Source organism: Oncorhynchus gorbuscha, linkage group LG04 (genome assembly GCF_021184085.1).
Source record: "Oncorhynchus gorbuscha isolate QuinsamMale2020 ecotype Even-year linkage group LG04, OgorEven_v1.0, whole genome shotgun sequence".
In the NCBI taxonomy this organism is placed as follows: Eukaryota; Metazoa; Chordata; class Actinopteri; order Salmoniformes; family Salmonidae; genus Oncorhynchus; species Oncorhynchus gorbuscha.
In genome coordinates, this window is record NC_060176.1 from 53172381 (window position 1) to 53293701 (window position 121321).

General features: G+C 43.9%; 3 protein-coding genes across 10 annotated transcripts in view; all 3 read left to right on the top strand.

The window, feature by feature from the left end:
* Positions 1-6503: 6503 nt before the first annotated feature.
* Positions 6504-62799, top strand: LOC124034273 (AP-1 complex subunit beta-1). 7 transcript variants are annotated; one of them, XM_046347224.1, is made up of 24 exons: positions 6504-6602; positions 8619-8679; positions 9072-9177; positions 9385-9520; positions 9674-9919; positions 12314-12358; positions 12632-12822; positions 12994-13215; positions 13695-13815; positions 13977-14072; positions 15905-16020; positions 17676-17841; positions 21999-22097; positions 23296-23555; positions 24106-24316; positions 24437-24454; positions 26342-26371; positions 26467-26604; positions 28731-28876; positions 28974-29103; positions 47195-47279; positions 47786-47872; positions 50406-50560; positions 60855-62799. In XM_046347224.1, exons 2-24 carry the CDS (start codon positions 8643-8645, stop codon positions 60927-60929), a joined length of 2916 nt encoding a protein of 971 aa, XP_046203180.1. In that variant the 5' UTR covers positions 6504-6602; positions 8619-8642; the 3' UTR covers positions 60930-62799. The 7 variants fall into 7 exon arrangements, with proteins under 7 accessions (XP_046203180.1, XP_046203182.1, XP_046203176.1 ...); XM_046347226.1 differs by lacking the exon at positions 6504-6602 and adding an exon at positions 6623-6667; XM_046347220.1 differs by lacking the exon at positions 6504-6602 and adding an exon at positions 6687-6872.
* Positions 62800-71902: 9103 nt separating this feature from the next.
* Positions 71903-91737, top strand: LOC124034274 (ras-like protein family member 10B). The gene is made up of 3 exons (XM_046347228.1): positions 71903-72450; positions 81629-81753; positions 90161-91737. The coding sequence occupies exons 1-3, from the start codon at positions 72235-72237 to the stop codon at positions 90432-90434; spliced, it is 615 nt and encodes a 204-aa protein (XP_046203184.1). The 5' UTR covers positions 71903-72234; the 3' UTR covers positions 90435-91737.
* A 7311-nt stretch (positions 91738-99048) lies between these two features.
* The window catches only part of LOC124034275 (oxysterol-binding protein 2-like), an 85127-nt gene continuing 62854 nt past the window's right edge, over positions 99049-121321 (top strand). For both annotated transcript variants that reach the window (XM_046347229.1, XM_046347230.1), the window contains exons 1-2: positions 99049-99361; positions 112604-112812. In XM_046347229.1, the coding sequence (XP_046203185.1) occupies positions 99204-99361; positions 112604-112812 (367 nt within the window). In that variant the 5' untranslated portion in view covers positions 99049-99203. The remainder of the gene's footprint in view (positions 99362-112603; positions 112813-121321) is intronic.

Below are 121321 nucleotides of genomic sequence, written 5' to 3' on the forward strand. Positions count from 1 at the left end.
TGCTTGGTTTTTGTTTGTCAAATGCTGCTTTGTAAATTCCAGAACTTTCTCTCTCTCTCTTTTGATCTCCCTTTTGATCTTTTTTTATGTCTAAATGGCATAACACAAAGTAATGAAATGAAACTGATCATAACATACATTTTGAATGTTCATTTGAATTTATTTCAGTGTTTAACCGTTATTTGCGGATGTTATCTTCTATCAAACAATGACTTAATAAATGTACTGAAGAGTGCTTGACATTGTGGAATTTGTCTGTATTAAATAGCAATACTGCAATACCAAGACTTCATTTGTTCCTTGAAAATGAATTGCTGTCAAGTTGTTCTTGTAATAAAATATGTTCCTTTGATTTTGTTTATACATTTTGTATGGTCTTTTATTAACTGCATGTTTTGTTGTTGATTGATTACAACTTTCAGTGTAGTGAAATTATGGTGAAAAGACCTCTAATTATTCCAGTAGTGACTGAGGTTAGAATCATCTTTTTAAATGAAACTAGAAAGTCTATACGTGCAAACCACCGTAAAACTCCAGAGAAGATAAAGAGAATGAAGGGAGAAGCATTTTCATACTTCCTTAGTTTTATACGTGCTGCATGTGTGTGTGACAGTATAACTTTAGACCGTCCCATCGCCCGGGAGCGAACCAGGGACCCTCTGCATACATCAACAACAGTCACCCACGAAGCATCGTTACCCATCGCTTCACAAAACCCACGGCCCTTGCAGAGCAAGGGGAAACACTACTTCGAGGTCTCAGAGCAAGTGACGTCACCGATTGAAACGCTATTTAGCGCACCACCGCTAACTAGCTAGCCGTTTCACATCAGTTACATGTGCCCCAGTAAAAAAATGTTTAAAATACTATTTTAAATATTTTCCAGACGTTGAATTTAGGTTCATTTTAGGTTCCGATTTAGCCAGATAATTATGGAAGCCGTTTGGGTCTTTGCGGGTCAAAAAATATACACGTCAAATAACACTTTTGACATGCCAAATAAGCTTGTTGACCAATCAGGACCTGCATGTCACACAATAATTTAACGCGTTCATAAATGTTTTACGTAGTTATTACACATTGATTACACTATCACCCGTATTTCATATGTCACAACCTTGTTTAAACATTATCTAGTCTAAATATGGCATGATTTAATCAATTGTAACCTAATGCAGCACTTTCAAATAGGTACTTTTATTTTGAAGGAAAACCGCAAATTCCACGATTGTGCCTAATCCTTATTGTGGCTAGCTTCACAACACATAACTCGGTCCTGTCGAGCCTCACCAGTTTCAACTTGTCATTGTTTTCAGTCTGGTTGTATTGGTGCTAGCTAATTTACCCCAGAAGTTGCCGTCGAACAAATAATGCTTTCTTACCAACGCGGTAATGTAAATACATCGTTCGTGGCCGGTGTTTGCAGACATTTTTGTACATCTTTGACAGTGCTGTTGATAGTAGTGGTAAAGCTTGACTTGCTGACGTGTCAAATTAGTTGACGTGTATCTTTTTTGACACGCAAAGGGATGTTGAAAATAATTATTTCCTGGACGTTGAAAATATTTTTTTTCTTCCAGAAGATTAAAATACATATTTTATTGTCATTGATTCTATGGCCAAATTTCAACTTCACATACATTGTCAATGAAGTAAGCATTATATCAAAATCGTGTTTTTTAAAATCCATTTATTATAGGAACGCAATATGGAAATAGGAACCAATTGAAGATTGCTACATAATATTTACTATCGCTCCCATCTGCCACGTGCACTTATGTTAGCTTTTCCCAAAGCTTTTAAACTGGCAGCAAAGATGTTCAAAGTAGTCCAGCCTATAAAATAAACCAATACCACTTCAACTACAATAACATTCTCAGTAATGGTTACAGAAATGTTTTGTTCTTGTTATGATTGTGATATGTTGTTGTTTATACAGTGCATTAGGAAAGTATTCAGACCTCTTCACATGTTCCACATTTTGTTACGTTACAAAATTGATGAAGAAAATATTTCATTTAATCAATCTATACATAATACACCACCCATAATGACAGAGCAAAAACTGTTTAGAAATTTTTGCAAATGTATTGCAAATAAAAAACAGAAATACCTTATTTACATATGTATTCAGAGCCTTTGCTATGGGCCCTCGAAATTGAGCTCAGGTGCATCCAATTTCCATTGACCATTCTTGATGTCACGCCCTGACCTTAGAGATCCTTATTATTCTCTATGTCAAATCAAATCAAATCAAATTTATTTGTCAAATACACATGGTTAGCAGATGTTAATGCGAGTGTAGCGAAATGCTTGTGTTTCTTGTTCCGGGTGTGACTCCGGTGGGAAATTCTGTTTTCTATTTCTTTGTGTTTGGCTGAATGTGGTTCCCAATCAGGGGCAGCTGTCTACGTTGTCTCTGATTGGGGATCATTATATGTTGTAATTTTCCGTTTGGGTTTTGTGGGATCATGTTTTCTGTTTAGTGTCTGTACCTGACAGAACTGTGCGCTTTCACTTAGGTTATTTTGTTTGAGTCTTTTTTGAAAATAAAAATCATGAACACTTTTCACGCTGCGCTTTGGTCCACTCCTTTCGACGAGAGCTGTAACACTTGAGATGTTTCTACAACTTGATTGGAGTCCAACTGTGGTAAATTCAATTGATTGGACATGATTTGTTGAAATGCATACACCTGTTTATATAAGGTCCCACAGTTGACAGTGCATATCAGAGCAAAAACCAAGAAATTAAGTTGAAGGAATTGTCCATAGAGCTCTGAGACAGGATTGTGTCGTGGCACAGATCTGGGGAAGGATACCAAACATGTCTGCAGCATTGAACGTCTCCAAGAACACAGTGGTCTCTATCTTTCTTAAATGAAAGAAGTTTGGAACCACAGACTCTTCCAAGAGCTGTCCACCCGGCCAAACTGAGAAATCGGGGGGGACTTGGTCAAGGAGGTGACCAAGAACCTGATGGTCACTCTGACAGATCTACAGAGTTAGTCTGTGGAGATGGGAGAACCTTCCAGAAGGACAACCGTCAATGCAACACTCCACCAATCAGGCCTTTATTGTAGAGAGGCCAGACGGAAGCCACTCCTCAGTAAAAGGCACATGACAGTCTGGTTGGAGTTTGCCAAAAGACACCTCATAAACTCTCAGACCATGGGAAACAAGATTCTTCAGTCTGATAAAATCAAGATTTAACTCTTTGTCCTGAATGCCAAGTGTCACATCTGGAGGAAACCTGGCTCCATCCCTATGGTGGTGGCAGCATCATGCTGTGGGGATGTTTTTCAGTAGCAGGGATTGGGAGACTAAGCAGGATTGAGGGAAGGATTTACAGAAAAGTACAGGGCGATCCTTGATAAACCTGCTCCAGAGTGCTCAGGATCTCAGATTGGGGTGAAGGTCCACCTACCAACAGGACAACGACCCTAAGCACACAGCCAAGACAGCGCAGGTGTGGCTTTGGGACATGTCCTTGAGTGGCCCAGCCAGAGTCCGGACTTGAAACCGATCAAACATCTCTGGAGAGACCTGAAAATAGCTGTGCAGCGACGCTCCCATCCAACCTGACAGAGCTTGAGAGGATCTGCAGAGAAGTGTCTTACCCAAGAAGACTTGAGGCTATAATCGCTGCCAAATGTGCTTTAACAAAGTAAAGGGTCTGAATACTTATGTAAATATGATAGTTTTAGTTTTTAATAAATCTGCAAACATTTCTAAAAACCTGTTTTTGCTTTGTCATTATAGGGTATTGTGTGTAGATTGAGGTCGGGAAAACAATTTCATCAATTTTAGAATAAGGCTGTAACGTAACAAAATGTGGAGAAAGTCAAGGGGTATGAATAGTTTCCGAATGCACTGTATACCTTAGTTGAATGCACTGACTGTACGTCACTCTGGATAAAAGCATCCGCTGAATGACCGAAATGTAAAAAACCCTTGCAAAGCTTGCTGGGTATAATTCTAATACGCTCGGCCCCCAAAACAACTACCAAATCTGAACGAGTCATAGATATGTATGCTATGTTTCACAAGTTTGAACAGTAAGGCACAGTTCAGTACTGTAGAGCAGAGTAGTATTGTACAGGACAGTAGTTGAATTCAAGTGGGTTTAATTCAGTAGAGTACATTTCAGTAGGATATTATACTGTCCTCTACTGTATTTTTCTTTAATGTACTGTACTCTGCTGTTTTCTACTGTATTGTATGTGCTGTACTGTGCTTTCTGGACCAGATCAAATCTGAACAATACATAGATGTCTATGTTTAGTCCGGACTGGAACAAACATAAACATCTATTGTTGAGCCAAATCAAGGCCGGTCCAGACTGGACTAAATCTGAACCAAACAGACATCTAAGATCGGTTCAGATTTAGTCTGGACCAGACTAGATCAAATCTGAACCAATCATAGACAAGACTGAAAAAAGACATCCAAGAAACTTGGGTGTCGGTCCGTGCTCAGTGCGATGTGTGTATGTCTGGGGGAGAGATTTGTTATCCAGATAATTTTTTCCCATATTTTTAAATCATACTGTGATCAGGCTCAATCTCAGTTTGGGCATATATCTAGTTGTTCAAGAAAATTGACTGATTGGTCTATACTGAACAAAAATACTAACGCAACATGCAACAATTTCAAAGATTTTACTGAGTTACAGTTCCTACAAGGAAATCAGTAAATTGAAATAAATTAGGCCCTAATCTATGGATTTCACTGGAAATACAGATATGCATCGGTTGGTCACAGATGCCTTAAAATAAGCAGGGTCATTGATCAGAAAACCAGTTAGTATCTGCTGTGACCACCATTTGCCTCATGCAGCGTAACACATCTCCTTTGCATTGATCAGGCTGTTGACTGTGGCCTGTGGAATGTTGTCCCACTCCTCTTCAATGGCTTTGCGAAAGTTGCTGGATATTGGCGGGAACTGGAACACGCTGTCGTACACGTCGATCTAGAGCATCCCAAACATGCTCAATGGGTGACATGTCTGGTGAGTCTGCAGGCCATGGAAGAACTGGGACATTTTCAGCTTCCAGGAATTGTGTACAGATCCTTGCCACATGGGGCTGTGCATTATCATGCTGAAACCTGAGGTGACGGCCACGGATGAATGGAAAGATAATGGGCCTCAAGATCTCGTCATGGTATCTCTGGGCATTCAAATTGCCATCGATAAAATGCAATTGTGTTTGTTGTCCATAGTTTATGCCTGCCCATACCATAACCCCACCGCCACCATGGGGCACTCTGTTCATAACGTTGACATGAGCAAACCGCTCACCCACATAACACAATACACGTGGTCTGATGTTGTGAGGCCGTAAAACGATGTTAGAGGCAGATTATGGTAGAGAAATTAAAATAAAATTATCTAGCAACTGCTTGCACTGGTGGACATTCCTGCAGTCAGCATGCCAATTCCACACTCCCTCAAAACTTAAGACATCTGACATTGTGTGACAAAATTGCACATTTTAGAGTGGCCTTTTATTGTCCCCAGCATTGTCATGTTGTATAGTCAGCTTCTTGATATGCCACACCTGTCAGGTGGATGGATTATCTTGGCAAAGTGCACACAAGTAGAGAGAAATAAGCTTTTTGTGCATATGGAAAATGTCTGGGATCTTTTATTTCAGCTCATGAAACATCGGACCAACACTTTACATGTTGCGTGTATATTTTTGTTCAGTGTATATCATGTGAAAATAGTGATCTGATGTCCTAGTTAATTGAAGAAAGATATTATTCTCACCAAATGAGTCATGTTCATATAGATGGGTTGGTAGTTTGGCTACAAACCAACGCATACCCAACTATGGGGTAAAACAGATGGGTTTGGCTTAAAATATAGTTTACATGTCAACAATTTATCTCCAATGTTTATTGGACCGGAAGGGTAGGGTGTTGGACTAGTAACTGAAAGGTTGCAAGTTCAAATCCCCGACCTGACAAGGTACAAATCTGTCGTTCTGTCCCTGAACAGGCAGTTAACCCACTGTTCCTAGGCCGTCATTGAAAATAAGAATTTGTTCATAACTGACTTTCCTAGTTAAATAAATAAAATGAATAAATGTGCACTTGTCTCTCAAATACATTGTTACAGCTGATGGTTAGCTAGCTAGTGCATATTAGCCATTTTAGAATAGACATGACATCAATCAAAACACCTCAAAACGAGACATGTTATCATGTTGGAGTGGCAGGTAGCCTAGTTAGAGCGTTGGGCCAGTAACCAGAAGGTTGCTAGAGTGAATCCCTGAGCTGACACGGTAAAGATCTGTCGTTCTGCCCCTGAACAGGCAGTTAACCCACTGTTCCCTGGTGTCATTCTAAATAAGCATTTGTTCTTAACTTACTTGCCATGTTAAAAAAGAACAAGATGAAACAAGCCATCTACGATTCCTCACATGACAGCTTATTGTAATTGTTGCTAGCTGTCTGGTCATCCAGAATCCCCAAAACACTTATTACCCCCAAATAACCTTATTACGGTAGTCGGAAGTGAAAAAACAACATATGATGGCGATTTTCAAGTGGGAGGGAACGAACGAAGCCAGGACAAATTAAACACTCTTCGCCACGGTAAGCTGTCTGTCGATGTTATGTTCCGTTTTACTCTGTGTCGTGTTTAATTTTAACTTCAGTAGGTACGTTAATTCTGTGCAATTGGATTTGAAAATAGTTCGATAGATTAAGAGCTTAACTATCCCGGCAAATGCTTTCTTAAGCCCCTACATTAGAAGGTCATTTCTTTTGCCAGACTGCAGAGCATCAGCTAGCTAGCTAATTATACAGTCGTTGAGCATCAGGTTCATTCAGCAAACAAACATGGAGTGGGCTAATCAATTATGCGTGAGTGATCAATCGAAGTTAGAAAGATAACAATGTTTAAAATCAAATTTGTGCCATTACATTTGTCTTGATACAAATTAGCTTTTGAGGTGAATGAGAGCAGAGCCGAGGTAATGCTAACCATTCTGGTTAGCTAGCTAAATGTTGGCTAATGTTAGTAATCACAATGAGGAAGTGTGAAAATGTGTAACTAGTTAGTTATGATGATCATATTTTGCCAGGGCTTTTAACATTGTACCTTATCCACATAAGTAGCTAATTTACAGGGTATTTCAATATGTTCTTATGGCCCCGGGTATTTAAACTAGCATCTGATGTAGCTAAGCAGCTAGCGTGCCATCTAGCTAACACTATTAGCAACCTAGTTAGTTAATAACAATCGGTCAAACGCTTGATTTTGACAGCTGTCGAATGGCTCCTGTTCGCTGTCAATGCCACGCATTGTTTGTCAGTTTCAGCTCCTTTACTAAACCTTTAAAAAATTGTGATTCATTTACAGCAACTTGTATCTTTGGTGAATAACTGACTTAATGCTAACGTTAGATGCAAAGGCAGTCTGTGTTGAAGCAACATTTGCATTATGACAGCTGGCTGTTGACTGCCAGTTATTGCCATAACGCAGCAATTAGGCCTTACTGTGATCATACTCCGTTCATATATTTGTTCCCAAAGGGCCACAGATCTGGTGGTCATGATGCAGTGCTAACACAGGTCCTACACATTTGAATGTAGGTAACACATTTTATTCATGCATCTCAAACTATAACATTTTAGCTAACATTACTCTATCAGGGGTTGACCTACGACTTTTAGTCCCAGGGAATTTGAGGGTCCTGTCAAATGAACCACCACCACACAGCATTGCAATTAAGTCGCTCTGGATAAGAGCATCTGCTAAATGACTTAAATGTAAATGTAGAAACTTGTCCAGCCAGTGACAGGGAGGAGGGCAGCAACATTTTTCTTCCACCTGTCATTGTTCTCTTTGCCCATCCAGACGGCCTCTCAACAGGCATTGTGCTCTCTGCATTATCACTGTGGGAGCAGGGTGTGATAACATGGTTGTAGTAGTGGCTTTTATTTTATTGTTCATACAGTCTAACTTTACATTGTCTATAGAGCTACCTTGTGCAGAAAAAAAGTATTAATACTGGGTGTTAATGATGATGGATGAAATGGAGTCAACGCACTGACTGCTACAGCACCATTCATATTGCATCAACATGTGAGACAGATTGCCAAAATTCATCATATTGTTCTAAAGTTGGGGGGGTTCAGTGAAATAAGAGACAAATGCTTTTGTTTTCACAGCGTTTTTACTTTCAAAGCCTGCTAATTTCAATGTTGCTTTTTAGTATAGAGTAGTGTTTCTTTTGTTTTTGTGGGAAGACCTTTCACATAAAGGATAAAGTGGAATTCAACAACAGGAAATGGATAGTGCTGTGCTCTGCAGGGCTGCAGACTGAGATTCTGTAGACCCCAGAGGACACCACCAGTCAGGCTGGCTGATTGAGTATGTGCTGTTTTTTAGTCGACCAATGTGTTTTTACACATTGTCCATTGTGTTATTTCATAGAAAAACATCACAGCCAAGTGTCCAAGTGATGGAAGAAAGAACGTCCTCCTATTTTGCCTACACTTGCACTTTTACAGTTTCCTTTCTCCTTTGTGGATCCCTCTCCTTTTAGGAAAAAAATACTTCAGTGCTTGTTTTTCTCTTTTTCTTTCTCTCTCATTCCCTTGCAGGAGAACCGACAATTTGGATCCAAGATGACGGACTCCAAGTATTTCACCACTACAAAGAAAGGTCTTATAACCTATTACTTTCCAAAGTGAATTTCAATTTGGCCTATTTATTGTTAACCTTTATTCAGAGCTCAGCTTTAGGCTACTCTTGTCATATTAGTCATGAGTCATGACTTGTTTTTAGGCACTAATCCAAATGTTGTGTAACCAGTCAGGGAGACCTAGAAAATGTTATAGAAAAAAATGGCTCCCAACCACAAACTGTTTAAATAGTTCTATGTCACCTGAATCTCTATAATAATAATAAATGTGTTCATGTTGTGACTGGTTATATGCAGGGTACCCTACAGTGACTGGTTATATACACCAGTCTTGATCTGCTGCATTATGCATGACTACTCCACGTACACACACTTCTGCGATCTGTTATGTTCTGTTTTCATGTGTGCGCAGGAGAGATCTTTGAGCTGAAAGCTGAGCTGAACAGCGATAAGAAGGAGAAGAAGAAGGAGGCTGTGAAGAAGGTCATTGCCTCCATGACCGTTGGGAAAGATGTCAGGTGAATCCTGTTAGAATATGTCAGAACCCCATGGTGAAAAGATGTGCTATAACATTGTCCATTGCCACCCTCAGATGGCACTGTGTCATCTCTGAGAATGTGGTCAATCGTTATGCCCATCCTGACTCTGCTCCCACATAGAGACCCTATAATTCACGAGGAGCTGATTTCATAGACCCTCATGATCTATGTCTCCCCCTCCCCCAGTGCCCTGTTTCCAGATGTGGTGAACTGCATGCAGACTGACAACCTGGAGCTGAAGAAGCTAGTCTACCTGTACCTGATGAATTATGCCAAGAGCCAGCCCGACATGGCCATCATGGCTGTCAACACCTTCGTCAAGGTAAAGCACAAAACCAGGGCAGGTCTGACAAACAGTACTGACCTATTGCTCTAAAAGGTTTTCTCACTGTCTGTTAAGTTAGAGGACTGGTAGTGACATCTCAATACTCCTCAGTGTGTGAAAACTAACATATAGACTCTCCTCCCCCTTCAGGACTGTGAGGACCCTAACCCCCTGATCCGGGCCCTGGCTGTGCGTACTATGGGCTGCATCCGCGTGGACAAGATCACTGAGTACCTGTGTGAGCCTCTGAGGAAATGTCTGAAGGACGAGGACCCCTACGTGAGGAAGACTGCAGCTGTGTGTGTGGCCAAGCTCCATGACATCAACGCCCAGCTGGTGGAGGACCAGGGCTTCCTAGACACCCTCAAGGACCTCATCTCTGACTCCAACCCTATGGTGAGGCTCCCATGGCAGGGTGACCAGCCTGCTAGACTACCTGACCTTGGGTTAGACTACTGGCTATAGGGCTAAAGTCCTACTTTTCAAGAATGAGAGGTTACATTAAGTCATTTAGCATACGTTCTTATTCAGAGTGACTTGCAGTAGCTCTTAAAACACGGTTAATTTCAGTTCACATTTAACATTTTGAAGTTCGAGGGGACCATAACAATTAAAGAGTGTCTGTATAACTGCCTCTTTTGTAGTAGACAATTGTAAGCATTGCATATATTCATGCCACATATTCGAGTGAAATACAGATTAGTTACAAATGTCACACAGTGGACATGCAAAGAAGGGGTCGGGCGATAGTACACAGCGTTTGGCCAATCTACTGCTGCCCGCCAGCTCAAACTGGACGGACGTTATTCTGGTGTCTCTCAAGCAAGTCTTTGATCTCCCCAATCCACAGCTGCTGCTCCTTGTTGGGAGTTGCTCGCAAGCTCTCTCAGCACTCTCTGAGGCAGGCCTCAGGCAAGAAGGACCTCACCCTCTTCTGCTTTTCGACCCACCGGGGCAAGGATTGTGATGAATTGTGAGCTCCGTAAACAGCGTCCGGTCAATCTGCTGCTGCTTCTTGAGTTGCATGCCAGTTCTCTGGAATCAGCAGCTCAGGTCTTGGGGGCAGGAAGGACATTGCCCTCTTCTGCTGATATTTGTCCTCACTGGTGCAAGGACAGAAGCCTGGGGTGGATACAAGAGGGGCCTGGTGTAGATCACCAGAGACAGTGCTGGATGGGTCCTGTAATGCTCTCTGTGATGTAAACAATGGTCAGATGTGAGGGAAGTGTCATGGCCTCCATTCGCTGTTTGGCAATGAATGACTTCTGTTAACCTAGTGGGCTGCAATGAGATATAGTGGGGCAAAAAAGTATTTAGTCAGCCACCAATTGTGCAAGTTCTCCCACTTAAAAAGATGAGAGGCCTGTAATTTTCATCATAGGTACACTTCAACTATGATAGACAAAATGAGAGAAACAAATCCAGAAAATCACATTGTAGGATTTTTAATGAATTTATTTGTAAATGATGGTGGAAAATAAGTATTTGGTCAATAACAAAACAATACTTTGTTATATACCCTTTGTTGGCAATGACAGAGGTCAAATGTTTTCTGTAAGTCTTCACAAGGTTTTCACACACTGTTGCTGGTATTTTGGCCCATTCCTCCATGCAGATCTCCTCTAGAGCAGTGATGTTTTGGGGCTGTTGCTGGGCAACACGGACTTTCAACTCCCTCCAAAGATATTCCATGGGGTTGATCTGGAGACTGGCTAGGCCACTCCAGGACCTTGAAATGCTTCTTACGAAGCCACTCCTTCGTTGCCCGGGCGGTGTGTTTGGGATCATTGTCATGCTGGTGTGTTTGGGATCATTGTCATGCTGAAAGACCCAGCCTAGTGGTTAGAGCGTTGGACTAGTAGCCGTAAGGTTGCGAGTTCAAACCCCCGAGCTGACAAGGTACAAATCTGTCGTTCTGCCTCTGAACAGGCAGTTAACCCACTGTTCCCAGGCCGTCATTGAAAATAAGAATATGTTCTTAACTGACTTGCCTGGTTAAATAAAGGTAAATTAATGCCCTTGCTGATGGAAGGAGGTTTTCACTCAATCTCACGATACATGGCCCCATTCATTCATTCCTTTACACGGATCAGTCGTCCTGGTCCCTTTGCAGAAAAACAGCCCCAAAGCATGATGTTTCCACCCCCATGCTTCACAGTAGGTATGGTGTTCTTCGGATGCAACTCAGCATTCTTTGTCCTCCAAACACGACGAGTTGAGTTTTTACCAAAAAGTTATATTTTGGTTTCATCTGACCATATGACATTTTCCCAATATTCTTCTGGATCATCAAAATGCTCTCTAGCAAACTTCGGGCCTGGACATGTACTGGCTTAAGCAGGGGGACACGTCTGGCACTGCAGGATTTGAGTCCCTGGCGGTGTAGTGCGTTACTGATGGTAGGCTTTGTTACTTTGGTCCCAGCTCTCTGCAGGTCACTCACTAGGTCCCCCCGTGTGGTTCTGGGATTTTTGCTCACCGTTCTTGTGATAATTTTGACCCCACGGGGTGAGATCTTGCGTGGAGCCCCAGATCGAGGGAGATTATCAGTGGTCTTGTATGCCTTCCATTTCCTAATAATTGCTCCTACAGTTGATTTCTTCAAGCCAAGCTGCTTACCTATTGCAGATTCAGTCTTCCCAGCCTGGTGCAGGTCTATAATTTTGTTTCTGGTGTCCTTTGACAGCTCTTTGGTCTTGGCCATAGTGGAGTTTGGAGTGTGACTGTTTGAGGTTGTGGACAGGTGTCTTTTATACTGATAACAAGTTCAAACAGGTGCCATTAATACAGGTAACGAGTGGAGGACAGAGGAGCCTCTTAAAGAAGAAGTTACAGGTCTGTGAGAGCCAGAAATCTTGCTTGTTTGTAGGTGACCAAATACTTATTTTCCACCATAATTTGCAAATAAATTCATTAAAAATCCTACAACGTGATTTTCTTATTTTGTCTGTCATAGTTGAAGTGTACCTATGATGAAAATTACAGGCCTCATCTTTTTAAGTGGGAGAACTTGCACAATTGGTGGCTAACTAAATACTTTTTTTGCCCCACTGTATGTGCTCTTGCAGTCTAACTTGCTGATTTTCTGGCCCTCTCCTTCTCTTTCAGGTGGTTGCAAATGCTGTGGCAGCCCTGTCTGAGATTGCAGAGTCCCACCCCAACAGCAACCTGCTGGACCTGAACCCCCAGTCTATCAACAAGCTGCTGACGGCCCTCAACGAGTGCACCGAGTGGGGTCAGATCTTCATTCTGGATTGCCTGGCCAACTACACCCCTCGCGATGACCGCGAGTCCCAGAGGTCAGAAAGCACCGGATGCCTCCTAGTTTATTGCTTTATCTGACACACTGATTCTCCCTGTCAGTGTCCATGTCCATCTGCTGTATCTTAAGTGTACATTTACCCACTCTCTCCTCCCCTCTATTTGTACACGTCTCATCTCTGTCCTCCCCTCCCTCTCTCATTCTGTAGTATCTGTGAGCGGGTGACCCCCCGTCTGTCCCATGCCAACTCTGCGGTGGTGCTGTCGGCTGTCAAGGTGCTGATGAAGTTCATGGAGATGCTTCCTAAGGACCTGGACTACTATGGCACCCTGCTGAAGAAGCTGGCCCCGCCCCTGGTCACCCTGCTGTCTGCAGAGCCCGAGCTGCAGTACGTGGCCCTGAGGAACATCAACCTCATCGTACAGAAACGGTAGGAGGGATAAAGGGACTACCAACAGAAATGTGTCGCAGCTTAATACAGCTATTCAGTGTGTGTGCTGTCCTAATAGCGCTCTCGTCCCTATATCAGGGCTCTCCAACCCTGTTCCTGGAGAGCTACCCTCCTGTAGGTTTTCACTTCAACCCCAGTTGTAACTAACCTGATTCTGCTTATCAAGCAACTATTAGAATCAGATGCGCTAAATAAGGTTTGGAATTAACTTATAGGACAGTAGCTCTCCGGGAACAGGGCTGGAGCACCCTGCCCTATATAGTGCACATATTTTGACCTGGGCCCTGGTCCAAGGTAGTGCACTATATATGGAATAGAGTGCCATTTGGGATTTTACCAGTGATTCCTTGGCACATTAAATAGTTTGGTTGTGTTGGCTGTATTCTGCTAATTCCACCGTTATTGAACTGACAAATAAATGTTCTGTTGATGGCAATCATACATTTTTCTCTGTGCAGCCCAGAGATTCTGAAGCATGAAATGAAGGTGTTCTTTGTGAAGTATAACGACCCCATCTACGTCAAGTTGGAGAAACTGGACATCATGATCCGCCTGGCATCTCAAGCTAACATCGCCCAGGTGACCCACACACACAGTTACAGTTAGAACCTTTAGAAGCCATAATTATTGTATTTTTTAATAAGTAATAATTTGGGAAGTAACATGGACAAGCAGTAATGTGATTCCTAGACAAGATGAAAGCCAGTATCAGTGACCACATGCTGGCGTTTTTGTTTTAGGTGCTGGCAGAGCTGAAGGAGTATGCCACTGAGGTGGATGTGGACTTTGTGCGGAAGGCAGTCCGAGCCATCGGCCGCTGTGCCATCAAAGTGGAGGTGAGAGAGGGAAAGGAGATGTAGCTGTACAGTCGTGACCAAAAGTTTTGAGAATGACACAAATATTAATTTTCACAGTCACAGTTTGTGTGATGGCAATTTGTATATACTCCAGAATGTTATGAAGAGTGATCAGATGAATTGCAATTAATTGCAAAGTCTTTCTTTGCCATGCAAATTAATTGAATCTCCAAAAAACATTTCAGACCTCCCACAAAAGGTCCAGCTGACATCATGTTAGTGATTCTCTTGTTAACACAGGTGTGAGTGTTGATGAGGAGAAGGCTGGAGATCACTCTGTCATGTGGATTGAATTTGAAAAACAGACTGGAAGCTTCAATAGGAGCGTGGTATTTGGAATCATTGTTCTTCCTCTGTCAACCATGGTTAGCAAGGAAACATGTGCCGTCATCATTGCTTTGCACAAAAAGGGCTTCACAGGCAAGGATATTGCTACCAGTAAGATTGCACATAAATCAACCATTTATCGGATCATCAAGGACTTCAAGGAGAGCGGTTAAATTGTTGTGAAGAATTCTTCAGGTCGCCCAAGAAAGTCCAGCAAGCGCCAGGAGCGTCTCCTAAAGTTGATTCAGCTGCATGATCGGGGCACCACCAGTACAGAGTTTGCTCAGGAATGGTAGCAGGCAGGTGTGAGTGCATCTGAATGCACAGTTGAGGCGAAGACTTTTGGAGGATGACCTGGTGTCAAGAAGGGCATCAAAGAAGCCACTTCTATCCAGGTAAAACGTCAGGGACAGACTGATATTCTGCAAAAGGTACAGTGATTGGACTGCTGAGGACTGGGGTATAGTCATTTTCTCTGAATCCTTTTTCCGATTGTTTAGAGCATCCGGAAAAAAGCTTGTCCTGAGAAGACAAGGTGAGCGCTACCATCAGTCCTGTGTCATGCCAACAGTAAAGCATCCTGAGACCATTCATGTGTGGGGTTGCTTCTCAGCCAAGGGAGTGGGCTCACTCACAATTTTGCCTAAGAACACAGCCATGAATAAAGAATGGTACCAACACATCCTCTGAGAGCAACTTCTCCCAACCACCCAAGAACAGTTTGGTGACGAACAATACCTTTTCCAGTATGGTGGAGCACCTTGCCATAAGGAAAAAGTGATAGCTAAGTGGCTTGGGGAACAAAACATCAATATTTTAGGTCCATGGCAAGGAAACTCCCCATACCTTAATCCCATTGAGAACTTGTGGTCAATCCTCAAGAGGCGGGTGGACAAACAAACCCCCGCAAATTCTGACAAACTCCAAGCATTCATTATGCAAGAATGGGCTGCCATCAGTCAGGATGTGGCCCAGAAGTTAATTGACAGCATGCCAGGGTGAATTGCAGAGGTCTTGAAAAAGAAGGGTCAACACTGCAAATATTGACTCTTTGCATCAACTTCATGTAATTGTCAATAAAAGCCTTTGACACTCATGAAATGCTTGTAATTATACTTCAGTATTCCATAGTAATATCTGACAATATCTACAGACAGCAGCAAACTTTGGAAATTATTATTTGTAATTCTCAACTTTTGGCCACGACTGTACACAGGTCATATACATAGTGTTTTAAAGTCCTATACAGCAAACCCTCATGTTAACTGTACTGTTTTACTGCCAGCCTAATGAATGTGTGTCATGGGTTTACTGTGCAGCATGTGCAGTATATATGTCTGTGAAATGTTGGGGCTTTTTCATGCTTGTGATGACCAAGCCAGATGACTGTCACCATAAATATTGAAAGCCTGAATAATGCCGATTTTGGTAGGGTCTCTCTGGCCTGCTCTGTGTTTGGCTGACAGCATCTGTCTGTCTGTCAGCAATCAGCAGAGCGCTGTGTGAGCACCCTGCTGGACCTCATCCAGACCAAGGTCAACTATGTGGTGCAGGAGGCCATCGTGGTCATCAAGGACATCTTCCGCAAGTACCCAAACAAGTAGGTCACCTGTTGATGGTCAGGTCCAGGCCTGGTTATTACAGTGTCGCATCCCAAATGGCACCCAATTCACTATATAGTATGCTACTTTTGATCCGGGCCCATAGGGCTCGCAATTCTTATAACCCAGTTAGTGTTTGGTTTTCCTTATGAATGGATCCTCAAATCGTTTCACAATTATAACGCTAAATGAATGACGGATGGAAGAGGCACTGCGTATATCACAACTGAGTTAATCAGTGAAGGAGTCTAACCAGCACTTACAGATGTAAGTAGGGTAGTGTTATTTTTCTGTGCAAGATTTTTACTGGGAAACCATTCCAACCATCAAGATAGATAGGCTGTTGAGATCTGACAGGCAATCTCATTATTGTTTAAGGCAACCAGAAGTATAGCGATGGACTAAACCAGCCATGGACAATTTTGAGGGAGATTGATATTCAATGAGTCATACAGAGGTTGTATTACACCTCAGCAGAGATTGCCATGCTTGTTAAAATGGTCTATGGTCTCTGCTGTTGTCACTTAAGACAAGCATAGCATACTAGCACTAGCAAATGCATTCATACTCGCACATAGCTGCACCCACACACACTGGAGCCCTGTCTGTTCCGGCTCACTGCCACCCAGATCACATCTTGGCCTGAGAGGTAGCGAGAAAGCTCATTACCCTGACAGCGGGTTTTCTGCTTGGCTTTATCGTGAAAGGCATGAAAATGAGATTTTTGGCCGAATGAAGACTCCTCTAACCTCTCTCACTCATAGATATGCAAGGTGTCAGTCCGCAGTGCGTAGTGCTGAATCCTTGCCCCTGACAACGCTCAGGCAGCCCCAGGCAGAGCCTGACCCCTACTCTATCAAGGCTCAGTAGGCTGGATCCATGTGCCACAGACAGACAGACAAACCTCCTACCCACTTGAAACCCAGTCCATGTCGCCCTGCACCTACTTAACTTACTGGACTGCTGTTTACTGAACATGACCTCACAGCCACGAGTCACTCATTGAACCTGTATTACTCTGTAATTAAGTTTGTTAGCTGTTGCTGTATATTCCGACATTTTATTTATGCCAGGAAATGGATGATTGCGTACTGTTTGGTAACTCTTTTTAGGTGTTGTAGTGAATCATCGTAACTTATTGTAAAGACATTCTGTTCCCTTTTTTTCCTCTTTTTCTTTCTCCTCCAGCAAAAAGTGATGCAGAAAATAACAGTTCATCCAGCATGAAGTTTAGTAATTGTGCTCGCAAGAAAGCTCACAAAATGTTTTATGTGCAGTCATGTAAATACAGGGGCACAGAGTTAAACAAAAAAAGTCCTATAATTTAGTGAAGTGAAGATTCAAAGGCTGTGAAATGTTTCTTTGTCTATGCAACAGCATGAACAGATTCTATTGCCTTGCCCTTGGCTCGCATTACTGCTCCAGCACATCCTGTTCAGATGCTGTGTTGGCATTTATGCTAATACCATTCTCGAGGAATGCTGCAGAGTCGATAACATTTTATATTCAACTGACAACAGTTGATAAATATGGTAAAATGAGAAGAAAAAAAAATGACTGCAAACCTATTTCCCATTTGAAAATGTTTTTCCGTCTGTGTGTGGACAATGACTTGGTATTGAGTCATTAGTTCCTAACCATTGTCTGTTCCCAGGTATGAGAGTGTGATCGCCACGCTGTGTGAGAACCTGGACTCCCTGGATGAGCCTGAGGCGCGGGCAGCCATGATTTGGATCGTAGGAGAGTATGCTGAGAGGATCGACAACGCTGACGAACTGCTGGAGAGCTTTCTGGAGGGCTTCCACGACGAGAGCACCCAGGTCTGATTCACTCACACATGGGACATGTCCCAAATGGCACCCTATTCCCTATACGGTGCACTATTAGCCCTGGTCCCAAGTAGTGCACTACATAGGGAATAGGGTGCCATTTGGGATGCTAACAATATGCTGTTTACTGCTCACTGTAAACAGGCTTCAATGGAACCATTCTGTGCATACTGGGAGATATTGGGGGGGGCTGCATTACTAGCCCTATAGCAAGAGGGTAGCCCTATACTTGACTGGCTGACTTTGAAAAAGAGGGGTTGCTGTAGTCTCACAGGTTAACTGCTGTTTTAGCTCTCAAGAGGTAACAACAGCAGCTCTATGAAGATGCTGACTGGTTGGTTATGGCATGCTTAAAGGCACTGCTTGTGAAAGAGCATTGATTTACTCTAAGAATTCAAGCTGTTTTTGACAAAGTTAGGAAAAACTGTAGACTCGTGCAGAGACATTAAGTACCTAGTCTGTTTTTCCTATAAACGTCATCTTCTAACCAGTCTCTCGATGATGAAAATAATGGAAAAAAACATGACACTTTAATAGAAATTGAAGTCTAGTGTTTCCTCCTTGAAGCGGTTGGTATTATATCCTCCTCTGTGGATCCATGTATATAGAGTAGTCTAGAGTATTCTGCACATGTTTTCCTTCGGGATTAGCTCTGCTTGTTTGGAAACCACAGGCTAAGCCATAGATTAAGAAATTCTGCTCCATTTTAGCAGGACAGATTTAGACGTATTGATGCATTGGAGAGAGATTTTTGTTCGGGCTGTTGAGTTGTAATTTTTTTCAGTATAAAGCTCTACATGCCAAAATCTTTGTAGAGTACGTGTTTAGTTGGAAGTGTTGTGCAAATGCTGTTTAGTGCATACATGCAGTATGTAAACTCAGCAAAAAAAGAAACGTCCTCACTGTCAACTGCGTTTATTTTCAGCAAACTTAACATGTATATATTTGAATAAACATAAGATTCAACAACTGAGACAAACTGAACAAGTTCCACAGACATGTTAGTAACAGAAATTGAATAATGTGTCCCTTAACAAAGGGGGGATCCAAATCTAAAGTAACAGTCCGTATCTGGTGTGGCCACCAGCTGCATTAAGTACTGCAGTGCATCTCCTCCTCATGGACTGCACCAGATTTGCCAGTTCTTGCTGTGAGATGTTACCTTACCCTTCCACCAAGGCACCTGCAAGTTCCCAGACATTTCTGGGGGGAATGGCCCTAGCCCTCACCCTCCGATCCAACAGGTCCCAGACGTGCTCAATGGGATTGAGATCCGGGCTCTTCGCTGGCTATGGCAGAACACTGACATTCCTGTCTTGCAGGAAATCACGCACAGGACGAGCAGTATGGCTGGTGGCATTGTCATGCTGGAGGGTCATGTCAGGATGAGCCTGCAGGAAGGGTACCACATAAGGGAGGATTTCTTCCCTGTAACGCACAGCGTTGAGATTGCCTGCAATGACAATAAGCTCAGTCCGATGATGCTGTGATACACCACCCCAGACCATGACAGACCCTCCACCTACAAATTGATCCCTCTCCAGAGTACAGGCCTCGGTGTAATGCTCATTCCTTTGAAGAATAAACGCAAATCTGACCACCACCCCTGGTGAGACAAAAGTGCGACTCGTCAGTGAAGAGCACTTTTTGCCAGTCTTACAACAAGCCTACAAAGCCCTCAGTCCAGCCTCTCTCAGCCTATTGCGGACAGTCTGAGCACAGATGGAGGGACTGTGCGTTCCTGGTGCAACTTGGGCAGTTGTTGTTGCCATCCTGTACCTGTCCCGTAGGTGTGATGTTCGGATGTACCGATCCTGTGCAGGTGTTACACGTGGTCTGCCACTGTGAGGACGATCAGCTGTCCGCTCTGTCTTCCGGTAGCGCTGTCTTAGGCATCTCACAGTACGGACATTACAATGTATTGCTCTGGCCTCATCTGCAGTCCTCATGCCTCCTTGCAGCATGCCTAAGGCTCGTTCACACAGATAAGCAGGACATCTTTCTTTTGGTGTTTTTAAGTCAGTAGAAAGGCCTCTTTAGTGTCCTACGTTTTCATAACTGTGACCTTAATTGCCTACCGTTTGTAAACTGTAGTGTCTTAACAACCGTTCCACAGGTGCATGCTCATTAATTGTTTATGGTTCATTGAACAAGCATGGGAAAACAACATGTTTAAACCCTTCACAATGAAGATTTGTGAAGTTATTTGGATTTTTACAAATGATCTTTGACAAACAGGGTCCTGATAAAGGGCTGTTTCTTTTTTTGCTGAGTTTATGTAGGTACCGTTGAAGTCGGGAGTTTACATACACTTAGGTTGGAGTCATATAAAACTAGTTTTTCAACCACTCCACAGATTTCTTGTTGACAAACTATAATTTTGGCAAGTCTGTTAGGAATTCTACTTTGTGCATGACAAGTCATTTTTCCAACAATTGTTTACAGACAGATTATTTCACTTATAATTTAGCTTGGAAAATTCAGCTTGGAAAATTCCAGAAAATTATGTAATGGCTTTAGAAGCTTCTGATAGGCTAATTGACGTCATTTGAGTCAATTGGAGGTGTACATCTGGATGTATTTCAAGGCCTACCTTCAAACTCAGTGCCTCTTTGCTTGACATCGTGGTTAAATCAAAAGAAATCAGCCAACACCTCAGAAGAAGAAGAAAAAAAAATGTAGACCTCCAAGTCTGGTTCATCCATGGGAGCAATTTCCAAATGCCTGAAGGTACCACGTTCATCTGTACAAACAATAGTATGCAAGTATAAACACCATGGGACCACGAAGCAGTCATACCGCTCAGGAAGCTCTGTCAGGAAGCTCTGTCTGATAGAGATTAATGTACTTTGGTGCGATAAGTGTAAGTCGATCCCAGAACAACAGCAAAGGACCTCGTGAAGATGCTGGAGGAAATGGGTACAAAAGTATCTATATCCACAGTAAAACGAATCATATATCGACATAACCTGAAAGGCCGCTCAGCAAGGAAGAAGCCACTGTCCCAAACCGCCATAAATGCCAGACTACCGTTTGTAATCGCACATTGGGACAAAGATAGTACTTTTTGGAGAAATGTCTGCTGGTCTGATGAAACAAAAAATAGAACTGTTTGGCCATAATGACCATCGTTATGTTTGGAGGTTAAAGGGGAGGCTTGCAAGCTGAAGAATACCATCCCAACCGTGAAGCACGGGGGTGGCAGCATCATGTTGTGGGGATGCTTTGCTGCAGTAGGGACTGGTGCACTTCACAAAATAGATGGCTTCATGAGGATGTACAATTTATGTGGATATATTGAAGCAACATCTCAAGACATCAGTCTGGAAGTTAAAGCGTGGTCACAAATGGGTCTTCCAAATGGACAATGACCCCAAGCATACTTCCAAAGTTGTGGCAAAATGGCTTAAGGACAACAAAGTCAAGGTATTGGAGTGGCCATCACAAAGCCCTGACCTCAACCCTACATAAAATGTGTGGGCAGAACTGAAAAGGCTTGTGTGAGCAAGGAGGCCTACAGCCCTGACTCAGTTTCAACAGCTCTGTCAGGAGGAATGGGCCAGAATTCACCCAACTTATTTTGGGAAGCTTGTGGAAGGCTACCTGAAACGTTTGACCCAAATTAAACTATTTAAAGGCAATGCTACCAAATAATAATTGAGTGTATGTAAACTTCTGATCCACTGGGAATGTGATAAAATAAATAAAAGCTGAAATAAATCATTCTCTCTACTATTATTCTGACATTTCTCATTCTTAAAATAAAGTGGTGATCCTAACTGACCTAAGACAGGGAATTTCTACAAGGATTAAATGTCAGGAATTGTGAAACTATTAAATGTGTTTGTCTAAAGTGTATGTAAACTTCTTACTTCAACTGTAGCTGTAAGCTATGTATGTATGTATTTTTAATTTTACCTTTATTTAACCAGGCAAGTCAGTTAAGAACACATTCTTATTTTCAATGACGGCCTGGGAACAGTGGGTTAACTGCCTGTTCAGGGGCAGAAAGACAGATTCGTACCTCGTCAGCTCAGGGTTTTGAACTCACAACCTTCCGGTTACTAGTCCAACGCTCTAACCACTAGGCTACCCTGTCACCCTGTATGTGTGAGTTATATCTGGTCTCGTCTGCTCTGGTTTCCCAGGTGCAACTGCAGCTGCTGACAGCCATAGTGAAGCTGTTCCTGAAGAAACCCACTGAGACTCAGGAGCTGGTGCAGCAGGTGCTGAGCCTGGCCACACAGGTGAGTGTCCTGGGGTGTACACACACAGACACACACACACATCGTCAACAGCAGGGATCTAATCAGCCACAGTCTCACACCAATGCTTCTTATGCCAGAGCCTTCAGGCCATGTCAGTTGTCACTAATTGCCCAATAGAAGAACAGAAACCAGATTGTCTTCACTTTGAATTCCCAAAGTAAGTTGGAGAGATGGAAGACAGGACTATACATCTCCCAACAATTAGCTTACCCTTTTCTCCAGAAAGTCTGGAACACCTTCAAGTGTTATCCTAAATATGCCAATCAGCCAAGCAACACACCAGGACAAAGGGAAGGTCAAAAATAAGGACAAAAAGATTGTGTTCTGCTCAAATGCTAATGGGAATAACTCCGTTTACAAGTGGGCTGTGATCTTGGTGGGGTAGTCTAAATGCTTGTAGCTCTTTTATTGGTCTAATTACTATGGGATGTCCTTGACTAACCTGACAACAAGGGCACAATTTTATTTACTGTGCTTCCTGTGGCTGTCACTAATGTCTTTCACTTCATAAATAACTAGCCTGCTGGGACACTATTGAAATGGCTGCTTTTATTCATGATTCTCCCCCTCCCACAAATGGAATGACGCATTCACGTGTGGCGTCTGCCAGACGATAGGGCCTAGTCATTCCAGCACTGCTGAGGCAACATGAAAAGTGGGATACTCATTGAAATGTGTCAAGTTGACAGCCAGTGTGACAACGTCACCATAAACGGTACCCTACTATTTCTGATGAGATGGAGTGTTTTTGAGTTTGAGTGTAGCATTAAATAAACACCTTTATTTGTGTGTTTTATGAGTAGTTCATCTCTCTCCTCAGACTGTGGGAGTTGTCATTAACTTTGGAGTTTAGTGCCAGGAGAGTTTCAACACTGCCAGGAAGCTGCCAGGACCAAAAATATATTCCCGATGTTCTAGTTTTTATGTCCTTGTACCGCGTGTCTTACTTCTAAGCCTTGCTGATGCTGTTCAAATCTTTCCTTGAATTTTCTTATTATTGACTGAGTAGATTATTCTAGTTTATACCCCTCAGGGAATCGAACCTAACCTGACTCTTAGATTATTTGCTTAGTATCTGACATGACATAAGTGAGAAGAACAGGCAGAGAGCGGAGTCTGTGAAGCAGGTACTATTTATTATGCACCACATCAGTCATCCTCTCAATCTTGTCTGCAGGACTCTGACAACCCGGACCTGCGAGACCGTGGCTACATCTACTGGCGTCTGCTCTCCACTGACCCTGTGGCTGCCAAGGAGGTGGTGCTGGCCGAGAAGCCTCTGATCTCAGAGGAGACAGACTTGATTGAGCCCACCCTGCTGGAGGAGCTCATCTGCCACATCGGCACGCTGGCCTCCGTCTACCACAAGCCTCCCAGCGCCTTCGTGGAGGGCAGCCGCGGTGTGATGCACAAAAGGCTTCCCGCACGCACTGGATCGTGAGTCTCTCACACACACACACACACTTTTAGGGCCCACTTGAGTTTCCCTAACTAAACACCTTATTTGCACCCAAGTAAGTCCCCTAAGTAGTGTTATTTACCCCTAGAGTACACCCAGTCTTTACTTTGTGTAAAGCATACCTTTATTTTATTTTAGCAACATTCAATGAATCAGTTGTCCGAAAGATCTCACATGAGGCTGTGTTCCCAGCAGACATGAAGTGTAGCACACAGTAATGGGCTGATTTTTAAATTCAATCTTAATGCCATTTAATTGTTCTTTTCATTGCATTTAAGATGTGCCAATGGTGTTCCCTTAAATAACCTTAGGACCAATATTAAGCAGGGTTGGTTTATTGAATCAAGAGTTCCAGGTAATTTAGCTTGGCTGAGACTAGGCTTCTCTTTACATTTTTTTAGCTCAAAACATTGCGTTTAGGAATTCAAACCAGGTTAAACAACTGAAGTTCTTAAATAACCCCTTTTATTGTGGTGAATCTTTGCAGTTGTCTCTAACTCTCTCTGTCCTGGTCTCTCCATCCCCCAGAGGAGAGGGTACGGAATGCCCAGATGTGGGCAATGCTGCTGGGGGCTCTGCCCCTGAATCTGCCCCCTCTATCATCCCCTCCCAGGGAGACCTCCTGGGGGACCTTCTCAACCTGGACCTGGCACCCCCCACCACCACTGGTCCCACCCCCTCCACCTCCGGCATGCAGATGGGAGGCATGGATCTCCTTGGTGGAGGTCTGGACAGCCTGGTAGGTACCTCACTGTAGCCTGCTGTGCTGCTACCCCTGGTCAACCAGTGAACATAGTCCATTTTTTATTTTTGACTGAGTGTTTTCCTCTTGTTTTTTCTTTTAATGCCACACCTGCAGATGGATGAGTCTGAACCGGTAACTAAAGTACAAGGAGGGAGAGGACATAGCTATAGTCACACATCACATTACATCATCATTAGTTAGATGTAGCAGCTAGGCTTGGGTGGTATCCAGACTTTTATATTGTCATACTGTCCTTCTCTCATTCCTCGATTTACGGTAATACCGGCATAGCACACAAGGGAGCGCTAAAAAAACGCAGCACATAAAATTATACACGCATAGCTAGTAGCTACAGAACGTAATTTTCGGTGAGTGTGGACCTATACATTTGCAAAATGTTGTGATGAGTGTTTTTCTGAAGGAAGAGCAGCATATATACACGGAGCAGATGGGAGAAGAACTGCAGGGGGGGCGATCGTAGGAAGCACGTGGAATAGATGGCAGCTGTACAGAATTCATCCAGAGCGCTTTGACTTCTGGCAGAAAGCTCTTAAGATATCTGATGGTAAACATTTAGTAGTGAATCGCATACAAGTGTAACGTCATCACTTCATGTGCACTGCACAACAGACTCGCTGATAGCTATAGAATGCTATGTACTCCCCAGCTCGCTTCCTCCCGTTGTGCTGTTTACAAACACGTGAATGGCTCAAATGTTCTGGGGAACTACGGTAAGCTTCATCAGTTAAAATAATGTGACAGGAGAAATGAAGAATGCAATTTCCTATGGTATTGTACAAGTTGACTGCAGGTAATCACTTAAAACGTAGTTACAAATATACACTTATTTGAAAAACTATAAATATTTTCTTTTATTTATTGGAAAAACCATCCTGTGGCTTTTCTAAATACGCTGGTAAACTGCCCAAGCCTAGTAGTAGGGCATTATCATTGGTGTGTGTGTGTGTGTGTGTGTGTGTGTGTGTGTGTGTGTGTGTGTGTGTGTGTGTGTGTGTGTGTGTGTGTGTGCTGTGTCCTGTATTCACCTCTTCAATATTCTTTCTCTGTGCTTGATGCATCCTGATTGTTCCATGTCAATGAATACATCTGACATGACAACCCTACTGTATTCATCCTGCCATCAGCCACACGTTCCCCTGCGGACGGACCCTCCACAGTCTCCGTCACCTCAGCCCCCGTCGCCAGTGTACACCCACACTGACTACACCTACACTGACTACAGTCACACTGACAGCCCCCCTGACCACAGCTCTACTGAGCACAGCCCCCCTGCTGAGGTTGGTTGAGGGGCATCAGTAGAGGCTCCTAGACAGACTAGACTGGAGTCCCCTTATGGTACCCTGTACTGTGACCTCTCCCCATCTCTAGCTGCAGTGTCACTGTCTGTCGTAGTAGATCAGAGATGTTTCCTATCGTCTCAACAAGTTTCTTTAGTTCCTTTTTAAGTTTATTTCAGGCCTCTGAGACCTTTTGTAGGTCTTGTGTTTGTTCCAAAAGCCCTTACTTACTGTAGCTAGCTTTATTTGTTATGATTTTAACACGCTACTCTAGCTGTTTAGGCCCTATTCATTTCTGGTTTCCATTTGCACTCATCTCTTCATAATTTTTATTTTTTTGATAGTGATGTATTTCAATACTGATTTCTCTGTGTAACCACCTAACTGACCACTGTGCTGGCAAACAGTTGGCATTTACAGTTTCTGAGATATCTGAATGAAAACCTGAATACATGATGCTCGTCCTGTGCTCTTCGACCTCCATATGACCCTCCAGTAGCTCTCATCATAGATGTAGAACACTGTTCTGTATGCTCTCATCTCACCTTCCCCAGTTTAAACCATGCTTTTCATATGTCATGGAACATGGTTCCATCTTAGCAACTCCTCATCACACACCCACCTCCCTCCCTCAGTCTTTCCTCTAGCAGGTTTAACATTCTAATAATGTCTAAACTGAACTCCGCTCTCTCTCTCTCTCTCTCTCTCTCTCTCCCCTCAGCTTGGAGGAGATATTGGTGGGAGTCCTGCGGTAAGCCTGGTTGTTTAAACTTTTAATTGGGAAAAATAATATTTTGGTGCAATTTTTTTGATGTTCAGCTCTTTAACATGGTCTCTCATCCAAAGATGGGGGCTGGTTTTGGCGCAGCTCCCGCTGTGATGCCAACCTCTCTAAACGCTCCTGTGGGAGGCGGCCTTGGAGACCTCTTTGACCTCGGAGGGGGGGTTGGCATGCCGATGGGAGCATACATTCCACCCAAGACAGTGAGTGTCTATAGAGTATGGTAGTACACTTAATATGATAGTATTGATACTATTGTTATGTTACAGCCTTATTTTAAAAAATGCCCTCATCAATCTACCCACAGTACTCCATAATGGCAAAGCAAAAACAGGTTTTTATAAATTGTATTAAAAATTTAAGTATTCAGACCCTTTTGCTATGATACTTGAAATTGAGCTCGAGTGCCTCCTGTTTCCATTAATCATCCTTGACGTTTCTACAACTTAATTATAGTCCACCTGTGGTAAATTCAATTGATTGGACATGATTTGGAAAAGCACACACCTGTCTATATAAGGTCTCACAGTTCACAATGCATGTCAGAATAATTGTCCGTAGAGTTCCGAGACAGGATTGTGTCGAGGCAAAGATCTGGGGAAGGGTACCAAAAAATGTCAGTATTGAAGGTCCCCAAGAAGACAGTGGCCTCCTTCATTCTTAAATTGAAGAAGTTTGGAACCACCAAGAATCTTCCTAGAGCTGGCCGCCTGGGCAAATAGAGCAATAGGGGGAGAAGGGACTTGGTCAGGGAGGTGACCAAGAACCCGATGGTCACTGACAGATCTACAGAGTTCCTCTGTGGAGATGGGAGACCCTTCCAGAAGGACAAACATCTCTGCAGCACTCCACCAATTAGGCCTTTATGGTAGGTTGTCAGACGGAAGCCACTCTTCAGTAAAAGGTACATGAAAGCCCGCATGGAATTTGCCAAAAGGCACCTAAAAGGCCAAAAGGCACCTAAAATCTAGAAACTAGATTCTCTGGTCTGATGAAACTAAGATTGAACCCTTTGTCCTGAATGCCAATTGTCACTTCTGGAGGAAACCTGGCACCAATCCCTGCAGTGAAGTATGGTGGTGGCAGCATCATGCTGTGGGAATGTTTTTCAGTGGCAGGGACTGGGAGACTAGTCAGGATCGAGGGAAAGATGAACGGAGTGAAGTACAGCGAGATCCTTGATGAAAACCTGCTCCAGAGCGATCAGGATCTCCGACTGGGGTGAAGGTTCACCTTCCAACAGGACAATGACCCTAAGCACACAGCTAAGACGACACAGGAGTGGCTTCGGGACAAGTCTCTGAATGTCTTTTGAGTGGCCCGGACTTGAACCCAATCAAACATCTCTGGAGAGACCTGAAAATAGCTGTGTATCAACGCTCCCCATCCAACCTGACAGAGCTTGAGAGCATCTGCAGAGAAGAATGGGGGAAACTCCCCAAATACAGGTGTGCCAAGCTTGTCATATCCAGGAAGACTCAAGGCTGTAATCGTTGTCTAAGATGCTACAACAAAGTACTGAGTAAAAAGTCTGAATACTTATGTAAATTTGATATTTCAGTAAAAAAGATTAACACATTTCAAAACTGTTTTTGCTTTGTCATTATGGGTTATTGTGTGTAGATTGAGGTGGGGGGACAATTAAAGGCGTTTTAGAATAAGGCTGTAAAGTAACAATGTGTGAAAAAGTCAAGGGGTCTGAATACTTTCCGAATGCAATGTAACTACTAGGCCTATATGTTCCTAGATGATCATGCTGAAGACACTACTCCATGCTCTCCACAACCTGGTACCCACCTGATGTTCTCCCAGTCTATGCCCCCTTCCGCCCCTCTGGTGGTCTCCTTGTCACCCCCCCCCCCCCGCATCTTCAACATGGGTGCCCGAGCCTTCAGTTGGTCGACACCCAGGCTCTGGAATGCACTTCCCCCATACTTGCAACATGCAGATGGCCATCTCATTAAAAAACCTGAAAACACACTTCTTCAAGGATACCTATGGTCTATGATTGACTCTGTCCTACATTACTTCTGTGCTCTCCCAGTATCACTGTGTCCCCTCCAACACAAACCTTACCCGTAACCATGTTTGGATCTTCTAACCAACCCTTCCTTATTTTTACCTGTCCTGTTTCGTGTTGTCCTTTTGATTTTAAATTGTACTTTCATTGATGCTCTTGATTTTCTGACTTGATGTATGGATTCTACTGTTAATGTGATATTTCATTGAGTGCCCTGATGGTGTCCGCCAAATAAATATAATTATTTTTTTTAAATACAAACTGTAGTTTAATACAAACGGTTCCTCTTATGGTATCCTCTATCCTCAGGTGTGGCTCCCAGCCATGAAGGCTAAAGGTCTGGAGATCTCTGGGACCTTCGCCCGGCGTGCTGGAGTCATCCAGATGGAGCTGGTCCTCACCAACAAGGCCATGAGCGTCATGACTGACTTCGCCATCCAATTCAACAGGAACAGGTGAGCGGATGTCTATATGACGGTCATAAGGAAACATCTCTGGTGTGAATGTGATTTTAATTTTTTTTCTAGTTCTGACTGGAACTCTTCTCTCTAGTTTTGGACTGGCCCCTGCCGGCCCACTCCAGGTCCTCACCCCTCTTGGCCCAAACCAGACCATTGAAGTCAGCCTCCCCCTCAGCACTGTTGGGCCAGTCATGAAGATGGACCCTCTCAACAACCTGCAGGTAACTTTCCCAAAACGTTAGTTGTAAAGGATGTTTCAGGAGACTAGGCTGCTTCAGACTAGGGTTAAATAGTGGGAACCGGGTTACCGAGATATCCAGCCCAAACCCTCTCCCTTTTCCCAGGATAAATAACTGCAAGAAATCGGTAAATTTATAATAAATTATTTATATGAAAAGCATGATGTGAAATGGCACTGTTAGATTTAGACAGCGCATATCATTTGTCATCTCAACGGCCTCCTCTCTGCTATCTGCTTGACCAATCATCGACGCTCATGGTGGGGACACCGCTTCTCACTACGGAGTGTAGTTCAATGAGTTTATCATCTCATGGTAACTTTTTGTCTTGTAAAAGGAAGGACTACATTTGCTGCAGCTACAGTAATATAATGATAATGCAAGTCTAATTTACACTTCTCCATCTGGCTTTCAGGGGTCACCTTATTCTTTCATTGTAAAGAGTTTTATAACAGCCTCACTCAAATATCGTTGCCGCAGTCTTTTTCTCTCCCATCAATTCCATTCCAATTGCACCCAAAATAGATCGGCCTAATCCTGGTCAAGATTGAGATGCACTGAGTGTACAAAACATCCTGCTCTTTCCATGACTAAAGCCCTATTCACACGGGACTAGTATTACTATAGAATGTAGGTGATGTAATTACTACCCCAGCATGTCAGTTTTTCCAGTGGACGATTCGGATGGGATTAGCTTTACCCAACTGCCCCGTAATAATTGTTTTCCTCATTCAAAATGGATAATTATGACGGAAGCCTGGAGGCTCTTCTAGGTAGGAAGGTGTTTTAAATGTCTAGGGATGGCCTAATATTGGCCTAATGGTCGACGAAAGTCAAAATGACAAGACATATCAATAACAACCATGAACTGTAACCTATGCACAAATTGAATTAACTGACATTTGCGGAAGAGGAATAGGCACTTTAAGTTGATATGTGACAACAGATCCATTTGTAGACTACATGCATAGCACTTTTGTTTTAAGCATGAATTTGTTCCTATGTTCTTACCCAAACTGGGTGCAGCACATGTTAAACTCAGTAATATCCTTCAATACACAGGGATGATGATGATTCGCACAGGATATGTGTTATCAGAGGATGTGAGAGTTTGCCCGAAAAACTGTAGGTTTTTAAGGATGGGATAATAACCTTCCTGCCAAGTAAAAATGACTTGCATGGCAGATTCGGACAGGACTAAAATACAGATGTGGTGATTTGTGCTCAAGCACATAATTACATTACCTGAGCTCCCCCAGTAAAACCTATCCAGTCTGATAAGGCTGATCAGGTGAATCCAGTTGAAAGTTATGATCTCTTATTGATGTCACTTGTTAAGTCCACTTCAAATCAGTGTAGATCGGTTAAAGAAGAATTTAAGCCTTGAGACATGGGTTGTGTATGTGTGCCATTCATCAATTTGGTACCTTGGGTTAAGTGTTGGCACCAACTCACGAAACCCCTGTTTCTCGACTGTGTAAATTGTAAATTGGGGCCAAATCGACTGTGTAAATTGGGGCCATGTCCTTGTAGATATAAGTTGTAAAGGCAGCTGTTATCTTGTTCCATCTTCATGATTCTTTGCCCATATGGTGTGCCGCAGGCAAAAGCCTCTTGCAACATCTGAGTCAGGGGTTTGTTTTGAGCACTAGACTGTACTTTTTTGGGACTCATCCGTAGACACTCTCTGTACTGTTTCGCTTGTTTCTTGCATAGGTGGTAAGAGGTTAGTGATGTTTGAGCCTGTTGTTGGGACCGGCCTACGGCATATTTTGCAGAGGACGTCTATCGTCACACAATATATATTGTCATTTCCCCCAGCCCTACGGCTGGACAGTAATCAAGATTAGACCAAACTAGAGCCTGTAGAACTTGCTTTTTGCAGTGTGGTGTCAAAAGCGGAGCATCTCTTTATTACGGCTAGACCTCTCCCCATCTTTACAACCATTGAATCTATTTGTTTTGACCATGACAGTTTACAATCTAAGGTAACGCCAAGTAATTTAGTCGTCTCTACTTGTTCAACAGCCACACCATTCATTACCAGATTTAGCTGAGGTCTAGCACTTAAGGAATGATTTGTACCAAATACAATGCTCTTAGTTTTAGAGATGTTCAGGACCAGTTTATTACTGGCCATCCATTCCAAAACAGACTGCAGCTATTTAAGGGTTTGAGTGACTGCATTAGCTGTGGTTGCTGATGCGTATATGGTTTCATCATCAGCATACATGGACACACATGCTTTGTTTAATGCCAGTGGAAGGTTATTTGTAAAAATAGAAAAGAGTAGAGGGCCTGGAGAGCTGCCCTGCGGTACACCAAACTTTACGTGTTTGACATTAGAGAAGATTCCATTAAAGAAAACCCTTTGAGTTCTATGAGATAGATGGCTCTGAATCCACATTATGGCAAAGGTTGAAAAGCCATAGCACCAGTTTTTTTTTTTTCAACAACAGGTTATGGTCAATAATATCAAAAGCTGCACTAAAATCTAACAGTACAGCTCCCACAATCTTCTTATTATCAATTTCTTTCAACCAATCATCAGCCATTTGTGTCAGTGCAGTACATGTTGAGTGCCCTTCTCTATAAGCATGCTGAAAGTCTGTTAATTTGTTTACAGAGAAATACAATGCTATTTGGTGAAACACCATTATTTTCCCAACAATTTGCTAAGAGCTGGCAGCTGTTAGAACCAGTAAAGAATGCTTTACCACTCTTGGGTGGCAGAATTACTTTATCCTCAGGCTTGGAGGGAAGTCAGACTTTCCTCTAGGCTTAGATTAACAATATGACAGATAGGAGTGGCTATAGAGTCAGCTACCATCCTCAGTAGCTTTCCATCTAAGTTAACAATGCCAGGAGGTTTGTCATTATTAATTGATAACAATAATTTTCCACCTCGCCACACTAACTATACAAAATTAAAATAAAATCACATTTTATTTGGGGCGGCAGGGTAGCCTAGTGGTTAGAGCATTTGACTAGTGACCGAAAGGTTGCAAGTTCAAATCCCCGAGCTGACAAGGTAAGAAAAAATCTGTCGTTCTGCCCTTGAACAGGCAGTTAACCCACTTCCTAGGCCGTCATTGATAATAAGAATTTGTTCTTAACTGACTTGCCTAGTAAAATAAAGTTAAAAATAAAATTAATACACATGGTTAGCAGATGTTAATGCGAGTGTAGCGAAATGCTTGTGCTTCTAGTTCCGTCAATGCAGTAATAACCAAAGAGCTAACAACTAGCTAACAATTCCAAATTCAAATATATATGATATATGAATGAGTGATGGTACAGAGTGGCATAGGCAAGATGCAGTAGATGGTATCGAGTACAGTATAAACATATGAGATGAGTATGTAAACAAAGTGGCTAGTAATACATAAAGATGCAGTAGATGATATAGAGTACAGTATATACGTATACATATGAGAAATAATGTAGGGTATGTTAAGTAGCAAAGTGGCTAGTGATATATATTTTACATCAATTCCCATTATTAAAGTGGCTGGAGTTGTGTCAGTGTGTTGGCAGCAGCCACTCAATGTTAGTGGTGGCTGTTTAACAGTCTGATGGCCTTGAGATAGAAGCTGTTTTTCAGTCTCTCGGTCCCAGCTTTGATGCACCTGTACTGACCTCGCCTTCTGGATGATAGCGAGGTGAACAGGCAGTGGCTCGGGTGGTTGTTGTCCTTGGTGATCTTTATGGCCTTCCTGTGACATCGGGTGGTGTAGGTGTCCTGGAGGGCAGGTAGTTTGCCCCCGGTGATGCGTTGTGCAGACCTCACTACCCTCTGGAGAGCCTTACGGTTGTGGGCGGAGCAGTTGCCGTACCAGGTGGTGATACAGCCCAACAGGATGCTCTCGATTGTGCATCTATAGAAGTTTGTGAGTGCTTTTGGTGACAAGCCGAATTTCTTCAGCCTCCTGAGGTTGAAGAGGCGCTGCTGCGCCTTCTTCACGATGCTGTTTGTGTGGGTGGACCAATTCAGTTTGTCTGTGATGTGTACGCCGAGGAACTTAAAACGTACTACCCTCTCCACTACTGTTCCATCGATGTGGATAGGGTGGTGTTCCGTCCGCTGCTTCCTGAAGTCCACAATCATCTCCTTTGTTTTGTTGACATTGAGTGTGTGGTTATTTTCCTGACACCACACTCCGATGGCCCTCACCTCCTCCCAGTAGGCCGTCTCGTCATTGTTGGTAATCAAACCTACCACTGTTGTGTTGTCCGCAAACTTGATGATCGAGTTGGAGGCGTGCGTGGCCACGCAGTCGTGGGTGAACAGGGAGTACAGGAGAGGGCTCAGAACGCACCCTTGTGGGGCCCCCGTGTTGAGGATCAGCGGGGTGGAAATGTTGTTACCTACCCTCACCACCTTGGGGCGGCCCGTCAGGAAGCCCAGTACCCAGGGTCTCGAGCTTGATGACGAGTTTGGAGGGTACTATGGTGTTAAATGCTGAGCTGTAGTCAGCTCAGCAATGCTTTTCTTTCATGATTTGTTTTTTTATGCATGAATACAATTGCTCACTGTTCATTGTTGGCATATCCTGCCTAAGTTTGTCCACTTTATTTCATTGGCAATCATTAAAATAATTTGCAACATCAAATAGTTTTGTGATGAATAAGCCATCTTATCGATGAAAGATGGATTTGAATTTGTCTTTCTGCCCATAATTTCATTTGAAGTACTCAAGTTGTTTTCCATCGTTCTTTATATCATTGATCTTGGCTTCATAATAAAGTTTCTTTTTGTATAATTTCTCAATTTGCAGTAAGTAAGCCAGTCAGATGTGCAGCCAGACCTATTAGCCACTCCTTTTGCCTCATCTATTTCAACCATACCGTTTTTCAATTCCTCATCAATCCATGGAGCCTTAACAGTTCTAACAGCCAGTATTGCCCTGTCTGTTTCTGAAGCTGCAACATAATGACAGCCATTTCTGACTGAAATCCCTCATTTGTTTAGGAATTTACCGTAATTTCCGGACTATAAGCCGCTACTTTATTCCCACGCTTTGAACCTCGTGGTTTATACAATGACGTGGCTAATTTATGGATTTTTCCCGCTTTCACAAGATTCATGCCGCCAAAGAACTGAGCACCTTCACATAATGTGACGTAAATCGAGCGCGCTCAAACTTCCCATCATTCTGATTACGGTAGTAATTTTGTCACCCTCATCATGGCAAAGACACGGAGAAATTTATATGATGCAGCTTTCAAGTTGAAGGCGATCGATCTGGCTGTTGGAAAAGGAAATGGAGCTGCTGCACGGGAACTTGGCCTTCATGAGTCGATGATAAGACGTTGGAAAGCAGCGTGAGGAACTGACTCAGTGCAAAAAGACAAAAGCTTTCAGAGGGAAGAAAAGCAGATGGCCCAAAGTATTTGCAGCCACTCGATATCAGTATAAATCGTGCATTTAAGGTGGCGCTCCTTGTTCAGTGGGAGGCTTGGATGACAAGTGGGGGAAAATCCTTCACTAAAACGGGCTGCATGCGAAGAGCAACTTATAGTCAAGTCTGCCAGTGCGTCCTGACGGCGTGGAGCATTGTCAAAAAATCCACTATCATCAACGGGTTTCGAAAGGCTGGACTGCTGCGTGTTGAAGGGGCAGCATGAGCTCAGCGGGGTATTTGCCTCCGGATGAAAGTGACGAGAGCGACAATGAAAACGATCCAACATCGGATGAAGCAATTCTGAGGCTATTCAACTCCGACACCGAAGGAGATGGCTTCAGTGGTTTCAGTGCACAGGAGGAGGAAGATGGTGACCAATGACTTTCTTGGTAGGCTGTTTCTTTAAAGGCTGTGCAAAGTTAATTTGTTTCAATGTACTGGTAGGCACCTGCGGCTTATAGACATGTGCGGATTATTTATGTACAAAATACATTTTTTAAATAATTCAGTGGGTGCGGTTTATATTCAGGTGCGCTTAATAGTCCAGCAATTACGGTACCGCAACCCTTACTGTTTTTACGTAACACGTAAGCATCGCATGCATGTGACCAATAGGGCCTGACCTGTAGCATATCATAGTCACATCTATTAAATAGGTTATAACAAACTCTGAACACATGTGACAGCAAATGGATGCAGAGGACGTGACGAACTCGAAACAGGGGAATGTTTACTTGTTCCTCAGGAGGTAAAGGGGAAATTGGATGTGTGGAATAAATTTGACTAGTGGGAAATACTGGAGATCAAGAAAAAGAATGTAAGGAGCAAGCGCTACGTGCATATGTGTGCCAAACAGGTGCTGTTAGATTACAATATACACTACCATTCAAAAGTTTGGGGCCACTTAGAAATGTTATTGTTTTCCATGAAAACATACATTAAGTGAGTTGCCAAATGAAAAGGACATGTAGTCAAGATGTTGACAAGGTTATAAATAATTATTTTTAATTGAAATAGTTGTCCTTCAAACTTTTGCTTTCGTCAAGAATCGTCCATTTGCAGCAATTACAGCCTTGCTGACCTTTGGCATTCTAGGTAATCTGAAGAGATTTCACCCCATGCTTCCTGAAGCACCTCCCACAAGTTGGATTGACTTGATGGGCACTTCTTACGTACCATACGGTCAAGCTGCTCCCACAACAGCTCAATAGGGTTGAGGTCTGGTGACTGTGCTGGCCATTCCATTATAGACAGAATACCAGCTGACTGCTCTTCCCTAAATAGTTATTGCGTAGTTTGGAGCTGTGCTTTGTGTCATTGTCCTGTTACAGGAGGAAATTGCCTCCAATTAAGCGCTGTCCACTGGGTATGGCATTGCAAAATGGAGTGATAGCCTTCCTTCTTCAAGATCCCTTTTACCCTGTACAAATCTCCCACTTTACCACCACAAAAGCACCCCCAGACCATCACATTGCCTCCACCATGCTTGACAGACGATTTCAATCACTCCTCCAGCATCTTAATTTTTTTCAGCGTCTCACGAATGTTCTTTGTGATCCAAACACCTCAAACATAGATTTGTCTGTCCATAACACTTTTTTTCCAATCTTCCTCTGTCCAGAGTCTGTGTTATTTTGCCCATCTTAATCTTTTTTTTTTTTATTGGCCAGTCTGAAATATCAATCAACTGCATTTATAAATCTATTTTTACATCAGCTGATGTCACAAAGTGCTATACAGAAACCCAGCCTAAAACCACAAACCGCAAGCAAGGCAGATGTAGAAGCACAGTGGCTAGGAAAAACTCCTTAGAAAGGCAGGAACCTAGAAATACATCTAGAGAGGAACCAGGCTCAGAGGGGTGGCCAGTCCTTTTCTGGCTGTGCCAGGTGGAGATTATAACAGTACATGGCCAAGATGGTCAATGACCAGCAGGGTCAAATAATTAATAATCAGTGGTTGTAGAGGGTGCAACAGGTCAGCACCTCAGGAGTCAATGTCAATTGGCTTTTCATAGCCGATCATTCAGTGAGTTCGTGAGTACACAGCAGTTCCGGGACAAGGTAGCACGTCCGGTGAACAGGTCAGTGTTCCATAGCTGCAGGCAAAACAGTTGAAACTGGACAACCAGCACGACCAGGTGGACTGGAGACCGCAAGGAGTCATCAGGCCAAGTAATCCTGAGGCATGGTCCTAGGGCTCAGGTCCTCTGAGAGAAAGAGAAGGACACCTCACAAATCCTCAACTGGCATCTTTATTAAATAGTACCCGCAAAACACCAGTCTCAACGTCAACACTCTACTAATGATATGGCTTTTTCTTTGCAACTCTGCCTAGAAGGTCAGCATCCTGGCGTCGCCTCTTCTCTGTTGACATTGACACTGGTGTTTTTTTTGCGGGTACTATTTAATTAACCTGCCAGTTGAGGACTTGTGATGAGTCTGTTTCTCAAACTAGACACTAATGTACTTGTCCTCTTGCTCAGTTGTGCACCGGGGCCTCCCACTCTTTCTGTTATGGTTCGAGCCCGTTTGCTCTGTTCTATGAAGGGAGTAGGACACAGCGTTGTATGAGATCTTCAGTTTCTTGCCAATTTCTCACATGGAGTAACCTTAATTTCTCAGAACAAGAATAGACTGACAAGTTTCAGAAGAAAGTTCTTTGTTTCTGGCCATTTTGAGCCTGTAATCGAACCCACAAATGCTGATGCTCCAGATACTCAACTAGTCTAAAGGAGGCCAGTTTTATTGCTTCTTTAAGCAGTACAACAGTTCAGCTGTGCTAACATAATTGCAAAAGGGTTTTCTAATGATCAAGTAGCCTTTTAAAATTATAAACTTGGATTAGCTAACACAACGTGCCATTGGAAAACAGGAGTGATTGCTGATAATGGGCCTCTGTACGCCTATGTAGATATTCCATAAAAATTCAGCTGTTTCCAGCTACAATAGTCATTTACAACATTAACAATGTCTACGCTGTATTTCTGATCAATTTGATATTTTAATAGATGAAAAATGTCCTTTTCTTTCAAAAACAAGGACATTTCTAAGTGACCCTAAACTTCTGGTTTTCTGACCATTTTGAAACAATGCAAACAACAATTATAAGTGTACCAGAGAGTCTGTTTCTTTTCCTATGCCTTTATTACAGCAAAGACTAAAAACCAGTCACATTCATTCGTGATTGCAATTTCAGGAATGGAACTGTTTAGGCCTATTTATTGTTTGCTTGATTGCATTTCAAATCATGAATGACTCCTATGCTGTATGATGACATTAACAAATAAATGATTGATACAGTAGCCTATATAAGTATTGAAATATAGACCTAGGTAAGTTACGGTATTAAGACTAAACCGTATGCTCTCTTAGGCCTACTGCTCGATGGTGGTTATGCAAGGCTGCTTTACTAAGCCTTTCTGGAATTTTCCAAGCTGTTTAAAGGCACAGTCAACTTAGTGTATGTAAACTTCTGACCCACTGGAATTGTGATTAAGTGAAATTATCTGTCTGTAAAGAATTGTTGGAGGAATGACTTGTGTCATGCACAAAGTAGATGTCCTAACCGACTTGCCAAAACTATAGTTTGTTAACAAGAAATTTGTGGAGTGGTTGAAAAACAAGTTTTAATGACTTCAACCTAAGTGTATGTAAACTTCCGACTTCAACTGTACATTTGGGTGAGTTTTTTTTGTTGTTGTCTCGCCTGAGTAGCCTCGTTTCACTGCCAAAAATACAATTAAACCATCTCGTGTTCAGTGAAATAACAACACAATGTCAAATACAGGTAGCCTAGTCCAATAATTAACATCCAATCACATTAACTGTTACTCTCTCGTGAGAAACCTTCACTCTCTTGTGCAGACATTTAGAAATGGAACATGACAATTTAAAAAATAATCCATGGGAGTTTTTTGAGTGAGAATATAGGCAACTTTTGAGTAGTAAGACATGTATAAAAGCAACAGATACCATTAAGGGGCTGGAAGCGTCTTATATGGAGAGCTACTGAGTGGCTAAGAACAGGCAAGCCCCATACTATTGTGGAGGACACAATTCTTCCTGCTGCGATGGATATGGTTGGGTCAATGCTGGGGGAAAAGGCCCCAAAAGCTACAGACAATACCTCCATCAAACAACACTGTTTCACACATCATTGACATGGCAGTTGATCTTTTGAAACAATTACTGCTTCTCATACAAGTCAGTGAATTATATGCGTTACAGCTGGATGAGTCAACAGACGTGGCGGGCCTGGCACAGCTCCTGGTATATGTCCGTTACGTTTATGGGGGATCAATTCAGGAAGACTGCAAACCACTGGAAACCAGGACAACAGGAGAGGATCTTTTTTAAGTACTGGACAGCTTTGTGACCAAATGGACTTTGGTGGTCAAGATGTGTTGGTATCTGTACTGATGGCACAAAAGCCATGACTGGGAGACATAGTGCAAGCAGTTGCTTCTGACGCCACTTGGGTACGCTGCAGCATCCACCGAGAGGCTCTTGTTGCCAAGGGAATCTGTGTCGGCTTGAAAGACTTTTTGGACACTACAGTGAAAATGGTTACCTTTGTTTTAAAGCAAGGCCCCTGAACTCTTGTGTATTTTCTGCACTATGCAATGATATGGGCAGTGCTTTGTAACGCTTTTACAACATACTTCTGTATGTTGTGCTGGTTATCAAAGGGTAAAGTATTGACACGTTTCTTTTAAAATTGTGAGACGAGCTTAGTTTTCTTTACTGACCATAATTTGCACTTGTCATCATGCAAGCGGTCTGACGAGTTTCTCACACAACTGGCCTATCTGGGTGATGTGTTTTTCCTCCTGAATGATCTGATTACAGGGACTCTCCGCAACTATATTCAATGTGCAGGACAAAATTGATCCTAGGATTAGAAAAGAGCTCCAACTTCCTGTCTGCGTTAACAAGGACAACACACGTCTTTCCATTGTTGTCTGATTGTTGTGTGTACAAATGAACTCAAGCTTACAGACAATGTCAAATGTGATATAGCGACGCACCTGAGTGAGCTGGGTACGCAGGTACTTTCCCGAAACGGACGACACAAACTGGATTCGTTATCCCTTTCATGCCCTGCCTCCAGTCCTCTTACCAATATCTGAACAAGAGAGCCTCATTGAAATTGCAACAAGCGGTTCTGTGAAAATAAAATTGAATCAGAAGCCACTGCCAGATTTCTGGATAGGGCTGCACTCAAGAGTTTCTTCCCTTGCCAAATCGCGCTATTAAGACACCAATGACCTTTGCAACCACGTACCTATGTGAGAGTGGATTCTCAGCCCTCGCTAGCATGAAAACTAAGAGGAACAGACTGTGTGTGGAAAATGATTTAAGACTGAGACTCTCTCCAAAACAACCCAACATTGCAGAGATATGTGCGTCCTTTCAAGCACACCCTTTTTCATTAACCTGTGGTTAGTTATTCACAATTTCTGATGAACAAAAGGTTTTATATGGAAGATGGCTAAATAAAGAGCAAAATGATTTATTATTATTTGTGCCCTGGTCCTATAAGAGCTCTTTGTCACTTCCCACGGGCTGGGTTGTGATAACTCAACATTCATTCTTATGTTTAATACATGTATTGTGCGTGGGGGGGGCTTACAATGATGGAAAAAAACGACATTTGATAGTGCACTGACCCTGGTACGCAGCTGGAGGTTGAATGTTTGAAGGGCTACGGGACTCATAAAACTTTGGGAATCACTGGCCCAGGAAAATGCATCAATTCAACAGCGCACTGATGTTACAGAACCGCGCACAGCGACCAACCACTATCCAATGCAAAATAATGATTTTTTTAATTTGTGTTGCACCATTCTTACATAATATAACCATATACCATTTCAGTAGCAATTGTCAGTCTGCTGGACTGTGCCATCTCCTCCACCTCCACAATGGATCAGTCGACTCAGACAGGCGCGAATCATACAGGTGTCTCCTACACCTTTTTATTGAAAAGTTTTTTTGCTACTGCTCAACTGAAATCTGTTGCCCAAAAGCCTATCCACCAGTCGACTAAATGGGGTCGGCCCTAATTCAGACCCATATAACCATTCAATGTTCATGAAGAGAAGTGATACCCCGCTGCATCTTATTCTACTCCTAATATTATTCAAGCATGTCATTACAATGATGACTATAAGGACAATGGAATGTATATATTTAATTGTTGAAAGAGATGAAGGAAGCAACAGAGGGAGAGAGGGAGGCTATAATACGTACGTCGCACAACATTAGAGGAAATGTATATGAAAGGTAGGCCTATATATGAGTCAGCCTACGAATGATAAAAACGTCAAATTAAAATCACATTCACTGGCCTATAATTGTAACTTTGTAAGACTCATGTCCTGGACCAGCATCACGTTCTCCCCCAGCTTCATGATTTGAACAAGGTGTGTAATTCTAGTCCATATAATACAGTGCAGTAATGCAGTCCACAGTCAAAGATTAGCCTACTGGACCTTGTTTGACTTATTTATCCAAGAGCGCGTGGCTACATCTATGGGCTCTTATGTTTTTCTGTCCTGCGTAGGCTACGTATTGGATAACGGCACAATCATTTGGGCTTGGGCTCATACATTAAAATACATTTTATGTCTCATAAGGCTCAGCTAGCATCAGACTTTAGTTTTCATGCTGATCAAAGCTGTAATCAAATCTAGACAATTTATATGCTTTAGAATGACATTTCCGGTTTTGGTGGGAAATACCTGTTTACCCGGGAAAAAGGGGATTTTATTCTCTGGATGGAACATTTTTAAAAACAGGGAAAATAATCAACCCTACTGCAGACACATGCTTGTTTTAACTGTCAGGTTGACATAATTGTTACTACATGGGTTGGCAGCTTTGGCCTTTTACATATGCTTTGTTAATGATAAAACACAGCCCCCAGTTGAATTTGTTCAGCCTCATTGTCTCTGCTTCACCTCAAATCGTGTTCAAGTACTGTCAGGTTGTTATTTAAATTCCTGAGCTATAGAAACAGGGTGAAATATGACATGAGAGAGCCTCTGGAACTTTAGTTATTGGTTGAGAAACAGAACTGCGAGAGACGGGGCCTCTAGATCAGAGCAGTCATCTGACTTGGGGGGATGGAACATTGTGCAGCTGGTAAGAGAAAATAACGGGTTCCAGGAGAGATGAGAGGTGGGGATGGTCATTAGCGGTCACCTCTCACTGTGCTGCTCTAGTCTACGCCACAGCTCTGCTCTGTTTCCCCTGACCCCAGCACTCCTTCTCCCAGCCAGCTGTATTCCTACAGGAGGAGGAGTCAGTGGTGGAAAAAGTACCCAGTTTTCATACTTGAGTAAAAGTGAAGATGCGTTCAGAGAAATGTACTCTAGTAAAAATGAGTCACCCAGCAAAATTCTACTTGAGTGTAAGTATTTGGTTTTAAGTTAACTTTATTGTTATTGCTCAAATAACAAACAATAACGGAACCCCAATCAGAAGCTAGCCAGCTAACTAGCTAGTAGTCACTAAGCGGTCATCACCGTTAACTCGGACATCAGCCATGCTCAACCCGGTCAATTCCTGCCAGCCTGCCACAGCGTGATATCCACACAGAGCATAGCAGACCTCTTTTTCTCTACCACATCTCCGGATTCCTACCGCAAGCTCTGAATCTTTACACCGGATCATCGCAGCTAGCTAGCTGCTATCCAAGTGGCTACTCCTGGCTAACGTCTAAAGTTAGCCTGGAGCTAGCCTCGAGCTAGGCCCATCTCCCAGCTAGACGAAGGGATCCATCAGACAATTCCTGGGCTTCAATACCTCTTTTGCCAATTGGCCAGGACCCTTTACTGCCGACACAGAGCCCCGCCGATCCACCATGACTGGTCTGCCGACGTAACCGTCCGAGGGGGGTTTCAACAGGCTCTTCCGTCGCGATGTCCCCCTGCGGCCCACTTGCTAGCCTGCTATCCCCGGCCTTCTAGCTGTCTGAATCGCCGTGTCTCCAGCTCACCTAGCTACACACTGGACCCTATGATCACTCGGCTACACATACATCTCCTTAATGTCAATATTCCTTGTCTATTGCTGTTTTGGTTAGTGATATTTGTCTTATTTTACTGTAGAGCCACTAGCCCTGCTCAATATGCCTTAGCTAGACCTTTTGTTCTACCCCCCACAGGGTAGCCTAGTGGTTAGAGCGTTGGACTAGTAACCGGAAGGTTGTAAGTTCAAACCCCCGAGCTGACAAGGTACAAATCTGTCGTTCTGCCCCTGAACAGGCAGTTAACCTACTGTTCCTAGGCCGTCGTTGAAAATAAGAATTTGTTCTTAACTGACTGTTAAATAAAGGTCAAATTTAAAAAACGTGCGGTGACCTCACCTGGGTTAAATGGTGCCTCTAGAGACAGAACCTCTCGTCACTCAATGCCTAGGTTTTTCTCCACTGTACTCGCATCCTACCATACCCTTGTCTGTACATTATGCCTTGAATCTATTCTTCCGCGCCCAGAAATCTGCTCCTTTTACTCTGTTCTGAATGCACTAGACCAGTTCTTATAGTCTTTAGCCCTACCCTTATCCTACTCCTCCTCTGTTCCTCTGCTGATGTAGAGGTTAATCCAGGCCCTGCAGCTCCCAGCATCACTCCATTCCCCAGGCGCTCATTTGTTGACTTCTGTAACCGTAAAAGCTTTGGTTTCATGCATGTTAACATTAGAAGCCTCCTCCCTAAGTTTGTTTGTTTTATTCATTGCTTTAGCACACTAGGCCAACCCGGATGTCCTAGCGGTGTCTGAATCCTGGCTTAGGAAAGCCACCAAAAATCCTGAACTTTCTATCCCTAACTATAACATTTTCCGACAAAGAACTGCCAAAGGGGGCGGAGTTAGCCTGCAGAGTTCTGTCATACTATCCAGGTCTGTGCCCAAACAATTCTAGCTTCTACTTTTAAAAATCCACCTTTCCAGAAACAAGTCTCACTGTTGAAGCTTGTTATAGACCCCCTTCAGCCCCCAGCTGTGCCCTGGACACCATATGTGAATTGATTGCCCCCATCTATCTTCAGAGTTTGTACTGTTAGGTGACCTAACTGGGACATGCTTAACACCCCAGCCGTCCTACAATCTAAGCTAGATGCCCTCAATCTCACACAAATTATCAAGGGAACCTACCAGGTACAACCCTTAATCCGTAAGCATGGGCACACTCTTAGATATCATCCTGACCAATTTGCCCTCTAAATACACCTCTGCTGTCTTCAACCAGGATCTCAGCGATCATTGCCTGCGTGCGTAATGTGTCCGCGGTCAAACAACCACACCTCATCACTATCAAACGCTCCCTAAAACACTTCAGCGAGCAGGCCTTTCTAATCGACCTGGCCTGGGTATCCTGGAAGGATATTGACTTCATCCCGTCAGTAGAGGATGTCTGGTTGCTCTTCAAAAGTGCTTTCCTCACAATCTTAAATAACCATGCCCCATTCAAAAAATGTAGAACTAAGAACAGATATAGCCCCAGACTTGACTGCCCTTGACCTGCACAAAAACATCCAATGGCGTTCTGCATTAGCATCGAATAGCCCTGCGATATGCAACTTGTCAGGGAAGTCAGGAACCAATATACTCAGTCAGTTAGGAAAGCTAAGGCTAGCTTTTTCAAAAAGAAATGTGCTTCCTGTAGCACTAATTCCAAAACATTTTGGGACATTGTCCATGGAGAATAAGAGCACCTCCTCCCAGCTGCCCACTGCACTGAGGGTAGGAAACACTCACCACCAATAAATCTACAATAATCTATTTAAATAAGCATTTTTCTACGGCTGGCCATGCTTTCCACCTGGCTTCCCCTACCCCGGCCAACATTTCAGCACCCCCTGCAGCAACTTACCCACCCCCCCACCTCTCCTTCACCCAAATCCAGACAGCTGACGTTCTGAAAGGGCTGCAAAATCTGGATCCCTACAAATCAGCTGGGCTAGACAATCTGGACCCTCTCTTTCTAAAATGATTTGCCGAAATTGTTGCAACTCCTATTTACTAGCCTATCCATCCTCTCTCTCGTATTGTCTGAAATCCCAAAGATTGGAAAGCTGCCGCGGTCATCCCCCTCTTCAAAGGGGGAGACACTCTAGACCCTAACTGTTATAGATCTATATCCATCCTGCCCTTTGTCGCCCTGCCTTTTCTAAAATCTTTGAAAGCCAAGTTAACAAACAGATCACTGACAATTTTGAATCCCACCGTACTTTCTCCACTATGCACTCTGGTTTCCGAGCTGGTCATGGGTGCATCTCAGCCAGGCTCACGGTCCTAAACGATATAACCGCAATCGATAAAAGACAATACTGTGCACCTGTCTTCATCAACCTGGCCAAGGCTTTCGACTCTGTCAATCACTGCATTGTTATCGGCAGACTCAATAGCCTTGCCTTTTCAAATGACTGCCTCGCCTGGTTCACCAACTACTTCTCAGATAGTTCCGTGTGTCAAATCAGAGGGCCTGTTGTCCAGGCCTCTGCCAGTCTCTATGGGGCTGCCACGGGGTTCAATTCTCAGGCCGACTCTTTTCTCTGTATATATCAATGATGTCGCTCTTGCTGCTGGTGACCCTCTCTGATCCACCTCTACACAGATGACACCATTCTGTATACTTCTGGCCCTTCTTTGGACACTGTGCTAACAAACCTCCAAACGAGCTTCCGTGGCTTTCAACTGCTCTTAAATGCAAGTGAAACTAAATGCATGCTTTTTGACAGATTGCTACCCGCCCGCCCGTCTAGCATCACTACTCTGGATGGTTCTAACCTAGAATATGTGGGCAACTTCAAATACCTAGGTGTCTGGTTAGACTGTAAACTCTCCTTCCAGGCTCACATTAAGCATCTCCAATCCAAAAATAAATCTAGAATCGGCTTCCTATTTCACAACAAAGCATCCTTCACTCATGCTGCCAAACACACCCTCTTAAAACTGACTATCCTACCGATCCTTGACTTTGGCGATGTCATTTACAAAATAGCCTCCAACACTATACTCAGCAAATTGATGTCTATCACAGTGCCATCCGTTTTGTCACCAAAGCCCCATATACTACCCACCACTGCGACCTGTATGCTCTCGTTGGCTGGCCCTCACTACATATTTGTGTTGTCTATAGCAACACCCACCCATAGCACGCGCTCCAGCAGGTATATTTCACTGGTCATCCCCAAAGCCAACACTTCATTTGGCCTCTTCCTTCCAGTTCTCTGCTGCCAATGACTGGAACGAATTGCAAAAATCACTGAAGCTGGAGTCTTATCTCCCTCTAACTTTAAGCATCAACAGTCAATCTGTAAATAACACACCCAACCACCTCATCCCCATATTACTTACCCTCTTGCTCTTTTGCACCCAGTGTCTCTACTTGCACATCATCATCTGCACATCTATCACTCCAGTGTTAATGCTAAATTGTAATTATTTAGCCTCTATTTAGCAAACCAGACGGCATAATTCAAAGCATTCGAGTCCACCAGATCAGAGGCAGTAGGTATGACCAGGGATGTTCTCTGTTTAGTGAGTCCACCAGATCAGAGGCAGTAGGGAGGACCAGGGATGTTCTCTTGATAAGTGCGTGGATTGAACCATTATCCTGTCCTGCTAAGCAATCAAAAGGTAACGAGTACTTCTGGGGGTCAGGGGAAATGTAAAGTAAAGTACAGACACCCTTAAGTAGTACTTTAAAGTATTTTTCACTTAAGAACTTTACACTACTTCTGACAGTTATTTAGCCAACAGTCACTTTCTCACTTTACCTGATGGAAATGCTGGACTCATCACTGCTTAACTATTTGTTCCATACAGGCCCAAGACCTGTATGATGGTACTGTAGGCTACAAACACATAGTTTAGCAGCAGTGATGCGTTTCCATTAGTCAATGTACTTTTATGATCCAGAAGTTGTGTGAAGGTTAGAGAGAGATGTAGGGATACAGTGTACCCCCACTGCAGTACAGACAGCCTGGCAGGCAGGCAGGCACTGCGTCAACAGAGCACCAATATTCCCTCATAAATTATTCAGAGAATTTCTCTTGTCACCCCCCTCCACCCCGCAGGCTTAACTCAACCTCCTTGTCCTCATCACTCTTCTATAGAGCAGTCCGATCGATACGGTGACCGCTCCACAAAGTTCTTAGAGTATACTGTGTCTGCGTCCCAAATCGCGCCCTATTCCCTCGATGGGCCCTGGTCAATGTTATTGCACTATAAAGGGAATAAGGTGCCATTTGGGATGCATTCTATGTTAGGTTTCAATGACGATGTAGTCAAATTGCCTTTTTAAGCATCATCTGGTCTAAGGACAAATAAAATCATTTGTAGCAATGGTTCTTTATTCTCTAGTTATCAGAGATGACAGAAGGGATGATGCCGAGGGAGGAATAAGAGATGTTGCCTTAAACAGGCCTGACAGATCGAGAAAGGGAGGGAGAGAGCATCTCCTTGTGTAGTAGAATATGGAGTGCAGCGTATGCTATCGTGTGTGTGTGTCATATCCACAAGACAATAACATCTCTTGTTCAACAACCCCACGCATGCCCTGCAGTGTTTATCCTTTCAGACTACTTGAAAACAATGAGTCATTGATTGCCCCTTCATCTCTTACCCCCCCCCCCCCATGTAATCACTCTAACAGGTGGCTGTGAAGAACAACATTGACGTCTTCTACTTCAGCTGCCAATACCCCATCAGCATGCTGTTTGTGGAAGATGGAAAGATGGGTGAGTGTACCTGAATAGACTACTCAGTGAATCATGGTTTTGCGGTCTCCTTTTCCATAGCTTCAAACCAGGCCGACGCCAGCCCTTGACTATTACGTCAATCTCAGGAAAGCCTTTTGTGTGTGTGTTTTCTGAACATGTAACTATCTAGCCATGCATTTGCTCTCAGATCACACATCTGTGACGTTGGTTCCAATTCCCCCTGTTGTGTTCCTATTCTGGTTGATTCAATCTGGGGGAATGTGGTGTTTGTCCCCCTGTGGAGTCTCCAGATGGGGCAAGCAGTAGGAACGCTGCTGGAGGCTGGGAGCTAATGTGCCGGATCCTAAAAGCACAGCAGGACCGGCGATGTTCAGCACAACAACGAACTGTTTACCGTTCATTTGTTTCTTATTTCTGTTTGCTTTCTCGTCCTGTCTCCCTCATTTCTCTCTCCCGCCTTTCTTTTTTTCCTCTGTTTCTCATTCCTTCCCACCATCTTAATTCTTCTTTGTATCTCTCCCCAGAGCGACAGGTGTTCCTGGCCACATGGAAAGACATTCCTAACGACAACGAGTCTCAGTTCCAGATCCAAGACTGTCATCTCAACTCAGGTGAGACAGACCGAGACACAGAAGGGATAAAAGGAAAGGAGAGAGGAGGAGAATGTGCACCACCTGCTTTATGTGTTGAGACAGCTTGGCATGTAACCTAAAATGTTGCTCTGTGGAAACAGACTGGAGCTCTGACAGTGCGTGTTTCTATCTACAGTGCCTTCAGAAAGTATTCATACCCCTTGACTTATTCCACATTGTGTTATGTTACAGCCTGACTTCAAAACGTTCTCCCCCATCAATTCACAATACCCAATAATGACAAAGTGAAGACATGTTTTAGATATTTTTGCAAATGTATTGAAAATGAGCTACAAAAAATATAGTCAATACATGTCAATACATGTTCGAATCATCTTTGGCAGCGATTACAGCTGTAAATCTCTAAGAGCTGTGCACACCTGGATAGTACAATATTTGCCCATTTAAAAAAAAATATATATATATATTTTTTTAAATACATTTAGGAAATGTCATGTTGGTTGCTGATCATTTCTTGACAGCCATTTTCAAGTCTTGCCATAGATTTTCAAGCCAATATAAGTCCAAACTAACTAGGCCACTCAGGAACATTTCAATGTTGTCTTGGTAAGCAACTCCAGTGTATTTGGTTTTGTATTTTAGGTTTTTGTTTTGCTGAAAAGGTGAATTTGTCTCCCAGTGTCTGTTGGAAAGACAACTGAACCAGGTTTTCTTCTAAGATATTGCCTGTGCTTAGCTCTATTCCGTTTATATTATCCTAAAATAAAAACTCCCCAGTACTTGCTGATGACCAGCATACCCATAACATGATGCGGCCACTACCATACTTGAAAATATTAAGTGGTACTCTGATGTGATGAGTTGTATTTGCCCCAAATGCTTTGTGTTCAGGACATAAAGTTAATGTCTTTGCCACATTTCTTGCAGTTTTACTTTAGTGCCTTATTGCAAACAGGATACATGCTTTGGGAATCTTTTTTAATTCTATACAGGCTTCCTACTTTAAACTATAGTTCCTCCACAATACTAACCTAAATGACAATGTTGTTCATCTAGCTTCAGTATTCTCCTGTCACAGCCATTAAACTTCGTAACTGTTTCAAAGTCACCGTTGGCCTCATGGTGAAATCCTTGAGCGGTTTCCTTTCTCTCCGGCAACTGTGTTGAATGACACCTGTATTTTCGTAGTGACTGGGTGTATTGATACACCATCCAAAGTGTAATTAATAACATCATCATGCTCAAAGGGATATTCAATGTCTGCATTTTTATTTTTACCCATCTACTTATAAGTGCCCTTCTTCGTGAGGCATTGGAAAACCTCCCTGGTCTTTGTAGTTGAATCTGTGTTTGAAATTCACTGCTTGACTGAGGGACCTTACAATTATCTGTATGTGTGGGGTACAGAGATGAGGTAGTCAGTCATTCAAAAATATGTTAAACACTTATTGCACACAGAGTGAGTCCATGCAATTAATTATGTGACTTGTTTAGCACATTTTTACTCCTGAACTTATTTAGGCTTGCCTTCATTTTTAATGAATTTGTAAGTTCTAAGCATAATTCCACTTTGACATCTTGGGGTTGTGTGTGTGTGTGTGTGTGTGTGTGTGTGTGTGTGTGTGTGTGTGTTGGCCACTGACACAACATCTCAATTTTGATCCATTTTAAATTCTGTCTAACCGCAAAATGTGTGAAAATCGAGGGATGTGAATACTTTCTGACAGCACTGTATTTCTGGATATATTCAGCTGGCCTTATTTACATGTGATAATCTGGTTTTACACGACCATGAAATCCGCCATGTCTGAGCTAAGTGACAAATGACGGCTCATAGTATATTACCCCGAATAGATTGAATTTCCTTTTTAAGGTGAAAATGTATGATTGAGACGTTACCGTAGCGTGACTGTGAGACCGACACGCACCGTGGGCAAGTTAATTAAGGAGTATATCTTTGCCACGCAGGTAGTTTGAAAATGTAGTTACAATTTTGAATGCAAAGGCAAGGGCTTAGACTATGGCAGCGTTTCATCACTGCTCTCTGCAGATGAGTGAAGTCACAGCCCATGAAAAGAGAATTGTGTTTCAGGAAGAGTGAATTCTGAGAGAAATAGAGCTAGGACAGTTTTTAGAGTATGAACTGAGAAAGGACCCAGACTTTAGTCTACTACCTGCCTTCCCAGAGCCGATGATTAATGACAGCAGCCTGGTTTTCATTATGGTCCTGATTGCAATGCCGTCCCCAAGCCCCTTCCCATTTAAAGTTGAGCAGTAGTATGGCTTAAGGTCCAGGTTCAGCTCTCTACATGGAGCCATCATGTAGAGGATCTCAGGATCCCCCTCAGGTACAGTTGACTGCTTATAACACAAGCCTACCGAACACTCTGAGGCTAATTATCAACACTTGTAGAACACTGTTTCCACATCATCTGCAGATGGAGATGAACTGTTGTTTGCCTGGGAGTTTTAAAATGTTAACGTGTGTTTCAAGTTTGAGAAGAAGTGACCATTGTGATTTTAATGGCTATTCTCTTGTCCCCCTAAACAGAGGCAGCCAGCAACAAGCTGCAGGGCAGTAACATCTTCACCATAGCCAAGCGCACGGTGGAGGGCCAGGAAATGCTTTACATGTCCATCAAACTGTCCAATGGCATCTGGGTGCTGGCTGAGCTGAAGGTGCAGGCTGGAAACCCCAACTACACGGTGAGTTCAGGGACAAGGAGGGACCGATAACAACATTACTAATGGAAAGAGAAATCTATGAAAGAGGAGTGGGTAGTGTTGTAGTTTACCAAGCTACTAAAGCTACCCTTAAGAATAGTATAGTTTACTTAACTACTTTTTCAAAGTAACGGCACAGCCAGAAGAGGACTGGCCACCCCTCATAGCCTGGTTCCTCTCTAGGTTTCTTCCTAGGGAGTATTTCCTAGCCGCCGTGCTTCTACACCTGCATTGCTTGCTGTTTGGGGTTTTAGGCTGGGTTTCTGTACAGCACTTTGAGATATCAGCTGATGTAAGAAGGGCTTTATTAATACATTTGATTGATAGTTAACTACACCACCATTCAAAAGTTTGGGGTTGCTTAGAAATGTTCTAGTTTTCCATGAAAACATACACTACCGGTCAAAGGTTTTAGAGCACCTACTCAGTCAATGGTTTTTCTTTATTTTTTCCTATTTTCTACATTGTAGAATAATAGTGAAGACATCAAAACTATGAAATAAATCCCAAGGAATCATGTAGTAACCAAAAAGTGTTAAACAAATCGAAATATATTTCAAGTTTGAGATTCTTCCAATAGCCACCCTTTGCCTTGATGACAGCTTTGCACACTCTTGGCATTCTCTCAACCAGCTTCATGAGGTAGTCACCTGGAATCCATTTGAATTAACAGGTGTGGCTTGTTAAAAGTTTATTTGTGGAATTTCTTTCCTTAATGCGTTTGAGCCAATCCGTTGTGTTGTGACAAGGTAGGGGTGGGTATACAGAAGATAGCCCTATTTGGTAGAAGACCAAGTCCACATTATGGCAAGAACAGCTCAAATAACCAAAGAGAAATGACAGTCTGTTACTTTAAGACATGAAGGTCAGTCAATCTGGAAAACCATCAAGCGCTATGATGAAACTGGCTCTCATGAGGACTGCCACAGGAATGGAAGACCCAGAGTTGCAGAGGACAAGTTCAAGTGGAGTTACCAGCCTCAGAAATTGCAGCCCAAATAAATGCTTCAGAGTTCAAGCAACAGACATATCTCAACATCAACTGTTCAGAGGAGACCGTGTGAATCAGGCCTTCATGGTCGAGTTGCTGCAAAGAAACCACTACTAAATGACACCAATAAGAAGAAGAGACTTGTTTGGGCCAAGAAACACGCGCAATGGACATTAGACTGGTGGAAATGTATCCTTTGGTCTGGAGTCCAAATGTGAGATTTTTGGTTCCAACCGCCGTGTCTTTGTGAGACGCTGTGGGTAAACGGACCAACTCTGCATATGTATTTCCCACCGTGAAGAATGGAGGAGGTGTTATGGTGTGGAGGTGCTTTGCTGGTGACACTGTCTGATTTATTTAGAATTTAATGCACACTTAACCAGAATGGTTGCCACAGCATTCTGCAGCAATACGCCATCCCATCTCTGTGTGCTTTCGGGACCTTTAATAGAATGTGTCTGGCAGAACGGGTGGAGGAGTTATCTGCAGTAGATATCTCAGATAGGGGGGGTGAGGCCTAAGAGTGTTTTATAAATAAGCATCACCCAGTGGGTCTTGTGACGGTTTACAGAGGAGTATAGAGTGCAGTGATGTGTCCTATAAGGAGCATTGGTGGGAAATCTGATAGCTGAATGGTAAAGAACATCTAGCCGCTTGAGAGCACCCTTACCTGCCGATCTATAAATGACGTCTCTGTGATCTAGCATGGGTCATCTGAATCAGGGTTAGTTTGGCAGCTGGTGTGAAAGAGGAGGGATTACGATAGAGGAAACCAAGTCTAATGTAACTTTAGCCTGCAACTTTGATATGTGCTGAGAAAAGGGCTGTGTACTGTCTAGCCATACTCCAAAGAACTTGTATGAAGTGACTATCTCAAGCTCTAAACCCTCAGAGGTTGTAATCACACCTGTGGGGAGAAGGGCCTACTTCTTACCAAACCACATGACCTTTGTTTTGGAGGCGTTCAGAACAAGGTTAAGGGCAGGGAAAACCTGTTGGACATTAAGAAAGCTTTGTTGTAGAGCATTTAACACAGCTGGAGGGGCCAGCCGAGTATAAGACTATCATCTGCATATAAATGGATGAGAGAGCTTTCTACTGCCTGAGCTATGTTGTTAATGTAAATTGAGAAGAGCGTGTGGCCTAGGATTGATCTTTAGGGTACTCCCTTGATGACAGGCAGTGGCTGAGACAGCAGATTTTCTGACTTTATACACTACTCTTTGAGAGAGGTAGTTAGCAAACCAGGCCAATGACCCCTCGGATACACCAATACTCCTTAGCCCGGCCCACAAGAATGAAATGGTCTACCGTATCGAAAGCTTTGCCTAAGTCAATAAAAATAGCAGCACAACATTGCTTAAAATCAAGGGCAATGGTGACACAATGAGGACCTTTAAGGTTGCAGTGACACATCCATAACCTGAGCGGAATCCAGATTGCCCACCAGAGAGAATACGATAGACATGAAGAAAGCCAGTTTTTCCAACACTTTTGCGAAATAGAAATAGGCCTATAACAGTTAGGATCAGCTTGATCTCCCCCTGTAAATAAAGGACGATGCGTGGCTGCCTCCCCAGAAATGAGAGACAGGTTAAAAAGATCGGAGATAGGCTTGGCAATGATAGGGGCAGCAACCTTAAAGAAGAAAGACCCAGATGATTTTTTTGGGGTCAAGTTTTAGGAGCTCCTTTAGCACCTCAGATTCAGTGACTGTCTGCAGAGTGAAGGTTTGTTGCTGTGCTTTGTGTCATTGTCCTGTTACAGGAGGAAATTGCCTCCAATTAAGCGCTGTCCACAGGGTATGGCATGGCGTTGCAGAATGGAATGATAGCCTTCCTTCTTCAAGATCCCTTTTACCCTGTACAAATCTCCCACTTTGCCTCCACCATGCTTGACAGATGGCATCAAGCACTCCTCCAGCATCTTCATTTTTTTCTGCATCTCACGAATGTTCTTTGTGATCTGAACACCTCAAACTTAAGTTTGTCTGTCCATAACATTTTTTTAACGATCTTCCTCTGTGCAGGTTCTGTGTTCTTTTGCCCATCTTAATATTTTATTTTTATTGGCCAGTCTGAGTTATGGCTTTTTCTTTGCAACTCTTCCTAGAAGGCCAGCATCCCGGAGTCGCCTCAACTGTTGACGTTGAGACTGGTTTTGTGGGAACTATTTGATGAAGCTGCCAGTTGAGGACTTATGAGGCGTCTGTTTCTCAAACTAGACACAAATGTACTTGTCCTCTTGCTAACTTGTGCACGGGGCCTCCCACTCTTTCTATTTTGGTTAGAGACAGTTTGCGCTGTTCTTTGAATGGAGTAGTTCCCAGCATTGTATGAGATCTTATTATTATTATTATTTATTTATTTATTTATTTATTATTATTATCTTCAGTTTCTTGACAATTTCTCGCATGGAATAGCCATAATTTCTCAGAACAAGAATAGATTGAGTTTCTGAAGGAAGGTCTTTGTTTCTGGCCATTTTGAGCCTGTAATCGAACCCACAAATGCTGATGCTCCAGATACTCAACTAGTCTATAGAAGGCCAGTTTTATTGCTTATTTAACTAGGACAACAGTTTTCAGCTGTGCTAACATAATTGATAAAGCCTTTGATAATGATAAACTGGGGCCTCCCGGGGGACGCAGTGGTTAAGGGTGCCAGCTGCAGCGCCAGCTGTGCCACCAGAGACTCTGGGTTCGCGCCCAGTCTGAGCCGTAACCGGCCGCGACCGGGAGGTCCGTGGGGAGACGCACAATTGTGCTAGGGTGCTCCCCGCCCGGGTGCTAGGGAGGGTTTGGCCGGTAGGGAAGTCTCATTGTGCACCAGCGACTCCTGTGGCGGGCCGGGCGCAGTGCGCGCTAACCAAGGTTGCCAGGTGCACGACACATTGGTGGCTTCCGGGTTGGATGGCGCTGTGTTGGGCTGTGTATCGGAGGACGCATGACTTTCAACCTTCGTCTCTCCCGAGCCCGTATGGGAGTTGTAGCGATGAGACAAGACAGTAACTACTGAAAACAATTGGATACCACGAAAAGGGGGTAAAATTAAAAAAATAGAATAAAAAAGACAATGATGGATTAGCTAACACAACGTGCACTTTGGATGGTTGCTGATAATGGACCTCTGTACGGCTATTCCATTAAATCATATTTGTAGCCGTTTCCAGCTACAGTCATTTACAACATTAACCCTATATTTCTGATCAATTTGATGTTATTTTAATGGACAAAAATTTGCTTTTCTTTCAAAAACATTTCTAAGTGACCCCAAACTTTTGAACGGTAGTGTACATGAAAATGTATCATATCTTAATCTGAAATGTCATAGACTACAAATTGCAAGAACAGATCACACAGGAGTCAGATGTTAACAGAATGTGTAATTTACTCACAAACTGTGTTTCAAGTTAGAATCAGGCAGGTCTGATGCTAAACAAGAAAGGAATTATTTCATACGTCACTCATATTTTATTTTTGTCTGTGCAAATAAAGTAGTGTGTAGTTCTAGTACTTAGCTACACTACTACATGGCAGAAAAGTAATGAACTACTGAAAACACTACCTAGATTAGAATTTAGTTAAACTACTACCAAGCTGCTGCAAAATGTACAGTCGTGGCCAAAGGTTTTGAGAATGACACAAATATACATTTTCACTAAGTCTGCTGCCTCAGTTTGTATGATGGCAATTTGCATATACTCCAGAATGTTATGACGAGTGATCAGATGAATTGCAATTAATTGCAAAGTCCCTCTTTGCCATGCAAATGAACTGAATCCCCCAAAAACATTTCCACTGCATTTCAGCCCTGCCACAAAAGGACCAGCTCACATCATGTCAGTGACTCTCTCGTTAACATAGGTATGAGTGTTGACGAGGACATGGCTGATTTGAGTTCGAATAACAGACTGGACGCTTCAATAGGAGGGTGGTGCTTGGAATCATTGTTCTTCCTCTGTCAACCATGGTTACCTGCAATGAAACACGTGCCGTCAGCATTGCTTTGCACAAAAAGGGCTTCACAGGCAAGGATATTGCTGCCAGTAAGATTGCATCTAAATCAACCATTTATCTTCTCATCAAGAACTTCAAGTAGAGCGTTTCAATTTGTGAAGAAGGCTCCAGGGCGCCCAAGAAAGTCCAGCAAGTGCCAGGACCGTCTCCTAAAGTTGATTCAGCTGTGGGATCGGGGCACCACCAGTACAGAGCTTGCTCAGGAATGGCAGCAGGCAGGTGTGAGTGCATTTGCATGCACAGTGATACAGACTTTTGGAGGATTGCCTGGTGTCCAGAAGGGCAGCAAAGAAGCAACTTGTACAGGGATTGGACTGGTGTAAAGTCATTTTCTCTGAATCCCCTTCCCGATTGTTTGGGGCATCCGGAAAAAAGCTTGTCCTGAGAAGACAAGGTGAACGCTACCATAAGTCCTGTGTCATGCCAACAGTAAAGCATCCTGAGACCATTCATGTGTGGGGTTGCTTCTCAGCCAAGGGAGTGGCCTCACTCACAATTTTGACCTAAGAACACAGCCATGAATAAAGAATGGTACCAACACATCCTTTGAGAGCATCTTCTCCCAACCATCAAGGAACAGTTTGGTGACGAACAATGCCTTTTCCAGCATGATGGAGCACCTTGCCATAAGGCAAAAGTTATAAAACAAAACATCGCTATTTTGGGCAGTGTTGCCAACTAATTTTCAAGTTAAGTTGCTAGAGGCAGGTTGGTTTGTTGCTAAATGACGTTGTGATGTCATTGCATGATAACATAAAACTGCGTCATTATGTAGAATACACAATAACATTACTCAAATTGACTGGCCAGCTGGGCAAAAAATATGATGCCTGTGCACGAGCTGAGCTCCTGCTGCTCACGTCAATGCACTTTTGAAGCCCGGCATTTGTGTTGTGACAGAAAAAAAAATGTTTTTGTGTCATTTAGAGTTTAAATGCTTGCATTTTAGCGTCACTTTTTAAAGTTTCTAAAAGTTCCAAACACATTTTTAAAAGTAGCTAAATTTGTTGCTAGGTGCTGTTTAGAGAAAAAAAGTTGCCAGGGTAGTCTGAAAAGTTGCTTAATCTAGCAACAAAATTGCTAAATTGTCGTCACTGATTTTGGGTCCATGGCCGGGAAACTCCCCAGACCTTAATCCCATTGAGAGCTTGTGGTCAATCCTCAAGAGGCTGGTGGACAAACAAAACCCCACAAACTCCAAGCAAGAATGGGCTGCCATCAGTCAGGATGTGGCCCAGAAGTTAATTGACAGCATGCCAGGGCGGATTGCAGAGGTCTTGAAAAAGAAGGGTCAACACTGCAAATATTGACTCTTTGCATCAACTTCATGTAAATTGTCAATAAAAGCCTTTGACACTTATGAAATGCTTGTAATTATACTTCAGTATTCCATAGTAACATCTGACAAAAATATCTAAACACACTGAAGCAGCAAACTTTGTGGAAATTAATATTTGTGTCATTCTCAAAACCTTTGGCCACGACTGTAGTTACATTTACATTTGAGTAATTTAGCAGTCGCTTCTATCCAGAGCATACATTTTCCTACTTTTCCATACGGGTCTCCCTTGGGCATATATGCAGTTCACTACTCCTGAACACTGGGAGTGAATAAGAATAACTTTAGTGATGGCAGAGAGGGAGGGGAAAGATTGATGGGGATGAGAAAAGGAAACGATCAACAGGGTGTATTAATAACAATGAATGGGAAAAGGTAGAGTAGAATGAAAGATGTGCGAACATGTGAGTTGAGCCTGAGTTAAGGGGGTTAAGACATGAACTCATGAAGAAGGGTGAAGTGTGATAATGATTGATAGCAGAGTGACAGGAGCATGTATGAGTGTGTTTCTGGTTGGTGATTCATTACCATCTCTGTTCTTCATTAAGTCTCTCTGCTCAGTCTTTCTCCTGAGGAGTGTGTGTGTGTGTGTGTGTGTGTGTGTGTGTGTGTGTGTGTGTGTGTGTGTGTGTGTGTGTGTGTGTGTGTGTGTGTGTGTGTGTGTGTGTGTGTGTGTGTGTGTGTGTGTGTGTGAAGCATGTGTGTCAGTATACTGTTGTCTGCTCACTTGTTTTAATAGCTGTAGCCCAGATTATTGTGCCTGACTAGTCCATAACCGTGACCTTGATGTGACCCTCAGTCTCATGTTTTTATTCATGAGGAGAAAAGCATTTACTGTCCTTTTTTTGTTTCCCACAGTCCAGATCACCTCATTTGTCATTCAATCTGTCTTAGTCTATCTGTTTCAGATGTAGCCTTTTAAATTGAAATCCTCCACTGTTCATTATTGGGGATTCAGCTTGTCTTGGCTATTTTGGTATTTTCTTTCATGAGATATAAGGCTTTTCAGTCAGACATGAAATGACTCAAGTGAGGTGTTTGATCAATCCCTGACTTTGTTTTGGTCTGTTATCATTTTTGTTGTGTTTTTCTGTCTCTGGTGATTGGTTTAGTTCAGGCTGAGTGTGACACGAAAGAAACTGTGGATTCACCCTCTTCCTGTCAGTTGCCTCCTGTCTGTCTGTGTCTTTCCTCTGGTCTGTCTCTGTCCGCTGGGCTGGGGTCCATTAGACTCTCTTCCTCCCTACAGATGGTCACCATCAAAAGCTCTGTATCCAACACTAAAGATGCCACATCTGCCTGTGTGCGGCATGCATGCTCTCTCTCCTCCCTGTGCTGCTGCATGGATTTGATGCACGCTCCGTACGACATGTGAATATCAACCTGACGCACCCTTGTGTTGAGCGGCTATTTTTAGCCTGTGAAAAGAACACTTTTTGGATTTTACTCAGCCTGTGGGAAGACTCCACAGATTCCTTTAGAAAGGCAGTAAAGCTAAGAGCTATGCCAGGGATCAATCATTATGGTGATAATGACCTTAACTCTATACTAACTTGGTCTCCTCTAACCTAATGTTGCTCAGCCCAAGGCCCCTCCAGCACCCTATCTAATTGGTCCCAGTTGTCCCATGATACCCAGGTACTTAGCACTACCTTTTGAAGTGGAGCAGAAGACCCTCTCCTCCTGTCCCCATGGCAATGGCATGACCAATGGCAGAGTGGCTAATTGCAGTGATGTGGGAGAATGCTGAATGTTGCTCTGGCACAGCCACCATCACGACCGTGCCATCTTTAATCTCTCCTTTCTTCTCTCATGCTTTCTCGCTCTCGCATCCCCTTATATGGTGCAGCAATCTGGGCATCTTTACGTTTTCCTACGTCTCCTGCACACCTCCAACCGTTCCCCATCCACTACCCACCTGTCATGTTTCTACCAATCCCTATTCTCCAACGCTAATTCTCATATTCACTCAGACAGGAAAATGATTCAGCAGCATTTCCAAAGCCTTAAGCAGAATGTCCACCATGTAACCTTACTGATCAGAGCTTTTGAGCAAGATGGAATGTACCAACACAGTGCTGGTGAAACTGCCATTGCCTATGGCGCATCAGTGTGATCTCCTGTCCTATTGGTCAGCGAAGGACCAGGCCCGAGCCCCTGTCTGATGGGACTTCAAATGCCTCTGGCCAGTTTACTGATATCTGTAAATAGAACTGGTAAGCCTGAGCCAACCGGAACTCTCTAGATCAACACACAATCCCTGGCACCTCAAACACACAGCTGCAGTAGTACTGCATCAAACACATGACTACAGTACTGCCAGCATGTGCTCCCTTTTAAAACACTGCACTGGGAATATTAGCTTTCCTGTGTGAGCTCTGATGAAAAGGAAACCGCCTCCCACAGCCGTATTAGATCCTGCAGCAACAGACTCACTAAACATCACAAGCAGAAGGGGTAAGAGAAAAGTGGGGAAGGGGGGGTTGAGAGGGAATGAGGAGTTGAGAGGGAATGAGGGGTTGAGAGGGAATGAGGGGTTGAGAGGGAATGAGGGGTTGAGAGGGAATGAGGGGTGAGGGGTGAGAGGGAATGGGGGGTTGAAGGGAATGAGGGGTTGAGAGGGAATGAGGGGTTGAGAGGGAATGAGGGGTTGAGAGGGAATGAGGGGTTGAGAGGGAATGAGGGGTTGAGAGGGAATGAGGGGTTGAGAGGGAATGAGGGGTTGAGAGGGAATGAGGGGAATGAGAGGGAATGAGGGGTTGAGAGGGAATGAGGGGGGGAAGGGCGGTTGAGAGGGAATGGGGGCTTGAGAGGGAATGGGGGCTTGAGAGGGAATGGGGGCTTGAGAGGGAATGGGGGGCTTGAGAGGGAATGGGGGGGGGCTTGAGAGGGAATGGGGGGCTTGAGAGGGAATGGGGGCTTGAGAGGGAATGGGGGCTTGAGAGGGAATGGGGGGGGGCTTGAGAGGGAATGGGGGCTTGAGAGGGAATGGGGGGCTTGAGAGGGAATGGGGGCTTGAGAGGGAATGGGGGCTTGAGAGGGAATGGGGGCTTGAGAGGGAATGGGGGGCTTGAGAGGGAATGGGGGCTTGAGAGGGAATGGGGGCTTGAGAGGGAATGGGGGCTTGAGAGGGAATGGGGGCTTGAGAGGGAATGGGGGGCCAGTTATTTATTTCTGGGGGCCAGTTATTTATTTCTCCTCTCCGCAAGCTGATAAAATGGCATAAAAGGCAGCATTTATAATGCTAATGAATTCTCCCCAGCAAATGAAATGAAATGGCTCGAACTAAAATCGGGGGAGTAAGTTATTCACCCTTTCTTCTTCTCTTCACACATGAGTAGGTGAAGCTGCTGAAACAATTACAGTGCTTGTTAAACAGACAGTGCTTAAACTCCAGCCATTACAGTTGCAATGGACTAGCTGACTAGACTAGCATAAGGAGCTTTTCTTGAAGGTATGAACGAGTGGCCAGGCGCATTGGCCTTTATCCCGTCTATACAGCATTCATCATCCCTGAAACGGCTCTCGCTGTTAAAAGGCTGTTCTGTCGCGTAATGACCAGTAAAAGTGATTCTGTTTTATTTCACTCGACTATAGTTGATCTCTCAAAGCACTTGACTCCTGAGAAAGACGAGGGCAGCAGTTGCTCCACCAGGATGATGATGATGATTAGCTGGTTTTGTTGGTTTTGTTATTAGATAGAAAATGTATATTGTTGACTGTGCCTTGCTTTTCTGTCTGTCTAAAAGAAAATGAATCGTTTCTACCTGTGTGTTCTCTGGCATGTCAAAGTGTTTGCTTTGGATGAATAGCTGAACTAGTCTTATCGCCTAGAGGTCCTCTCAACACGTTACACCTGGCTGACAGAAACAGACTAGCATGTCCTTGACCAGCCAGACCATGTGGTAACTGTCTCTTCTCTCCTCAGATCTCTCTGAAGTGCAGAGCTCCAGAGGTGTCCCAGTGTGTGTTCCAGTGCTACGAGGCAGTGCTGAAGAACTGAACCCCTGACAGGGCTGAAGTAGGGGAGAATCCTGAGGCATGGGGACTGGAGGGCGTTCCTGGCCCCACCACCCCCCACCCCCGACCTACAGGCTTCTGAAAGGCCCTTTCTTTGTAGAATCTCCAACCCTGCTGTCTGTGTGCCCTCCCTGGGGACCCTGGTTTCTGTTTGTTCCCTGTCTGTCAACCAAGCATTTACCCTCCTCCACTCTATAAGTCCTTATCTGATTCAAACTATGTCCATTTTTAAAACTGCTGAGGTCTCTGGCCCACATGATCCCAAAGATTTTTCTATAGACCCATATAGACCCGCGTCAATAGTTGGGACTGGCCTTTGACTTCACCTTCACCTGTGGTTGTATGTGGGGGGGTGTTTCCCATTAACACACCCAGTCTAGTCTGATTTCTATGAGACATCGCCACCCAGTCAGATCTCCCTTATATGATGGCTTAACCCCAGTTCAACCCCTGCTGCTCTGATCCAGTCCACCCACCTCCCATGAGCCTCTAGTCTGAGGGACACCTGGGCGATGTGTTCAGACCGTGCTGTTAGAGGAGGAGGCTGTGATGCGATTCTTGCTCGTTGTGACTGTTTCTCCTCATCTCCCCCCGATGCCGCCTCTTCTCATGATTATCTCACCTCTTATCTCTGCAAATTAGTACCTATATTTAGTGTGTGTGTGTAATTAGCAGTTCAATCTCCGCTGTCAGCATACCTCAGTGCTTCACATTAAAATGTGACAGTACAGACTGTTTTTCCACATCTCTGGGCTGTGAAACACCTGCTGTGTTGCTGTTCTGTCACCTCACAACTTCCTCTCAATGTCTCCACACACATGATCTCAGACACGGTCCTCCTTTTTTTGTTTTCAAATTAATTTGATGTCCCAGCTAGTAAAATACACAATGGTCCATGTGAGTTTCGTTTGTTGTTGGCTCAAGTCATTGGTGTGCCCATTGTTTGTTTGTTTTTTGTACAGAACCTCTGCTGTTTCTTGCCCTCCAACTACCCCCCCCCCCCCCCCCCACCCCTCCATGTGTGTGCATGTATTTGTGTGTTGGGGTGCATGTGTGCTATTTGTTATTTACGGTTGGAGGGTTGGAGTAATGTATAATCACCACTACTATATAAAATACCAGTCTCTCCCAAATGCCTTGCACCTTTCCTCTCCTCATTCCATTATCTATTCCTGGCTTTGTTTGTAGTGTGATTAGATGTTTAACTCTGGGCAGGCTAGCGAGGGCCACAGAGGTTTGGGGACGTTTCTGCTTTGTGCTCTGTCAGTGTTTCATGGACTCTGCCACTTTGTTGCCTTCTCCCCTCTTAGCTGGTCAAGTATCTCTGCCACCTGTCAAAGTGGCTTCAACCCACCTGTATGTTCTGTACTTTACATGTATAGGAAACTAACTGTATAGGTAACACACATCATGAAGTCTTTTGTATGAAGAAAATCAGAACAACTCAACTTCACCATTCTTGTTTTTACCTAGTGTCTCTTTGGGGAAATAATTGGATATTTAAACTTTTGAACTCTCTGGACCAGCTCCAAAGAGGAAACTCACTATTTTACTGCATGGAGATTAGTGGATTTACATCTGTCTTTGTGTGTCTCTGTGTGTGTGTCTCTCTCTCTGTGTGTGTCTCTCTCTCTCTGTGTGTGTGTGTGTGTGTGTGATAAGCTGTAAAATAGCTGAAGGCGAAATCAATGTTTTTTTGACTGACTACATCCTTTGAAACAACTATTAAAAATCAGATCTATTCACAAATGCTTCAAGTGCGATCTTTTCTGAATTCACTTGAGTCATCCATCAAGAATGTACGTAGGATGTATTATATTGTAAGAATGAAGTAATAAAGAGGACTAAACCGATCACAACAGTGGTTAGTATTGTACTAGTGGAATTTACACTATGATGAGCAACTCTTCCACATTTTGGCACCTATGCAGACAGTGCTTGGACTGGCAGTATAGGACAGATTTAAGTCTTAAAGGGGAAGATAAACAAGTTGTTCTTGTATTGAATTTTATGTACATGGGTCCAGCATAATTGGGTTCATGTGCATTATAGGCATTTTACCGTGACCTTCGAAAGGTACAGGACTGTCCACACTTGGTTGAGTAAGCACTCTATTTTTACAGCATCGTTGGTCACCCTTCAAAAGAACAGTTTTGCATACTAAACCGATGCTCCCTCTTCTCTCATCCATGAGTCCCGAGTGACGCCCTATCTGGACTTCTGCTTTATTTCTCCCCATGACGGACTGGGAGCTTCAAGATGGTCAGGGTTTGAAGTGAAATGCAACAATTTCAACAATTTTACTGAGTTACTGTTCATAGAAGGAAATCAGTCAATTGAAATAAATTCATTAGTCCCTAATCTATGGATTTCACATGTCTAGGAATACAGATATGCATCTGTTGGTCACAAATGCTTTTAAGTAGGAGCGTGGATCAGAAAACCAGTATCTGATGTGACCACCATTTGCTTCATGCAGTGTGACATCTCCTTCGCATGAAGTTGATCAGGCTGTTGATTGTGGCCTGTGGAATGTTGTCCCACTCCTCTTCAATGGTTGTGCAGAGTTGCTGGATATTGGCGGGAACTGGAACACACTGTTGTACACGTCGATCCAGAGCATCCCAAACATTGTCAATGGGTGACATGTCTGGTGAGTATACAGGCCATGGAAGAACTGGGACATTTTCAGCTTCCAGGAATTGTGTACAGATCCTTGCGACGTGGGGCCGTGCATTATCATGCTGAAACATGAGGTGATGGTGGCAGATGAATGGCACGCCAATGGGCCTCAGGATCTCATCACGTTATCTCTGGGCATTCAAGTTGCCATCGATAAAATTCAATTGTGTTCGTTGTCTGTAGCTTATGCCTGACCATTCCATAACCCCAAAGCCACCATGGGACACTGTTGACATCAGTAAACCGCTCGTCCACATGACACCATTCACGTGGTCTGCGGTAGTGAGGCCAGTTGGACCTACTGCCTATATCTCCAAAATGATGTTGGAAGTGGCTTATGGTAGGGAAATTAACATTATATGCTCTGGTGGACATTGCTGCAGTCAACATGCCAATTGCACGCTCCCTCAACTTGAGGTATCTGTGGCATTGTGTTGTGCGACAAAACTGCACATTTTAGTGACCTTTTATTGTCCCCAGCACAAGGTGCACCTGTGTAATGATCATGCTGTCATGCTTCTTGATATGCCACACCTGTCAGGTAGATGGACTATATTGGCAGAGTAGAAATGCTCAATAACAAGGATGTAAACAAATTTGTGCACAACATTTGAGAGAAAACAACTTTTGGTGCGTATTGTAAAATTTCTGGGATCTATTATTTCAGCTCATATAACATGGGACCAACACATCTCTGAGCTGTACCCACTAAATCTATAAGCTGCCTAGAGTGACTGGGGAGGGTGGATAAGCTAAACCACTCAATTCTATGGTTGGTTTGTCGACTGGAACCCAAATCTTGTTTGCAGTGCTCAGTCTTACCAGCATTGGGTTGAAAAACTTCGATACATTCATATTCCTCATACCACGCACACAGTCTAGGCGACTACATTGAGCAGCCTGTGAAGGATGGCATGATAATGTCTTCTCTGAAAATTTTCAGGATTTGTTATTTGGTATTGAGGTGTAGTTCTTTACCACTCACAGAAACTATCTTCATATTGTTGACACTGAAGTGTTATTACCATAATTATAATTATTGGACCCTTGCAAATATACTTTGCCACTACCAGTGTGTATGATATTGATCAGGCTGTAATGTCTCGCACAAGGAGCTGGCCAGCGATGCTGTGTTATCAGAGCAGTGCAGCTGGGCCTGGAGTGATAATTACGAGCGGATCCGGAGTCAGTGCTGATCAGTTTCAGTCTTTCTCTCCACACTGCAGCTGGCTGTGGACATTATCGTTTTTTTTATCACATACAATGTGAAAATATAGAAAAATAGATAATGAAATGTTAATTATATTAAGCAGCCCGTGTAATCATCTGCCAGAGAGTAGCCCCAATCAGCCCGAGCCCCAAATAATACATTTGGGCCAGATAACTGACACTGGAATTGGCCCGAGCTCAATCCCCACATCCTAGCCATAAGTAATACTGCTGAAAGCGTCCCACACTCGGGCCACATGACGTCGGCCGAGTCTGACTCTCAGTCGAGTGTCCCGACTCTGCAGGAATCCACTGTGCTAGCTGGGCACCATAGTCCCTGTGCCCAAGAATGCCAAGGTAACCTGTCTAAATGACTACCGTCTTGTAGCACTCACATCTGTAGCTCAGCGTTCAACACCATCGTGCCATCCAAGCTCATCACTAAGGACACTGGGATTAAGCACATCCCTATGCATCTGGATCCTGGACTTCCTGTCGGGCCGCCCCCAGGTGATGAGGGTAGGCAACACCACATCTGCCACGTTAACCTTAATCTTGGGGCCCCTCAGGGGTGCATGCTTATTCCCCTCTTGTCCTCCCTGTTCATGCAGACTGTGTGGCCACACACAACTCCAACACCGTCATTATGTTTGCAGGGGACATGAAGGTGGTGGGCCTGAGCACCAATTACGATGAGACAACCTACATAGAGGAGGTCAGAGACCTGGCAGTGTGGTGCCAGGACAACAAATTCTCCCTCAACAGCTCTGTGCTGCTCTGCAATGCAAAGAAGTATGAGTTGCATATCACCATAAATGCTGCAAAGCTAATGGAGATGGCAGATTGACCATGCAGCGCCCTTAATTGTCTGGCTGGCACCAAACTTCACTGTGTACCACATGAGTCGCGTCATCCAGGCTAGCTGCATAAAGGCCTGTACCTAGAACACTTTGATGGAAATAAATTAAATTAATACATTACGTTAACTGTCACTATTTTAGGACTTTGGCAAATCAAATTATTTTACAGAAAAATAAAGACATTGATGCCATGAACTTTGAAATTTGTGTTGCATGTATTTCAAGTGATTCGCTGATTCTTTTGGACACATTTCCTACTGATAATTGTGAAGAACTGTTTTGGCATGACCATTTTCTGTGTAGGTTGGTCGATATACTTTTACTGATTTAATTGACTTTGACATCATTGAGCTTTACTTTAACCTCACTGAAGCTATATTGTAAATTATAGTCTATTTTTTAATCCCCTAAACAGCCCAAAATATGGAATTGCTTCGTTTTTATTAACAATGAGGTGACTTAAAATTGGTCGATGCAACAAGAACACACTGTGCTCACCTGGATCAGTTTATTGAGTGTCTCTCGGCATCCATCACTGAAATGACAGCACGTTATTGTCAACCTCACTCGCCACTTGTTTCTGTGAATTCATGATAAATGAATTCAAGACAAATGGTGATGTTTAATTTGAGGCTAAATATTAATGCAAGGGAATCATACATTTTATTACCACTGTTGCTTTAGGAGCAAGTATACGGGATGTGCCTCATATTAATGGTGTAGTATAATAAATCCTGTGTGACAGCTTAATTGCCACCCGAGGTATTGCTATTGATAGGTAGCCATGTTTCATCCATCCATCAATCAATTGTGCGTCAGCCTTACTCAATGGAAGTGTAAATGCAACATGCCGCCTCTTCATTGGAACCTCCTTTGAGGAAAAACATTGAAATATAAATTTGGTAGACACGTCACCGTCCATCATTCGTGCTCCAATTAGAAGTACCTGCCCTCTAAATGTTTAGCTCATTACACAAGATTTAAGCACGACTGTCATGGTTACGCACATAAATACACGTTAAAGGTGACAAAAAGCGTACACATTAAATCACGCACCTACGCACGCACACACATATACACACAAGGCACGCGCACCACCTAGCAGACACACCAGTGCGCAGGGGAGATGCATTTATTTCACGCCCTTGCAGCAGTGGGTCGTCTGTCTCTGTTTTTGCATTCTTTTCCCCCTAAATGATTAACTGTGTCTTCTGTCATCGTGAAGAACAGATTATGCTCATTCATTCCAGAGCACGTGGGAATATATCCGTAGCTACGGGGCTAGTGAATTATAGCGTGCCTCTCCAATTAGCTTTGGTGAGCGCATGGATTCAGTTGTATTGGTGCATCTGCTGGAGAAGAGTGAGAGATGCGAAGAGAATAATTGTACAGACTGAAGAACGGCAAGAAAAGCATTAATGGCCTAGTTTATATTGAGAAGAGTCATACAGTGAGTGGGATTTTGTACCTGTGGAAATGACGAGGGCGGATTTTGCGCCCCCTCGTAGTGTAAGAGGCTGTGGGAGGTTTTTCCCAAAAATTACGAACAGTTTTTCCCTCTCCCTATGGAATAAGTAGATGCGTAATATGTCTAATTTTAGGTGACTGTTATGTTTTTTTTAAGTACTCTAAATTGGTTTCAACGGGGAAATATTATACACTCGCGGCTAAGGGACGGTCTTAAAAGTGCAACCAGCAGAACCTAGTGTTTACAGGAAAACCTCATGGTTGTCTCAATTAAATTATCATTTTTTTCCTAAAACAATTACATTTTGAAAAAGTTATAAAGTATGAATAAGCCTATCATCTTCCCCTAGGATTTTTATTCTGCAGTGGTGACAAGGGTAGGGGTGGGGGAGTTTGGGTTGGGGTTTAATAGAATTACTATGACAATGTCACTTCTGGTGACTTACAAAAATACATTCTACTTCAATATTCAATTATGTTGACACCATCTGAAATATAACTGATGCGGGCCACTGCACTGTAGGGAGATGAGCAAGCTGTGGCTGTACACTCATGGCTCTCATTCAAACCCCTGCTTGCTCTGTTTGTTACAAATATATATGTTGTAACTTGCCATTTTTTATTAAGTTAACTCTAACTTTCAATACCTTCCTATCCATATGAGCTACAGACCTACAAACAAGTGTGGTGGTTTTCTATACCTCTCATATGAAAGGCAGAGCTTGGCTTGTTGCAGATAAAATGCTGTGTGTGATGACAGTGCACATAATAAGAACTTTTGAGGCTACATTCCTGTGTACCGAAAAGAAAAAAGAAAAGTTAAATGGGTTTCCATCGCAAAACCATCAACTCTACTGATGGTTTTATTACAAAATGTTGCATTATATAAAGAATGTGTCCACTCTGGCGATTTAGTCAACAGCTCACAGACACAGTGCTGGTATAGCCTACATGATAAGATTATTATGGACAAAATAGCAGCAATATTTTTATTTGTCAAATGGCAGCCAAGCATCAATCGTCATGTCACCAGAATAAGACCCTTGATAGTTATTGGAAAGGAGCATCAAGCTCATCACCGTGCACTTTCACCACCCTGTGAAATTCATCATAACTTGCTGTATTTCATCTGTAGCATAATAAACAACATGCTTTCCCAAGTCGTAGTGGGAGGACCACACAACATATCATCACATGACTCCAAGTTTATTTCGATATGATGGTTGTTATAGAAATATTTGCAGGTAAAAGCATTTCCACTGCCATTTCTCACATAATTAATTTAACAGACACAAATAGGTCCCACCTTGTCTAGCCTATTTTGTTTTGTCAACATTTGGAAAGTTTACCGAGAAATTACAGTAACTGTTTCCATCAGGCCTGTCATGACTTTTATTTATTTGACATGTATTTTGCATAAATAGGTTGAATGGAAACCTGGTTAGTGTTGTGATGAAGGCCACTGATGAAGGACATGGCGTCAATTATTTATTAGCTGTTCAAATAAAATACAGATTTTTTTTAATGGCAATTTTTTTGTGGCCAACACATCAGGAAAGTGTTAGTTACATAGGGTGGAGAGTGGATTAATGAGCTATAATTACTGCCAGGAGCCAGGCAGACAGTCTCCATCACCCTGGCCAGGCTCATGTGGCTGGGCAACTGGGTGCACTCTGGAACAGTATGGTAGATTGCCCAAATTGGGAATTTAGCCAGGACACCGGGGCAAGAACCTATTCTCTTACGAGAAGTAGGCTTACCATGTTAAACTATTCAATATCCAGAGAGTCAAGACACATTTTAATGCCTCTCCCGAAAGATGGCATCCTCCACAGGGCAATGTCGTAGGCACAATACCCAATCAACCCCTAGAACCCATGCCCTATGCACTTGTGGAGATTAAAGCTTGTGAAGATTGGTATACAGATGTAGGATCTGAATTTGATCCAGTTTACTACAGCAGGAAAATAATCTTGCAGCAACAGTTAATGTGAAGTATTATGTGTATTATAATTACTGGATATTTTTTGTAGGGGTTGATACATTTTTCCTTGCGGCAAATCAAGCCCGACATTTTAAAGTGGAAATTACACATTTTAGAAGCCTTTTTAAACTTTGAATACACTACAAGTTTGCATTTCCTGCAGTGCAGGAAAATTGTTAGCCACAAAAGAGTGATCAAATTAAGATCTACATCTGTAAGCAGTATGTTTAAACTTCCACTTAGCCTATAAGAGGGCAAGTTGGAACTATTGCCATATTGCTTATACCTGTCAAATCCACTCAGATCTCTACAAGTGCATAGGGTGTATGGGATTTAGGATTGGGCTGTATACCACTTACAGGAACATTTGGTGTGTAATCCCACATTTCTAACCATATAGGATAGGCAACACAGTTCATTTCATGCAGAGGAAGCCATCATTTGGGGTGAAGGGATTTAATATTGCAGAGTGGTAATAAAGTTACGTTAAATTTTGAAGTGTTAGTTTTCATATGTGGAAAGAAGTGAAAGGCGCTCAACCAATGTGAGTAAAGATGCAAAACAATTATTAGATCAGCATAGAAAACTAAAGGCGCAACGCTTGCTTACTACAAAACTTTTTTTTTTCGGGCTTCTTCAATGGCTTTCATCAAAACGATGACACAGACGGAATGGGCAAGTACATACAAGGTCAAAGCGTGACCAATTTGGATTTCATTTTGGGAGCACTTTTCGAAAAAAATCCAATAAAAAAATTAAATGCGTAACAATATTTTGCTGCAACACTTCTCTAAATGGCTCAAACAAGTCAGGCTGAAACCTCACCTGTCACTCAACAGGCAGGCAGCACACGGTCTCTAAGCATGCACTCAACGAGATTCTTCCAAAACAGCAACGATACTGTTTTCCATGTTGCATCTAAATATGAATCCACATGTTTCCTCTATTATATAATATTAGTTTATCTTGCTCTTTGCAAATTGAAAGTTAGTTCGTCTAAGGAAGCTGGTATGTGCCTAAAGCTAATCGCTAACTAGCTAACTGGCTAGCTAAATACCCTTTAGCTAAATGCACTAGCTAAGGCAAAACAAACGTTAGCTCTTGTACAGGTTGCTACCAGTGGTGGTCTATATCAGCATGTTGTTTGTGCAAAGACATGTTCTGAATCAGATAGCCTATTCTAAAATCTTTGTCTAAATGTAACATCTTTGCATCTATTCAAATGCTATTAGGGTCCCCTGAGAAACAATGACTAGCACTTTGATTCCTCCCCTGTCATTACTCCTACCTTTTCATTTGTTGTCATGCCAAACAACACCATAGAATTAGAGTAATACTTATATTTTTATGATTCCAACAGTTCACCCAAGTGTTTTGATCTATATCGCAAGTCAAATGGCAATATATTGTTGAAAAATCACAATTAGATTTTTTTGCCCATATTGCCTAGCAACCTGGTTACCTTACCATTATGCAAACATTTGGAAAGAAAGGAAAATGATATATTCTTCAAGAGATGTGCTGCAAAAGCAAGTAGGATTCATATAGGCCCAATGTAGGCTATATCTCAATCAATTAAAAATATATATTTGTCTGGTGCTCCTAAAATGTTTATGTTAGGAGCACCAGTGCTACCAATGGACATTCATTTCGAGCCATGGGAACATAGATAATTGGAATAAGGGAAGACAATGAGCAAGGAAACTATTCAACCGGCAGTGCCAATGCGAGGTGTGGCTGTCAATACAAGTAGGTCCACAGGGTAAGAGGTACCGTTATCAATGGCTCCACCTAGTGGAATATATGTTAAATATGCATAATATTGAAAATAATTTAAACCATCTGGATATAGAGCTACAGAAAATGATCTGTATGTGAACAAATAACCCCAACTGTAATATCATAAATATTTGCAAAAAAATACAATAGTAGGAAGTTGGAAGAAATGAAAGGTGTACCTTTTCATAAGAGCTCTAAAGGAACCCACCACACTTGTTGGTAGATCTGTAGCTCATATGGATAGTGAGTTATTGAAAATAAAACCCATAACTGGTAATAAACATGTAAAATCAGTGCAATGGAAAATGGAAATTCTAATGGGTGGACTATGGATGAGGGAGGTCTGTGACCTAACATCAAGTAGTTTTACAGGTAAAACTACTTGATGTTTAGTACATACATGTATTTTGGAAAATAAACTATTGAAAATTAGATCTGTACTTGAACAAATAACCACAGCTGTAATAGGATAAATATTTGTAGAAAATCAAAGTGGAGGAATGTAGAAAAAAAAGTATACCTTTCATAAGAGAGGCAAAGGAACCCAATGCCCTTGTCTGTAGTTCTGTAGTTCATATGGATAGGAAGGTATTGCAATTTAGACCTGTAACAAGAAATATGCCTATAAAATCTGAGAAGTGGTGATCTGGAAATATTATTAATATAGCATGGATGAGGGGGTCAGTGACTTCACATGGATAGGAACCTTCAAATATAGCACCCTTAGTAAGAGAGGTAACTCATTAAATGGGGCCTTCAGCGACTGGAGGCCCTGTGCAGTGTGTGTAATCTTCATATAGGTCTAACCCTCCTGAATGGGAACGCAAACCTTTTTTTGTTGCTTACACACAATCACCATTATTGCACTTTTGTGATGGTCCCTAAACCACGGAGCGCAAGAAAACAGTATATTGCCTCCTTTTTGGCTCTGTTAAGGGAAGATTTCGACTACCGGTAAAAACAAAAGATGTACCTTGCTCTCTACCATAACTTGATTCTAGAAATATCACTCTCATCATCCTAGGACCTTCTGTCGGAGAGCTATTGACGAGCAAACTGAATAAAACAAATTTACTGCTGTCTTTTGATGACGGAGGATTGTTTCGACCTTTCTTTTCCTAAATAAGGTTTAACTAATGCCATACTTTAAAAAATAGTGTTTACTTAGAGTTAAAAGAACTGTGGACTTTGACCCGTGTCAGAACAGCAGCAGCAACATTCACAGGAAACAAAACAGCTGGGAGGACAATCTTTGTGGAGTTGTAAATTGGTTTGTTGTCGCTGTCCATGGTGCTGATGTTCCAGGAATGGTGGAGACGCTAAGTATCGCCGTTATTGGAGCTCCCGGAGTCGGGAAAACTTCCATAATCCGTCAATTTATTTATAATGACTTCTCAGAGGGTTACACTCCAACCAGAGACAGGTATGTGTACAGACCCTCTGTCATTTTGAACGGTAACATGTACGACCTGAAGATTTTGGATGTCCCGCCAATTTCGTCGTTCCCCTCCAGCTCGAGCCAGGTAAGATAGAAAGTAACCTTCCATTTGCCTTTCGAATTTTTTTATTTAGTAAAGGGAATAGCATTCTCTAAGGGTTAGCGTCATTGTCTTTGATTTACCCTTTGTCAGAACCATTCCTATAGGTTTTCACAAACAGTTCTCAACACTAAAACTAAATGTGGGCGTCAAGTCCCTCGAAAATAGTTAGAGCGCAGAGACATTAGGTTACCATCCATAAATGCACTGACAGCTCGCACTGTTCTTCAAAGTAAACACATCCTTTTGATTTTTTTTTCATAATCCGAAGCCACTTAGAGCAGTAGTTGCTATGGAAACTTGATTTATGACTTCAGTGGCAAGCCTAGGCTATAGGCTACATTATGTATTTGGGGTTTTAAAACACACACACACACACACACACACACACACACACACACACACACACACACACACACACACACACACACACACACACACACACACACACACACACACACACACACACACACACACACACACACACACACACATACACTATCTCTCGCTCTCTCTAGACTCCCCACTACATGACATTGCCTTACCACTCTCAGGCACAGGGAAGGACGTTTATGTAATATTGAATGTATCCATATGTTCTGCTTCTATGACTTCATAAGTACGTCCTTATTGGCTATTTGCTCCTAGACCCCTGACCAGAGCGCACCCAGCTGCCCAGCCTCAGGGCATATGAGCCTGGCCAGGGTGATGGAGACTGTCTGCCTGGCTCCTGGCAGGCCTGAGGGGAGTGATGTGTGCTCTTATCAGAGGATGGAACTGGAAGAAAAAGTGCTTTGACTTTGTTAGATCTGGCAGACAGATTCACAGCCCATAAGTGCTACAATTCCACATTGAATCATCAACTCTGAATAGATGGCAAATGGTTTAACTTACTGCTGACAAAAACAGCATGCTTCAACATAATCACCAATGTATTAAGTGAGAAAAAGCAGATTTGGAGCTTCACTTAGTGACCTTATAAGCTATACCTCCATAAATATGCTCCTGGTGATAGCAGGGAATGTCAGATGAAACACCATAGTTTCAATTAAGCACTTTTTTCATTGACTGCCAGTGGTTTGATCAACATATTTTCTCAAAGATGTTCTGCTTTCAGACATGACGTGCACCAGTTTCCTGCTCTCTGTATCTCCTTGTTCTCTCCTCACCTTAGATGAGTGACATCTCCAAATACAATAAGAGTACATCAGGTCCTTGTGTCTGTTCTGGCCCTGTTCCAGAGCTGTAGATGAGTGACATGCACATGCATATACTAAAAAAAGAGTGTGTGTATGTACATGATTGTATGCATGCTTAAGGGTGTTGCTGAATGTCTAATGAAATAGCTCTCTTGACCTCACTGGTCCTCAGGAAGCCTGTCTGTTTTTCCCTCCCTGGTGCTGCCTGCTGGGGCTCTAAATGGGATCTCCAAGGTTACTACGGAGCTGGCTGAGACTGGTGTGAAGCACTGATCTTACTGATAGTTTCTATTTGTTATTTACTGAGGGAACACATCGCAGTCATCGCCTCCACAGCAAGCACTGTATTTTTCTACACAGGGGAGCTGCCACTGAGAAAATGAGATCAGGCCATGGAGGAGCTGGTGCAGCCGACCAGAAAGCCCCCTGAAGTGGGCATGCACTGTGTTTCCTGTAAACATAGTCTACGATCCAACACACGGAGGAGCAAACAGCCTCAACCCAGCCAGGCACAGCCAGGCAGAGCCAGCAGGAGAGCAGGGGAGAATTCAGGATTCTTGCAGTGTCTAGGAGAGAGAAAGCAAAGAGGAGAATATGACAACAATCTCTTAGTATGTGTTAAGAGGTCTGCAGTGCACTTTATTTTCTCCAATACACGGAGCGCAGCAACACAAGCAATCTGATTTAATTTGCTCTTTCTTCAGATAAATGGCGCTTAACCCCCATTAGAGCACACATTCCTTCAAGTGCAAACAGCAGGGAGAAGACAGGATGGATCACATTATAGAGGCTGGGAGGTTGCGTGTGTGTGTGTGTGTGTGTGTGTGTGTGTGTGTGTGTGTGTGTGTGTGTGTGTGTGTGTGTGTGTGTGTGTGTGTGTGTGTGTGTGTGTGTGTGTGTGTGTGTGTGTGTGTGTGTGTGTGTGTGTGTGTGTGTGTGTGTGTGTGTGTGTGTGTGTGTGCCCATGTTAGATAGTGAATCCCCCCAGGGCCTCGTCACATAAAAACATGAAACGTCCACATCTGTTCTCTGACTCCTATGGTGTACGCAATGCTTGCATTGTTGCTCCATTTCACACATTACAGCAACAGGATTCATTGCGTCTGCCTATAGATTAGTTATATCAGTCAACACTTTTATACTTACATTTAGAATATCTCAGTTGAAATGGTAGGAATTGAGATACTTACATAACAGCCTCAACCTCTTCAGAGAGTCTAGTTTAAGACATCTGTATACAGTTTTTAACCAACAGACAGAGACAGCTCTACCAGTACTTTGTCTTAGGTATAGCCAGGGAAAATCATTCGTTGAGTGCAACAAGAGCACTGCTATCAAGCAGATGGATGGTCAATTTCCTCAGGAATGGCTCTGAGAGCAGCAGCCTGACCATCTCCCCTTCTGTCCTCTGTGTTCTATATTCCAGCCTCTGACCCACACTGTCATTCTTTACTGACTGTGACGGGGTGGTGAGGCATTCCCGCTCTCCATCCATATTTAATGAGCCAGCAGCTGGCCCATGGTGGACTTCAGAGGGGAGGCTGGCTGGGTCAGGGTCACAGGACAGAGTGCTCTGGAACAGGGCCAGAACAGAACAGACACAAGGACCTGATTGAGATGTACTCTTATTTTATTTGGAGCTGATTTGATTAAAGCACAGTGCCCTGCTGAAGGACCAGAGGGAGTAAAGAGACTAATAGAGACTGCAGTAGAGTCTAATGGCCACCATAGAAAGACAGCTTGACTAAATGAGTTTCCTCTTCTCCTACATGGTACCTGGGTGGGGAGGAAGATGAGTACTCCTCCATGCTTATGCAACTAGGCCAGGTTTCTGTTAGGTAATTGCGTGTTGTAAAGGATGTAGTACTTGTACTTTGGCTCTGGTCCATCATTTAGACTGAGTCTGTGTTTATCTGGATCTCTTTGGGCAGCAAGGGCAGACATTATTTACCTTGGGGGACTCTGTTGGTAAAAAATAATTGATGTGCAGGCGGGGCTGCTGTCTGTGTTAATGTGTTACTGTCTGCATTCTCAGGGCATCTGTCACAGTTTGTCGATAGGATTTGATGGACTTACTGTAAGCCTGATAGTGACAATTCCTATTTTTCCCCGTTCTTTTTTCCATCTTTTCATAGTGTTTCATATCACCATGACTTCCTCCCACACGTTTTCTCTCTCTCTCTCTCTCTCTCTCTCTCTCTCTCTCTCTCTCTCTCTCTCTCTCTCTCTCTCTCTCTCTCTCTCTCTCTCTCTCTCTCTCTCTCTCTCTCTCTCTGTCTTTCTCTGCTCTCTGTTTCCATTTGCTTATATCTCCCCTACATATATGGAATAAAATTGACCACTTTTACTGTTCATTGCATCAGATGAATCAAACATTTAGTCTTTTTTCTGGATACGGTCTCTTGGCCCTTTGTCAGCCTCAGCAGATAGGCTCTGTCACACACACCGGCAGAGCTGTCAGAGATATGTGTGTGTGTGCGTTAAAAAGGCAGAGCGCTATTATCAGGCAGCTGGAGGAGACGACAGATCAATGCCCAGTGGAACCCCAATGTTAATAATCAACCCTGTAAACACTCACAGGTGTAATGTGGCTCTCCCTTCTGTACAGCACATCAATAAGTAACGAGAAGCTCAATCCCAAACGGACAGAAGACGTTTTATTAACATTTCAACCGTGTCTGAGGTATGTCTCCACTTATCATCCATTCACATTCATGACCGTGTTCTCTACTCTCTGGTGTAAAAGTTTTCATCTGACACCATTACGCTGCTATCATCAGGAGCAGTGGGATGCCAGCTCTATCAGGGCCTGGTAAAAAGTGACCCAGGACTTGGGTTGTCAGGCACTTCAAGGGAACGGGCTGAGCTGCATTCTTTTTGTAGAGGTTTCAAAGGACCAACTGGAGAAAACAGTATACCAGAGCTCTCCAACCCTGTTCCTGAAGAGTTACCCTCCTGTAGGTTTTAACTCCAACCCTGTTCCTGAAGAGTTACCCTCCTGTAGGTTTTAACTCCAACCCTGCTCCCGAAGAGTTACCCTCCTGTAGGTTTTCGCTACAACCCCAGTTGTAACTAACCTGATTCAACTTTTCAACCAGCTAATTATTAGAATCAGGCGTATTGATAGAGGTTGGAGCAAAACATCTACAGGATGGTGGCTCTCCAGGAACAGGGTTGGAGAGCCGTGCACTACACACACACACACACACACACACACACACACACACACACACACACACACACACACACACACACACACACACACACACACACACACACACACACACACACACACACACACACACACACACACACACACACACACACACACACACACACACACACACACACACACACGTGTATTTACTTTATATCGCTCTACTTTATATAGTCTTGAAGCTCCTTTCCACTTCCTCTCGTCTGTCTCTCTCTCTAGTGTTATCCTATACTATTTTTAGCGTACCGAATATGGGGGTGCATTTAAAGCACCTAGATAGGGAGGGATGTGATCATGTAGCATTACACTGCATATTGTCTATGTGGTACTTCTACTACTACTATGGTCAAGTCTTGCATTTAGCATGACTAAGTCATTCAGTTAAGAATGATATAAGAAGAAGCAGGAGAGGAACACAGATATCAGCATGGGCTTCAAACTAATACATAATTAGCAGTAGATAAACATAGGTATGTACAGTATAATTGGTGGTCTATTGTGATTGAATGTATGATAAATTATAATGAAGCATATTTATTATGTATTAAAGAGATTGAGCGGGATCTTGAGCACGTACAAATTCGTAACATATTGTACGAATTGGAATTCGTAACATATACAGTTGAAGTCAGAAGTTTACATACACCTTGGCCAAAGTCATTTAAACTCAGTTTTTCACCATTCCTGACATTTAATCCTATTAAAAATCCCCTGTTTTAGATTAGTTAGGATCGCCCCTATATTTTAAGAATGTGAAATGTCAGAATAATAGTAGAGAGAATGATTTATTTCAGCTTTTATTGCTTCAATCACATTCCCAGTCAGTCAGAAGTTTACATACACTCAATTAGTATTTGGTAGCATTGCCTTTAAATGATTTAACTTGGGTCAAACGTTTTGGGTAGCCTACTACAAGCTTCCCAACAATAAGTTGGGTGAATTTTTGGTTCATTCCTCCTGACAGAGCTGGTGTAACTGAGTCAGGTGGGTAGGCCTCCTTGCGTGCACAAGCTTTTTCAGTTCTGCCCACAAATGTTCTATAGGATTGATGTATAGGATTGATGTCAGGGCTTTGTAATAATAATAATATTATTATTATTATTATTATATATTAGGGCTTTGTGATGGCCACTCCAATAGCTTGACTTTGTTGTCCTCAATCCATTTTGTCACAATTTTGGAAGTATACTTGGGGTCATTGTCCATTTGGAAGACCCATTTGCGACCGAGCTTTAACTTCCAGACTGATGTCTTGAGATGTTGCTTCAATATATCCACATAATATTTCTTCCTCATGATGGCATCTATTTGGTGAAGTGCACCATTCCCTCCTGCAGCAAAGCACCCCCACAACATGATGCTGCCACCCCTGTGCTTCACTATCTGGATAGTGTTCTTTGGCTTGCAAGCCTCCCCCTTTTTCCTCCATACATAACGACGGTCATTATGGCCAAACAGTTATATTTTTGTTTCATCAGACCAGAGGACATTTCTCCAAAAAGTACGATCTTTGTCCCCATGTGCAGTTGCAAACCGTAGTCTGACACTTATATGGCGGTTTTGGAGCAGTGGCTTCTTCCTTGCTGAGCGGCCATTCAGGTTATGTCGATATGGGACTTGTTTTACTGTGGATATAGATACTTTTGTACCTGTTTCTTCCAGCATCTTCACAAGGTCCATTGCTGTTTTTCTGGGATTGATTTGCACTTTGCGTGGTCCCATGGTGTTTATACTTGCGTACCATTGTTTGTACAGATGAACGTGGTACCTTCAGGCGTTTGGAAATTGCTACCAAGGATGAACCAGACTTGTGGAGGTCTACAATTTATCAGTCTTGGCTGATTTCTTTTGATGTTCCCATGATGTCAAGCAAAGAGGCACTGCGTTCGAAGGTAGACCTTGAAATATATCCACAGGTTCACCTCCAATTGACTCAAATGATGTCAAATAGCCTATCAGAAGCTTCTCCAAGCTGTTTAAAGGCACAGTCAACTTAGTGTATGTAAACCTCTGACCCACTGGAATTGTGATACAGTGAATTATAAGTGAAATAATCTGTCTGTAAACAACTGTTGGAAAAATGACTTGTGTCAGGCACAAAGTAGATGTCCTAACCGATTTGCCAAAACTATAATTTGTTAACAAGAAATTTGTTGAGTGGTTGAAAAACACGTTTTTATGATTCCAACCTAAGTGGATGTAAACGTCCGACTTCAACTGTACGAATTGCAGAAGAACAAAAAGTAATACTTCTTTTCAGGACGTAACATATCATACGAAATGGATGACGTTTTCAGGGACCCGTTTTGACTTCTGAGCGCTAATTCAAAACTACTGGCTGAAATGATACAAAACCTTTATAAGTCATCTTTAATCCTCATCCGCCACTCCTTGGGTGCACTGTACTGAGGTGCTTAAACAGTAAAAGGAGATAACACTCTCTGGAAATAGGAATTGATGTGTAGGAAATGGAGCGTGGGCGGGTTAAGAAAACGCGGAGACAGAACGAGCAGAGATGGTAGAGGAATGCTGAGGATGTGTCATTTCTGATCCCGAGCCGCCTTAATTCCTCCTGGAAACAGACTGAATCAATCTGCAGGGAGAAAAGGCAATAACAGGAAACATGTACAGAATTGAATCTCCCTACTTGCTGCATTTTCTTCACTGTCAAACATTATATTTTTTGTCCTCCCTCTCCTCCTCCTCCTCATTCTCGCACTCCCACCTTTGTGTGTAATGATCTCGGTGCCACAGTGTTTGCCTCCATGGCTGATCGCACTCATTATCTTTCAGTGTGAGACTCTCCCTCTCTCACACACATATGTAGTTGTTTTGTCCTTGAGCTGTTCTTGTCTATTCATGTTCTGTATTTTGTCATGTTTCATGTTTTGTTTGGACCCCAGGAAGAGAAGCTTCTGCTTTTGCAACAACTAATGGGGATCCTAATAAAATAACAAAATCACACACACACGCGCACGCACGCACGCACGCACGCAGACAGACAGACAGACAGACAGACAGACAGACAGACAGACAGACAGACAGACAGACAGACAGACAGACAGACAGACAGACAGACAGACAGACAGACAGACAGACAGACAGACAGACAGACAGACAGACAGACAGACAGACAGACAGACAGACAGACAGACAGACAGACAGACAGACAGACAGACAGACAGACAGACAGACACAGATACACACACACAAACTCACTGGTGCTGCAAATCCCTCTAAATTAGATTAAGGCAATTATTCCCTGTCGACATGGATATGTTACCATTGTCATCATTACAGCTCACATTGATCACTATCTGCTCTCAGATTCTGCCCCATTACTGTTTCTGATTCCCCACCGAAATAACTTATTGACAAACTCCCTGTTTAGACTTATCTACAGAATACAGGATACATTTAGATTACTCCTCCAGTGTTATCCTGCTGATTCTCATTACTGCAATTATATTCAGATCTCCTTGCCATATTGATTTCTTATTGTCTGTTTAGTAAGCTTGTGTTGGGTGTGAGTGAAGGGGAATGTTTTTGCATTGCGCCATCTCACCAACTCGTCCATCCACTGCCTGTCAGCCTGGTGGGGCTCAGTCCAAGGGTTACATTCACACCCTGTTTGTTCATCCATCGCTCTACCCTTCCCTCCCCCTTCCCTCCCCTGTCCATCCACTTGCTGCTCTTTAATCTCTCTACTTCTCTCTCTCTCCCCGAGACAGCGCTTTTCTCCCTCTATACCTCCCTCTCCAATCACCCTCTCCCCTTTCGCTCTCCCTCCCCCTCTTTCACCATCTCTCCTTCTCCCTCTCCCAGCTAGCAGAACCACTTATAGATTCCGCTCACTCAGGTAAAGCAGGCGACATAGAGAGAGAATGAGAGAGCGTGTGAGAGGATGAGAGTGTGTGTGTGAGAGAGAAACAGAGAAAGCTGGAGGGAGGAGATTGGGTCACTGTGTTATGGTTGAAGAAATTGCCTCAATGGCCATAGCAAATCACTCCCATTGTGCTGCGTCTTTTAAATATTGTTAGTAAATCATTACTTTTCAATGAAGGCCACTGTTTGCCCTCCCGTCAGTGCGTACAGTAGGGCTGAGCGGCGTAGCTCCATGGGTCCAGTGTGTTTCTAGTGTTGCACTTGACAGGAGACTGGCTCTATTCCTGCTCTGCCAGGGCTTTGTTACTCTGTTTTTTGCCTTAGCCACGTGCAGACAAGAGCAGTGTGCTGGGCCTGCATTTATCACAAAGCAGACAGAGTCAGGCAACATGTTTTATGGCTTCAGCCTGGTTTATACCAGGACTATCTATCTGACTCAGAGATGTCTTAAAGACCCATTTGACACCACACAATTTCAATTTCAATCTAGTGAAGAGAGCAAAACATCCTGAGAGCTTTTGAATAATTGAATGTCATCCTCTGTGGCTGCCTCTGTTAAAAAACTTGGTCAAAGAACTCCCTAGATAGCAGCTATAAGCATATGGACTATCCTCACAAGCCTTACTGTTTTAGGGGAGATATGGGAACAGAACAAATGCCATTTGAAGATTTTTTATTTTGGTTCTTGAGATATAACTCATTAAACAAATCTGTTTCACTTGTCAGATCAGTGGCAAGTGAAACAACATGTCGTCAATATCCTTCCCATCATTTGACCTGTGTGTGTCTGTGGTGAGGGATGTAGTTGTTTGTTTAGGGATCACTCATGTTTCCCCTCTATCTGTCTGTCTCTGTCTGTCAGGAGTGGCTGGACCTGCGTTGCAGAGGGGTGCGTAATGCCAATGCTTACATCCTGGTCTATGACATATGCTGTGTGGAGAGCTTTGAGTATGTCAAGATGATCCGCCAGCAGATCGTGGAGCACAGGTAGGGGGACGCCAGAACACAGTGACACACATGGACCAGTCATATATGAAACATCCAGCAGATCTGCTTTAAGGACCGCTGTGTCCTGACATCCATACAAGACCTCGGGAATGACAGCATGCAATCACGCTGTCATACACATCAATACAAATACACATTCAATCTGTGTGAAAACAGTGACAAAGGAGCCACTTGTGGATTTCATTCAGTCGTCTCCCCCTGCCCAGCATTCTGACAGCTCACTAATGAGGTGACATTTGATTTTGACATAGATGGGTGAGGGCGAGTACAAGGCGAGTGAAGTGCTGATGATGTAAAAGAGAAGAAGGACAAAAGATCTCCTGTTATTCTGACTGTAGGCATCTGCACCTGCTACATGTGCATATTGATAGGGGGAATGGTTGGCCCTCATTCGTTGAGCTCTAAAGTGGTTCACCTCTTTGCAGCTCTGTGCCGTAACTGGCCTTCAGACTGCAGAGAACGATTCCTTCCACTGTGCTCCTCCTGAACTTCTATGAGGTTGTCCCGATCTGGCCTGATCTATCCTGATCTGTCAGGCTGGGTGACTGGCTTGGTGACTGGCTGGGAGGGTGGGTGGCTGACTGGCTGGCTGGGTGTGGGGCTGGCTGGATGGCTGGGTGGTTGGCAGACTGGCTGGTTAACTAGCTGGGTGGGTGGATAGCTGGCTGGGTGGCTGGGTGGGTGGCTGACTGGCTGACTTGCTAGCTGGCTGGCTGGCTGACTGGCTGACTGGCTTGTTGGCTGGGTGGGTGGGTGGGTGGGTGGGTGTGGGTGGCTGACTGGCTGGCCCGTAGCAGAGCTGTCTGTTTATGGCCCATGACAGGACATGCATTATTTAGAGCAGAAAGGGATAGAGAGGGTAAATAGAGAGAAAACGAGAGTAGGAAAGGGACACGAGGGAGCGATAACAGACTGATAGATATGAGAGAGAGGGATGAGAGGGAGGAAAGCATAAGGACATGGTGAGGGAGATAGGGATGATAGAGGGATGGATGCATGTCCTCATGAATAAAATCGGAGTAATCGAGGTGTCATCCATGCTCAGGTTATTGAGATTTGTGTGGGCTAGCAGGGCGGAAGATGCCTGGGAGGAATTGCCCCTGTCTTTCTTCTGATGCTTACTCCACCCACTCCAAAACAAACACACAGGAACACACACACAATATACCTCACCCAGAATAATCCCTGCCTTGTCAGTTTTCTGTCTGTTGTTGCTTCATTGACGAAAAGCCCGTCCTTTGATGTAATTAAGCCTCTGACACACACACACACACACACACACACACACACACACACACACACACACACACACACACACACACACACACACACACACACACACACACACACACACACACACACACACACACACACACACACACACACACACACACACACACACTATTGTCTAACCCACTGCTCTTGAGACCTTCAGGCCTGAGTGGGTATTTGAGAGGATAGCAGCCTGCTTGATGTTAAGATTAATGTTTTTCACCCTACAGCCTCATTACCAAGTTGAATATAAACCTCTCAGTGCAAGTAGTTCAGAATGTATTCATATGGATCTGTTAAGGTCTGTCAACCAATACATAAGTCATCATCACATCTCAAATAGATGCAGGGTCATCTCAAATAGATGCAGGGTCATCTCAAATAGATGCAGGGTCATCTCAAATAGATGCAGGGTCATCTCAAATAGATGCAGGGTCATCTCAAATAGATGCAGGGTCATCTCAAATAGATGCAGGGTCATCTCAAATAGATGCAGGGTCATCTCAAATAGATGCAGGGTCATCTCAAATAGATGCAGGGTCATCTCAAATAGATGCAGGGTCATCTCAAATAGATGCAGGGTCATCTCAAATAGATGCAGGGTCATCTCAAATAGATGCAGGGTCATCTCAAATAGATGCAGGGTCATCTCAAATAGATGCAGGGTCATCTCAAATAGATGCAGGGTCATCTCAAATAGATGCAGGGTCATCTCAAATAGATGCAGGGTCATCTCAAATAGATGCAGGGTCATCTCAAATAGATGCAGGGTCATCTCAAATAGATGCAGGGTCATCTCAAATAGATGCAGGGTCATCTCAAATAGATGCAGGGTCATCTCAAATAGATGCAGGGTCATCTCAAATAGATGCAGGGTCATCTCAAATAGATGCAGGGTCATCTCAAATAGATGCAGGGTCATCTCAAATAGATGCAGGGTCATCTCAAATAGATGCAGGGTCATCTCAAATAGATGCAGGGTCATCTCAAATAGATGCAGGGTCATCTCAAATAGATGCAGGGTCATCTCAAATAGATGCAGGGTCATCTCAAATAGATGCAGGGTCATCTCAAATAGATGCAGGGTCATCTCAAATAGATGCAGGGTCATCTCAAATAGATGCAGGGTCATCTCAAATAGATGCAGGGTCATCTCAAATAGATGCAGGGTCATCTCAAATAGATGCAGGGTCATCTCAAATAGATGCAGGGTCATCTCAAATAGATGCAGGGTCATCTCAAATAGATGCAGGGTCATCTCAAATAGATGCAGGGTCATCTCAAATAGATGCAGGGTCATCTCAAATAGATGCAGGGTCATCTCAAATAGATGCAGGGTCATCTCAAATAGATGCAGGGTCATCTCAAATAGATGCAGGGTCATCTCAAATAGATGCAGGGTCATCTCAAATAGATGCAGGGTCATCTCAAATAGATGCAGGGTCATCTCAAATAGATGCAGGGTCATCTCAAATAGATGCAGGGTCATCTCAAATAGATGCAGGGTCATCTCAAATAGATGCAGGGTCATCTCAAATAGATGCAGGGTCATCTCAAATAGATGCAGGGTCATCTCAAATAGATGCAGGGTCATCTCAAATAGATGCAGGGTCATCTCAAATAGATGCAGGGTCATCTCAAATAGATGCAGGGTCATCTCAAATAGATGCAGGGTCATCTCAAATAGATGCAGGGTCATCTCAAATAGATGCAGGGTCATCTCAAATAGATGCAGGGTCATCTCAAATAGATGCAGGGTCATCTCAAATAGATGCAGGGTCATCTCAAATAGATGCATCTCAAATAGATGCAGGTCATCTCAAATAGATGCAGGGTCATCTCAAATAGATGCAGGGTCATCTCAAATAGATGCAGGGTCATCTCAAATAGATGCAGGGTCATCTCAAATAGATGCAGGGTCATCTCAAATAGATGCAGGGTCATCTCAAATAGATGCAGGGTCATCTCAAATAGATGGTCATCTCAAATAGATGCAGGGTCATCTCAAATAGATGCAGGGTCATCTCAAATAGATGCAGGGTCATCTCAAATAGATGCAGGGTCATCTCAAATAGATGCAGGGTCATCTCAAATAGATGCAGGGTCATCTCAAATAGATGCAGGGTCATCTCAAATAGATGCAGGGTCATCTCAAATAGATGCAGGGTCATCTCAAATAGATGCAGGGTCATCTCAAATAGATGCAGGGTCATCTCAAATAGATGCAGGGTCATCTCAAATAGATGCAGGGTCATCTCAAATAGATGCAGGGTCATCTCAAATAGATGCAGGGTCATCTCAAATAGATGCAGGGTCATCTCAAATAGATGCAGGGTCATCTCAAATAGATGCAGGGTCATCTCAAATAGATGCAGGGTCATCTCAAATAGATGCAGGGTCATCTCAAATAGATGCAGGGTCATCTCAAATAGATGCAGGGTCATCTCAAATAGATGCAGGGTCATCTCAAATAGATGCAGGGTCATCTCAAATAGATGCAGGGTCATCTCAAATAGATGCAGGGTCATCTCAAATAGATGCAGGGTCATCTCAAATAGATGCAGGGTCATCTCAAATAGATGCAGGGTCATCTCAAATAGATGCAGGGTCATCTCAAATAGATGCAGGGTCATCTCAAATAGATGCAGGGTCATCTCAAATAGATGCAGGGTCATCTCAAATAGATGCAGGGTCATCTCAAATGTACAAATGAAATTGAGCTTTCTTGTTGGTCAAGTTGTTTTTGTAGTATTGTCAATTTCTCTTTCTGTTCTTAAACATTTGCTAACCTATATGTCTTTGTATGAATGAATTATAGACTGAACAAAAATATAAACACATGTATTGTGCTGGTTTCACAAGCTGAAATGTTTTTAATTCTTTGTATTTAATTTAAGTAGGCAAGTCAGTTAAGATTAAATTCTTATTTACAATGACGGCCTACCCTGGCCAAACCTGGACAACGCTGGGCCAATTGTGCGCCGCCCAATGGGACTCCCGTTCACAGCCGGATGTGATACAACCTGGAGTCGAACCAGGGACTGTAGTGATGACTCTTAAACTGAGATGTTATGCCCTAGACTGCTGCGCCACTCGGGAGCATTTAATAAAGGATTCCAGAAAAGTTCCATATGCACAAAAGCTAAGGTCTCTCAGATTTTGTGCACAACTGTGTTTACATCCCTGTTAGTGAGCATTTCTTCTTTGCCAAGATAATACATCCACCTGACCGGTGTGTCATACCAAGAAGCTGATTAAACAGCATGATCAATACACAGGTGTACCTTGTGCTGGGACAATAAAAGGCCACTCTAAAATGTGCAGTTTTGTCACACAACACAATGCCACAGATGTCTCATATTTTGACGGAGAATGCAATAGGCATGCTGACTGTAGAAATGTCCACCAGAGCTGTTGCCAGATAATTGAATGTTCATTTCTCCACCATAAGCCGCCTACAATGTTGTTTTAGAGAACTTGGCATTACGTCCAACAACTGTAGACCATGTGTAACCACACCAGTCCACTACCTTCACCTGCAGGATAATCTGAAACCAGCCAACTGGACAGCTGATGAAACTGTGGGTTTTCATAACCGAAGAATTTCTGCACAAACTGTCAGAAACTTTCGCAGAGAAGCTCATCTGTGTGCTCGTCGTCCTCACCAGGGTCTTGACCTGTCTGCAGTTCGGCGTCGTAACCAACTTCAGTGAACAAATGCTCACCTTCAATGGCCACTGGCACGCTGGAGAAGTGTGCTCTTCACGGATGAAACCTAGACAACAAAAACAATATAATTTTATTGATGGCAATTTGAATGTACAGAGATACCATGATGAGATCCTGAGGCCTATTGTCGTGCCATTCATCCTCCACCATCACCTCGTGTTCAAGCTTTATAATGCACTTCACCCATGTCACATGGGGCTGGGGGTGGTTTGACATCTCACGCCCTGTTGTAAATCAAGGAGAGATAATATCCCTCTCCAAATTCACACAGGAATATTCCTTTGTCTACACAGACGTTTCCTGCTGAAACTCTAACACGTTCTAAAGCGAATACTGGAACAATATTTCTAAAATAGAAATTGGGAATGGTCAGAGGCGATCTAAAGAATAAAAATGTTATATGGGTTGTTATTTTGTGATGTCATTAGAAAGGTCATAAAGGAAATACTGTAACTTGAAAGTATATACACTATATGTACAAAGTCTCAAACCTTAACATTATATATGAAATATGAACAATTATGAAAGTATTTTGTTAAGATAGGAATGTGATTTCACGAGCCATAAGAGATCATTTGTCTCCTATAAACGTTTCACAGTAAGTAGCCACGCCCCGAGTGAGGTCAGAGAGCGTGTCAGCCTGACGGAACCTTACCTTTCGATCAGAGTGCATAAATGGATCGGTAAAGAAATTAACATTCAGACCAGAGAGGCGTGTAGCTGCACCTCACGTCCAAAGTGGTTTGAACTCTGAATATCAACATGAGGTAGAGACGATAACGTCACCTCCCGGACAATCACTGGTACAGCTGATTAGCTGTCCTAAGTAAAGTATCTAGAAAAGCAAATTTAAGTGGGACCATTCTACTACTCTTCAAACCAACGTATTCTACTACTCTCATCACCACTGAGAACCATCTACACTGCTGGCTAGCCTATATTTAAATATGCAGCTTCAGGAGCGAATGGAAAGTAGGATAAACTCTGTAGTTCTGTTCAGGACTACACAACAAGTCAATAGAGGAGGGCAAGAGGAGAGCAAGAGTGGAATAGATGGGTGGGGACCCCAACCCAACACCCCTTTCTAAGTAGGCTTGGTTCTGACATAGATACACGGCGAACGAAGACATTGCCATGTAGATACATTCATGATTTCTTACTCCAAACGGGCGGCGGTTCGTGTGCAAAATATATGATGACTGTGAGAGTAGTTCCTTAAATTTATCAACGATTAGTGTCTCTCTCTCTCTCTCTCTCTCTCTCTCTCTCTCTCTCTCTCTCTCTCTCTCTCTCTCTCTCTCTCTCTCTCTCTCTCTCTGTCTCTCCTCTCTCTCTCTCTCTCTCTCTCTCTCTCTCTCTCTCTCTCTCTCTCTCTCTCTCTCTCTCTCTCTCTCTCTCTCTCTCTCTCTCTCTCTCTCTGTCTGTCTGTCTGTCTCTCTCTCTCTCTCTCTGTCTCTCCCTCTCCTCTCCTTTGTAACAAGACTCCATATGTTGTGTCAGTCTGCTAGGGACCTTTTTTTATAATGTATTAAGTGTGTATGTTTATCCTGTGTTATCATTTAGATAGCTAGTAAATAAATAATTAAACCAATTTGTGTAGTACTGAATCATAAGTAAGGCTGGGTTTTTTGCAGATGTTATGATTAATACGTTGACTGTTTTATGAATGTGATAGGTAAAGAGTTTAATTCGGGAGATGATAACACTTTAAACAACCCCTTTCGTGGTGCCCCAAATTCCTAATTAGTTCATTGTTATATGATCAATTTAATTGGGTAACAATTAAACATAGTTAGTTGATTAAATAAATAACAGTCATCAGATGAATGAAAGTAAAGTCAAGACATCGCCAACAAACTATCATGGTCCAAACACACCAAGACAGTTGTGAAGAGGGCACAACAACGCCTATTCCCCCTCAGGAGACTTGGCATGGGTCCTCAGATCCTGAAAAAGTTCTACAGCTGCACTACAGCTGCATCATCGCCTAGTATGGCAACTGCTCGGCCTCCGACCACAAGGCGCTACAGAGGGTAGTGCGTACCGCCCAGTACATCACTGGGGCCGAGCTTCCTGCCATCCAGGACCTCTATACCAAAGACTCCAGCCACTCTAGTCATAGACTGTTCTCTCTGCTAGCCCACGGAAAGCGTTACTCTGTACAGGTACCCCCTGTATATAGCCTCGTTATTGTTATTTTAGTGTTGCTTTTGTATTTTTTTAACTTTAGTTTATTTAGTGAATATTTTTAATATAATAATAATAATATATGCCATTTAGCAGACGCTTTTATCCAAAAGGGTTAGTGAATATTTTTCTTGACTTTTATTTTTCTTAAAACTGCATTGTTGGTTAAGGGCTTGTAAGTAAGCATGGTATGGTCGACACCTGTTGAATTTGGCGCATGTGACAAAAACAATTACATTTTATTAGATTTGATGTTGCGTTTATGTTTTTGTTCAGTCTAAATGATATTTTTGTGTTTTGGGGAGGGAGTCTTTGTAAGTATGTGTGTCTGTCTGTGTTCTTCCATTAAATCATTGCATTTTCAACTCAACATTGAATCAAGGTCTGAGCTTATTGTTCACAATAGCATTACTGTCAGCCCCACTTGAATCATCACTGCTTTAGCCCAGGTTGCAGCCGGCCATACATCTTCCCAATCCAATGTTCCGTGAGAAACATTTCCCTCTACATTTAGTCTCTGTCGATACAAAGTGTGGAGGGAGGCCCCTAGGGCCCTAATGCTCTGATCCACCGCCACACACCTCCAATCCAGGCAGAGGAATCAGCGCACACACATCACACACACTCTCTCTCTCTCTCTCTCTCTCTCTCTCTCTCTCACTCTCTCTCTCTCTCACACACACACACACACACACACACACACACACACACACACACACACACACACACACACACACACACACACACACACACACACACACACACACACACACACACACACACACACACACACACACACACACACACACACACACGTAGACACTGCACAAGCCCCCGCGTGCACAGAGACACACTCATACTGCAGTAATCTTCACACACAGACACCCAGTGACCACTCTGGAAGGTGTCTCCAGTCTCCCAGTCACGCTACTGACCTTCACAATGTTAAGAAGAAGAGGGGGGAGAATGAGAAGGCTGTCTTACTCACGAACCAGGGGACTCTTCATGTCAATGCAGTCACCTTTAAATTTGTATTCATACACAGGATGTGTGGAGAATAGAGATTATGTGACTGGGATTTCTTTGCTGCTATTGCACCACATACAGTATATGTTGGCTAACCACAGTATGCCTGTTTGATTGCAATTCTTTCTCACCTTTATCCTTCTTCTCTCCATTCCTTCCCTTGTCCCTGTAGGGAGGGCAGCAGCAGTGAGGTTCCCATCCTGGTAGTGGGAAGTAAGAGGGACCTGCAGCGCCAGCGCTTCACCCCTCGCAGGGCTGTCTCTGTACTCGTCAAGAAGACCTGGAAGTGTGGCTATGTGGAGTGCTCTGCCAAGTTCAACTGGCACGTGGTCCTGCTCTTCAAAGAGCTGCTGGGCATCGCTGTGGCGCGCGGCATGAAACATAACCACACCCCTGGGATCCGCCTACAAGGGGCACTGCAGAGGAACCGCTGCGCTGTCATGTGACCCAGTGGATTCCCCCCGTTGTAGGTTGAAGTTGCCCCTAGGCGCTAATTTGGGGTCGGTTTCACTTTCCCCCAGTAATGGCTAAGGCTAGGGTTGAGAAAGGGGAACAGGATCCTAGATCTATACCTAGGGGAAACTTCACCCCGGAACAGTTCCTCCCCCCCTGCAGTGTGTGCAAACCCACAGTTTCATCCGCTGTCCAGTTGGCTGGTTTCAGATGATCCTGCACCTATTCCAGAGCCATAAGAGCCTCCCAGTCACACCTCAGGGTGAATAATAGGTATATGGAGAAGATGACTTCAATGTAAACGGCTGGAAAACACACTGAGGCCTCCTGCTTTACAGAGCTGATTTTCTTAGGAGGTTTATGTGACTCCTGCGCTGTAGCTACTAGGACTGACATTTGGCCCAGTATAAGAAGTACATCTTTATCACCTATCGGAACACTCCAGTTCTGTCTCAATGTTCCGATTGAGAGAAAGGAAGAAGAGGAAGAGGATGAAGAAGAGGGTTTGTTAATGGATTTAGAGAAGTGGAGCAGCTATATCACTTCCATAGCTCTGGTCAAAGTTAGACACACAATTATCACCACACCACCAGGTGTGGTACCGAGCTCCCCAGATCACAAGGCAACAGCCCCTCATACTGATGGTTATCTGTTGGTTTGAGAGCTTGGGGACTGTGTGCATCTCGTGGAAATAGGTACCATTACTAACATGACTGTATATTTCCTCTCCATATTAGCTTATACATGTGAAGGAATGCAACTTCTTTTAAAAGTCTTCCTTTTTCAAACCGTGTGTGGTAATGTCATGTGAGGTAGACAAATGCCCTGGCTGTCGTACTTGAAATTGCATTATTCTAATGGTGATAGATGTAGAGTAGGAAAGCCTAGGTTAGAAGGGTAGTGTGGTAGCTGGTAAACATAGGTGAGTCAACAAGATAGATGGCCTACTCTTGGTTTACCACATGCACATCCTACATGCAGAATATTACGAAATGCTCTGAGGCCAGGTTGAGTGGTACTGTAGCAGGACCAGAAACCCTTCTTAAGACAACATAGTCCTCCAGAACACACGCACTAAGCAGTTAACCATTTGATCTCTTGCAGGTCACTTTTTTTCAAGAATTAAACAAACATTCACTAACAGTCAAACATTCACTGTTCGATACCATTCTACTTATTGTCACTAATTGTGATTGTTATGAAATCATAGTACTGTCACTCCCTCTTCTCATTTAAAGTGTATTGTTTAGAGGAGGATATGAGGTTTTCTTGCAGCAAAAAACACTGCAGTCGTTAATCCGCTCCCTCCCTCCCTCCCTCCCTCCCTGTCATTGTCCTCTATCTGTGTGTTTCTGATGAATACATTATATCCATGGTGCTCTGGGGCCTGCAAGGCGCTCTGGTGCAAACCTGAAGAGGCAGTGGTATAGACATGAAATGTGAGGCGGGGATAGTGGGCAGGGGGTGTGGTTTTGGCGAATACGTGGGATGATTTTGAAATGCTTGTCATGTTATGCACAGGTTGATTGCCAGGCAATGGAAGAAGAAAAGAGAGAGGTAGTGACTGTTGTGGGGAGCAATAAGCTGCAGAGCACCTTGACCAGCCGGACAAGCTGTCTCCAACCACAGACATCCTGCGCTATACTAGAACACCTCACGTAGAATGTATAAAACCTCCCTCCTCTTGGATATACCCAGACCACACACAAGGTAGGAGACACCCATAGCATACTATGTATTGGCATTCTACCACTCAAACACGCATAATACTTTCTGCAAATTTCAAAGCAATGTCTGAATTGTGCAATATATTTTTAATGTTTGAGAACGTGGTGAAAATGTGTCATATGATTACAGACACCCTGTGACAATGTTTGCACTGAAAATGAGTACCTGTACTGTGTATACGTACATGCATCATTGATTTGCATGCTTTCGCTGCCAAGCTAGAAGGTCAGGGTTTAATTGCACTGGTGTGATTATGTGTGGCTGTAATTATTTACCTGTGTGTACACTATATATACAAAGTATGTGGACATCCCTTCAAATGAGTGGATTTGGCTATTTCAGCCACACCCATTGCTGACAGATGTATAAAATCGAGCACACAGCCATGCAATCTCCATAGACAAACATTGCCTTACTGAAGAGCTCAGTGACTTTCAACGTTCCAACAAGTCAGTTCGTCAAATTTCTGCCTTGCTAGAGCTGCCCCGTATGCAATGCCAAGGAGTGTTGTAAAGCTCGCCACCATTGAACTCAGGAGCAGTGGAAACGTGTTCTCTAGGGGGGTGAATCACCCTTCACCTTTCTGGCAGTCCAACGGACAAATCTGGCTTTGGCGGATGCCAAGAGAACGCTACCTGCCCCAATGCATAGTGTCAACTGTAAAGTTTTGTGGAGGAGGAATAATGGTCTCGGGCTATTTTTTTATTTTTTTTATTTCGTGGTTCGGGCCTTAGTTCCAGTGAAGGGAAATCTTAATGCCACAGCATACAATGACATTGTAGACAATTCTGTGCTTCCAACTTTGTGGCCCTTTCCTGTTTCAGCATGGCAATGCACTCATGCACAAAGTGACGTCCATTAAGATATGGTTTATCGAGATCGGTGTAGAAGAACTTGACTGGCCTGCACATAGCCCTGACCTCAACCCCATCGAATACCTTTGGGATGAAATGGAACATCGACTGCAAGCCAGGCGTAATCGCCCAACATCAGTGCCCGACCTCATTAATGCTCTTGTGGCTGAATGGAAGCATGTCCCAACAGCAATGTTCCAACATGTAGTGGAAAGCCTTTCCCAGAAGAGTGGAGGCTTTTATAGTAGCAAATGGGGGACCAACTCTATATTAATGCCCATGATTTTGAATTAGATTTTGAACGAGCAGTTGTCCACATACTTTTGGTCATGTAGTGTATATGGTTATTATCAGAGACAGTCAAAATCAGCTGAGAGGTGTGTGTGTGTGTGTGTACATACCTCAGCAGCTGCATGTAGGCTCAGTTTTTCTGAAATGATATTTAAACGGTTTAGGCCTTTATATTAGGACTTGGCGCTGTGTTTATTTGTATTTCTTAAAGAACGTTTATGTAGCATCTGTATGAGACTCTATAGAGATAGCAATGGTCGTTTCTTGAGTTTGTAGCATGAGTGTCCACCCTTTTAAATTAGACTGTTTGTGTGAGTGCGTCGTATACAACACGAAGGGCTACATTTTTCTAACAGAAACATCACTTGTATTTATTTTTTAATAGTAGGTGTTAGATGTTTTGTTTTTGACTATGGTCAAATAAAATATGTTGTGTACAATAATTGGCCTTTTTTGTCTCTTCAGTCAGTGTTTTTTCATACGCTGCTTATATTATGTCAAATGTCTCAATGCATCGGTTGTGGCACTGAACACTCACCAGTGACGCTACACGACCTCACATGAACGTGACAATGTCGCCACCGTGTGGAAAAACAAGTGTCAAATTGAAACATGTGTATATCTTAGTAAATAAGCTCAGCAAAAAAAGAAATGTCCTCTCACTGTCAACTGCGTTTATTTTCAGCAAATTTAACATGTGTAAATATTTGTATGAGCATAACAAGATTCAACAACTGAGACATAAACTGAACAAGTCCCACAGACATGTGACTAACAGAAATGGAATAATGTGTCCCTGAACAAAGGGGGGGGGGTATAAATCAAAAGTAACAGTCAGTATCTGGTGTGGCCATCAGCTGCATTAAGTTCTGCAGTGCATCTCCTCCTCATGGACAGCACCAGATTTTCCAGTTCTTGCTGTGAGATGTTATTCCACTCTTCCACCAAGGCACCTGCAAGTTCCCAGAAATTTCAGGGGGGAATGGCCCTAGCCCTCACCCTCCGATCCAACAGGTCCCAGACATGCTCAATGGAATTGAGATCTGGGCTCTTCGCTGGCCATGGCAGAACACTGACATTCCTGTCTTGCAGGAAATCACGCACAGAACGAGCAGTATGGCTGGTGGCATCGTCATGCTGGAGGGTCATGTCAGGATGAGCCTGCAGGAAGGGTACCACATGAGGGAGGAGGATGTCTTCCCTGTAACGCACACGTTGAGATTGCCTGCAATGACAACAAGCTCAGTCCGAAGATGCTGTGACACACCGCCCCAGACCATGACAGACCCTCCACCTCCAAATCGATCCCGCTCCAGAGTACAGGCCTCTGTGTAATGCTAATTTCTTCGACAACAAACGCGAATCCGACCATCACCCCTGGTAAGACAAAACCGCGACTCGTCAGTGAAGTGCCCATAGGCGACGTCGTTGCCGGTGATGTCTGATGAGGTCTGATTAGGACCTGCCTTACAACAGGCCTACAAGCCCTCAGTCCAGCCTCTCTCAGCCTATTGCGGACAGTCTGAGCACTGATGGAGGGATTGTGCGTTCCTGGTGTAACTCTGGCAGTTGTTGTTGCCATCCTGTACCTGTCCCGCAGGTGTGATGTTCAGATGTACCGATCCTGTTGTTACATGTGGTCTGCCACTGCGAGGACGATCAGCTGTCCATCCTGTCTCCCTGTAACGCTGTCTTAGGCGTCTCATAGTACGGACATTGCAATGTATTGCCCTGACCACATCTGCAGTCCTCATGCCTCCTTGCAGCATGCCTAAGGCACGTTCACGCAGATGAGCAGGGACCCTGGGCACATCTGCAGTCCTCATGCCTCCTTGCAGCATGCCTAAGGCACGTTCACGCAGATGAGCAGGGACCCTGGTCATCTTTCTTTTGCTGTTTTTAAGTCAATAGAAAGGCCTCTTTAGTATGCTAAGTTTTATAACTGTGACCTTAATTGCTTACCGTCTGTAAGCTGTTACTGTTTTAATGTCCGTTCCACAGGTTAATTGTTTATGGTTCATTGAACAAGCATGGGAAACAGTGTTTAAACCCTTTACAATGAAGATCTTTACAATGAATTATCTTTGAAAGACAGGGTCCTGAAAAAGTTTACATATGGGGCATTCATGACAAGTTAAAATAAACGTAAGTTATTTGCATAGAGCTTTCTATTGGTTAATTGTGATACTTTCCAAGTGGGAAACTATCTTTCTACAACAAATGTTCAAGTCAGAGTTTCTGAGTTACGAGTTGTCTTGAAAGCAGCAATAGGCCAGGGCTTATAGTGCAAATATTTCCCAAGGTCAAATGGGATTGATTAAACTTGATTTAGAAACCAAACAATTCTAAATAATTCGGCAGATGATGGACAAATCTATTAACACATTCAACTTCATCTGCCAAATGTCAGCATCTGTGTAGATTCTAATTTTGCATGTTCAATTTAAAAAAGAAACCACAGTAATGAAGTTCAAAGCAAATAATACACTTGCTATTGCGCCGACACCCCTAGAGGGCGTAGTTTTTCCTGACATCACGTCTTACCTCTATGTGTCAAAGTGATCACCTCAGTCGGAATACACTTGTGTCCCCATGCGACTAGTTCATACATAATACATCCTCCTATCAGGCTGCACAGGTGTCTGTTTTCTCTTTAACTCAATTTAATGTGGGGACAGACAAAAATAAAACGTACTGTCTTAATAAAACACAATTTTACACCACTTCTGGATGTTGTGTACAGCAAGAGCAACCCATAATAGTCTAAACTCTGTCTAAACCGGTTCTTCTAACCTATAAGGACAATTTTTAGATCAAACCAAGATCATTTTGCTATTTGATTCTGAATTTTAAGGGCCCTTGAAGTATCCACAAAAATATATGTAAAAAATGTTTTGATTAAATTTGGCCTGATGCTATTATCCCATACAAACACATTGAACAGATTCACTACATTGAACAACAAAAAACAAAGGAAGTTTGTTCTGAAGTGTCCGTCATATATCTGAGAGGTATAAGAAAGATCAGGAAACATTGGTTATTTTTTTGACATATGTATTATTTAAAAAAACATTTGTTGTTGTTGTTTTACTTGTACTTTTTCGTGATTGGTAGATACAGTCTTGTCCCATCGCTGTAACTCCCCTACGGACTCGGGAGAGGCGAAGGTCGACAGCCATGCGTCCTTCAAAACACAACCTTGCCAAGCCGCACTGCTTATTGACACACTGCTCGCTTAACCTGGAAGCCAGCCGCACCAATGTGTCGGGAGGAAACACTGTCCAACTGGCAACCGGTGTCAGCTTGTAGGTGTCTGGCCCGCTACAAAGAGTCACTAAGGCAAGATGGGACAAGGACACCCCGGCCAGCCAAACCATCCCCTAACCCGGATGATACTGGGCCAATTGTGTGCCGCCGCATGGGTCTCCCGGTCACAGCCGGCTGGGACACAGCCTGGGATCGAACCCAGGGCTGTAGTGACGCCTCAAGCACTTAGACCGCTGCACCACTCGGGAGGCTTGACATATGTATTTAAGAGATATCTGTTTTTTGTATTGGAGGCATCTCAATCCACTGCAACCGCCGATGTGGTAAAAGGTGGATCGGTCTTCTCACAAAATAATATGTAGCGTCCAACCGGGTCGGCCAAGAAACTTTTAAGAACCCTCTCACGAACACAATGCTGTTCTCCATTTTGCTACTACAACCCCCACAAGCGTCTTGGGACTCGTCTGAAGTTGGTACAGCCAATCTGCCAGCTTCTCTCTGTAGAGTTCAAATAGTTTGGGCTACACACAAAGTTAAGACTCTCAACAACATGTACATGTCGATTTTGCTCCTCTAGGATGCCCACAGGCCTCACAAGACCAGTCTGAAGGTCAGTTGAAAAAATGAATTGAAATACAGTATATATGGAGACCATTTAGTGGCATTTAGTGGCAAACATTTAAAAAAAGGATAGTCACTTATGGCAGAGAATTAGTATTTAAAAAAACAGTAATCGATAGAGATCTCCTTTTTATACTGTCTTTGCTATTCCAAAACTACCAGCGGTTGTCCCAAAGGTAGATATCAGTCGATAAGGACATACATACTGAACAACAATATAAACGCAACATACAACATTTTGTTCTTTTACTGAGATAAAGTTCATATAAGGAAATCAGTCAATTGAAATAGATTAATTAGGCCATAATCTATGGATTTCACATGACTGGGCAGGGAAGCAGCCATGGGTGGGCCTGGGAGGGTTTAGGCCCAGCCAATCAGAATGAGTTTTTCTCCACAGAAGGGCTTTATTACAGACAGAAATACTCCTCAGTTTCATCAGCTGTCTGAGTGGCTGGTCTCAGCCGATCCAGCAAGTGAAGAAGCCGGATGTGGAGGTCCTGTGCTGGTGTGGTTACACGTGGTCTGTGGTTATGTGGCCGGTTGGACGTACTGCCAAATTCTCTAAAATGACTTTGGAGGCGGCTTATGGTAGAGAAATTAACATGAAATTCTTTGACAACAGCTCTGGTGGTCATTCCTGCAGTCATCATGCCAATTGTACACTCCCTCAAATATTGAGACATCTGTGGCATTGTGTTGTGTGACAAAACTGGACATTTTAGAGTGGCCTTTTATTGTCCCCAGCACAAAGTGCACCTGTGTAACAATCATGCTGCTTAATCAGCTTATTGATATTCCACACCTGTCAGCTGTGGAATAAGCTTAGAAATAAGCTTTTTGTGCATATGGAACATTTCTGGGATCTTTTTTTTTCAGCTCATGAAACATGAGACAAACATTTTACAAGTTTATATTTTTGTTCAGTATAGACACTTGTGTTATATTGGATGTAGCATTAAAAATACCACCCCAATAGCCTTTTAGTTTCTGGCACAACCAGAACATACACTTATTGTATAAAATATCAGGAACACCTTCAAACTGTAATATTGAGTTGCAGGGATGCTGGCCCATGTTGACTCCAATGCATCCCACAGTTCTGGCAAGTTGACTGGATGTTATTTGGCTGGTTGACCATTTTTGATACACAACACCCAGGAAACTGTTGAGCGTGAAAAACCCAGCAGCAGTGCGGTTCCCGACGCACTCATACAGGTGTGCCTGGCACCTACTACCATACCCCATTCCAAGGCACTTCAATCTTTTGTCTTGCCCATTCACTCTCTGAATGGCACACATACACAATCCATGTCTCAATTGTCTCAAGGCTTACAAATCCTTCTTAAAGCTGTCTCCTCCCCTTCATGTACACTGATTGAAGTGGATTTAACAAGTGATATCAATAAAGGATTATTGATTTCACCTGGATTCAACTGGTTAGTCTATCTATGGCATGGGAAGAGCAGGTGTTCCTAATGTTTTGTGCACTCCGTGCATGTGCATGAGTTGCAGTGTTATAAAAAAAATAAAAAAAATATATGCCATTTAGCAGACGCTTTTATCCAAAGCGACTTACAGTCATGTTATGTTGACACTGTTCACATTTGGGGTCAACTTGGGAGTAGGTGGCCATACAGGATTTTGATTCTATGATTGCCCATGTTACAGGTGTGACGAATGCCCTTAATTACTTCGCATGCTTTTCTTTTTTGTTTTGTATTTTAAAAAGAGAAATTGAGGAATGGGCGGGGTTTAAGACTTTGTGGCTGTGGTAACTAGTGACAACCAGTTCCTCCTTCGCATCAGTTTTCATCCTTCCCCCTGTTTCCAGTGTAATGTGAAAGGGACGCCTAGTGTTTATCTCGCTCTCTCTGGTCTGGACCCTCCCCCGCACTCATCGGCGGTAGGTGTATATATGGGGAGAGCAGGATTGTGTTATTCGTTTCCGCGGTCCCTTGTTTATCCGGCTGCACACCGCAATCTGCAGCGGAGCTGAGGATGAGCGACCAGGGAAAGGGTTCGGCATCCACTCCTACAGGGGCCCTAGCGCCGGGGTCGGATACGTACAAAGGCTGGCTTTTTAAATGGACTAACTATTTGAAAGGGTATCAACGCCGATGGTTCGTCCTCAGCAATGGCCTTTTGTCGTATTACAGGTAAACATGCTGACACTAGTAGCTGAGCTAATTACAGTGTAATTACAGTATCAGCATGTGTAATAATATTACAATATATTTGTATAAGCCATAATTACAGGCTAACTACGTGGTCTGGTATTGCAACTGCAAGTGTTTAAACGAACACTAATGATGATAACAGCTACAATGCAGAGACAGCTGTGCCAACTTCTTGACATCAATTTAAGGCAAACCCCATCATGTAACTTGTGTTGAAACCGTTCAGTGGGCAGTGGGCGCTATTCTCACAGATAGCTAGCTAGGTAATACATTGCATTATGCCAAGCCCTTTAAACTTAGCTAAGCAATGAAATCACTCTTTAAAAAAAACATGTTATGTGTAATTTAGAATGTTCAAATCATGTACCTACTGTACAGAATGACAGAATGCAAGTGGCTCAGCTGGCATGAGCTAGCTGTCACTGAAGCTAGCTAGAAATTGCTACCTCTAACCAGGATTTGCATATAATGCTACACAGTAAAATCGCAAGAGTTCATTCAAGTCCTATGAAGTTGAAGTTCTCCTATGGAGTTCTCCCACACCCATTTTGTGTTAATACTATTCTGGTCATATGGTGTTGATATTTTAAAAAATTTATACAACACTAAATGGAGTAAATATTTAACTCTCAGAGAGTTGCTTGAATTAAACTCCAATTGCCGTTTTACTATTTTCAGTGTTGTTTTTAACCAACTCTCTTGCCATTTTACACGTGTCTGTGTTGTTTTTAACCAACTCTCTTGCCATTTTACACTTGTCTGTGTTGTTTTTAACCAACTCTCTTGCCATTTTACACGTGTCTGTGTTGTTTTTAACCAACTCTCTTGCCATTTTACACTTGTCTGTGTTGTTTTTAACCAAATCTCTTGCCATTTTACACGTGTCTGTGTTGTTTTTAACCAACTCTCTTGCCATTTTACACGTGTCTGTGTTGTTTTTAACCAACTCTCTTGCCATTTTACACTTGTCTGTGTTGTTTTTAACCAACTCTCTTGCCATTTTACATTTGTCTGTGTTGTTTTTAACCAACTCTCTTGCCATTTTACACTTGTCTGTGTTGTTTTTAACCAACTCTCTTGCCATTTTACATTTGTCTGTGTTGTTTTTAACCAACTCTCTTGCCATTTTACATTTGTCTGTGTTGTTTTTAACCAACTCTCTTGCCATTTTACACTTGTCTGTGTTGTTTTGAATGAACAACCAACTCCAAGAGAGTACATTTCTCTTTCATTTCACTTCCTTTTTGTTATAAGGGTACAAAGCCTTATTTGAATATTTCTTAATGTGTCACATTATGGAGTTTTGCAATGTGATATCCAATCTCTTTTGGAATCCAACTAACAGGAAGATATCCAGCACTTTTACTTCACCCACAACTTGTATTTAGAATGCCTGTCATAGGGTGCGTTCGTAATTCGTAAATTGCCTCCAGTGTGTCAGTGTGCCCAGGGTAGTTTGTAAATTCAGAGTGTTGTCAGATTGTCTGTTCATATATTCAGAGCAGCATTCAGAGCGCACACTGGACGCTTTGGCCGAAGAGAAGAGTTGATCTGAACATTCTGTCACTCACAACGGTAGTCAAGCACCCAAGCTAACTGGCTAAAGTTGGATAGCTTGCTAGCTACACAGACACGAATGAGAGAACTGCTCACTCTGACTATTTTACTTGCCCTAGCAGAACTGGTTAGGCTGCTTTCATGTTATCTAGAGTGTTAGTGACTGTAACTGTGCTGCTGGCAACTATTGAATTACTTAAAAAAATAAAAATAACTGACAGCGCAATACACGTTGAATTTGACCGCTCTTAAATTCATCAATTATTCTGCGGTCTGGCACATTCAGACGAGATTGCTCTGAAATCGGAGTAGATAGCTAGAGTGAATTTACGTACACACCCATAGTAGAGACGAAAATAGAGTATATGGAGACTACCTATACCATGTCAACTGGAACAACTATCTCACTAACGGTTGCTAGAAAAATGTATATTTTTTATCTTTGTGAAGCATGACATTAAAAAAAACTATCAATGTACATGTGAAAACACAGATATTGAAACAAACCATTTGTAAATCAACCTGCAACAGAGCATGCTGGGAAATATAACCTCTCACATCTGTGGAAAACTCCATAGATTGAACTCCCTGTCTCTGGTTACTCTAAATGGAGTTAAAAGTACTCCATCCCCATCAACTCCAGCTATCAACACTAACTCCAGGGAGCATATCACTCTCTTGAGGGTTAAGCTAAATCCCAGTAGAGTCAATTAAACCCACATTTTTTTAACACTGTGATTTCAACCGTCGTTGATTTACCGTGTAGCTAGGTATACGTGTCAAGTCTTTGTTGATACTGGAACTCAGTCTAATAGGAATGAATTATCATGTATTCAGTGTAATGTTGGGCTAGCAAAAGAATGAAATAATGATTTGGCCAGCTAGCTTGCTACTGTTAGCACAAATATAATTGGTTAGCAAGCTAGCTGGCTCACTAACTAGTCTCCCTGTCACCACAGTTCTTCTCTGACACCCAAATTATTTTGTTAGCTACGTATAATTACACACCCACATGATTGCATTTTGAATTGAACAGGAATGCATTCCACTGTATGTGGAAAGGTCCCTGGGAGCAAGCAAACATTGACCTGTAGAATGCAAGCATCCTCTCTCCACACAGTAAACAGGTGCCACCTGTGTGCTGCTTATACTAATAACACCTGTGGCTCAGGTGCTTCCTGAATCGGAATCACGTTTCCTCTGGGGGCTGGGCAGCCTTCTGAACAGGGGGACAGAGGGTATCAATGGAGGATGAGGGTGGGGGAGTTACATGTAACAACTGTTGTTCACCCAACCCAATTTTACTGTGCTTAATTATTTGGTTCATAACAGAGCGTGGGAATATTCCTCTGAGGTCCTCCAGATGAGGTCCATCCAGAAACATCAGAGTTTAAAAATGTGACATAATTTTGTTTGCTGTAGAAAGGGAGTGTAATTGGCACCTAAAACCAGCATTGGGTTTGTTATGCCTCTCAGTTTATGGCGTTCATGCTAGCAGGGTTTTGTAAAGGGCAGAGACAGCTCATGTGCTATATACAGTATATATATATATATAAATGTGTCACTTCAACCTACAATTACTTAAAGTCTCAAATGTTTGTTTTGACCTCACTGGAGGAAACAAGTACCTCTCCCATCAGACCAAAATGTAGGCTAACTAGCAGTAGTAGGCCCGGTGTCTGAAGGAGTCAGAGGTGATGGGGCCTGGTGGACACCAAACACATCTTATACCGTTCTATAACATGCATATGACCACACCTTCACACACCCAGAGCCCTGTTGTCCTTTTGCCAGTGAGTGAGGGGTTAGTGGAAACTGAGACAAGGGAGCCAAAGTCCCACTCCTGTTTGTGCTGATGGTGAAAGGAAAGAACTCTGTCCCCTCAGTCTTCCCTCTATTAATAGTCATTATGTTGGAAGGTGACTGCTGTCTGATGTAACGGTAGCCTGTCGACATCTGAGCACAGAGGCAGTGGAGCGCACAGGTTCCCACAAAAGAAAGCCCGAGTAATGCCCCCCCTCGTCTCCTCTCTGCCAGGCAGAGCTCTCTGTGTGTGTCTGGCTGGAGGGTTTGTTTGTGCCTGCCTGCATGTGTAGAAGCTGTCTGTCTGCCTGTCTGAATTTTAAAGGGGTTCTAAATGAAAGCAGTAGCCCCTAACATGACAATTATGTGTCTTCTCCATATCTGGAGGTTCTTACCGTACCTTTGATGTCTCCCACTCTGATGTACCACCATGATTTGCGAAGCATCATTGGCTCAGCAGCACTGAGGTGGAGGCATTGCATGCATCACTATGTCTAGGCTCACTCCCACTCCCTTCATCCCACCCCCCCCCCCCCTTCTCATTATTCTAGAGTCAGAGGGGAAGCAATGTTCTGTGTCAGTGCTCCAGTAGGTTGCAGCTGTGTCACCCTGTTTTAGAGAGATGTAACAGACATAATGCTCTATGTGGCTGCGGTCAATTTGTACCATTGAAACATGCAGTGTTCCATTCATGGATACTTCATCTGCTCTGAGCAGCAGTCAGTTCCCTTTTTCTCGTTTGTGTAATGTTTTCATGGTATTAATGTGTCAGACATGCATACTGTGTAGGCCTAGAAGTATGACTGTAGTATGACTATGCAGCATTGATTACATGACAAGTTGTAGATGGACGCACGTTTAAGCCAGAATGACTCACTTCACAGGCATCACAACATGCACTGATCAGTTGTCGTAGCCTATGCAATCGATTTTGTTGCCCTTTTCAAAAGCAGGAATGACTAGTTATCCCTAAAGGGTGAGTCGATATCCACTTGACCAATGTCACTCGCTAATTTGACCCCAGTGATGTTCAATGATCCCCGTTTCCCAGCCTAGTTGTGCCAAAGTCAGGGCTTGGTCGAAAAAAGCTGGTAGTGGCTGTGAAAGGCCAGTAGTGGACTATAATCTCTGGTCACATGACACACTCAGCATTTTGAGACAGTTAAAATGTAATGGGGGTTTATAGAGATGCAACGTTTCACTTGCTCCATTGACTCGTCTTTGGTCTGACACGGCATATCTGCTCAGGCTGCAGCCTCTCTTTTCCTCCACGTCAGCCTCCTTCCCCCACCATCTCCTGGTGTTCTACTCACCATGCGGGTAGTGTGAATCACTGAGGTAAACAAGCACCATTATCTCACGGCAATGTGTGACATGGCCTCTTCCCTCCTCTTCTCCACCTATTTCATTTTTCATTTCTTAATTGACTTTTCCTCCCGGCTTTAACACGCTCGGTCACAGCTTACTCACCTCGGAGAGGAAATCCGACTGAGTGATTTAGTAAAGATTACAGGACATTAGTCTGGAGCCCTGCTATCACTGCCTTCCTCAGACAGAGGCATGTTCTGGGCTAGAGATGATGGAGAGGGGGAAAGGAGGGAAGCTGTGATCTAACCACATTAATGTGCTCCTCCTTGGGCTCAGCACCAGGTTACTGAGTGTGTGTGTTTGTGTGTGTGTGTGACAGAAAATGCACAATATAAAACACTTGGAGGTATTTCATATCCTCAGCTTCATTCTTTCAGCAGGTCATGTCATACTGTACATGCCTTGGTTTGCTTGTCTCATGTTTTCATTAGGCCTACTCTCTCCGTCCTTAGTCACTACATGTCCCTTAGTTTTCCTACTATCTCTACTTGTATCATGTGCTGTGTTCCCTTTTAACCATGCTGTATATTTCTCACTAGCTTTACTCCTGTGTGTGTGTCTATCTGTCAAATATATCTCCTGTGTGTCTGTCTCTATATTATATATATATCCTGTGTGTCTGTCTCTATATTATATATATCCTGTGTATCCTGTGTGTATGTCTCTATATTACAGTGGGACAAAAAAGTATTTAGTCAGCCACCAATTGTGGAAGTTCTCCCACTTAAAAATATGAGAGAGGCCTGTAATTTTCATCCTAGGTACACTTCAACTATGACAGACAAAATGAGAGAAAAAAATCCAGAAAATCACATTGTAGGATTTTTAATGAATTTATTTGCAAATTATGGTGGAAAATAAGTATTTGGTCAATAACAAAAGTTTCTCAATACTTTGTTATATACCCTTTGTTGTCAATGACATAGGTCAAACATTATCTGTAAGTCTTCACAAGGTTTTCACACACTGTTGCTGGTATTTTGGCCCATTCCTCCATGCAGATCTCCTCTAGAACAGTGATGTTTTGGGGCTGTTGCTGGGCAACACGAACTTTCAACTCCCTCCAAAGATTTTCTATAGGGTTGAGATCTATGGGGAGACTGGCTAGGCCACTCCAGGACGTTGAAATGCTCCTAACGTCAGACGGGCCTGGACATGTACTGGCTTAAGCAGCGGGACACGTTTGGCACTGCAGGATTTGAGTCCCTGGCGGCGTAGTGTGTTATTGATGGTAGCCTTTGTTACTTTGGTCCCAGCTCTCTGCAGGTCATTCACTAGGTCCCCCCCCCCATGTGGTTCTGGGATTTTTGCTCACCGTTCTTGTGAACATTTTGACGCCATGGAGTGAGATCTTGCGTGGAGCCCCAGATCGAGGGAGAATATCAGTGGTCTTGTATGTCTTCCATTTCCTAATAATTGCTCCCACAGTTGATTTCTTCAAACCAAGCTGCTTACCTATTGCAGAGTCAGTCTTCCCAACCTGGTGCAGGTCTACAATTTTGTTTCTGGTGTCCTTTGACAGCTCTTTGGTCTTGGCCATAGTGGAGTTTGGAGTGTGACTGTTTGAGGTTGTGGCAGGTGTCTTTTATACTGATAACAAGTTCAAACAGGTGCCATTAATACAGGTAACAAGTGGAGGACAGAGGAGCCTCTTAAGGAAGAAGTTACAGGTCTGTGAGAGCCAGAAATCTTGCTTGTTTGTAGGTGACCAAATAGTTATTTTCCACCATAATTTGCAATGTGATTTTCTTGATTTTGTTTTCTCATTTTGTCTGTCATAGTTTAAGTGTACCTATGATGAAAATTACAGGCCTCTCTCATCTTTTTAAGTGGGAGAACTTGCACAATTGGTGGCTGACTAAATACTTTTCCCCCCACTGTATATATATCCTGTGTGTCTGTCTCTATGTTATGTATATCCTGTGTATCCTGTGTGTCTGCTAATGCCTGTGGCAGCCAGTCTCTCTGTTGAGACACTGTTTTGTTTCATTACACGCCCCAGATCGGTGGATCTGTGTTTTGTCAGGATGTGTGGTGCTCAGGGGAATGACAGGTAAAATCCCCTTAATGCTTAACCAGCACAGCACTACACAACACAACATACAGCACCTGCTGGCCCTCGCACTCCCTCTCTGTCTCTCCTCTCTCTGTGGAATTCCATGGTAACGGAATAGCACCGACACTCAAAAACCATCGATTTCAAAGTTTAACAATGCCTACTTTTAACAATTTATGCTGAACATTTTTCAAAAACACATTTACTGGAAATACTGTACAGATGCAAAGTTTGGTAACAGAATTTCAGTCAAATCTCCCACATTTCCAAAAACTCTGTTAAATATCAGCTTTGACATCTTTTTTGGTTATTGAACTACAGTAAGCGAAGTGGATTTACAACCGGTAACGGAATAGGTACAGTAATATATAATAATAATAATAATATATGCCATTTAGCAGACGCTTTTATCCAAAGCGACTTACAGTCATGTGTGCATACATTCTACGTATGGGTGGTCCCGGGGATCGAACCCACTACCCTGGCGTTACAAGCGCCATGCTCTACCAACTGAGCTACAGAAAGGTATACATATGTAATATCCTCTTTTACATGTTTGGTATTATTCTACACACTGGTTATGATTTTAATGAGCTTTGCCCCCAATCCAACCAATCATAGACGTCTATGTTTCATAAGTTTGGACATCAAAGTACAGCACAGTAGAGCTCAGTAGAGTACAGTAGAGAACAATACCGCACAGTACAGTAGAGTTCAGTACATTTGTGTACTCAACTCTAGTGTGCTCTGTTGTGTACTGTTCTGAACTCTACTCTACTGAATTATACTCACATTTTCTTTACTGAACTCTGCTCTATTGTACAGTACTGCAGGGGTCTGCGTTTTTCACATAAGAAATATCTCAGTGACTTTCAATGTGGCACCGTCATAGGATGCCACCTTTCCAACAAGTCAGTTCGCCAAATGTCTGCCTTGCTAGAGCTGCCCCAGTCAACTGTAAGTGTTGTTATTGTGACGTGGAAATGTCTAGGAGCAACAACAACTTAGCAGCGAAGTGATAGACCACACAAGCTCACAGAACGGAGCCGCCGAGCGCTGAAGCGCGGAGTAATGTCAGCACAACTGTTCGTCGGGAGCTTCATGAAATGGTTTTCCATGGTCGAGCAGCCGCACAAGTCTAAGATCACCATGTGCAATGCCAAGCGTTGGCTGGAGTGGTGTAAAGCTCACCGCTATTGGACTCTGGAGCAGTGGAAATGCCTGGAGGGATGAATCACGCTTCACCATTTCACTAGTCCCACGGACAAATCTGGGTTTGGTGGATGCCAGGAGAACACTACCTGCCCGACTGCATATTGCACTAGCTGTAAAGTTTGGTGGAGGAGGAATAGTGGTCTGGGGCTGTTTTTCATTGTTCAGGATATGCCCATTAGTTCCAGTGAAGGAAATCTAACGCTACAGCATACAATGACATTCTAGACAATTCTGTGCTTCAAATTTTGTGGCAACAGTTTGGGGAAGGCCTTTTTCTGTTTTAGCCTGACATTGCCTCCATGCACAAAGCGAGGCCCATACACAAATGGTTTGTCGAGATCGGTGTGGAACAACTTGACTGTCCTGCACAGAGCCCTGACCTCAACCCCATTGAACACCTTTGGGATGAATTGGAATGCCGACTGCGAGCCAGGCTTAATCGCCAAATATCGGTGCCCGACCTCACTAATGTTCTTGTGGCTGAATGGAAGCAAGATCCCACAGCAATGTTCCAATATCTAGTGGAAAGCCTTCCCAGAAGAGTGGAGGCTGTTATAGCAGCAAAAGGGGGACCAACTCCATATTAATGCCCATGGAATGAGATGTTTGATGAGCAGGTGTCCACATACATTTGGTCATGTAGTGTATGATGGCCATGCATCGAATTTGCAAAAAAATACCTTGCTTTTTTGTTGTAAGCTAATTTGCTTGTGTGGCTGCCAGCCAAATAGCGAAATGTAAGTGTTAGTTGTCAGAGGTCTTTATATCAACATTATTGTGTTTTGAATGATGTATTTCTAATCACTTTTCAGGCTTTTTCTGGTATGTGTTTTCTAAGACCCCTTTTCCATCTGTTTGATCAGAAATCAAAGCACTTGCTTATTTCACATTTTTAGGCTGGAAAATAGTTTTTTATATTCCTTAGTCTCTAAAAAATGTAGACTCTTAGCTTTCATTTGACACCAGATTTGACATGTTCCTATGGACTTCAAATGTTGGTGCTCATGGGTCCTTTTACATGGAAATGACCGTTCTCTCTCTTACTCTCTTGCTCCCCCATCTCTTTCTGACCTGATCTCTCTCTCTCTCTCTCAGTTTCTGCTGTGCCTTGACGCTGTAATTCCTGGGCCGTTGCATGGCCTTGCCTCCCCACGGGGCAGAGAGATCAGCATGGATCTTGACTTGCTCATCAGTAGACTCACAGTGGTGTGACCCAGTTATAGCTGGAGCTCTGGGCCGCTGGTTCTCGCTGTAGGCTGGGCTGTTGACAAACACTTCTCTTCCTGTGGCTTTGCATGACTGTGTCCCTATCCAGCCTAAAATGGAGCCAGGGAAACGTTTCCCCAAAGTGCTTGTTTAGGATGAGCTTTACCTTTTAATCTCGGAACCCAGAATGAAATCCTGCGTGTACGCTGGCCGTACTCATGGCTGGGGTAAACATTCATGAGAGACTAGCTTTACGTAGGCCAAAGTTGAACCAGTTGGAGCAGTGATACCGAACTGATCCTGAGGCAGAGCCTAGAGACAGTAACTCTAAACTTTCATCAGAGCCCAAAAGTGAGTTTTCGGTCATTTCAGGACAGAAGCCCTGAACATGTGTGTGTGTGTGTGTGTGTGTGTGTGTGTGTGTGTGTGTGTGTGTGTGTGTGTGTGTGTGTGTGTGTGTGTGTGTGTGTGTGTGTGTGTGTGTGTGTGTGTGTGTGTGTGTGTGTGTGTGTGTGTGTGTGTGTGTGTGTGTGTGTGTGTGTGTGTGTGTGTGTGTGTGTGTGTGTGTGTGTGTGTGTGTGTGTGTTTGTTGGTGCAATTGGCAGAATACTGCTGTGAGAGCCTGTTCTGGCAGTGAGGGCCAGGGGTCAATGAGGATGGATGTTGGGGACACATTTCGGTTCACACACACCACAGGGCTTGGGTTGTATTAATCCCTCAGAAGCTGCTTGAGTTTAGCTGTTCTCACCATTACGGGAGGTCAGTGATCTGACATATCACCAGGGAACTGCAACTGATACTAAGTAACTTATGTCTGGGACTTGGACAACGGTGTACAACCAGATAGCCTACACACAGCCCATCCCTTCCGTGGGGAAATGTCTGTTATGCTCTGAGTGTGTTCACATTCAAACGCGCCTTATTCGGTTGCTGAGGATAAAGGCCGTGAGCTGTCACTGATCTGCTGCTCTGCTCACCGGCTTGTCTGCCCTCCGTGAGGGGTTAGACAAACACCCTGGTCCACCACACCACCTAATAAATACTAAGAAGACTGAATTGTCCCAAGAAAACTATTTGTTTGATCAATCATATGTTTCTTCTTCTGAGGATTTAAAAGATTACATTCACCTCTGTCTGTTCTCTGATGATAGGCCAGCAGCTACAGTTTGCTCATACCAATGACGATTATTGTAAATGTGGAAACGAATTGGTCCAAGCAAGGCAATTCTCTCCCCCTTTCTCTCGCTCTCTCTTTCTCACTGTCGTCTCTCCCCCTTTCTCTCGCTCTCTCTTTCTCACTGTCGTCTCTCTCCCTTTCTCTCTCTCTCTCTCTCACACCCTTTTTCTCTCTCTTTTTCTCTGTCCTTTGTCCTCAGTGTTATTCATTGTTTGGTTTTGTCCATTTATGGGGGCTTGGAGTCACACAATGGCCTCGTTATCCAACATTCTGTGGCCCAATCAAAGTGCAACACTAGTTCCTCTGCCCAGGACACACAGTCACTCCCTCAGCACAGCCACCAGAACATGTTGAGTGATTGATGATACTGTTCTCTAGTTTGTGTATGTTTGAACGTGTACACATACACAGTGCTGGCTGTATGTGGAAATATGTGCAGTGTGCACATGCTGGGGACAGAAAACACTGTTACACAGAAGGATAAAATGAGCTAGAGACAGTAGGCCAAGGACGGCTCTTTCTTGACTGTTTCATGCCTTTCAAAGCCACTATCTTTTAACTTCACATTGCATGTGTTCCTATTTCTTCTCTATCCCTCCGCCTCCTCACTGCCCTGCTTGATATCCTCCTCCTGCCTGTACCTGTACCTGAGCCTGGCCACATCGCCACATATCTAAATAATGAGGTGTTTTGTCATGTTTACCAAGCCACAAGTATGAAGCGACTGCATACAGGAAGGACATTTGCACTTCAGTGTCTAGTCAGACATACAGTTGGCTAGTGGGTGATACAACGCATTGGGATTTGACTACAAGCCTTTCTCTCTGTTTCTGTTTTTGTCCCCGTCTCTGTCCCTGTGTTTCCATATCTGTTTCTGTTTTTGTCCCCGTCTCTGTCCCTGTGTTTCCATATCTGTTTCTGTTTTTGTCCCCGTCTCTGTCCCTGTGTTTCCATATCTGTTTCTGTTTTTGTCCCCGTCTCTGTCCCTGTGTTTCCATATCTGTTTCTGTTTTTGTCCCCGTCTCTGTCCCTGTGTTTCCATATCTGTTTCTGTTTTTGTCCCCGTCTCTGTCCCTGTGTTTCCATATCTGTTTCCCCCGTCTCTGTCCCTGTGTTTCCATATCTGTTTCTGTTTTTGTCCCCGTCTCTGTTTTTCCATATCTGTTTCTGTTTTTCCCCGTCCTGTCCCTGTGTTTCTCTGTCCCTGTGTTTTCCATATCTGTTTCTGTTTTTGTCCCCGTCTCTGTCCCTGTGTTTCCATATCTGTTTCTGTTTTTGTCCCCGTCTCTGTCCCTGTGTTTCCATATCTGTTTCTGTTTTTGTCCCCGTCTCTGTCCCTGTGTTTCCATATCTGTTTCTGTTTTTGTCCCCGTCCCTGTGTTTCTGTCCCCTGTGTTTCCATATCTGTGTGTTTCCATATCTGTTTCTGTTTTTGTCCCCGTCTCTGTCCCTGTGTTTCCATATCTGTTTCTGTGATTTGGTGTATCTGTGTCTTGGCCCTCTGTCTGTCTGTCTGTCTGTCTGTCTGTCTGTCTGTCTGTCTGTCTGTCTGTCTGTCTGTCTGTCTGTCTGTCTGTCTGTCTGTCTGTCTGTCTGTCTGTCTGTCTGTCTGTCTGTCTGTCTGTCTGTGTCTTGGCCCCGTCTCTCTCTCTGTCTCTGTGTCTTGGCCCCATCTCTCTCTCTGTCTGTCTGTCTCTCTGTCTGTCTGTCTGCGTCTTGGCCCCATCTCTCTCTCTGTCTGTCTGTCTCGTGTCTTGTCCCCGTCTCTGTCTGTCTCTGTGTCTTGGTCCCGTCTCTCTCTCTGTCTGTCTCTGTCTTGTCCCCGTCTCTCTCTGTCTTGTCCCCATCTCTCTCTGTCTGTCTCTGTCTTGTCCCCATCTCTCTCTGTCTTGTCCCCGTCTCTCTCTGTCTGTCTCTGTCTTGTCCCCATCTCTCTCTGTCTGTCTCTGTCTTGTCCCCATCTCTCTCTGTCTTGTCCCCGTCTCTCTCTGTCTGTCTCTGTCTTGTCCCCATCTCTCTCTCTGTCTGTCTGTCTCTCTGTCTGTCTGTCTGCGTCTTGGCCCCATCTCTCTCTCTGTTTGTCTGTCTCGTGTCTTGTCCCCGTCTCTGTCTGTCTCTGTGTCTTGGTCCCGTCTCTCTCTCTGTCTGTCTCTGTCTTGTCCCCGTCTCTCTCTGTCTTGTCCCCGTCTCTCTCTGTCTTGTCCCCATCTCTCTCTGTCTGTCTCTGTCTTGTCCCCATCTCTCTCTGTCTTGTCCCCGTCTCTCTCTGTCTGTCTCTGTCTTGTCCCCGTCTCTCTCTGTCTGTCTCTGTCTTGTCCCCGTCTCTCTCTGTCTTGTCCCCGTCTCTCTCTGTCTGTCTCTGTCTTGTCCCCGTCTCTCTCTGTCTTGTCCCCGTCTCTCTCTGTCTGTCTCTGTCTTGTCCCCGTCTCTCTCTGTCTGTCTCTGTCTTGTCCCCGTCTCTCTCTGTCTGTCTCTGTCTTGTCCCCGTCTCTCTCTCTCTGTCTGTCTCTGTCTTGTCCCCGTCTCTCTCTGTCTTGTCCCCGTCTCTCTCTGTCTGTCTCTGTCTTGTCCCCGTCTCTCTCTGTCTTGTCCCCGTCTCTCTCTGTCTGTCTCTGTCTTGTCCCCGTCTCTCTCTGTCTGTCTCTGTCTTGTCCCCGTCTCTCTCTCTCTGTCTGTCTCTGTCTTGTCCCCGTCTCTCTCTGTCTTGTCCCCGTCTCTCTCTGTCTGTCTCTGTCTTATCCCCGTCTCTCTCTGTCTGTCTCTGTCTTGTCCCCGTCTCTCTCTGTCTGTCTCTGTCTTGTCCCCATCTCTCTTTGTCTGTCTGGGTGTCCCCCTGCAGGACTCAGGCAGAGATGGCCCATACATGTCGTGGCACTATCAACCTGGCCACAGCCCATATCGACACGGAGGACGCCTGTAACATTGTCCTGAGCAGCGGCGGTCGCACCTACCACCTGAAGGCCAGCACTGAGGTGGAGCGCCAGAGATGGGTCACAGCGCTGGAGCTGGCCAAGGCTAAAGCCATCCGCATGATGAACGACCAGTCTGGTAAGAAGACGTGTTGGTTAATAATGTTACGCTGATTTAATATAAAGGGACTTCCCACTGTGTCCTGTATTTGGATTTCATTATTTAGACCATCATTGTGAAAGACTTTACTTTCAATTTGTTTACCTTTATTTAACTAGGCAAGTCAGTTAAGAACAAATTATTATTTACAATGACAGCCTACCCCAGCCAAACTCTCCCCTAACAACTCTGGGCCCAATGTGAGCTGCTCTAAGGGACTCACAGCCTGTTGTGATACAGCCTGGGATCGAACCAGGGTCTGTAGTGACACCTCTAGCACTGCAGTGCCTTAGACCACTTCACCACTCGGGAGTCCTATCAGGCTAAATAAAGGTGGAGTAGATAGATTACTTTGCAAAGGAATGGGAGAAGGAGGTTATATCATTGTTTACAGAGAGCGGGTTCCCGTATTGTGTGTCTTGTTGACAGGTATGTTAGTTTAGTTTAACTAATTCGCAGTAGGTAAAAGGTATGTCACTCACTTTATGGTCCAGCATGTTCAGAATGTCACTCTGTCCGGACAGACGGGCTATGCTCTGGTCTCCAGTGTCTACTGGTTTTTGTGCCGGACGTTTTGGTCAACAATCTTACTAGAAAACTCTTTGGGGTCTCCATTGTGGCCACATGGGGGCAGTGTGGTCCTCTCTCTCAATAAGGAGGTTGGAACATGGAAGACAGACTACTACTGTATGCTGCTACCGTTACCGTGAGAACCAGCCGCTCATTCAGTCTCTTGACAACAGAACTCTCTCCTTTCCAAAAGGACTCATTCTTGTTGCTTGTGATTGGTGTCTGTGGTCAAAAGGCTGTGGGAAAAGCCTGGGAGGGCCTTTCTTCTTCACGTTTAAACATGACTGGCAGTAGCCCAACCCCTGCCTGCTCTAGTCTAGTCTACTAACTACAGTACACAGTGTCCCTAGAAAGACAGGCTATATATTCCCCTGACCTCCATTTTAAAGTCAGCTCTCTAATTTTAGAGTGATTGTGTGAAATGGGGAGGGAGAGAGAGAGAATACAACTTATCACTCACAATTAGACAGGCACAGTTTTAACTGTATGTTTTGTGTATTTACAACATTAGGCTCTAACCTGTGTGTTTGTGTAGCCAGCCCTCTGTGTTTGTGTAGCCAGCCCTCTGTGTTTGTGTAGCCAGCCCTCTGTGTTTGTGTAGCCAGCCCTCTGTGTTTGTGTAGCCAGCCCTCTGTGTTTGTGTAGCCAGCCCTCTGTGTTTGTAGCCAGCCCTCTGTGTTTGTATAGCCAGCCCTCTGTGTTTGTGTAGCCAGCCCTCTGTGTTTGTGTAGCCAGCCCTCTGTGTTTGTGTAGCCAGCCCTCTGTGTTTGCGTAGCCAGCCCTCTGTGTTTGTATAGCCAGCCCTCTGTGTTTGTATAGCCAGCCCTCTGTGTTTGTGTAGCCAGCCCTCTGTGTTTGTGTAGCCAGCCCTCTGTGTTTGTGTAGCCAGCCCTCTGTGTTTGTGTAGCCAGCCCTCTGTGTTTGTATAGCCAGCCCTCTGTGTTTGTGTAGCCAGCCCTCTGTGTTTGTGTAGCCAGCCCTCTGTGTTTGTGTAGCCAGCCCTCTGTGTTTGTGTAGCCAGCCCTCTGTGTTTGTGTAGCCAGCCCTCTGTGTTTGTAGCCAGCCCTCTTTGTTTGTGTAGCCAGCCCTCTGTGTTTGTGTAGCCAGCCCTCTGTGTTTGTGTAGCCAGCCCTCTGTGTTTGTGTAGCCAGCCCTCTGTGTTTGTGTAGCCAGCCCTCTGTGTTTGTGTAGCCAGCCCTCTGTGTTTGTGTAGCCAGCCCTCTGTGTTTGTATAGCCAACCCTCTGTGTTTGTATAGCCAGCCCTCTGTGTAGCAAGCCCTCTGTGTTTGTATAGCCAGCCCTCTGTGTTTGTGTAGCCAGCCCTCTGTGTTTGTGTAGCCAGCCCTCTGTGTTTGTGTAGCCAGCCCTCTGTGTTTGTATAGCCAGCCCTCTGTGTTTGTGTAGCAAGCCCTCTGTGTTTGTAAAGCCAGCCCTCTGTGTTTGTGTAGCCAGCCCTCTGTGTTTGTGTAGCCAGCCCTCTGTGTTTGTGTAGCCAGCCCTCTGTGTTTGTGTAGCCAGCCCTCTGTGTTTGTATAGCCAGCCCTCTGTGTTTGTGTAGCCAGCCCTCTGTGTTTGTGTAGCCAGCCCTCTGTGTTTGTGTAGCCAGCCCTCTGTGTTTGTGTAGCCAGCCCTCTGTGTTTGTATAGCCAACCCTCTGTGTTTGTATAGCCAGCCCTCTGTGTAGCAAGCCCTCTGTGTTTGTATAGCCAGCCCTCTGTGTTTGTGTAGCCAGCCCTCTGTGTTTGTGTAGCCAGCCCTCTGTGTTTGTGTAGCCAGCCCTCTGTGTTTGTATAGCCAGCCCTCTGTGTTTGTGTAGCAAGCCCTCTGTGTTTGTATAGCCAGCCCTCTGTGTTTGTGTAGCCAGCCCTCTGTGTTTGTGTAGCCAGCCCTCTGTGTTTGTGTAGCCAGCCCTCTGTGTTTGTATAGCCAGCCCTCTGTGTTTGTGTAGCCAGCCCTCTGTGTTTGTATAGCCAGCCCTCTGTGTTTGTGTAGCCAGCCCTCTGTGTTTGTATAGCCAGCCCTCTGTGTTTGTGTAGCCAGCCCTCTGTGTTTGTATAGCCAGCCCTCTGTGTTTGTGTAGCCAGCCCTCTGTGTTTGTATAGCCAGCCCTCTGTGTAGCAAGCCCTGTGTGTTTGTATCTGAGTGTGTCTAGTGCATAGTGTGGGTGTTAGGTCCCCTCAGTCTCAGGTGTGATAATGGAGCCGTCTCGTCTGTCTGTCTGTCTGTCTGTCTGTCTGTCTGTCTGTCTGTCTGTCTGTCTGTCTGTCTGTCTGTCTGTCTGTCTGTCTGTCTGTCTGTCTGTCTGTCTGTCTGTCTGTCTGTCTGTCTGTCTGTCTGTCTGTCTGTCTGTCTGTCTGTCTGTCTGTCTGTCTGTCTGTCGCTGAGCCCAGGGTGGGTGGTGAGTACTAGACATCAACACAGCGCTCCCCTGTAGACTCATTAACCAGGCAGGAGAGGAGAGCCTGTGAAACTCGGCGTTCGCACGACACACACACTTAGAAAAAAGGGTTCCAAAAGGGTTCTTCGGCTGTCCCTAGGAGAACCCTTTTTGGTTCCAGGAGAACCCTTTTTGGTTCCAGGAGAACCCTTTTTAGTTCCAGGAGAACCCTTTTTGGTTCCAGGAGAACCCTTTTTAGTTCCAGGAAGAATCCTTTTTGGTTCCAGGTAGAATCCTTTTTGGTTCCAGGAGAACCCTTTTTAGTTCCAGGTAGAATCCTTTTTGGTTCCAGGTTGAACCCTTGTGTGCCCACTGGATCAGCTTCTTTTTGTTTTTAGCTGATAGGAGTGGAACCCGGTTTGGTCATCTGCTGCAGTAGCCCATCCGTGACCAGGACTGACAAGTTGTGCGCTCCGAGATGCCGTTCTGCACACCACTGTTGAACTGCACCGGTACTTGCCTGTTTGTGGCCTGCCTGTTAGCTTGCACGATTCTTGCCATTCTCCTTCAACCTCTCATCAACGAGCGGTTTTCGCCCACAGAACTGCAGCTGACTGGATGGTTTTTGTTTGTAGCACCATTCTCGGTGAACCCTCGACACTGGTCAAGTTCAGTCAGGAAGGCTGGTCTGATTGGCTTGTCACTTTTAAGTCATAGCTTATAACTATTAACTGTTTAAAATGTGCTAAATGCTCTGCAGTAGTGCATTGGTTTGCTAATTTAGTAGCTAGTTAGCTATCTAGCTAAATGGTTAGCTTCTTCCAAAATCCAGTTTAGCTTGGTAAACGCAGAGAATCCCCTCCTGGATCAAGGGCCTTGCTCTCTAATATCATTGTGTGTGCAGCAAACTGAGTAGCATTCTTTAGTTACTTGTGTAACTTTATGAGCTGGGATATCTATCATGCAAATATATTAGATCAGAGACTGTGTCAAATGTTCGCAATGCGCTCATAAGCATTTAGTTAGCATTCTCTATGGGATTTAACATGTACTTGTTAGCATGATGATCCTTCAGATTACAAAGGCTCAGTGGGGTTTGAAAATAGCGCCCCTTGTGTTCAGTGCCGTTATTACTGAATATCCTGGTATGGCACAAGGTCGGTTTGACAATCTGGATGCCGCCCAAGCCTAGTAGTGTTTATAGTGTTACCTCATTAGCACAGCAGGTATTTATATGGAAGTGGCATAATGTTACCTCATCAGCATAGCAGGTATTTATATGGAAGTGTCATAATGTTACCTCATCAGCATAGCAGGTATTTATATGGAAGTGTCATAATGTTACCTCATCAGCATCAAGTCTCTCCTCCTCCTGTACTATTAACAAGCATGCGGAATGTCAATCACCTATTAACTTCAGCCTATGAGCATTGCACACTAAGGAAATTCCACCACGCTTGTTGATTAACCTATGGGCTCACTCGTGCAATAAACACTTCCCTTTCTTTCAACCAATGGGCATGAATCTAGGAGAGTATTTATATGTCAACTCAAACCTTATGAATCCCACTTGCTGTTTTGTAGCAACAGTCTTCCACTGACCTTCCACCTCCCCACCAACTGAAGGCCCGTCACTGGATCCTCGTTCTCCCAGCGGGAGGGTTTCGATGCCAGCTGCCTAGCATAGGGTAACCTGTCATCAGCATCTGGTTCTGAGGAGCATTCCTTGGAGACAAGGCCTACCCCAAACTATTCAATCATATTCCAGATTATATTCTGTCTCTGTTGTCATTCAGTTAAGCCTGTCGCACTGCTTTGCTTTATCTTGGCCAGGTCGCACTTGTAAATGAGACCTTGTTCTCAAATGGCCTACCTGGTTAAATAAAGGTGTTCTCAAATGGCCTACCTGGTTAAATAAAGGTGTTCTCAAATGGCCTACCTGGTTAAATAAAGGTGTTCTCAAATGGCCTACCTGGTTAAATAAAGGTGTTCTCAAATGGCCTACCTGGTTAAATAAAGGTGTTCTCAAATGGCCTACCTGGTTAAATAAAGGTGTTCTCAAATGGCCTACCTGGTTAAATAAAGGTGTTCTCAAATGGCCTACCTGGTTAAATAAAGGTGTTCTCAAATGGCCTACCTGGTTAAATAAAGGTGTTCTCAAATGGCCTACCTGGTTAAATAAAGGTGTTCTCAAATGGCCTACCTGGTTAAATAAAGGTGTTCTCAAATGGCCTACCTGGTTAAATAAAGGTGTTCTCAAATGGCCTACCTGGTTAAATAAAGGTGTTCTCAAATGGCCTACCTGGTTAAATAAAGGTGTTCTCAAATGGCCTACCTGGTTAAATAAAGGTGTTCTCAAATGGCCTACCTGGTTAAATAAAGGTGTTCTCAAATGGCCTACCTGGTTAGATAAAGGTGTTCTCAAATGGCCTACCTGGTTAAATAAAGGTGTTCTCAAATGGCCTACCTGGTTAAATAAAGGTGTTCTCAAATGGCCTACCTGGTTAAATAAAGGTGTTCTCAAATGGCCTACCTGGTTAAATAAAGGTGTTCTCAAATGGCCTACCTGGTTAAATAAAGGTGTTCTCAAATGGCCTACCTGGTTAGATAAAGGTGTTCTCAAATGGCCTACCTGGTTAAATAAAGGTGTTCTCAAATGGCTTACCTGGTTAAATAAAGGTGTTCTCAAATGGCCTACCTGGTTAAATAAAGGAATTCTCAAATGGCCTACCTGGTTAAATAAAGGAATTCTCAACTGGCCTACCTGGTTAAATAAAGGAATTCTCAACTGGCCTACCTGGTTAAATAAAGGTGAAATACATTTTTAAAAGTACTTGATTGAAATATAGAGACACAGAGACAATGGAGTTGGCTAGATTTATGTTGATCCACTCGACCCTGGGGTAGATTGATACAGAGGGAGGCGAGATGGTGGTGTGGATCAGTTTGTGTTGAGCTTTTATAATGTCCTTGAGACAGCCTTTCCTTTTAGAAGAGCAGTGTGCTAGACAGTTAGCCAGATGCCCACTCAGACTCAGGAAATTCATAGTGAACCAGGACTGAGGAGAGGGCCAATGCCAGTACTGAGGAGAGGGCCAATGCCAGTAGTGAGGAGAGGGCCAATGCCAGTAGTGAGGAGAGGGCCAATGCCAGTACTGAGGAGAGGGCCAATGCCAGTACTGAGGAGAGGGCCAATGCCAGTAGTGAGGAGAGGGCCAATGCCAGTAGTGAGGAGAGGGCCAATGCCAGTAGTGAGGAGAGGGCCAATGCCAGTAGTGAGGAGAGGGCCAATGCCAGTAGTGAGGAGAGGGCCAATGCCAGTAGTGAGGAGAGGGCCAATGCCAGTAGTGAGGAGAGGGCCAATGCCAGTAGTGAGGAGAGGGCCAATGCCAGTAGTGAGGAGAGGGCCAATGCCAGTAGTGAGGAGAGGGCCAATGCCAGTAGTGAGGAGAGGGCCAATGCCAGTAGTGAGGAGAGGGCCAATGCCAGTAGTGAGGAGAGGGCCAATGCCAGTAGTGCCAATGCCAGTAGTGAGGAGAGGGCCAATGAGTAGTGAGGAGAGGGCCAATGCCAGTACTGAGGAGAGGGCCAATGCCAGTACTGAGGAGAGGGCCAATGCCAGTACTGAGGAGAGGGCCAATGCCAGTAGTGAGGAGAGGGCCAATGCCAGTAGGAGGGCCAATGCCAGTACTGAGGAGAGGGCCAATGCCAGTACTGAGGAGAGGGCCAATGCCAGTACTGAGGAGAGGGCCAATGCCAGTAGTGAGGAGAGGGCCAATGCCAGTAGTGAGGAGAGGGCCAATGCCAGTAGTGAGGAGAGGGCCAATGCCAGTAGTGAGGAGAGGGCCAATGCCAGTAGTGAGGAGAGGGCCAATGCCAGTAGTGAGGAGAGGGCCAATGCCAGTAGTGAGGAGAGGGCCAATGCCAGTAGTGAGGAGAGGGCCAATGCCAGTAGTGAGGAGAGGGCCAATGCCAGTAGTGAGTAGTGAGAGGGCCAATGCCAGTAGTGAGGAGAGGGCCAATGCCAGTAGTGAGGAGAGGGCCAATGCCAGTAGAGGAGAGGGCCAATGAGGAGAGGGGGCCAATGCCAGTAGTGAGGAGAGGGCCAATGCCAGTAGTGAGGAGAGGGCCAATGCCAGTAGTGAGGAGAGGGCCAATGCCAGTAGTAGTGAGGAGAGGGCCAATGCCAGTAGTGAGGAGAGGGCCAATGCCAGTAGTGAGGAGAGGGCCAATGCCAGTAGTGAGGAGAGGGCCAATGCCAGTAGTGAGGAGAGGGCCAATGCCAGTAGTGAGGAGAGGGCCAATGCCAGTAGTGAGGAGAGGGCCAATGCCAGTAGTGAGGAGAGGGCCAATGCCAGTAGTGAGGAGAGGGCCAATGCCAGTAGTGAGGAGAGGGCCAATGCCAGTACTGAGGAGAGGGCCAATGCCAGTAGTGAGGAGAGGGCCAATGCCAGTAGTGAGGAGAGGGCCAATGCCAGTAGTGAGGAGAGGGCCAATGCCAGTAGTGAGGAGAGGGCCAATGCCAGTATGAGGAGAGGGTAATGCCAGTAGTGAGGAGAGGGCCAATGCCAGTAGTGAGGAGAGGGCCAATGCCAGTAGTGAGGAGAGGGCCAATGCCAGTAGTGAGGAGAGGGCCAATGCCAGTAGTGAGGAGAGGGCCAATGCCAGTACTGAGGAGAGGGCCAATGCCAGTAGTGAGGAGAGGGCCAATGCCAGTAGTGAGGAGAGGGCCAATGCCAGTAGTGAGGAGAGGGCCAATGCCAGTAGTGAGGAGAGGGCCAATGCCAGTAGTGAGGAGAGGGCCAATGCCAGTACTGAGGAGAGGGCCAATGCCAGTAGTGAGGAGAGGGCCAATGCCAGTACTGAGGAGAGGGCCAATGCCAGTAGTGAGGACAGGGCCAATGCCAGTACTAGGGAGAGGGCCAATGCCAGTAGTGAGGAGAGGGCCAATGCCAGTAGTGAGGAGAGGGCCAATGCCAGTAGTGAGGATAGGGCCAATGCCAGTAGTGAGGAGAGGGCCAATGCCAGTAGTGAGGAGAGGGCCAATGCCAGTACTGAGGAGAGGGCCAATGCCAGTACTGAGGAGAGGGCCAATGCCAGTAGTGAGGAGAGGGCCAATGCCAGTAGTGAGGAGAGGGCCAATGCCAGTACTGAGGAGAGGGCCAATGCCAGTAGTGAGGACAGGGCCAATGCCAGTAGTGAGGAGAGGGCCAATGCCAGTACTGAGGAGAGGGCCAATGCCAGTACTAGGGAGTGGGCCAATGCCAGTACTGAGGACAGGGCCAATGCCAGTAGTGAGGAGAGGGCCAATGCCAGTACTGAGGAGAGGGCCAATGCCAGTACTGAGGAGAGGGCCAATGCCAGTAGTGAGGAGAGGGCCAATGCCAGTACTGAGGAGAGGGCCAATGCCAGTACTGAGGAGAGGGCCAATGCCAGTAGTGAGGAGAGGGCCAATGCCAGTAGTGAGGAGAGGGCCAATGCCAGTAGTGAGGAGAGGGCCAATGCCAGTACTGAGGAGAGGGCCAATGCCAGTAGTGAGG

Bases quoted from the DNA above. Each gene is read 5' to 3' on its own strand.
- LOC124034273 (XM_046347220.1), top strand. From the start codon at position 6,849: ATGGAGTGGGCTAATCAATTATGC. The intron at 9,920-12,313 runs GTGAGGCTCCCA...CCATTAATACAG, and splicing joins TCTCTGACTCCAACCCTATG to GTAACGAGTGGAGGACAGAG. The intron at 17,842-21,998 runs GTCTGATTCACT...CTGGTTTCCCAG, and splicing joins TCCACGACGAGAGCACCCAG to GTGCAACTGCAGCTGCTGAC.
- LOC124034274 (XM_046347228.1), top strand. From the start codon at position 72,235: ATGGTGGAGACGCTAAGTATCGCCGTTATTGGAGCTCCCGGAGTCGGG. The intron at 72,451-81,628 runs GTAAGATAGAAA...TCTGTCTGTCAG, and splicing joins TCCCCTCCAGCTCGAGCCAG to GAGTGGCTGGACCTGCGTTG. The intron at 81,754-90,160 runs GTAGGGGGACGC...TTGTCCCTGTAG, and splicing joins CAGCAGATCGTGGAGCACAG to GGAGGGCAGCAGCAGTGAGG.